Source organism: Dromiciops gliroides, chromosome 1 (assembly GCF_019393635.1).
Source record: "Dromiciops gliroides isolate mDroGli1 chromosome 1, mDroGli1.pri, whole genome shotgun sequence".
NCBI lineage: Eukaryota > Metazoa > Chordata > Mammalia > Microbiotheria > Microbiotheriidae > Dromiciops > Dromiciops gliroides.
Genome location: NC_057861.1, coordinates 381,786,944 through 381,931,122, shown reverse-complemented (window position 1 = coordinate 381,931,122; position 144,179 = coordinate 381,786,944). Strand labels below are relative to the sequence as shown.

The following is a 144,179-nucleotide window of genomic DNA, read 5'->3' as shown; positions in this document are numbered from 1 at the left end:
CCTCTCCTCCTTCCTGTCTCCTCCCAGAAAACAGGAGGCTCCTCAAGTTGATTGGCTGGTAGCCTTGATAGACAGCACCCAAGAGCAAACGTCATTTCCTGACGCCAAGGAAAAGCCACAATGCCTCTGAGGCATTTCCTCATGGTGGAGCTTTCTCACAGCAAGTCTCCAGTAGGTGGCATCATTCCAATCATTACAGTATTGTGACCCTGTTTTTACAGAAGAGGAAACTAAGGCTTAGAAAGGCTAAATGACTTGCCCGTGGACTCATTGGTAATGTGTCAGGGGCAGTACTAGAAGCCAGGTCTTCCAGACTTCAAGTTCAATGCACTCCAAATAGGGAGGAAAACAAACCAAAAAACCTGCCCTACATTATCTATTTATTTTTTTGGTGAGGCAATTGGGGTTAAGTGACTTGCCTAGGGTCACACAGCTAGTTAAGTGTCAAGTCAAGTGTCTGAGGCTGGATTTGAATTCAGGTCCTCCTGAATCCAGGGCTGGTGCACTATTCACTGCACCACCTGGCTGCCCCCCTGCCCCATATTTATTAAGCTAATACTATGTGCCAGGTACAGTGCCAAGCAATGGGGATACAACATAAAAAATAAGATTTCTGTCCTTAGCTTACACTGTAACAGAAGACAACAAATGTAGGGCAGTGTTGGCCAGGGAGGGGTATTGTGGTATAGGAAGTCATAAGGATATTGAATTGAGTCATAGGACAACTGACTGACACATCCTTTTGAGGAATGAAAGGACAGCATTGGTTCAATTACCATTCCCAGAAGAAAAGGAAGAAAGGAAGGGATGTGAGTGTTGGCAAGGCAGGAAAATGGCAAGAAGGAAATGTGGCCTTTTTGTAACACCAGGCTGCATTTCATGACAGGACATTTGCCTCTTAAATATCTGGTGATTGATTACTAAACCATGGTATGTCTCGGTGTTCAGTGCTATTAAGAGTATAATAGGTCAGAAGTGAAAACTTGATTCCCTCCCCTAAAATTTATACTCAAAGGTGCCATACTATTTGCCAGAGCTCTCTGTTAATTTGCAATAACACGTTCAAAACGAACACCTAAAAGCCCTACAATACCTTATGTTCCTGTTCAAAGAATGGTAGTATTTCATTCAGCCCATTGCTAGAGCACTAGGTTTGAAATCAGGAAGACTCATTTTCTTTAGTTCAAATTCAGTCTCAGACACTAATTAACTGTGCGACCCTGGGTAAGACCCTTAACATTATTTGCCTCAGTTTCCTCATTTGTAAAATGAGCTGGAAAAGGAAATGGCAAACTGCTCCAGTATCTGCATCAAGAAATTCCCAAAAAGGGGACATGAAGAGGAAGACACAGCTGAAACTCAACAACAAAAGTTTAAATTAACAATTCTTTCCCATTGTAACAACTTACTTGTAATATGAGCCACACAACCAACACCATTATGAGAGAGTATATTAAAATGTCACAGGATCGTCAGGCTTCTAGGGAGTTACCTTTTTCACACTGAGACACCATTAAAATAAGGTTAGAGAGCTTTTTTAAGTGGTAAAGATAAAGCTAAAACTAGAGCAGCAGGACAATAGAAAGAAGTTAGATTTGTCATGTGGGGTCAGTAAAACTGGGCTCAATTCCTGGATTTGCTGGTTATTATCTGGTGCCCTTGGGCAAATGACTTAACTTCTCTGGACATTAGTTGTTGTTCAGATGTGTCTGACTCTTCATGACCTCACTTGGGGTTTTCTTGGCAGAGATACTGGAGTGGTTTGCCATTTCCTTTTCCAGTTCATTTTACAGATGAGGAAACTGAAGCAAACAGAGTTAAGTGACTTGCCCAGGATCATACAGCTAGTATCTGAGACTGGATTTGACCTCATGGAGATAAGTCTAGGGTGGCAACACTGGCACTTTCCTGGGGTGCTGACTGTTGTTGACTTCAGGACCCTTCTCCCTGGACCCCAGCCTCCTTGATCCAAGCCCCATTATCTGTATTATTCTTAAGGTATAAGAAGATTGGAAAGGTCACAGACATGAAGATAGAATCTTTAGTTTCAGAAAACAAAAGGATAACTGAAGAAATTGCAAAACAGAAAAAATGAGCCAAATGAGTCTGGTATCACTAAGAAAACCAAAAGGATTGTTAGAAGCAGATGTTCAGAAGTACCAGGCATACATGAACAATTTGGAGTCTTCTGCCATTCTTGACCAGAAGTTCCTACAGTAGGACTAGAATTAGAAGCAATAAAGCAAGAGAAGCCTAGCTACAAAATATTATTGATATCCACAAGTATTCAATTGCCAAATCAAGAGAATAAATCATTAAAAAAATTAATTCCAGGAAACCATCAAAAAATTAACCACAAGGGGGCAGCTAGGTGGCCCAGTGGGAAAAGCACTGGCTCTGGATTCAGGAGGTCCTGAGTTCAAATCCGGCCTCAGACACTTGACACTTGCTAGCTGTGAGACCTTGGGCAAGTGACTTAACCCTCATTGCCCCACAAAAAAACCAAAACAAACAAACAAACAAACAAATTAACCACAAAACTAGACAGAACAAAAGCTGTTTATGGGATGAAGAACAAAATATGCTAGAAGCAACTGAAACACAACTGGCAGAATATTACAAACTTGATCAAAAATTAAAACATTCCAAAGAGTGCAGAGAATTCCAAAGGTTATGACTTTGAAATTAAGTTTAATCCTGAGGCTGGTACAAACTATCTTGTTAAATACAGGATTCAAGTCTATCTACCATTTAAGGAGCTCTTGAACCAAAATGAAGAATAAGCAAAGTTCTACATAAAATAATAGGTTCAGAGACCCTAAAACAAGTGAATACTAATAGAAGTGAAGAGTAATAGAATTTTTACTCTTTGCATCTGTACTTGCCAACCTGTATCTTCCTATCATTCTTGAATTTATTTTCTAAGTGCTAATCTGACAGTATGTTATTCATTCAACTCCCCCTACTCTTGATGTACTAGGATCTCCAAAAGACCAATTAAGGACAAAATATGTATTTATATTTACAATAAAAATGATTCAAATAAAACCATGCACTATGGCCTTCAGAAAATCAATGGAAAGGAAAAAATAATTGTTAAGCTTTTCTTCCTCTACCTATGATGCCATATTCAATTAGAATTTTTGCCTTATCCTCCACAAATATGCACACTGTATGCATTGTATTGAGCACTACAAAATATCAATGGGGCCTATGCCATTAAGAATCATATAATAATTCTAAGGAACTTAAAACCTTTAGAAGAAGACTTACTATCATTCTATTGATGTAGTGCTTCCAATATCCAAATACTCAATTTGGCCAAAAGGGAAATTACATTCTGGCATTTATTTATCCATCACTTCCCACCCCACATTACGTGATCTAGGATTCTGAAAGGGCAAGTTGATCTGTTTTAAAAAATGGAAAAACTGCGATGTTGTACAGGATCTGTTGAGAATCGTCACAGCTTTCTAGCATGCTATAAACACTCTTCTCTGCAGCAGCTTCATCAGGTCGTATGGTCAGTGATCTCCAATATGTGTAATCCTAGGCTTGCATGGCTTTGGTTAAAAACTGAGAGCCCATGAAACCAAATTCAAGAGTACCCACCTTATAATCCTTAATGAGGGGTAGCTTTCTAATGTCATGTGGAAGGTAAGCTCAAATGTAGCTGTGTATTTTGTGTGTATATATGTATATTCTGAGGGGTCCCTAAATAAATGTTTTTGGGCTTTTGAAAGGAAAAAACAAATGTCTTTCTGACTCCAGGACCAGCAGTATCCATTGCACCACTTAGCTACTTAGGTTACCAGTACCCATAGTTACTTGATCTTTAAAATGAGGGAGCTGGATTATATAACTTCTAAAGTCCCATCTAGCTCTTAATCCTATAAGCAGGGTCCATTGTACTTTTGGCTACAGGTTTGAGAAACAGAACTGGGTTGGGAAGGGACATGGAGGACAGAAAAAAGACAGACAAAAAGATATAGTAATATAGTTACTCTTCAAATTGGCATATTTGATATTCAACAGCCTAGATAGATGGGGACTGATGATTAGATCACTGGAAAAAATTCCAAATGAAAGATTCTAAGAAACCAAAATATTCATTTTAAGACGCTGCATAGGAGAGTTAGTAAAAAATTACTAATACATTTTTTAGATGGAATAGGAGTCTTTTTTCCTTTCAAGCTGGAGGTGAATTGGCTGAATACTCCAAGTGAATGTCTAGACTGCCATACAAAGTATGAAGCACATTAAGGACCTTTTCTTGAATCATATCAACTTGCTCAGAAGGACAGTAGTCATCCAAACTTGACCTGGAACCAAAATTTGAATAAAATTATATATAGCTGAAGAGAGATGAGATTATAACAAACTTTACTATTTAAAGCCAATGAACTTTACAATGATGAAAGCACACCTGTGCTTTCTGATTACACTGTTAAAATTTTAAAAATAAACCAGTCCTTCCTAGAATTCATTAGAGAGGAAGGTAGGTGTATTTTATTTGGACACGTGAATACTTTTGTCAATTCTAACATATATGGGGTTTATGTTACCTAGAAAGCAAAAAAAAAAAAAAATAGAATACTGATTTTAAAAGTGTGGTCCCTGGGGGGCAGCTAGGTGGCAAAGCGGATAAGGCACCAGCCCTGGATTCAGGAGGACCTGAGTTCAAATCTGGCCTCAGACACTTGCTGTGTGACCCTGGGCAAGTCACTTAACCCTCATTGCCCCACCAAAAAAAAAAAAAAAAAAAAAAGGTGTGGTCCATGGATTGGGTTCAAGACAAAAAGCTGGTGAAATCTGTGAAGTTTCCAGAGAGCAGGAAGAGAAAAAATACCAGACAGAGGAAAGCACAACTTGCTACTTAGACTTCATAGCTTAAAAAAAAAATCTATTGCTTAGCTCTAGGAATAAGTGGAAAGAAAATCCCAACCAAAGCAGCCCTTTTCTGACAATGATCTTCCTACACCTATCCCAGTACTGTCTGACCTTGGCTTGAGAATAAACTCACGCCTCCATCCTGCCGTAGACAATGAGAGAGGGTTGAGTAGCAAAGACTGAATCAGGCAATGGTTTTTATTTTTCTTTTCTTTATGCGGGGAGTAAGATGGGAATTACTAGGGTAGGTAGTTTGTTTGCAAGGCTGAAAAAGACATCTGACTGAATAGTTTAGGAATCAGGGTGCATGTTGAAATGTCTTTATGCTGTTCACCCTCCACCATTATATACAATCTGTTAGGTAATGAAACCAATATATACATATAGACAGTAAAAGTCAGTAAAGAGAGCATGTACGTAGATAACAGCATTTAATATAATCTTGTGAATTACTCTTCAGGAAAAGAAAGATATTATTTAGTGAATCTTACCGGGCAATGGTCACAAGAGTAGGTTTGGTAAGTTTTTAAGTAAATACTTCAGAGACTGTACAAGACACTCAATTTGCTTGTTCTGTGCTGATATGGTGAGGAAGTTCAGAATAATCACAGGTCAGACCAGCCTGATGGACCTAATGTTAAAAAAAAAAAGCCTTTAATATTATACCTTTTTCCTTAGCACTGTTGTATTAAAACTTTTCTTTTTATACATTTCTAACTATAGTCCCTTTCTTTCCTACCTAGAAAAAAAAGGCAACTCAAATAAACTAACCAACACATCAACTGTGTTTTAGAGCATATGCAATGTTCTATACTCTGAACTTCCTATATCTGCAAAGAGGTAGGACTATCTGCTTTCAAAGAATTTTATGTTTACTAAAGTTGTTGCACAGAGGTGATAGGAATTTTATCAACAGCAGTTTGTTTCCATTTTTTAGGATAATAGATTTAAAGCTCAACCCTCTCATTTTATAGATGAGGAAACTGAAGGAAAGATCAAGTGACTTACCCAGTGTCACACAGCTAGGAAAGTCTGAGACAGGATTTGAACCAAGGCCTACCTGACTCCCATGATACCAAAAGATCTCAAACTTCTTTAGTCCCACCAAAATATATGAATATGAAGATAAAGAACAAACTCCTAAATTTCAAGAATGTTATATTACAGTGGCAGCTAGATGGCGCAGTGGATAGAGCACTGGCCCTGGAGTCAGGAGTACCTGAGTTCAAATCCAGCCTCAGACACTTAACACTTACTAGCAGTGTGACCCTGGGCAAGTCACTTAACCCCAACTGCCTCGCTTTAAAAAAAAAAAAGAGACAGAATGTTATATTACAGATTCAATCAAACTGTATTATTCTGTGTGTAATAATTTGTGCTTTAAGGAGTAGCCCAAGTTAAGCCAATGAAATCACATTTTGAGCTGTATCTTAAACCAAGTAGACTAACTGAAGTTTATGGGGGTGGGGAGAAGAACGGGACTACAAAGGAGGTAGGGAGAAAGGGGAAGAGGAGGATAACTACCAATATGACCGCTTCTTTTTCTTGTCATTGCTTAGAATGTGAAAAAGGATTCCTACTAGTAGTCACCTCCTGAGTTACAGTGAAAAAGTTTTCATAAGGAAATGTGGTATAGGCATCTTCAACATTCTGAGAGGATACACAAAACTAATGTGTTATATTTCTGTAGCACATAAAAATTATGAACCCAAATGTTGACTATAAAATTTCTGATAAATAGAACTGGAGATTCTTTTTTATTTCTCTGGTGAGTGATTTGATAAAAAGGCAATCCATGTGCACCGTTCCCCTGCTCCCCCACTCCCCCCAGTGCTTTATAAGGCTAATTTGTATTTCTCAGTTGAAATTACTTACCATCTCATAATCTGGCATTTCTGTCCGGTTTTTCAAACTCTGAACAAGTGGAATTAAGGAACTCATTCTGTAAAAAAGCACCCCCCCAAAAAAATCCCATAAGTAAACACCAAACACATTTTAATAATATAACAATAAAAGACCAATTCTACTTAAAATTTTAAATTAGGACTGTTTTATAAGATGCTTGTAGCATGAAGAAAAAAAGCTGTTAACATCTTTCACTATGTTTAAACAAGAATCTGTTTTCTATTTAATACCTTAAGACTACAGAATGTACAGAAAGGTGAGGAGTTATACATCTCATCCCTTTAAGCTAACATTTCACTGTACCTTTAAAAGTGATTTTTATCTACAACAAATGTGATAAGGAAAAATAAACACAAGTTTCCTAAAATATATTTTGAAGTGATAATTTACGTTCAGCAAAATCCTCAGCCTTTTTTTTCTCCAATAAGAAAAATTCTCAAAAGGTAAAAAAAAAACCATAGTAAAAAATTAAATATATTTAATAATCTTTCCTAGCTTCTAAAAGCAAAACAGAGTATGGTAATAATAGTGGTAATGCCCCCACTCCTCTTCACTTTATTCCACCTAGAAACAATTAAATTTAGAGTTTCATTCACAGTACTTCAAATCCACATCCTGTTTATACCCTCAATTTCTGCATCCAAAATAACACTTTCAGAAAATCACAAGATCTTCACAGTTAGAAAAGTCCGGAGAGACCATTACAGTCCAACCTATATCTGCAAAAGACAAGTGCTCATGCAGGGAAGGGAACTTTTATTTCTAATGGCCTCTTATTTCACATCTGGATGGTTCTAAGCAATGACATGTTTTCTTACATCAAGTTTAAGTTGGCCTCTGCAATTTCTACTCCTTACTCCTACTTTTGCTTTCTGGAGTCAAATCAAACAAGTCTAATCCCTTTTCTCTGAGTTTTTTTGTTTTGTTTTGTTTTTTGCAGGGGGATGGGAGTTAAGTGACTTGCCCAGGGTCACACAGCTAGTAAGTGTCAAGAGTCTGAGGCCTCATTTGAACTCAGGTCCCCCTGAATCCAGGGCTGGTGCTCTATCCACTGCGCCACCTAGCTGCCCCCAAAAGATCTCTGAGTGTTTTGGTTTGGTTTTGTTTTCTAATCCCTTTTCTTTTTTTTTCTTTTTTTTAGGGCAATGAGGGTTAAGTGACTTGCCCAGGGTCACACAGCTAGTAAGTGTCAAGTGTCTGAGGCCGGATTTGAACTCAGGTACTCCTGAATCCAGGGCTGGTGCTTTATCCACTGCACCACCTAGCTGCCCCATCTAATCCCTTTTCAATGTGAGAGTCTTTCAAATGCTTGAAGACAGTTACTAGATCTTTTTTACTCCAGGCTAAACATCCCTAGTCTCTTCAACTGGATCCTCAAATGTTATGAACGCGAGGTCCTTCACAACCCTGGCTGCTCTCCTAAAAAGTTTCCAGTTTATCAATGTTCTGATGGTCTAAAACATGGCACCCAAAATAGAAACATGTATACCCAATGTGATGTGAACATGACAGAGCAGAGAGAGCCTATCAGAGTGCATGTTCATTTGGAAAAACTATAGGGCAAAATGCTATTCAACTGGCTGTTTCATTTAGACCAACTTAATGGAAATTGATGTCAATTCCATAGGATCATCGAATTCAGAGTTGGAAAGGCCCATAAAAATAATTTAGTCCATCATCCTAATTTTATAGCAGAGGGAAATGAAGCCAGAGAGGATAGCTGACTGGATAATAATTAGCACAGCTCAGAGTCTAACCAGATTTTCTGATTCTAAATTCAGGGTTTTTTTTTTTTCCAGCTAGACTATGTTGAAGAAAAGCCAGACCACTGTCCCATTCTCCAAACAAACCAGCAACTACAGGTTTAGTAAATATAAACATGAGTTCATCAGGCCTTTGACCCGACCCACCCCGGTTTTTTTTGGGGGGAGGGCAATGAGGGTTAAGTGACTTGCCCAAGGTCATACAGCTAATGTCAAGTGTCTGAGGCCGGATTTGAACTCAGGTCCTCCTGACTCCAAGGCCGGTGCTCTATCCACTGTGCCACCTAGCTGCCCCACCCCCGCCCCCGACTTTTAATATATAACAAAAATTATGTTTTAAAATTCAACAAGCCAAAGCAACCCTTCTGCCTATGTCTTCGATCTCATTTCCTCTTACCCATTCCTCTAGCTTCTTTGCTACCTACAAAATGCCTCACTTGTCCCTGCCTCTCCCTCAAGACACCATCCTCTCATTCTCACCATTCATAATCAAGCTTATAGAAAAAGTCAGTTACAACTGCATTCATCCTCTTCCTCACCTAAGTATCTCAGTCCCTTGTAATATGGCTCCATATCCCACCACTAGACTAACATTCTTCTAAGACTATTGACAATCTCAATTGCTACAAAGGATAGCCTTTCCTTACTCCTCAACTTTCCTGACCTTTTCTCAGCTTTTGACACTGCTGACCACCCTTCCTCTTTGATAGTTTCTTCTTCTTTGGCTTCTGTGATCCTATACATTCTTATTTTTCTTCCTATCTCTCAGAGCCCTCAAATATCCTCTTCCTCTGGCTCCACTAAGTGTGGGCATCTTCCCTTTAAAACCTTCTCACTCTCACCCTTTTGGTAACCCATCAGGTCCCACAGGTCCAATGAATCGGCTATGTGCAGATGACTCTCAAATCTCTATTGCTAGCCCTCCTGAACTAATCTCTCCTCCAGATTTCCAACACAGAAGCTAGAGAGGCAGCTGTCTCACCTATCCCTTTCCTTTGTCATTTGGGCTTCATTGGGCCCTTGGAGCTTTGAATCATCTAGGCCTCCTCTAACAGCTCCCTTGCCTAACTGGAATCACACAGGAGCATGTGTATGCATATAAAGGATACATGCTGAGATAACTAACATTAAATGATAACTACATCAGAGAGGTAAACAATCTAAATCTCAAACAAGTCAATTGTAATCAATATTTTGGGCGTCCCTTTATTTACTTCCACAAAATGCTGAAAGAATATATTTCTCAGTTCCCCGAGAACACAGAATACATACTAAAGATGCTCACGATGCTAGTGATAGAGCAATAAATAGATCAACATTTAACAGGCAGTAATATATATATATATGTATACACACACACACACACACACACACACACACACACACACACACACACACACACACACACACGGTTAGTTTGTAGTTGGTTTTTTTTGCAGGGCAATGAGGGTTAAATGACTTGCCCAGTGTCACTAGAAAGTGTCAAGTGTCTGAGGCCAGATTTGAACTCAAGTCCTTCTGAATTCAAGGTTGGTGCTTTATCCACTGTGCCACCTAGCTGCACCCCATGCAATATTTTTTATACTTCAAGTTTTCTTCTATGTCGCTTAAAGAAAAATAATCAGTATTTTTGTGATTGAAACAGCACTGATATGAACAGAGAAGAAAAATTCCCCCTAAAACTGAAGACACACTTCAGAATGTCTTTTTTTTTTTTTTTTAGTGAGGCAATTGGGGTTAAGTGACTTGCCCAGGGTCACACAGCTAGTAAGTGTTAAGTGTCTGAGACAGGATTTGAACTCAGATACTCCTGACTCCAGGGCCTGTGCTCTATCCACTGCGCCACCTAGCTGCCCCAGAATGTCTCCTTTTTAAAAACATCTATGTACTTAACAAGATGCTTGGGTGGTGAGGGCTTTGTCAGCACAGGACCCCTGGAGAGTCCCTGCTCTACTATATAGAAGGGGTAAGAACCCAGAGTAAAAGTGTGTGAAAGCCATTGTTCAAGATTCAGTTTCCTCAGCAAGAAAACATTTTTTCCCTAGCTGTAGAAAAATACTACCTTTTACAAAATTATAATAACAAGTTTTATTTTTTTAAACCAGGCTAATGACCTACAAATATAAGCAACATGAAAAAAAAATTCTCCAGAAAATGCCAGAAACAAAAAAGGACACCCTCCCCCTCCTTCAGCCCCTTGATTCTTACCCAGGATTTGAAGCCCATCTCTGTACAGTTTCATCATCATCACCATCACACAAATCTGCAAAAGCAGCTTCTAAGTCTTCAAGCTGATGAACCCGACCTTCAACACAGTCTACCAAGCCCTCCTTTAAGAATGGAGTGTAAACACTGTAACTGATTTCAGAATTCAAAGAAAAGTCCATTACAATGAAAATTTCAGTTCCACAAGAAAGGAAAGAAGGAAGGGATTCCTAAACTCCAACATGAGTATGATTTGTTTAAATGAATAACAAAAGAGTGTGAGCAGTCCCTTGGAAGTTATCACCTTAATAAGCTGCCATTCACAACATAGAGTCTTAAAGAGGTTGTGGTGTTTTTTCCAAACCCTTCCCCACCCCAAACAATAATATTGGCATACCTCTGTCAGGTCTGTATCTGGCTTTTTAAAACTGTATAATTCTTGTAAGAGCTTGTATTCTTCCTGGAAGACAACACAAGCCCCCAGGGAAAAAATGATTAATAGTTTCAAAAATATATATTAAAACGCAAAACAGTTTAACAGTGGCTGTGTCTATAAGAAAAACTCCTTTGATGACTCTTTAAAAGTTATTCTGGGGGGCAGCTAGATGGCGCAGTGGTTAGAGCACCGGCCCTGGATTCAGGAGTACCTGAGTTCAAATCTGGCCTCAGACACTTGACACTTACTAGCTGTGTGACCGTGGGCAAGTCACCTAACCCCCATTGCCTAAAAACAAAAAAAAAGTTATTCTGTAAAAGTTAGGTGAGAAGTGATCTTCAGATTTTTACTCTAAATGGTCCAATCCTTTTCAGGGATTCTTCACCAATGATTATTATTGGAACAATGAATGTAAATTAGTTATGTACAAATACTCTCTGAAGCCTACAGAGTAATAAGTCAATATTATTCAGAAGCACATGATAAAATCCCTTAATTTAAATATTTTAACTGTTCATAAAATTTTACAATATAAACATTTTTAAACAAGATGCTTATTCATCATATAGAGATTTTCCAGATATCAGGACAAACTTCTGGGAGCATATAAGGAATCTTGGAAGAAAAAGGGCCAGAGTATAGGATGTTTTTTTAGTCAGTGAGCTCCTGTACACACACACAGGGATTGAAATCTACTGCAGTTTTATGCAAGACTTTGAGGGAGAAAAAGGCTCATGTGCAATGCTGCTAAATAGCAACACTTACACAGGAGAACATGTGGCACCATAATCCCACCTGGGAATATGAGCAGTAGAATGGGCCTTAGAACACATGTCCAAGCATTTTCTACTAAGACAGCTTTCTAAGGAGTTCTGATTGCTACTTAGTAATTTCTGATAGCTGTTGGTCACGGAGGCCATTGGCTCCAGGTGAATGATTCTCCACTTGAACACAACATACGTCTCGTTCCAGCAGAGAAATGGGGAGAGCTGTAGATAGAAAATGTTCTCCTTTTTGTAGTTCCAGAGGGCATGATGCACTGTGCTCTATAGCAAGAAGGGGAAAATCAGGATGATGGATATTAGACAAACACTGAATACAGCCTACATTATAAAATCTTAGTGACCTTTAATGTTTCTGACTCATAATTGCTTCCTATGTATATCCATGGTGTAAAGGTAGTAAAATAGAGCATTGATATTTATTTATCAATATTTTTGGTTTCTGACAATCCAAATTGTAGATAAAAAAACCAAACACTATGTTTAAATTCTAAATGAGATACAAATAATATGTGATCCTTAAAAAACTCATTAAAATTTAAAGGCTTCACTCACTTTAAGGTAAATAATTTTTCAATGTAGGTGCCTATAAATATAGGTCTAGAATAGCAGTTAACAGCAAATTGGAGGCAGGAAACAGCCCATTTGATTGAACGATGCCATTGTTGTCATGATGTCACAAATGCAGTTATGTCTTAGATTCTTGCATCCTAATCTTAACTATAACTAATAGTGCTTTGTTTCTGTGATCTGACAAAGCAGCTTAACAATCACATGCTTCTAGGTTGTTAGTTTCCCCTTGGGTTGATTCAGTGATGGACAATGACACATAAACCTAAGAAGATATCTTTAGATGATGAGAAAGAGACTTTCTGAAAAAAGCCAACCTATTTCCCACCCTATGTATCCTGTATGTCTTTAGTCATCCACACTAGTATATTTACCTGAGAGAACATTTCTTTGAAAGGATTCTTGACTGAAAAAAAATCCAAGTCAACATCTAAAACAAAGGCATCTCCTTTCTTCAGAATCTGGAGAATCTCCCTAGCACTAGCTCTACTTTGGCAGTCTTGAGTCTCAGAACAGCTTGAAACTGCTGGCACCGGGCAAGTTTGGGGAGGCAACTGTGATCCTGTATCCTTTTCCATCCCTTCTGCTTTTGGGTTTGGACAAAGTCCTTCTGAAGAGGAACAGTTCATCAATGTAGTGCCTTGTGACTCTTCTGCAGCTAGTTTCAGCCTCTTAGAAGAAGGCACTGCTCCATTTTCCTCTTGACTGCTGACCAGTTGGGAAGGATTTACCAGAATTACATCCAACTCTAAAGGCTTTGGGTTCTCCAATTGGTCTTCAGAGACATAAAGACCATCACTTAAGAAGTAATGATCTGTACTTGTAACCCTGAATCATAGGAAAACAATTTCCAAAAGGAAAAAAAAGGTAAAATTTCAGTGTGCATGGTAAGAAAGAGGAGGCATCTAAAACATAATACAAAAGCTAAATTTGAAGAAATTTTATAGCTTATAAAGAAATACCTTTAAGTAAAATCTAGTTTTCAAGTCTTTTAACTGAGAATGGATTTTTAAAAATAATGTTTACCTTCATAATATTTAACATGGAAAGTTACCTTATTGAATATCATGAACATTAGTGGTAGGTATGTTACCTTTGAAATATCAGCAACTTAAGTAAAAATAATGTAAGTACTGACTAATTGGCATAACCAGATGCTTCCCTAGAACAACTCTCATTCAAGTAAAACATTACCTTTTATTTATTTTTTTCCTCATTGAAGGGACTTTAAATCACGTCCTTTAATAACCAAAATCTCCTTTTTCTACAGCATAGTTCATCGAATTAAAAAATTAAATTAAAAAAGAACAGAAATAGATACAGCTCTCTGAAATTACTTGATAAGAAACCATACATAAAAGCATCCTTTTTGGTCTAAATAGAAAATAAAATTTCCACTCTAACTGAAAACTATACTAGCATATTCTTAAGGGTTCTAAAGGAGAATTTTTAAAGAGAACTATACCATTCTCACTTAAAATTTGGAAAGGCGGGCTGGGGGTGTGCACAGGAGTTAAGATTGGGAAGGTCAGGGCTACATACCAGTCCAGACACTTATTATTTGTGCGACCTGTGGATTAGGTGAGATCTCAGGTTCTTTTCTATCTCTAACATTCTATGTTTATGTAAAATTTATGTTCTTTTAGATAACTTAACCAGATTTCACTGAGTACACTTCGCATATATTTTGCCTTCAGGATCAAAGAGAACAGAACCTGTAACATGAAGAACTTGGGCCAGGCAATCTCTGAGATGCCTTTTTAGCTAGCAGACTTGGTGATTTAAGAATAGCCAATAGTATCTTCCCCCCTCCCCCCAGCTTCTTTTGAACATCTAGCTTAACTGTTTAAAGTAATAGAAAATCATGTCAATACATCAAGGGCTTGTGATTTCATTAGTGCGATAATTCAATCTGAGGAAGCAGAGCACAAGCTGTGTACAACTTAAAGAATTAGAGAACCAGGGTCAGCTAGGTGGCACAGTGGATAGAACACCGGCTCTGGATTCAGGAGGTCCTGAGTTCAAATCCGGCCTCAGACACTTGACACTTACTAGCTGTGTGACCCTGGGCAAGTCACTTTTTATTTTTTTTTAATTCTTTAACATTTAAAAATTTTTTTTTGGTGAGGCAATTGGGGTTAAGTGACTTGCCCAGGGTCACACAGCTAGGAAGTGTTAAGTGTCTGAGGCCAGATTTGAAATCAGGTCTTCCTGACTCCAGGGCTGGTGCTCTATCCACTGCGCCACCTAGCTGCCCCTGGGCAAGTCACTTAACCCCAACTGCCTCACCAAAAAAAAAAAAAGAAAAAAAATAGAATTAGAGAACTGCTTGAGGCTCAGAAAGGTTAAGTGACTTCCCCATTACGTTCAAGCTGCTAAGTGTCAGAGGTACAATTCAAGCACAGGGTCTCACTGCCTCTAAGTCTGGTAATCTAGCCATAAAATCATATTTCATTTTTACTAAACCTGTTGACTATTAGGTCAGGCTCACATTTTACAATATTAGGTCTATAAGCTACAACTTGAAAATAAACAATTTTATTATATACATAAAAATACTGCCAGTACAACTTATAATTTGTTATAAAAAGTACTATTTTAATGGCTCAAAGTACTTTATTTAGTCATAATACAGTCATAAATGTTTTGATATTCCAAAAATATTATATACTACTAATAAAAGATATATAGCAATTCATTGTTGGTGGAGCTGTGAACTGATCCACCCATTCTGGAGAGCAATTTGGAATTATGCCCAAAGGGCGATAAAGCTGTGCATACCCTTTGACCCAGCAATTCCACTTTTAGGTCTTTTTCCCAAAGAAATCATGGAAAGGGGAAAGGGACCCACATGTACAAAAATATTTATATCTGTTCTTACGTGGTAGCAAGGAATTGGAAGTTGAGGGGGTGCCCATCGATTGGGGAATGGCTGGACAAGTTGTGGTATATGAATACAATGGAATACTATTGTGCTGTAAGAAATGATGAGCAGGAGGAGTTCAGAGAAACCTGGAGGGTCTACGTGAGCTGATGATGAGTGAGATGAGCAGAACCAGAAGAACATTGTACACAGTATCATCAACATTGAGTGTTGACCTACTGTGATGGACTATATTCTTCTCACCAATGCAATGGTACAGGGAACTCATGATAGAAGAGGATCTCCAAATCCAAGAAAAAAAAAAAAAAAGAACTGTGGAGTATAGATGCTGATGGAACCATACTACTTCTTTTGTTTTGGGTGCTGTTGTTCTATTTGAGGTTTTGCATCACTGCTCTGATTTTTTCTCTTATAACAGGATTAATGCAGAAATAGGATTAATGTTATTATGTGTATATATATATGTGTGTGCATATCTATATCTACATCTATATGTATATAGATATATAGATATAGATAGATATAACCTATATCAGATTACCTGCTGTCTAGGGGAGGGGGGAGGGAGGGAGAAAAATCTGAAATTGTAAAGCTTATATAAACAAAAGTTGAGAACTATCTTTACATGTAACGGGAAAAAAAAATACCTTATATGTAAGAATAAAAAAAGATATATAGCGGGGGCAGCTAGGTGGTGCAGTGGTTAAAGCACCGGCCCTGGATTCAGGAGTACCTGAGTTCAAATGCGGCCTCAGACACTTGACACTTACTAGCTGTGTGACCATAGGCAAGTCACTTAACCCCCATTGCCTTAAAAAAAAAAAAAGATATATAGCAAAGTTTGTTATACTGGTATACATAATATAAATGAATTGTGTATAACATATGCTATGATAGATGTGATTTATGTACTTTAGACCTTTAAATTGTTTAATTAATGATCTTGAAAGGCCACTGCAGCTCTAAATATTGATCCTAAGATATAGAAAGTTTAATGCAACAATCAATGTTAGTAACTGGATGAAAATAGCTGAAATATTTAAATATAAGTAAAAAAAGAAATAAACTGGAAAAAAATAAAATAAATGTTTGTTGCTAAAATTAAAAAAAAAGGAAGAAAAAAGAAAAAAAGAAAAACCTTTATTTAGTAAGTTGATCTGTGACACAAGGACCTAATTTTACCTAAAATAGCATATTTGGCTACTCAATTGTTGATGACAAATGGGCATGCAGTAATAGAAAAGGTAAAAATAGCAACTCATTCTTTTTTTGTGTGTTTTTTTTTCATCCTGAAAGCAAAAAAACTCACCAAAATTTACACATTAAAATAAAAATCAGCAAACAGGAAACATTTAATACTGTCAATGATTTGGGAAAAGGATGATGAAACGGGAGTCAGAAAACCCTACTTCTAACATTTCCCTCTCAATTTAAGCCTCAATCTCCTCATAGGTAAAATGGGGATAACGATATTTGTGCTACTTCTCACAGTGTGAGAGAAAACTAGTTTTTAACTGAAAAGCAGTAGATATGAGTTACCAGTGGGATGAAATGAGAAAACATTTGGAAAAGAGATAAGAATTAAAGTGAATTAATGAAGAAACTCATCAGATAAACCAAGATTAGAATTCAGAGTTCTATTTTAGAATAAAGTTATAATTTAAAAGATCTGGACATTAACTTAAATTTAAGTTCAAAACATGTAATATGTGCATGTGTGAATTTAGTAAGTGCATTTGCCTGGTAGGGAGAGAGTGGATTCAAGCACTAAGTCTGACAATTACTAGCTGTTTGGCTCAGGGCAAGCTTGGTTTTCTCATCTATGAAAGGGGATATTAGTACTTATATGAAAGGGTTTTTGGAAGAAGGGCACTCTCTAATCTTTCCAAGGCTTAAAAAGATACAAAGCATTCGACCCCTTTACATACCTACAGAAATGATAATGTGTTACCTGATAGTTGTGGTAGAGGTATCTTTGCCCACTAAAAAACAATGTTTGCCTTCCTTGATTTGCTGAGCCCATGAAGGATGGAGCCATATTACTTGAGAAAAATGACCTGCATAAACTACAGGCATAATCCAGTTCTCAATACTCAACTCCCTAGAAAAGAAATAAAAGAAGAAACATTTAAATTATAAATTACAAAAACTTTCATTTAAATCTAGGAAGTACTCTTTAGGTAATTGATGTGTTAGAACTAACTACAGAAATACTTTTATGAACATCTGTTTGGTTTACTTTAAAATTCCAAACTACAGAAAACTGCTACTGAAAGGAATGAAATTAAAGAACTACAGTATTTCCCTAAGGATCAACAGCCCTCAAAAAAAAGAAAAGAAAATATATAGTTACAGAATAATTTTGAATAAAATATCAGCAAAATGAAGTTGGACTTATGCCAGAGATATAAGGATAATTCAACATTAGGAAAACAATCAACAATTGTTTTTAAAATAGCAATGTGGCTCAGGGGATAGGTTTAATGACATTAGAAAGCCACTTAATCTCTCAGTCGCTGAGGCAACTCTAACACTATAAGCACAAAGTAGAAAGTAGGGACTTCTATGCACAGGTGGGGGGTGGGGGGAAGGGAAGTGTGATGTGGAGTTCCCTCATCAGTAATTCAAAATACCAATGAAATTACAGATCTAGACAAAAAACAAAAACATCACAAACCACTTAATTCAGTAGATTCTATGAGTAGATAGAATCTAGTGAAACAGAGCACATTCAGGGAAGAACCACATTTAAATGATTTTGTGTGTGTGTGTGTGTGTGTGTGTATGTGTTTTTAACCAAAAGTTAGCATTATTTGCAATAGGGAAACACTAGAAGCTTTCCCAATAAATAAAGGAGCAGAGGAAGAATGCCCCTTTCCCCACTGTTACATGATATAGTCCTACAAATGTTAGCCCAAGGAGTAAGACAAGAGAAGGAAACTAAAGGCATAAGCAAAGGTGAAGAGACAAAACTAATCCCTATTTGTAGATAACATAATGGTTTCCTTGGACAATCTCATGGAACAAAAAAATGGAGTAATTAATAGCTTGGATAAAGTAGAAAGAATACAAAATACATGAAAATAAGCAGTATTTCCATATATTGAAAAAAAGAAAACAGTAACGTTAATTTGTGGTTTTCTAAGTAAATATGTGGCTGTAGGAACTCTTTCTATTTGAGTTTGACCCCAATGATATGAGATAATCAGGAAATGCAGGACCAGAAAAAGAAGTTAAGTGGATGTGTGAAAAGAGAGAAGGAGAACAGATGGTTGGTTAGTCAGTGTTCTACTGTTATCAAAGAAATGTAAAAACCTACAAGAAGGCCCAAAGCGAACTGGATGAATTCTCTGTGGAAGATCTTTGAAAACTACTGACAAGAGACAGAGGATGAGAAGGAAAGGATTGATTCCAATTTACAACATGAGGGGAATACTACTATATTTTAGCTCACATATACAATGATGTATTAATGTACATTATTTATTAAGGATAATTTCATTATTTTCCCTATAAACCTGTTGTGACACATTCTGTCATATTTTGGATATGTTATAAGGAAGATTTGGGTAAGGAGGTAAGGAGTTATGACCTTTGAGGTTTTATCCAACTGAGATTCTCTAACTCAGATGACAGGCATCACAGTCGAATTTATATAAGAAAACTTCTCAAATTCTCCACAACCTAAGACCTGGAGCTCTACAACAGGATTTCTACCCAAGAGGTCAAAGATAAAGGAAAAGCTGTCTTCTCACCCCCAAGCCTCAAAACAAACTGGATTCTCATCTCTTGGGGAATGGCTGAACAAAATGTATTATATTACTATAATAGAATATAATTTGATGTTGAAAAATGATAAATGTGAGGAATTAGGAAAAACAAAGGAAGACTTGTATGGATGACGGCAGAGTGAAACAAAAGAATAATAAAAATAATAAATCGAATTATAACAGCAGCTCATATTTATTTAGGCTTTAAGGTTTTCAAAGTGTTTTATATACATTATAAAAACACTAAAAACAGTTAAGAGTGCTTTGTTTAAAATTTTTTTTTTCAAAAAAATATGAATTTATTTTCTCTCTCTACCCCTATTAATTCCTAGTAACAAATGTGCATGGTCAGAAAAACAAATATCCAAAATAACCATGTCCAAAATGTATGTATTATTTTGCATTTTAAGTCCATCCCCTTTCTGCCAGGAAAGTGGGTAGCATTCTTCAACCCTGAATCTCTGGAATCCTGGTTGGTCTTTAAATCTATCAGAAACTCTGATTAGTTGTAATGATCAATCTCAGTCCTAGAGAATGGACAACTAAATACCTCTTCATTCTCTCAGTAGAGCAGTGGGGTAAGCACGTAATATCTGACAGAGCCTTATATCTGTTGATTTTGCTTGCATGTGTTTCCTTTTTATTTATTTATTTTTTTGGTGGGGCAATGGGGGTTAAGTGACTTGCCCAGGGTCACACAGCTAGTACGTGTCAAGTGTCTGAGGCCGAATTTGAACTCAGGTCCTCCTGAATCCAGGGCCAGTGCTTTATCCACTACGCCATCCAAGCTACCCCCTGCATGTGTTTCTTTTTAACAAAGGAGGGTTCTTGGAGGATAGAGAGGAAAAATGGGGTATAAAAACAAAAGGCACAGTGTAAAACCAAAAAAGATTGTGACCACTTTTCAGCAAAACATAGTATGTTATAAATAGCACAGAAAGTTATCTCCTAGAGCTTTTACTCCACTCATAAGTTTTGTAACTCAAAGCAAAGGAAAAAAACAAAAACATATGTTGTGGTTTGATTTGATGCAGGGCAAGTTAAAACCTAAAAACAATCCTACTTAGTTACAGAACATCTATAGGAAAAACTAAGTTTCAAACACATATTGAATATACATTACCCAAAGAGAGCTTCCTTGTCAAACACAGTATCTGCTGGCATATTCACAGGAATAAGGAGGTCAGGATGTGAATCAAAATGAACAAAGGTTATGTTACTGGCAGGAAGATGTTTTGAGCCAATAGCTCGGTATATAAAAGGCAAGACCTGTAAGAGATAAATGGAAGCATAAATGCATGGAATTGGCTTTGAAAAATAAAATCATAAATGTATATTACTACAGACTAAGAAAAAAAGAGCTCAATTTTAAATGGAGAGATGTACTATTATTTCTTGTTGATGATGTCCAAATTGCTATTTCAAGTCATTGTACTTGTATTCCAGTCTTCAGCAACAACTATTTGTATGATCTAGAAGGACTGCTTAACTTATTTGGGACTCAAGTCTCTCATTTATAAAATAAAGGTGGTGAAATGGATGATCTATAGTCTTTTTTTCTCCATCTAAAATTCTATGATTCTGTGCTTAGAATGGAACATCTTACTTTCTGATTCTCCCCCCATCATCCCCTTGGAACTCCCATTAACTAACTTTTCCTCACAGTATCTCTCTAGGATACATAGGCCCTGGTGACTAAAGACAAGGTTTCCTTTTTCCTTTTTTTTTTTTCTTTCTGCAGGGCAATGAGTGTTAAGTGACTTGCCCATGGTCACACAGCTAGTGTGAAGTGTCTGAAGTTGCATTTGAACTCAGGTCCTCCTGAATCCAGGACCAGTGCTTTACCCACTGTGCCAGCTAGCTGCTCAAGGCCAAGGTTTCCTAAAAATAAAGTTACAGATCTAGGGTGGTAACTGTCATCTGCTACACAGGTAAAACCAAAACAAATTCACTGTGTGAATTAGATTTTTTTTTTTTGTTCTAAAAGTTTATTTAAATCAATTTGACATCATAGATAATATATTTAGTATTATTAATACATCATACAATATATGTCATAGAGTACTCATATTACATAAAATATATTATAGTGTGTGGTCATTTTATGATGTGCCCCTCCCTCCTTTATATTGGTGTGATAAAAAATTAGCTAGGCAAAATCTACAGATACAAGCTACCATGTCTGACAGTGTCTGACATATCTGACATGCCTGACATATTCCACACCCATGGTTCCCCACCTTTCAACCTACAGAAGGGGGATGTACTTCCTCATCTCTTTTATGGAGACAAGATTGGTCACTATAATTACGTACCCTTTGGCAACTTTGTTTTCTTTCTTTCATTCTTTAATTTTAAATTTTTTTCCTCCCAATTACATGTTAAAATTTTGAGTTCCAAATTTTCCTACCACCCTTTTTTCCCTCCCCCCTCCCAAGGTCAGCAAACAATCTGATATAGGTTATATATTACAATCATGGTAAACATATTTCCACATTAGTCATGTAAGGAAGAATCAAAATAAAAGGGAGGAAAAAAACAAGAAAGAATAAACAAGAACAATAACAAAAAAAAGCAACAAGAAAAGTGAAAATAGTATGCTTCAATCTGTGTTCAGATGCCATACTTCTTTTGCTGAATGTGGACAGCATTTCCCAATGTCTTTTGGCATTGTCTTGGATCATTGTTATAAGCTGAGAAGTTAAATCTGTCACAGTTAGTCATCACATAATGTTGTTGATACTGTGTACAATGTTCTCGTTCTTCTCTCCTTCTCTCCCCCCCTCCTCTCTCTCTCTCTGGGCAATTGGGGTTAAGTGACTTGCCCAGGGTCACACAGCTAGTAAGTGTCAAGTGCCTGAGGTGGGATTTGAACTCAGGTCCTCCTGAATCCAGGGTTGGTGCTTTATCCACTGCACCCCCTAGCTGCCCCTGAATTAGATTTTTTAAAGGAATGAATGAACCAGTTTTTAAAAGTTCAATAGCACAGTCCTAATGGCTACTACCCTCAACCAGAGATCAAGGTCCAAACACAGAACAGGGATTCTAACCTTTTTCTTTCATCTACTGGGAATGAAAAGGCTATCCACAACAGGTGCCTCCACTTCCTCTCCACTCATTCTCTTAAAAATCTCTTAGTGGCCAAATCCATTGGTTGTTTCTCAATCCTCATTCTCTCAGACCTCTCTTCAGTCTTTCATACTGCGGATCACTTTCTCCTCCTTGTTACAGTACTTAAATGTTTACTGATGGATTGTAATGACTGGCATCAAGGATACATTTCTTCCTTTTGTACTAGACTAAGGAACAGAGACTCTTCTTGACACGTGTTCATGGACTTCTGATGGTGTCTCACTCTGAGGGAATAATTCTGACTTCTATCTCTGTTACTTGGCTAATTATTGGCATTACTCAGTCAATGTAGCCCAGGACAATTTTGTAATAACCCCATCTATATTTTTTTTTGTCCTGAGTTGTTTGCATGCTACCTCCCCCATTACGCCAGAAGCATCTACGCTGTGTTTTGCCTTTCTTTGAATCGGAAGCTCTTGGCACAGCACCTGGTACGTTAATCAACGTTTGATTCATTCTTGACTCTGAAGCAGGTTCTCTATTCGTTCTTCCATGAAGACCCTAACAAGGAATTCCTATCAATCTCAAATAAAAGCAGTGTGGCTAGTCCCTAAAAACATTAATACCATACATCAACCAACCAATATTTCTTAAGCGCCTACTATGTGGCAGGCACTGTGCTAAGCGCTGAGGATAACAGAGATACACAAGCCATTTCCTGCCCACAACGAGTTTACAATCTAATGGAAGAGAATAACACACACACACACACACACACACTATATATATATATATATATATATATATATATACACACACACACACACATACATATACATATGTATATCTACATATATTATATATCTACACATATATATATGCACAAGCTACATACAGGATAAATAGTAAATAACTCAGAAAGGAAAGGCGCTGGAATTACAAGGGATCGGGGAAAGGCTTCAGGAAGGCATTGCAGGCACTGGGGGGAACGTCCGGAGAAAACTCCTGGAGCCAAGAGATGGCCCAGCCTGGGGCCGGGTCGGTGTGACCATGGGGATGAGCATGTGGCGGGAATTGGTGGAAGACGCCTGCAGGGACCGGAGAGGGTAGGGAGCCGAGCTCTTACCTCCTGGTGATCCTCCACTACCCACACAGGTAACTTGGGATAGAGTCTGAGCGGCGGCCGCTCGCCTGGGGAGCGATTCATTTTTATCCGCGCTCAGAACTTCGAGGCTTCCAGAGTTCCGAGATGGAACCTCAGGCTCGCGGACGTTCCATGCGAAGAGCTGAAAGAAGAACGTAGGGGAGAAATTTAGAGGATCAAAGCCCCCCCCCCAAGACCAACAAGGAGCAAAGAAAAAGTCAGCGGAAATACTAGCTTTCACCCGGATGTAAAAAGAGAAAGGTGTAGGGCCAATCCAGCTTGGGTCGCTACGCCCCGTGAGGGATGCACAGTGCTGATTGGATCTTCTAGACTTCGCTCTTCCTGACGCACACGCTCCTGTCCCAATTTCGGAGGCAACCTGGGGCGCCTGCGCCTGCCGCAGGGCTGCCTCGCGCGCCGCAGTCCTGCCCTTTACGCCCTGGCTTCCTGTTCCGGAGGTGCGGACTCGCCTGCCGCAGCTTCGGCCCTCCGGGCTCGTCTCTCTCTCTCTCTTTTTTTTTTTTTCCGCCTGGTGGCGGCGGTTCGCTGGCCCCGCCACCCGGCTCCCCGGGAACTCCTTTCAGGTAAGAAGCAAGGCCGGTGAATGGAACCTAGACTGCGGGTGTCTGTTCCGGAACGCGCTGCCCCGGGTCCCTGGAGAAGCCGCAGTCTCACGGAGGCGGGGCGGGGGGGATGCCGGGGCCGGCCGGGGTCTGGTCTCGCTCCCCGCCGTGGTGGGGCCTCGGGCATCAGTGCCCTGCCCTTCTCCTGGCTTAGGTCGTCCTTAAGCCCCCTCCCGCCCGGAATCCCACGAAGATCCCGCTGCGATGTGGGGACGCTAGAGAGAAAGCGACCCCGGCGGGGATGGAGGCTCTGACCCCGCGGCGCGGTGGGGGTGGGGAAGCAGCAGGGCGGATTTCAGATTTCTCTTCTTTGATTCATAGGTTGGTTGCCATGGGCAAAGAATCCATCCCCCAATGGACAGCCTGCTGCTGATGAGCCTCTCAGTGCGTAGCTTGGTTGGTCCTTGAAAAGCAGTGTCAGCTTGTCGTTGTGGCTGCATGCATTTACCTGAACGGTCCCTTCTTCAGCCCTAACCTTCTCCCCGGGGTCTTCCTAAAGACCCCGACCCGCTTTTCAGATACGTGGCTTACTTGGGGGGGGGGAGGGGGACGAGCAGGGGGGCAGGGGCACAAGCCTTTTCGGTTTTTAAGTTAAATTTTTCAGTGATGCTTTTATGCTTTTGTTTATTATGTCTTTAGGGCTTTAATTTCATAACCGTTTTATTTATAAATATAAAAATTTCCAAGAAGTGTGGTGCTGTAGTGGAGGTGTTGGGAGTCCGGAAGACCTGGATTCAAATCCCTTCTTACAGAAGTAGCTGGGCAAGTTACATGACCTCACTCAGTTTTAGTTTCCTCATCTATAAAATGGGGATAATAGTACTTAACATTTCTGGGGTTGTGGTGAAGATCAAATGGGTAACATGTAAAATGCTTTGTACTAAAGTACCATACAAAGCACTATTTAGAGCTTATTATCATTATAATTATATATTGAGCATGGTAGACTAAGCAGTAAACAAAACACCATACAAAATTACTATAAACGCATTTCTTTCTGTGCAGAACAATTTCTCATATTTAGCTAATAGTGATTTCCATATCTATATAGCCTTTGGGGGCAGCTAGGTGGCACAGTGGATAAAGCACTGGCCCTGGATTCAGGAGGACCTGAGTTCAAATCCAGCCTCAGGCATTTGACACTTACTAGCTGTGTGACCCTGAGCAAGTCACTTAACCCTCATTGCTCCACCAAAAAAATTAAAAAAATATATAGCCCATCTTATTTTCTCTCCTGAACTTCATTCCTGCATTACCAAATTGCCTAGTTGGTATTTCAAACAGAATGTCCTGACCCAAACTGAACCTATCCCATTAGAATGTAAGCTCATTGAGAGGAGAAATTGATTCCCTTTTTGTATTTGGATCCCTATTGCCTACCATAGTGCTTGGCATATAGCAGACACTTAAAAGCTTGTTGACTGATTAGCCTTCCTCCAAAATTAACACCTCTTCTAAATCTCTCTATTTCTGTTGGTACTATCATCCTTTTAGTGACTGGGATTTGAAACTATGATGTCATTTTTGACTGACTCCTCACTCTCACTTATTCTATATACCCCATCAGTTTGTCAATTCCTGTGCTTCTACCTCCACAGCTGCTTCTCCTTTCCAGTTATCCTGGTGCTTTTGTCTTTCAGGGCCTTATGAGTTCTCAACTAGATTGTTGAAATAGCCTCCTAATTTGTCTCAATCTTTTCCCATGTCCATTCATCCTCCACACACCTGCCCAACTGATTTTCTGACCATGTCACTCCTCTACTGAATAAAATTCCAGTGACACCCTGAGATCAAAAATCAAATAAAAACTGTTTTTGGATTATAAAGCCTTTCACAACATCTCAACTTAATTTTCTGCTTTATTATTATCCTGCCTTTCACATGAATTATAGTTTCAGCCAGACTTACCTTCTTACTGTTTTTCATGCACAACACTTGAAATCCTTTCTGTGCCTCAGTGTTGACTGGGCCCCAGTGCCTAGAATAGACTCCCTCATCATCTCCATCTCTTACTATAAGAATCCCTAGTTTCTTCAAGGCTCAACTCAAGGGCCACATACATGATTCCTGCTGCCTGCCAAATTTACCTTGTATCTATTTTATACATTTTTATCTGCCTATCACTGCACACATTCCCTGGTTAGAATGTACACTCCTTAAGGTCAAAGACTTTATTTTTGTCTTTTAATATTGTCTGGCACATTGACTGGTACATAGTAGGTGCTTGATAAATGCTTTATTGACTCATATAGGGAATCCTGGTTTCTTAAATACTTTCCTTGTGACAATAACGTAAGTATCATTAACTTTGTTTTACAAATGTGGAAACTGAAGCTTTAATAGATTTTTTTGCCTAAGTTACATACGGAGTCATTGGCAAAGATAAGACTCAAACCAAAGTCTTATTAATTCAGTTTAGTGTTCTTTCTCCTATAACACTATGCTTATAGATAAGCACTACTTAGAGATAAGTAGTTTATAATGCTATGTTTATAGAAAAGCAGGTACTATATAATACCATGCATGTAATAAAAATGTACAGGGATAAGCTCTGGACATAAATGAAAAAAGTGTTTACTATTGTGACCTCATGAATTCAGTTTCCTCATCTGTAAAATTAGGGTGCTGGATTAGGTCATCCAAAAAACCCACACTTTATTTAGTACCTCCTGCTTAAAAGTTTTAGCCTTTAAAAATTTTGTTTCCCAGGTGTTTCAAACTTTTGGGAGCAGTGGTAATAAATGTTAGTTTGGGGGGAGAGTGGTGGAAACCAAGGAGAGGCGATGAGGGCACAGTGCAGAATATGAATGTGATGTGCCCAAATGTAGTGATGAATGAGAAATGTTAGGAAAAGACACTGAAAGTGTAACACAGAAATGAGGGAATTTTCAGTGTAAAAGTTATCCTTAGATGAGAAGTTCTACTGCATCTGTGATCTTACTCATTCAGTAGTACCCTCCAGCTTTTTATAATTGTTCAGTTTGTATTAGAGAGTCTCTGAGTTCAGCTTCTGAACTTGTTCAGTATTATTGACTGGAGATCAGGTGTTTTGATGTAGAAGTGCCAAACATGTGTCATGCCAGTCTCCTTCAAGTACATAATTGAAGTCCAAAAGAAATGATTAAAAGGTAATTGGGAAATGTTAAACAAAATAAATAAACATAAACATAAAAAATAGTACCTTCCAACAATGCAGACTGTAACCATCTATCACTTGCTTGTCCTATATGACTTTTATCTACATCCTTTAAAAAGTTTTCCATAATTCACAACTTAACTTACAACCAAGAATAGCTTTCCAACCTATCATCCCTTTTTCTTTCCTCATGAATAGTCCATATTCTTTTCCTGTCATACAGTTTCTTGATGACATCTTTTACTCCTTTTCTTCAGAGTTCTTGTTAGTTATATGTTGTAACCTGATTATTATACCATGCACTTTTCCATTGCCTTCTGTATGATATTCATTTTTAGTTCTTCAGAGGCGTTTGTATTCCATGTCTTGCTACCTAAAAGCAGCACCAGTTTAAATTGTTAGTATTAAAAAGATGACACTTTGCTTCCATGGGAAGCTAGAAGGTTTGCAATTTTTCCCAAATCAAGCCAACCCATTCACCAACTCCTGTTCAGCTCCACCCAACTCATTGTCCATTAATAATATTGTCAATTCAAGTATTATGATATGTGCATCTAAAAGAATATTAAAATCTGACTAATAAACATTTTTCGTCCACTTGGTTTTTCCTATGTAGATAGACAAACCAAACTTCTTTGATTACAAATCTCTTCCCGGAACCTCTGTAATAACTCAAAACTTTTGATGAAATCATCCAAGTGTCTTATTTGAGAAACAACATATGGAGGACCTCATTATCCACAGAGAAAAAGTTCTTCTACTTGCATTCTGTGCTGTATCTCCTCTATTAAAGTGACTAATTCCTATTCTATGCCTTGTCTCACGCTTTTGTTTTTGTTTTTTTCTATTTTGTTGTTTTTTTGTTATAGGACAGGATTCTTTCTATTCTTAGTTCAAATAAGATTAAAGTTTATCATGCTCAGTTCCTCTAGCCGTTTTTCTTTATTTGTATACTTCTCGTTCGTTCCAGTTATGAAAAGCAGCAAGTTCTGCCTCTTTTTTCCAACCTAGTATGTACCCCATGCCCTTCCTTTTCTTTCACAAAACCCTCAGAACAGAACCAAATCTTTTTTTTAATTAATTCTCTCAATACCTTTTGAAGACATTAAAATTCTCAAGATACCCTTGTTTTTACTTTGCTTATTACATTGTTAGCATTAAATCATCATATGACTTTAAATTGCTCAAATAAATTTACCCAAGTTTCTCTTTAGTTTTGTATTTGCATATCAAAGTTCATGTTTTTATCAAATGTTTGAAAGTCCTCTTAAAAGTCCATATATCTGTGTGTGTGTGTGCGTGCAATATATACATACACATTTTTTTTTTTTTTTGGTAGGAGTTTACTTAGCTTTAAAAGGGTAAGTTTTTTTTCTTGGTTGTAAGCTAGAAGATGTAGTGGGTAGAGTGCTGGGCCTGCAATCAGAAACAGCTGGGTTCAAGTATGGCCTCAGACACGTTTTTTTAGCTGTGTGGCCCTGGGCAAGTCACTCAACCTCTATTTTCTTTGGTTTCCTCATCTATAAAATGGGGATCAAATTTGATGGTAATTATAAAGCACTTAACACTATGTTGACACATAGTAGGTGCTGTATCAAGGTTAGTTATTATTTCAAGCTTTTATCTTTTGGAATATTTTTTCCAAGCTGTTCTCTGGTTTGTGCTAGAAGCTTTCATGTCCTGTGTGATCCTACTTATGCTTTCTTGGTTGAACTCTTTCTTTTTGGTTGCTTGAAGCATTATTTCTTTAACCTGGAAGGAAGCACGAGATTTTGACTGACATATCCTGATTTTCAGATATTGTAGTGATTCTTAAATTATCTCTCCTTGACCTGTTTTTCAGGTCAATTATTTTTCATTTTTGATGCCTTACATTTCTAATATTCTTGATTTTGACCTAATATTTTTGTTGTTTCATGGAGTCATTCATATCTGTTTGATCTGTTTTAAATTTCAGGGCATCTGTTACTTGAGTTAGATATGTCACTTTTTCTTCTAAGCTATGTTTTTCCAAATCTTTTCTCTCGATCTTTTATTTTTTTAATTTCTTCTAGGTATTCATATAGTTTCTGTGTGAAGCCTTTTTTCCTTTGAATCTCTGCTTACTGTTGGTGTAGAGTTACTCTCTTCTATGTTGGATTTTGAGTATTTACTAGACTTTATTATAATTCTTTACTCATCTCTTCAACTGTAGTTTCTGAATTGGAGCCAAGTGCCAGTCTTCCTTCCTTGTCTCATTTTGGGTCATCTGGGTTCCAGTACCAACTTCCACCATGAATTTTTGAGGTTCAGAACATTGGAAAGCCATATGTTGTCTTTCCCAATATATGTTAGGATATATATCAGGACAAAATAGTATGGACCTCTGAGTACCTGGGCTTAGAGTATCCTGATTTGAACTCTGAAACATCTGTACAGATCTCCCTGAAATTTGTTGAGAGGCCCCTTCACTCTTTGCCTTTCAGACACAGAACTTTGCTGACTAAATATCTTTGATCATGCTGGGTAGCTGCTTGCTGGCTTTGATTTTTCTGGTGGCCTCCTTTACTGTTTTCCTAATCTTTTGACTTTCTACAGTTATGGCCAAAAAGATGTCACTTAATGTAGTTTCTCATTGGATTTCTTAATTATTCTTTAGTCTGGTACAGTTTGGGGGGAGTTTGGGGTTTTTTGGCTTTTGGTTTTTTTTGCAGAAGCTGATATGAGGGAGATGAACTTACTGCCTCCATAAAGGAAGTCATCTTTTTTGTTTGTTTGTTTGTTTAAACAATTAAGGCTGGGGTATTTAATTTTTTCAATTGTACACCATGATGTATTTTTTTTCCATTTTTATGTTTTGCTAATTTTAATCTTAGCTATGATAAGTTTATGCTCTTAAATATTTCCTGAAAGCTGTTTCTTGGATAACATCCACATCAATAATATCTTAGTAATTACAATAATTTACATATATGGACACAGTATTATTTGGCATTTATCATGTCTAGTGTCTATCAATTCTTTCTTCAAAGAAACAAAAGGATTCATGTTACAGTGTCATGAGGTTTCTAAGTAGTTCACAAATCTTTGGTCTCTCATTCTTCTTGAACTATGATATCATCCTTCCCAGCATCTTTACCATATTCAACCTTTTCATTGAAGTCAATAAGAATGGTAGTACATGTTGATTTGATCTGGGATGGCTTATCAGGTTCTTCATTATTTTTTTTTACGTCTAACCTCAGCAACTGAAGTTGCCATATAAGCTATTTCCATATACTTTGATTTAGGGGTTGCTGTGGCCAAACAGAAATTATTGCTAAGTGACTAGCTCACTGGTTATATGTCTCTTTGTAGTGAGCTAGGGTGATCTTCTGAAAACAGATGCTCTTATTTCAGGGGTCATACTCAAAGCTTTCTAGCATGGTAAAACCAACTAGAGCCTACAGTGTACTGGGATAGCCTTTGAGAACATAGGGGCCACCTCCATGCCATGATGTGGCGGGGAAAAAAACCCCACTAGAATAAAATTAGAATTGAACAGTTTTACCTTTTCTCTGTCACTTACCATTATCCTTTTGACCTGAAGCAGACTTGCTGTCCCTTATTTTATCCTTCCTTTTCTCTCAGTATAGCTTTTAAAAATTCCCATTTTGTTTTTAGCTTCCTTTGTTAGCATCTGCTGAGTCTGAGCTTTAATATTCTGGGCACTTTTTTTATATGACCTTGCCATACCATGCCTTGCTTCCATCTTTTGGGAATATCATAAAAATCGAAGTTTGTTGGTGACTTCTGTGCATTTACATTAGTTTCTTCAGATAAATCCCATTTCCCCCTTCTCATAGGAATTATTTTCTTTCTGTTTTTAGAATTTCTTAACTATCTCCCATTTTTCCCAGGTTAATTTCCCCTGTAGCATTTTGCTTCATGGGATACTATCTATTTTTCCTCTGAATCCTTTGAAATATGCTCTCCCCATATCTAGGGTACATTACAGACTGTAGCAGATTACCTCTCTTCTGTCAAACTCTGGAAGAAAGAATTCATATCTCCCAGAATTTCCATCATTTCCACCCCAGCAACCAGTTTCTCCTTATTAGTATGAATCAGCTCCAGAACATACTTTCCCTTTGTTGGCTCTTCCACCTTTTCAAGGGTGAAATTAAGCTTTTGGCAGATTCTGGATAAGTCCTCTGTGACTACTATATCATGTTTCTGTCATGTGTTCTACAAACTTCTCATCTATTTCTTTTTTTAAAATCTAGGTTGTCTGTATTTTATCCACTGACAGGATTACTTTTTTTGTTCCTTTCACCTTGACCCAAATAATCTTTGTTTATGCTTCCCTCTCATTGTGTGTCCTCTCACGAATATATCTTTTTCTTAATATACCTCATCCTCATTTTTCCTAACTTATTTCCTCTGACACTGCCACCCTGATGCTGCGATGACTCCCTTCCATAAATTTCTCCCCAGCTCCAGTCCATTTTCCACTTAGTTGTCAAGGTGATCTTCCTAAAACACAAGTCTTTTACCTTCCTATACTTCACATCCTCCTTCCTATCTCCCACACTCTTCTATTTAGCAACATTGTCCTACTTCCTGTTCTTTGAACAAGACACTCCATCTCTCAGTTCTGTGCATTTATACCAGCTGTCCCCATTGCCTAGAATTCTCAGCCTTCTCATCACTGCAATTCCACCTTCCACCGGAAGCCTTTCCAGCTCTTCCTTAATCTCAGTGCCTTCCCTTTGTTGATTATCTCCAGTTTATCCTGTAAAAAAACCTGTTTATACATAATGATTTTCATGTTGTTTCTCCCATTAAACTGAGCTCGTTAAGCAGGGACTGTCTTTTGCTTTTCTTTTTTTCCTTAGCCTTTAGCACACAGTTCCTGGCACACAGTGTTTATGAACTGTCTTTAACTGAAAGATGTACATGCTTATCCAAAACTCCCATCCATGCCAATGATAACTATGGAGTAGAATTTGATTTTTTTCCAGGTCAACCACTGCTTAATGAATATAATGCCAGGCAGCATTTTAAGCACTGAGAATACAAAGAGAAAAATGAACAGTTCTTGCCCTCAAGGAGCTTACATTCTATTGTGGGAAAACAAAGTAGGTACAAATTAAATATAGGGTGGGGAGAGGCACTAGTAATCCAGGGGAATCTTGAGTATAGGAGGCAGTGCTTAAACTGATCTTTGAAAGAAGCTAGGAATTCTAACAAGGAAAGACAAGAAGGGAGTATGTTGCAAGCATGGGGTGGACAGCCTGTATAAAGGAGGAGAGAGTGAGAGATGGCATGTTATATATGAGGGACAGCAAGGAAACCCTTTGGTTATATGCTACAATTCATGTAAGGGCATATTTTATAATAAGTCTAGATAGTTTTACTGTGAGTGTGAAGAGTTTAAATTTCAAACTAAGGAGTTTATATTTGATTGTAGTGACAATAGGAAGTTGATGGATTTTCTTGAACAAGGGGGTGACCTGGTTAGACTTAGGCTTTAGAAATATCTCAGCTATAGAGTGTGAGTTAGAGACAAGTGCAGCAAAGAGACTAATTAGGAAGCCATTGGAATAGTTTAGGTGACAGGTTTTGAGGGTTTCAGGGGTAGTAGCCATGTGAGTAGAAAGAAGGGGACAGATGTGAGAAATGTTATGGAGATTTAAAAAAAAAAGACTTGGCAAATGATTAGACATGTGAGGCGAGGGAGAAAATAATGCAAGTTGTGAGTGACTAGAAGAATGATGTTACCCTTCAGAGAAATACAACTTATAGAAAGAGGAGTAGGTCTTTTAGATTTACTTATGGGATGGACATCGCGTTCGAAATATCTAATAGGAAGGAAGTTGCTAGTGCAGGAGGAGAACCAAGGAGAAAGAAGATTATGTCTACACAAATGGGATTTGTCTTTATAGTGATGGTACTTGAATCTTTGGGAGCCCAGTTAAATACCCTACATATATATCTTTGCTATATGGCCCTTATTGACTATTTTCCTTATTCTAGCTTCACTAATTTTTTTTGTTAAGCTTTTAATATCATGTAATAAAATTTATGCATTTTAGCTTTTATGATCTTGTCTACTCTTTGTTTGGTTAAGAGTTTTCCCCCAGTCACAATTATGAAAGATACTTATATGCACTTTCTTTCAGTTTAAAAAAAAAATGGTATGACACTTCATTTTAAGTCGAGTATATAACTTCACTGTTTGATATATGTCCTTATTTTACACAGGAGGAAGACTAGAGCACAGGAAGGTGAAGTCATTTTTCTCAGAGCCTTGCAGCAAGTTAGAGGTAAATAAAGCATAAGAAATTTAGGGGTCTTTATTTCTCCATTGAAGGAGGCTGTTTCCACCTATTGAGACTACTGGTCACAGGAGCATGTATCTTAGCCTTTCATTTTTTTGAGGCTCTGTATCTAATAAGTCAGCATTAGTTTGTGTCTTGAATCTTAATTCTTTTCAATTTAGCAAATACTTTATTTGGTTGCTGTTGGGGTATATCAGAGAAGCTCAAAAGATTTACGCCCTTAAGGAACTCCATCTCTTTGAGGGGAAAAGATATATCCATATGAAGTGGTTAAGTAATAGAATGAGGAAGACTTGGTAAATGTTAAAATGGAAGATCAGAATAATTTTAGAGAATTTAGAGTGAGCTGGGACCATAGAGAGCATCTGGGTCAACCAGCAAATCACAGAGAAAGTAACTGGCAGAGCCAGAATTCTTACCTGGGGTCTTTTGGTTCTAAATTCAGGGTTCTTTCCACTATGAAAAAGCCAGAATACACCCATTCCCCAACCCCACCCCAGACAAAACAACTAAAAAATGGTGTAAACCTTAGGTGTTAAAAAATGTTGATGGAGGGTCAGCTAGGTAGTGCAGTGGATAAAGCACCTGCCCTGGATTCAGGAGGACCTGAGTTCAAATCCGCCCTCAGACACTTGATACTTACTAGCTGTGTGACCCTGGGCAAGTCACTTAACCCTCCTTGCCCTGCCCCCAAAAAAATGTTGATGGAGAGGCAGGTAGGTTGCACAGTGGATAAAGCACTGGCCCTGAGTTCAGATCCAGCCTCAGATACTTGGCACTTAATAGCTGTGTGACCCTGGGAAAAGTCACTTAACTCTCATTGCCCTGCAAAACAAAACAAAAATGTTGATAGAGTCCATTTTCCTAAGGTACTAGGTGGTGGTCTGATCCTGTGAGAGTTCATGACCTAAGGGGAGGGACAAGTAAACATATGTAGAAAAAAGTTATATACAGGATAAATGAGAAATAATTAGCATAGAAAAGGCTCTATGATTAAGAGGGATTACAAAAAGATTCCTGTAGATAGGTTTTAGTTGGTTCTTGAAAAAAGCCTGGGAAACCAGGAGGCAGAGGTGAAGAGGGAGAAGTTCTAGCATGGGTGAGATGCTGAAAGCCAAGAGATAGAGTATCTTGTATGTAGAATAGCAAAGGAGGTCTGTGTCACTGGATCAGAGAGTATTTGGAGAGCTATAAGATATAAGTAAACTGAAAAATTGAAAGGGAGTGAGGTGGATGGGTTACAAAAGAATTTGAATACTAGTCATGACAGTAAATAGTCTTCTATGTTACATTTAATTGATTAGGGAGGTGTAGCAACCAGCAGGCTATTGCAATGGTCTAGACATGAGGTGATTGAGAGCCTGCAAAATGGTGGTGGCAGTGTCAGAAGAGGGTGTATTTTAGGAGTACTGCAAAGGTGAAAATAGGCATTGGTAACAGATTGGGGACTTGGAGATCAGCAGAGAAGGTAGGGATAGATGGGTGGCTGTGAGAATTATTAGCATCAAGATGATAATTAAATCCATGGGAGCTAATGAGATCACCAAGGGAAGTAGTATAGATGTGTCTATACTGTCTGTACCATATTCCCCCACGTAGCCACCCACCATGGTCTTTATTCATTATTTAAGAATTCTTCCCCTAGCCATAGTTGTAAAGGGATCTGGCATTCTATTCAATTTAAAAAATAATGAAACAATCAACATATATTTATTAAGCACTGTGTGCCAGGCCCTATGTTATACATTGAAGATATAGGTATAAAGAATGAAACCTTCCTGCTTGCAAGGAACTTGTATTCTAATTGAGGAGACAGTATTATGTATGTGCTTATATACGTACAGTATAAATACACATGCACATATACATAAATACATGTGTGTGTGCAGTTAAGTACAAGGTAGTTTTGAAAGAGAAGTCAGATATTAGTAGTTGAGGGGATCAAGAAAGGCTTCATATGGCAGATAGTACCTGAGCAACAGTTTGAAGGAAGAAAAGAACTCGGTGAGAGAGGGATGATGAAAAGGAGTTCATTCTATGGGTGCAGACAACGAGTTCAAAGGCATAAAGACACATGATCATATATGAAAAACAGAAGGCCAGTCAACTGGATTGTGGAATAAAGGAGGGAGGTAATTTCCAGTGAAGTTAGAAAGGTAGGTTGGGGTAAGGTATGTAGGGCTTTAAGAAGAGAACAATTTAGGTTAGTTTTTAACCTGATAGTAGTAAGAAGCCACTGGAATTTGTTGAATGTGATTTTTATATTTGGATAGTACATACATTTATCCATTTGAACTTATTTTAGTATAAGATGTAGGTCTATACAATTTTTGCCATATTTCTTTCCAGTTTTTTTATAGTTCTTTTGAAAAAGACTTTTTATCCCTCAGTGTAATTATGTTCTTGGGTTTATCAAAAACTAGGCTGTACTGGGGGGCAGCTAGGTGGCGCGGTGGATAAAGCATGGCCCAGGATTCAGGAGGACCTGAGTTCAAATCCAGCCTCAGACACTTGACATTTGGCTGTACTTTTCAGTTTTGTATTTTTCCTGCTTTTCTTTAGTTTGTTTCATCCATCTACTTTTCTGCTTTTAACCAGTACCAATAGTTTTGATTACTTCTTTATAGTGTAATTTGAGTCGGGTAATGTGGCTTCTTCATGCATGTCTTTTCTTATTATTTCTCCTTGAGATTCTAGACCTTTTAGTCCTCCAAGTGAATTTTTTGTTCTTTTGTCTAGTGCTAGGAAGTATCCCCTAGATAATTTGATTACTATGGTACTAAAATGTGAAATTGACTTAGATTGTTTTATCATCTTTATTACATTGGTACAGTCCAGCTATGAAGAGTGACTAGTTCTCCATTTATATTGTTATCATTATTTCTGTCAAGTGTTTTATAATTGTATTTATTGTATTCTGTCTTGGTAGGTTAATTCAGAGCTATTTTATACATTTTATTAGTATGACTTAGAAATGCTGATCAATTCTGTGTATTTATTTTGTATCCTGCTATCTTGTTGTAGCTGTTAATTATCTCAGGTCCTTCACTGATTGTCTAAGGTTTTCCAAGTACACCCTCATTTTATCTGCAAATATGGATAATTTTATCTCTTCTGGTATTAATACCTTTAATTGTATACCCTTGTATTACTTGTATGGCTACCATTTCTGGAACTATGTCATATAATAATGATTGGAGTCCATTTCCATCTTTTACATAGCTATTTAAACACTCTCTCTGCCTCTGAGATGACTTTGCTAGTTGGATATTTTGCCAACCTTTCTTTAGACTGCTTTATCCTCCACTGCCTCTCTCTTCTTTATGAGATGATATCACCTCTCTGTTCAAAAATCTTAAGTGATTTCTGTATTGTCTGTAGCATAATATATACATGTTTAAACTTGGCATTTGACTCCCTTCAGATTGCAGTAGCTACCTTCCTTCGTGTCCATATTCCAGACAGATCAGCTGCCTCCTGTTCCCTGAACTAAGCATTCCCACCCCTACCTCTGTGCCTTTCTATAAACTGTCTTCAGAGCCTGGAGTCGATTCTTTTTTCGCCTTTATTTCTTAGATTTATTATCTTAAATTTACCATCAAGTGGCATTAGGGAGACTTTCCTATTTAAATGTTTGAGGTAAGACTTGGATCAAATTTCATGTCCAAAAGTGAGCTGGAGCCTCAAGTACTTTTCAGGAACACCAAGATATTTGAAGTTTAGTTCCTTGAAGCCTCAGTAACTCTATGTGCCTGGGTTTATATTGGAAAAAAAGAGTATTATTAGAGGGTGTGAGGCTAGTACCTGAATCTTCAGGAAGGCTAGAAGAAGAAAGCTAAGGGTACCTTCTAGTAGTTAAGATTACAGAGCCTAAAGAAGTTCTCACTGGATCAGAAGGAGAGCTCAGTGCTGCCTAATGTAGTCTGGTTTTATTAGTGAGACAGCATTTGGGACTGGATTTGGAGGGTATGGATAGAAAGGAAGGCAGTGGACATTTCAGTAGCTTGATTAGGGTCCCATCATTTGATAACTGTATGGTTGCATTATTGTGAAACAAGGTTTTATATGATGAGATTTATTTTATTCTTATTCATTGTTTTAAAATTTCAGTCAAAGAATGTCATTCCACTCTGGACGAGGCAACTCCCGAGGACGAGGAGGATCTGGTGGAAGAGCTTCGACTCAAACCTTCCGGCCTCAGAATTTGAGACAGCTTCATCCCCAGCAGCCTACTGGGCAATACCAGTATGAACAACCAGTTGCCCCCCCAACCACTTTCACAAGTCCTCCAACTACAAGCTACTTGCCACCCAGGCCAGATTTTGTGCCCTACCCCCCACCTGTGCCTCCAGCAGCACAGACTCCTGTTACCCAGTGTCCCCTCAGGCCACCTCTCCCCAACCATCAAGTGAGGCCAACTTTTCCAGTACCACCTTGTTTTCCTCCTGTTCCTCCTCCTGTACCTACTCCTACTAACACTTCAGTACCTGGAACACCTGCTACTCAAACTACCTTTCCCTATATGATGCCACCTCCTTCCCTGCCACCCACCCCCAGCCTCCTTCCACCACAAGTTAATTACCCTTCAGTTTATTCCCACAGCCTATTCACAGCAGTCTTTCCCCACCTCCTAATTTTAGTTACCAGAATAACTCTAGTTCTTTTCAGACCAGCAGTAACAATAACAGCAGTAGCCATTTTAGGCACCCAACTCAGTATCAGGTAGAAAAGCCTTCGAGTGAAAGGAGGTCCCCAGAAAGGAGTAAGCACTATGATGACCACCGGCATCGAGAACATAGTCATGGACATGGCGACCGACACCGGTCAGATAGTCACGGAGACCGGCGGGACAGAACCCGAAGTCCAGACAGGAGGAGACAAGAAAGTAGCCGCCATAGATCAGATTATGACAGAGGGAGGACGCCACCTCGTCACCGAAGTTATGAGCATAGCAGGTAAGCAGGCTATCTTGGATTTTTTGATAGATTTGGCAAAGACCCAAATACAAGCAAGTTTCCATTTATCCATAACCTAAACCAGAAATTGAAATGGGATTTATTTTTTCAAATCATGGATAAAGCAACTAATTCCAGGGATTGAATTATTTAGGCAATAATGTGATATAAAGGACCAGAGATAGTCACAATTCACTCAGCTCTCATTCCAACAGTAACCTGTTGTTCTTATAGTACTCTAAAGTGATCATTGATATGCCTGATAATAACCCTTAGTGCAAGATTTTAAGTTCCTTGACTTATCTAAGAAAGATTCATTTGTGTTAGTATAATTTTGAGTTAAGTATGTATTGGTTTCATTCTTGGAAATTAGTAATATCATTGTGATATAGTGTCAGTGAACCAAATTATTAAGTTAACTAGCATACTTACTGAAACAATTCTGGATAAATGGGAGTTTATTGTATGTTTTCTTCACATAGGTTTTGTTTATTTTAGAGGAAATGTGCTAAGTGATGGTAATCAATCAAAAAGCAACTTGCCGGGGTCAAATGTGTTAAAATCTTTTTACTGTGATGTTAATGGATCTTTCTTACTTATAATGGAGAAATTCTTGTTCTTAAAGCTACTATGTTCCAGACTTACTGTTTTTCTTTTTCATAAGACCAAATATCTATAAAACAAGAAAAACAAAGTTTTAGAGGGAGAACACAGTAAGTAGAAAATGATTATATTACTTGTGCCTTATAATGTTGATATGGGTCAGTATTTACTCTTGTCATGCTAATATATTTCCATTCTTCCTTTCTCTCCCTTGGAGTTTAAATTCATTTTCCTATAGCATTTTCCACACTAAAAATAAATACATTATATACCCAGTTAAGGTTACAGGTCCTCACAAAGGCACATTCTTTTCTTCTATTCATTTTCCCATAGTTTCTCCAATAAACAAATGACCTTTTAGGCTTGCTTCTACATAAGCATTTCAGTACTCCTCTGTCAATTTAATTGAGATTTAACATATTGGCATTAAAGGATGATAACCATTTTCTGCCACTAATAGAAATAACAGCAGAAGTGAAGGAAAGAAGGGAAGTTCTCTTTTTCCTTTTTTCCCCCCCACAATCTCAACAGTACTTCATTTTTTCCAGTGACATGCAAAGACAGTTTCAAACATTCATTTTTATAAGATCTTGAGCTCCAATTTTTCTCCCTCCCTATTCCCTCCCCAAGACAGCAAGCAATCTGATATAGGTTATACGTGTACAATCACATTAAACATATTTTCACATTAGTCATGTTGTGAAAGAAGAATTAGAACAAAAGGGAAAAACCTCAAGAAAGGAAAAAAAAAGCTACAAAAAAAGTAAAAATAGTATGGTTCAATCTGCATTCAGAATCCAGTTCTTTTTCTGGGACCTGGAGAGCATTTTCCATTATGAGTCCTTCTTTATTTTCCTCTTTGTAGAAAGTGTATGTATATGTAAAGATCACAATGTATGCTGGATTCATGTAGTTTGTGGGGCCCTATGAATGGGAAAGGAATGCCTAAAAAATGGAGAAGACATAGCCAAATTAGGCACTGCCTCAGTGTGATTAAGACTTGTAAGGAGACAGGATTTCATTTAGGTTAGCAGTCCGAAATATGCTGGGAGAGTGTGAAAGTGAATAAGCATCCTCCCTCCTCCCTTTTTTTTTTTTTTAATTCAGCAAGAACCAGTGAGTCCAGTCATGTCTGTTCATTCCATACTAGAGAGACCTTGGATTATGTTTTCCAGATTTTTAAGTGATTATGTGTTCTAGTCTTTGGGGAAAGCTTAACTGAGACTTTCATTCAACCTTTGGGTACTTTTTTTCCTGGTACTTTTGTAAAGCTGTTAGATGAACTCTTTTGTTTGTTTGGGTTTTTTTGTGAGGCAGTTGGGGTTAAGTGACTTTGCCCAGGGGTCACACACGCTAGTAAGTGTCAGTGTCTGAGGCCAGATTTTGAACTCGGGGTCCTCCTGAAATCCAATGGGACCAGTTCTCTATCTACTGTTCTACCTAGGTCTTACCCCTTAGATGAACTCTTAAAGCTACTGTATAAACATTAAGCCCTTTTAATTTTAGACTTATTTTTAGGCTTATGATGCTTTGTTTTTTTGGACAAAACTAAGATGTCCAGAGACCTAAGAGAATATCTGGAATAGTGAAGTACATTTTCAAGCTGAATGAAATATCCTGCTATCGATACATAATATTGCTGCTATACCTTTTTACCTTTTACTGTCATGGGAATGACTATCTGGATTTTGCCAATCTTTATAACTATCTCTCTATACATATTAGAGTAGTGCCATGATATAGGAGACACAATACTTCAAGAACACACAAGACTGCCTTACAGAAGATACCATCTATAACCAAAATCCATTTGATTCTCTTGGGTGGAACCGACCTTATGCTTCTGTTTAATCTAAAATTCTAGTGTAATTTCTAAAAGCATTTACACCGAGACTAAAACTTTGCAGATTTATAATAAGATTGTATTTAATGAATTAAATTTAGATTTCATATGACTTCTTTCTCTGTCTTTATTTAGTACAATTTGAAAGAGTAGCAAAAAATAATCTATCCTTTCCCAAAACTCTGTCCTTTCTTTTTAAAGCAAGGTCCAACAATAGCAAGACAAGATGAGCCTGACCAATTTTTTTTTTTTTTTGGGGTGAGGCAGTTGGGGTCAAGTGACTTGCCCTAGGGTCAAGCTAGTAAGTGTTTAAGTGTCTGAGGCCGGACCTGAACTCAGGTTACTCCTGAATCCAGGGCCGGTGCTCTATCCACTGCGCCAACCTAGCTGCCTCCCTGACCATTTTTGTTTTTGTTTTTGTTTTTAGTGAGGCAATTGGGGTTAAGTGACTTGCCCAGGGTCACACAGCTAGTAAGTGTTAAGTGTCTGAGGCCGGAATTTTGAACTCAAGTACTCCTGACTCCAGGGCCGGTGCTGACCAATTTTTAAACAATTATTGATGTAATTTTTTTATATCACCTTCATTTATAAACATACTTATTCCCTTCCCATAAGGCCTGAACAATTTTTAAGGTGAACTTAATTTGTTAAAGGTTAGTGTAGAAATGTGTATTCTGTCTATGAATACATCATACCCTATGAATGACAGATTTTGAAAAAACACCATAAAACAATGGTTAAGATGCTTAAACTCAACATAAAAGACTACATAATCTGATTTTCCAACTCTAACTTTACACATCATTTAGTATCAATAACGTTTCAGAATTTTGTAAGGGACCTAAAAGTACCAAACGAGAATTCTCCTCTGTAATATCCCCAACAATTAGCTAACCTCCCAAACTGATCTATTCTATTTTTAATAGCTTTAATTATTAAGAAAGTTTTCTCAGCTTCAAATCTAAATTTACCTCTTTGTAATTCTATACCTTTGTTTTTAGTTGTAACTTTGGTGCCCAGGCATTTTACATCCTCATTTCATTTCAAAGGATAGCCTTTAAATACTTGAAAATAGTCATTATATCTTTCCTAGTCTATATTTCTCAAAGCCAGATATGTCCAGTTTTCTTTAACTAATCTTTATATGCATATTCTCATGTTCTCAAGGCCTTTATCATGCCTAGTTAGTTTTCTTTGGGTGCTTTTGGTTATCACTGTCCTTCTAATGCATATTTGCATTTTCTCTCAGGTCTTTTAAAATTATTTCAAAAAGACTTCTTTTGGAATATGTATGTAGATATTATGACATTTTTCTTTTCAGCAGCAGTCTTTTATTATGGTTTAAGATAGAATTAATACTGCAAGAGATTGAATTGAAGCTATATTTTTAAAGGTCACATCAAATTCAAGAGACCTAACATCTCCGTGCTCATCTTTGGTTGGACACTACTTTTAAACTAGAAAAATCTTTTAAAAATACAACAATGGGGGCAGCTAGGTGGCGCAGTGGATAAAAGCACCGGCCTTTGATTCAGGAGACCTGAGTGCAAAATCCTGGCCTCAAGACACTTGGCCACTAGCTGTGGACCCTGGGCAGGTCACTTAACCCCCGATTGCCCCAAACCCCCCCCCAAAAAAATACAACAATGTCCTCTGTTTCAACAGGTGTGTTACTGAAAAAAACTATTGTGTGAAGGCAGATTTTGGCAAATTGAATCACTAGGAGGACATATATTTATTAAAAGATTTCCTCAGTAACCTTAGACAAACAAAAAATCCTTTTAAATACAAACATTGGGTCAGTTATCTCTTCTGTTTATATAAGTTCTGATTTTCTAAAGTTAAAACATACTATTACTTAGTCACAGAATTCTTAATTAGAAACTAAAGGCTGACATTATTTTCTCATGAAAATCTTACTTGTTTTTTAAGGTCTTTACTTTCTATTATTAAAGGTACCATGGCTTTTTCTCAGCCCTCATTCACTTTCCAGAATTATTTGGTTATTTCCCTTAGTTTGATAGGTATCTTCTGTTCAAGATCCTCTGATAATACTGAATTTCATTTTGGAAATTTTTTTCCAGATATTCATTAAGGCATAGTTGAAATATATCTATTTGTTTTAACATCACAGGATTTCACCTATCAGTTGATTTAATGCTAATTGATACCTTTTTTTAAAATTGTAGATAAAATTTTAATAAAACCTCAACCTGTATATTTCTTAATGTTACATTTCAAGTTACGTTATATTTTGATAGAATGGTATGTTTCCCATGCAGCAGTGGGAAGTATATAATTTTGTTTTGTTTGTTTTGTGAGCAATTGGGTTAAGTGCCTTGCCCAGGGTCACACAGCTAGTAATGTCAAGTGTCTGAGCTGAATTTGAACTCAGGTCCTCCTGAATCCAGGCTGGTGCTCCATCCACCGTGCCAACCCAGCTGCCCCAGAGTATATTAATTTTACCTGACAGACCTAGATTAGTAAGGATGGTGATTGGAAAATCTTGAGAAAAATTGACCATTTATTTTTAGAATTTCAGGTGGGTTTTTTTTTTGTGAGGGTTCGAAAGTAGTTTTCATCGCCAATAAACATTTTGAAGAGGTCTACTTTTTTGTTAATTGAAAATGTTGCTTTATCTTCTTAGAATTAATGACAAATAGCAAATGCTCTGGTAAGCAAAATTAGAAAATTTCTGTTAGTGAGGGTCTTTTTATTTGGAAGCACATTAATAACAACAAATGTGATGGTGGTTTTAGAACCTTTTCTATCAGAAAAACAGCTTTGTGTATTAAACCTTTTAAGAGAGCTGAGAACGGGACGAGGGACAGGGACAGCACAGGCACCGGGAAAGCCGAAGATCCCCATCTCCAGACAGACCTACAAAAAGAGTACAAGCGAACCAGCAGGTAAGACTAAAGGCATTGGTTTGATAGTAGTGTTGAACTAGGAAAAATCTAACTGTGTTCACTCTAGATTTGTAAGATTATAAAATAACACTTTAAAGTATTTGACATTAGTTCCAAATTTAAACTATTCAAGTTGTTTTTGAAGACCTAGAACAGCTATTAACTTTGGAGGATCTCTATAACCTTCAGAATATATTGGTCTTAAACCTTTTCAGTACATATTTTGGTATGAAATTATGAAAGTAAAGCATTTTTTCCTCGTTGAAAGTGCCTTATTTACCTGTATTGAAGTATTAATCAATGGTAGTTACCAAATATCTTAATATGTCTCTGTCTAGTGAAGGTTGTGGCTTACCTCTAATGCAGGTGTAGGGGTATAAAGTGATAGCAATTTAAGAGCAAAATTATCAGTGAATGACCATGAACATTTGTTTACAAAACTGAGATAGAAGGGTGTGTTTCTCTTAAAATTTACAGAGTGCTGTTAATTTTGACTGCAAGGCAGTTTTTTGGTTTTTTTTTCCTTTCTTTCTTGATGAAGCCGATCTCCAAGTAGAGAGAAGAAAGAGAACTCGATGGGAAGATGACAGAGATCGATGGGTTGACAACCAGAATTCTGGCAAAGAAAAGAGTTATACCTCAATCAAGGACAAAGAGCCAGAGGAGATCATGCCTGACAAAAATGAAGAAGAAGAAGAGGATCTGCTTAAACCTGTCTGGATTTCGTGTTACTCATCAGAAAGCTACTATTCTAATGACCCCATTGGATCAAGTGGTAGTCTGAAGCAAAGTGGGAAGTATTTTGCACATAGTCAACATTTACTGTATTAAATTTGAATTTAAGATGATAACAAAACAAGCCATTTTTCTAGAGACAGAACTTTAGAATTAGACATTTTAAGATTACATGCATCAACGCATAAAAGACTTCTGTGTTCTCCACCACCCCACAGCCTCCAAATTTTATAATTTTGAATGTGGGAACATCTTTTTTTTCTTAGTATAAGAATAAACATAAAGCATTTGCCAAATGGGAATTTGAGGAAGAATGAGTTTTTCTCTTGGAACTACATTACAGACAAGAAAATTATAATGAATAGCTTCCCATAGCAGTTCTTATCATCCTTAGCTTTCCCTTCCTTTCCCTCAGTCTTTGAAAATGGCTCTTCTTCCTTCTGAGCCACCACTATACATCCGACCTTGATTCTATCCAGTTCTGTCTTGTCCAGAAAATTGCAACATCTTTCTTCTTCAATCTCAACCTCTTTCTATGTACTAATCCTTATTGTCTTCAACAATTTTCAGTATCTCCCGATTCTTAAAATTTTTTTACCCAGCCTACTTTCTCTTCTCTTTTAAAAACTAAACTTCTAGGGGAAAAAACCCAAAACAAAACGCTTTATACTTACTGTCTCCACTTCTCCTTTCACACTCACTCCTCAATCCTTTGCAGTTTTCTTCATCATCACTCAACTGAAAGCACACCCGTTTAAAAATTTCCATTGATCTCTTTCTTGCCAAATCAGATGTTTTTTTTTTTTCCAGTTGTAATCCTTCTCACCCTGTCTTCTGCCGTTGTCAATGTTGGCCACTTACTCCCAGTATTTTGTCCTCTCTGGGTTTCATGACACTTTATTTTCCTAGTTTTCTTCTTGCTTATCTAACCACTATTCATCTCCTTTGCTGGCTCATCATCTATCATACACTACAATTGTGAGTATTCTTTTAGGTTTCTATCCCTAATCCTCTTTTCCTCTATACCTTTCTTGGTACTCTTATCAGCTTCCATGGGTTTCACCCATCTCTATACAAATGATTCCCAGATCTGTATATCTAACCCCAGTCTCGTGCCTATCGGATATATATGTATATATATATATTTTTTTGCAGGGCAATGGGGGTTAAGTGACTTGCCCAGGGTCACACAGCTAGTTAAGTGCCAAGGTTGTCTGAGGCCAGATTGAACTCAGGTAATATCCTGAATCCAGGCCGGTGTTTTATCCACTGCGCCACCTAGCCGCCGCCCCCCCCCCCCCAATCAGATATTTTAACCTGATGAACTGAGGAAATTCATCATCACTCCAGCCCTTCCCACCTACCACCCCCCCCCCAATCTAACCCTCTTTTTTTCAATCAAAGGCACCACCATCCTTCAAAGCTCTCACATTTGTCCATTCACCATTATCCTGTACTCCACTATCCCTTGCCATTCCACCTTCCATTTTTCCCCTCCCATCTTTTCTCTCTACTACTCACCTGGATTTTGGCAACAGTCTCCTGATTGGTTGTCCTTCCTTCAGAGTCTCGCTCACACACCCCTTTGTTCCTAAACACTGCTGCCAGAGTACTTATCCTTAAGTATAGATCTTGACCATGTGATTGTTTGTGTGGTTGGGTCAGGATTTGTGAATTTCGAATTCTCTGCCTTTGCTACTTACTATCCTTTGTTTTGTTTTTGTTGTTGTTGTTGTTTTTTAGTGAGGCAATTGGGGTTATGTGACTTGCCCAGGGTCACACAGCTAGTAAGTGTTAAGTGTCTGAGGCCGGACCTGAACTCAGGTCCTCCTGAATCCAGGGCCGGTGCTTTATTCCACAGTGCCACCTAGCTGCCCCTATCCTTGTGACTTCAGGCAAGTCACAAACTTTTCTAGACCTGAGGTTTCCTCATTTGTAAAATGAGATGAACTAGTCTGTGTCTTTATTTTCTTCAAGCTTTGTCTGTGAACCTGTAATGGTGACAGTGTTATTCCTCACCAAGAGTACCCTCTTTTTTCTATCTTTTTTCCCATTTTTCTTTCTACTAATTCTCTTTCCTCTTTCTTCCCTCCCTCCCATCTTCCCTTTCCATTGCCCTCAGCAAATTGATTGGTTTTTTTTACCTACCATGCTGTGGCTGGTTCCTGGATTTCTTCCTGTTGGTATATTTTTCTTTTTTTTCCCCTAGATGTTTTCTGTTTCTACATTATAGGTATCCTCTGTATCACTTCCACTCCCTGATAGTCATCCCATATTTCTTAAATGTTTCTTTAAAAGAAAAAGAAATCAACAGAATTTATTGATATGGTGAAAAAAATCTGAATAAATATATATATATGTAACATTTGTGAACCTTTTACCTCTACAAAAGGCAGGTTGGAGTGTTCTCTCATATCTCTTGTATTTATCATATATACCATTTCTTGACATTTATGTATACATTTTGTAGTTTTTTCCTAGGTAATTTATATTTCCCATCATCACTCTCTTATTCCCATAGCTAAGCTCTTGTAAAGATTTCAAATTTCACCTTTTGCAATATCTCTCAGTTAGTCCCCTTCTCTCCTTTTAAACCCCCACTTTAGTGTAGGTCCTTATCATTTCACACCTTGATGATTGAAGTAGTCTGCTGGTGGGTCTGCCTGCCTCTGGGCTCTCCCCACTTCAGTCTATTATCCATTCAGTTGCTAAAGCTATTTTCCTAAAATGTAGGTCCAATCATGTCTTTCCTTCCCCTACTCCCCACTCGCCACTCCCAACTCAATAAACTCCAGTGGCTTCCTATTGCCTCTAGGAGCAAGTAAATATGGTTTTGGCATTCAAATCCCTCTTCTCCAGTCTCCTTACTCCCCAACACCTCCTCTTTCAATCTTACAACAGTGGTATCCCAGGCTTTTGCATAAACAAGAAATTCTATCTCCTGGCTCCAGGCATTTCCTCTTAAACCATTTAAGGAATGCTAAGGGGTCCCCTAAGCTATTCTTTTGAATAGCCTTATTTTCCAGAAACAATAGACATGGAATATTCAGGAAACCCTGAATGTGTCAAGGATGAAGCCCGCCAACTGACAATAGTTGTGTTTTACCCCCAAGCTGCACCAGTCAGTCAGTCTATACTATGTGATCTGTAGCTTGTGCAGCTGGGACCCTTGTAGATAAGCAGACCCATCATATCTTCATGGATTAGCAGTTCCCAAGGAAAATGAAATGCCACTCTTGCCATCTCCTTGCTCCTCCCCTTTGGGAGGGGTTTGTCCTTCTCCTCGCTTTACTTTCTTACTTCACTTTCCCTCTCCATGCCAATCTCCTGTAGGAGGAGATTTGTTTCTCCTTCCTCTGTTGTTCTGTCATAAATATGCAAGCTTCTGTATGGATTGTGAATTCTACTCTGGACTGTCTTTTGCATCTTTTTATATTCCTACTGCTTATCTCACAAAGAAGGTGCTTTTGATTTATTAGATATCAAGCCCTTCATTATTGAGTTTCAATTGCTTTTGATTCTCCTTTTTGTAGTCTGTTCCATTGGTCTTTTCTATTTTTTAACCAATACCATGTGTTTTGATGCCCAATGCTCATAGTATAATTCGAGGTCTAAAGTGCTATTTTCCATGCAACCATTTTTTCATTGTTTCCCTTGCTATTGTAGATCCTTTTCTTTAGGTCCTTTATCTTTAATCTTCAAGTCGTTTTCTTTCAGCTTCTCAAATTCCCCCAAATGTTTCCACATTTCTTTTTCCCAGATTAAATCCTTAGTCTTCTCAAATCCAAAGTGCTTTCCGCCTTACTAATTCTGCCCAAGTTCTTCTCTTTTCGTTTGTTACTTTTAAAACCTCTTTCATGGAAGCCAGAATTCAAAGTCTGAGCAAATATCTTAATAGGAAGTACTTTTTTTCTTTTTTTTTTCTTGGTATTTCTCTGGATTTCTCTGTAATGCTCTTGGGTGTATATAAAATTTTTAAATTCTTAGGGGGAATGGGAGAATGGCAAGACTCTACTTTGATCTTTATCCCCTTTTTTCTGACTTTTTAAAAAACATATATAGCATTTTCCTCATTATCATTGGTAGATAAGTTAAAGGATTGTTATTGTTCATTATTTCTGTCACCTTAGGAATATCAGCAGTAAATCTTTAGAAGGAAGAGAGATTTTGTTTTTAATTAACAAAGTAGAAACAGATATTTTGGTATCAAACAATAGATCTCTCATTATCTAAATTAATTTGTTGATACTACAAAATTTTTGGTATGTTTTCCTTTAAGGGCGAGTCTACAGTGTTGGGACAAGTAGGCTTCGAGACTTGTATGAAAAGTTTGAAGAAGAATTAGGGAAGAGGCAAGCAAAAGCCAAAGCTGTGCGGCCCCATGGGAGCCACCCAAAACAAAACTAGATGAGGACTTAGGTAAGTCCTTGGGGAGAATTACCTGAATTGTTGAAAGTACCTTTATTTAAGCCTAAAACAGACTATTTCAATTCTCGAAAATGTTTTTTTAAGTTCGGAGAATTTTTATTATTATTAATGGTAATAATAGTAGATCATATTTCATGGTGTGTACTTCACAGAAACACTATTAGAGAGCGTACAAAATTCAGTCCAAATTAACAAACCTTTAGGTGCCTCTTATGTGTAAGGCACTGTCATAACAGCAGGATACTAAGTACAAAGTAAAATAGTCTTGTTTTTTCATACTATATTGGGAGATAAAAACTAGCACAGAAAACACTGGGTCATTTGAGAGGATAAAACACTTAACAGCTGCTCTGGTCAAGGATGGCTTCATGGAAGAGATAAACATTTTGTTCAGCCCTGAAGGAAGTTTGTAAGAAGGAGAGATAAGGAACAAGTGAACTCCACCGATTCTATAAAGCCATGGGCATGATGGAATTTGACATTCAATAGTCATTTTTTCTGGAACTTAAAGTAGAAGAAGGGAAGTTGGAGGAAAAAGAAGGGTGGGTTGGAATCAAACTGAAGGACCTTCAATTAAAAGCTTAGGAGTTTTTATTCTATCCTAAAGGCTTTGAATAGCGGAGTAATACTATAGTATCTGCTTTATGTTACTGGACCTGTTTCTTTTCTGGCTTATGTACTGGAGAGAAATGAGACTAAATGCAGAAAGAACAATTAGGAACTTACTGCAGTAATCCAGATGAGTGGTGATGAGGGCTTTAAAAAGGTTAATTGCTATATGAGTGTAGAGAAAAGACATGTGAGATGTGGGACTAGAATGGTTAAGACTAGACAGACATCTAATTGAACAATGAAGGGTGAGGAGGAAGAAAGAATAGAGGATGCCTTTGAGGTTATGAACTTGATGTGATAGCATGATAGTGACCTCATCTGAAATAGGCAAGTTTGGGGTGAGAAAGGTTTAGAAGGATAATAATAAATTTTGCTTTTGCTGGCTGTGAGGTGCTTGAGATATCTAGGTAGCAATGTCCAAAAGGCTAACTGGTGGTGTAGGACTAATTTTCAAGTGAAAGATGAAGGTTAGATTTATAGATTTGCAAATGATCCGCTTAGAGGTTGGCACAGTTGATAAAAATCACCAAATGAGAGAGAAAATAGAAAAGGACGAGAATGAATGTTCAGGACAGAGTTCGAAAGGATGCCCTCTCTCCTTCATGCGGCAAGAAGTGGGTGACCTGGCAAAGGAGGCTGAAAAGGAATGGTCAGAGAACCAGGAAAGAGTGGTATCTCTGAAGCCCAAGAAATGAAAGGATGTCTAGGAGTAAGTCAAAAGACATGAACAAGTTAAGGATGATGGGGATTCAGAAAGTCCATTCAATTTAGCATTTCATTGATCAATCATTGATAACCTGTGAAAGGACTGCTTCAGTAGATTTGGTTGGGTCAGAAACAAGATTTCAAGGGGCTGGGAAATAAGTACATAGAAGACAAATAATTTTGACATGCAGCTGAATTTAAGCTTGAAGCTTTAAGTATATAATGGCCTTCCTGGTTTGCTTCCTAGAGCCTTTGGTTTGGTTTCAGAGTGGTTATACTATATCCTATATATAAATGCCTGTTTTCTCTCTTTCCTTTTTTTTTTAAATGGCAGTCAGGAATATCCAGCATCCTGATATTATTTGTAAATAGTATTGAGAATGTTGCCATTTACCATTAGAGATCATTTTGGAGTCAAAGATAGAATTGGGTATAAATCTTGCCCCATGATAATACTACTGGTGGCTATGTAACCATGTACAACTTTAACCTTTCTGAGCCTCAGTTTCTTTTTTTTTGTAAAATTAGTATAATAATACCTGTACTATCTGCTTCACAAGATTATTGTAGATTATTAGATTAACAATAAAGTCTGTAGTATAGATGAAATATTAAATACTTTGTAAGCTTTTAATGTCTGCTTTTAATATAGCTAATGCCTGCCTTCCCAGACTACTTTGTATTTAATTCCTTTGCATATATTTGTAGTCATTCAATTGATATTTATGTTGTTTATATTTTTATATGCTCTTGTCTTCTCCATTAGAGTACAATCTTCTTGTGAGTAGGGATTATTTCATTCTTTTTACTTATATATCCCTTTGTACTTCGCAGTTCCTTTCATAGAATTGGCACTTAAATAAACACTTGCTTGTTGATTGTTATTTTATTATAATAAGTAATAATAATATTAATCTCCTGTATAACAGCTATTAAAATGGCCACCTAGCATTTGATTGAATATGTATCTAGACAGTTTAAATTGTAGAATATTCTCCTATATGAAGCAAAATATGCCTTCACAAAATTATTCCATTGTTCCTGTGCTACCTTCTGCATAGCAGCACCAGTGTGCCTCTTTCTTCTTTCATTGAATATAGCCAGGTCCCAATTTATGTGAATAATGAATCTCATGAAGTGGTTACATATTCAAATCCACACTATTCAAAGTTATAATAATGTAAAATTTGGTCATTAGTTCCACCCCAATGGAAATATGCAATACGAATTTGGATAATACAAGCACTTCATGGGACTCATTATTGATAGTAATTGGGACCCTGCTGTAGCTCTTCAGATATGTTGAAGGCAGCTATCATGTCCCCTTTAAGGCTTCTATTCTTAGTTTTAATATACTTCTGAGACTGGAATCTAGGTTTTCCTAGCCCAGATCCAGGTTTGGTGTTTGTTTTTAAATTCTATTCTACACTATATTTTTACACTAAATGAATAGACTGTGCCACTTAGCTTTGATTAACCTCTTTTCTAATGTTCATATAATTCATTTTTATTATGTTTCAGTTTTATAAATATGAATCTTGTTTATAAAATAGATTGCAGGCTCCAAAAGTATGGATTGGAGAGAAGGAGAAGATTGGGTGTTACCTATCACAGTACCTAACATAGTGCTGTGTATGGGGTAGAGATTCAGTAATGTTTATGAATGTGCTTTAAAATTTAATATTTTGATTAAACACCTAAAGTTTAGACATTTCAGTCACCTAGAAGTTTCTTACATTTAAAAAAAAATTCTTTCCTCTCTTCTGTCCCCCCTGTCCCCAATTGTTATATTAGACAGCTCCAGTGAATCTGACTGTGATTTCTGATGATGATAGCAGCTGTTCTAGCAGCTCAGACTCTGATGTTTTTGATGTAATTGCTGAAATCAAACGCAAAAAGCCCACCCTGATCGACTTCATGAAGAAACTTCTGTATAATGACCCAGGACAGGTTCGTATGTTTATTTTAAGTTCTAAAGGGCTTTGGTATGATTGGTGACCATTCTCTTCTGCACATTTCTGACGGGCATCCTTGAAAGAGAGGTGTGCTCAGCAGTGCTGGCAGAATACCACTTCCTGTGTGCAATATGTTGTTATTTAGAGCTTGTTTCATTTTGAAGTCAAATAATGCAGTTAGGATTTTCTGAGTCATCCTTAATTGAGTGTATAAGTTCTGAACTGTGGTTCATTCTCGCACATTAGATTGTCCCTAAAAACATTTTATACAAGAATATCTTAGTAGATAAATTATTTTTTTGGCTGTTTAAAATATTTTCTCTTGGCTGGCAGCTGAATTTCTGGGGTTAAACTTAGAGATCATTTCTATAGCTTTGATTCTATGAATCTGCGTTTAGCTCTAATACCATTTATTCAGTATAATTTTTTTGTTATTTCCCAAAATATGATATCTAATCTTTTTGTTTCGCCTTGGGGAGAAGGATTGTGCTTCTTAGGTTCTTTATCTCTTTTAATTCTTTTAATTTTTCAACCAAGGGGTTTAGGTAGCTTATTCTTTTCCCCCAATATTCTGGTTTTAATTATGGATGCATTATCTTCTAGAGTTTCTCTTCATTCTTTTTACCTCATATTATTTCTTCACATTTGAAAATTTTTTTTCTCCACTTATTTATTGTCTGTGTTTTTCCTCTGGGCATTTCCTTCTGATATTTTTTTCCTATTCACTGCTTTTGTTGTTCTTTTATTTGTCATAATTTTTATTTTGAAGTGATGAAGGGAAGCAAGCTGAGCAAAGAACCAATTTCTTACTCATATAACTTGCCAGAAGATTCTCCTCAACTGAGAATTTTTTAAAAGTCTTAGAAGATAGAAACAAGGTCAGGTAACCCAGGATAAATACAAAAGTATTGAAATGATTCTATGAGGAATGTTGAAGTCTAGGAGAACTGAGCCTGGTGACAAAGGCCAAAGATAAAAACATTTTAGCTAGGTTGGGAGTACAAAGTTATAATTGAAGAAGGGCAAGGACAACTACTTGAGGTGGATGGAATAAAGGTAAAAAGTACAATGATGAGACAACTGGACAACAAGCAAATTTTCTTGTTTTCTCTTTCATAGAGAATGATATATGAACCTGGAAACTGTTCATCAGGTAGTAGAAGCCGAAATAAGGTGAAGAGTTGTTGGTCAGATAGCATATAGCTACCATCTATGTTCATCAGGTAGTAGAAGCCGTAATAAGGTGAAGAGTTGTTGGTCAGATAGCATATAGCTACCATCTATGTGTTAAAGTCACTGGGCACAGAAAAACTCCCATCTTAGTGTTTGAAAAGAGCTGGCAGTTATTACTAAAATGTGATTGGGGGGCTTGAAAGATTTTGGAAATGAGAAAGACTAAAGTCTGATTTTCAAGAAGAGAAGGGCTCGTGTTTTGCAATCTGTAGGCAATAAACTTGACTTCTCTTTCTGTTCAGATTCTAGACCATGTTATTAAACAGAATGGTTTATGAAGACTTAAGGAAGCAGTAATAACTAAAAAACACTATGGTTTCAGCAAGCAAAGATCATTCCAAACTAACCTAATTTATATTTTTAGTAGAATACGTAGATTCATTTACAATAGAAATTAATGTGTAAGAGGAATTCATTTATAAGAGGATATAGTATATTTAAATTTCACTAAGTCATGCTATCCTTGTGGACAAGATGTAGAAGTGTGTGCTGAACCCCGTGGTATGATTCAGTAGGTTTGGACACTGGTTCAGTTATTATACTCAAAAGGTCAACCCACAGTCAGCTTGGTGGAAGTCCCTAGTAGAGGGAATTCCCTAGGAATCTATAGTTGACCTGTCCCTATTTAATGCTTTTGTCAGTGACAAGACTGGAAGCAGAGAAGGCATTTTTGCCAAAATAGCAAATGCCATGAGCCATAGAGGAGTGGCAAACGCTTTGGACTACAGTTTCTGGGTGCAAACATTGCTCTCAGCGTGCTACAGAGATGGGTCATATAAAATAAGAGGAAATGTTAAAGAGCAACAAGTATAAAGGTCTACACTTTTATACATGAGTTTTATAAATATAAGATTGAGAGATGTGGCCTGAATAACATTTGTAGTATTAATGGATTGTAAATACAGCAGAAGTTAACATTCTAATAAGTGATGGACTACTAGTTTACATTAAGAGATACACTGTCCAGAAATGGGACAGATATCATTCCATTATACTCTGCCTACATCACACCTTGTCTGCAGTACTGTGTTCAGCTTTGGCTACCACATTGTAGGAAGACATAGATATATCCAAAAGAAGGTGAGAAGGCTAAAATAGAAAGACTTAGAACTTTAGGAAGATAGGACAGCTATGGTGGCACAATGGATAACACTACAGCCTGGATTCGGGAAGACTCATCTTCCTGAGTTCAAATTTGGTCTTAGACACTTCCTAGCTGTGTAAACCCTGGGTAACTCACTTAACCCTTTCTGCTTCTGTTTCTTCATTTGTCAGATGAGTTGGAGAAGAAAATGGCAAACCACTCTAATATCTTTGCCTAGAAAACCCCAAATGGGTTACAAACAGCTGGACACGGCTGAAAAACAACTGAACCGAATATGAGGATAGTTTGAAGGAACTAGGGATGTTCAGCCTCTAGACGGGAAGACTTAGTGAGTTCTTTATAGCTGCCTTCACGTATTGGAAGGACCGTCATTGACGACTTAGGATCATTGTATTACAGATATTGAGATGGAAAGGAAAAGTGGCACAATTAGGAGCAGTGAGTGGAAATAGGGGAGTGGAGATTGATTGAGATTTAGATTGATTGATTTAGTTTTCGTATAAGAAAAAACTCCTAACATTTAAATTTTATCTAAAAATGGGATTCGGTGAGTTTCCTCCGTGTCATGAACATTTTATCAGTGACATGCCTGAAGGCAGAAGTTGGATGACTATTTATGGAAACTAAAGAAAAAAATTCTTAGAAGTCTGGTTTGTTTGATTTTACATTAGAACTTGAAGAAACCATATCTATACTTCCATAACATTAATTTGGAAAATAATCATCTGAGCAGTTAAGAATTGATTAGTTTTCCCCAAGTCTGTGTTTTGTCTGTCTAGGCAAATTATTAACATCTCAAGGGGACAGAGATTTTATGTTGTAGATATCACATTGTGCCTTTCATGTAGTAAGTAGATGTCTAGAAACAGTTAGTGTATCAAATGACCTTACACAGGGTTAAACTGAGTGCCAGTTAAGAATAGGGGGTAGAACATAAGTTTAAAAACCTGTAAGTACATACAAAGTTTCTCTGGTTATGAAAGGTACATTCCTAATTTTGGTTGAGAGTGATTCAGATTAAAAAAATCTTCAGGTCACCTTCGAAGTGTTCTAGTTGTTTCTCCAAAGTCAAAATTATATTAGTTGTTTGTGGAAAAGTACATTTTTCCTAAAAGTAAGTAGTTGTGGAAACATATAGACAGGTTTAGAGTAAAATTGGGTAAAGAAGCATAGTGACATTGGTATTTTCTTGATTTCCCAAATAAACACTCAGAGCTAATGTAGCTTTTGATTTTTCTGTTATTATTTATATATGGACATTTTACAGCTTTATGGGTTTTTGAACATCCACTTAATCATCTGTCCCTGACAGACTGTCCATATATTTTTTTTTGGCGGTTAAGTGACTTGCCCAGGATCACACAGCTAGTAAGTGTCAAGTGTCTGAGTCCAGATTTGAACTCGGGTCCTCCTGAATCCAGGGTCGGTACTTTGTGCACTGCACCACCTAGCTGCCCCTTGACAGACTCTCAAGGGGTTCAGTACAGATCACCTGAAAACTGAAATCATTTCTGAGATATCATCTTGTATGTTTTTTTTTTTTTCCCTTTCCAATAAAAATGGAATTTTCTTCTTTCTCTGACAGATGAATGATGGTCCTCTCTGTAAATGCAGTGCAAAAGCACGGCGCACAGGAATCCGGCACAGCATCTACCCCGGTGAAGAGGTGACTGGTTTAGAACATTAGACTTTAAAGTGACATGCCAGTGGAGTAGGCAGGCAATTAGCGACACTTTCCCTTCTTTCAAGAAATTTCTTTAGCTACTAAGATTTTCTCAGGAAACATGGGATAGAATCTCCCTCAAAATAACCTTTTCACTTTGAAAATTAATACTTAGGAAATTTAAGACAATATATTTCATATTTTATTACTTAACTATTCTTTTTTTTTTTTTTTTTTTTTGGTGAGGCAATTGGGGTTAAGTGACTTGCCCCAGGGTCACACAGCTAGTAAGTTGCCAAGTGTCTGAGGCCAGATTTGAACTCAGGTCCTCCTGAATCCAGGGTCGGTGCTCTATCCTCTGCACACCTAGCTGCCCCTACTTAACTATTCTTATAACTGCTATTGTCAAGATTGTCTTAAACAAATTTCCTTATAATTAATGTGCATTAAAAACCTTAACTATTGTTTTGAGATATTTATCTTTTTCTTTAAATTTATTGTTTTTAATTAACAAAAAAAATCTATTTACTTGTCCCCTTATTAGAAAAAAGACAAAAACCTTATAAATATGCAGATTTAAAAGCAGATTCTGACATTGTCCATGTCCAAAATTATCCGTCTCATTCTGCCCCGAGTCTATTACCTCTCAGTTCAGGAAGTGGGGGCCATGCTTCAACATTGGTCCACTGGACTTGTGGAAGATGACTATATCAGTCAGAGTTCTTAAGTCTTTGAGTTTTTAATGTTTTTATTGAATAACTTGTTCTCCCAATTCTGCTTAGTTACTCCGCATTAGTTCATACAAATCATCCCTTTGTAATTTTATAGTGCACTAATACTCCATTGTATTCATATACCATAGTTTTTTATTCAAGCCATTTCCCCATTGGTGGCTAATCCTTAGTTTCTATCTTTTTGTCACTAAAAAGTGAACTGACATAAATCAGGCATTAATTTCTAAAGAGCAAAGTAGGGCTCACTATAAGGAGGAATCATGAAGAATTTCTAGAAATTAATGATTTTGTTCATGTTGATTATAGCTATGATGGTTAAGCGTTTTCTCCATAATTTTTGCCTTATATTTCCTCTCAGTTGCACTGTGTGTGTGTATACATATACATATACATATACACACATGCCTCCCAAAATTTATTTTTCTTCCAGACTCAAATCAGACCTTTGATTCTGATCTTTTCATTGTCTACCCATATTCTCCTAGTAAAATTTAAGACTCTTCTTTGACTCCTAGGATCATAATGTCATGGGGTTAGCACTGACAGGAACTGTAGGGTCATCAAGTCCAATACTCTCATTTGCTTTTTCTCTGTTAGTCTAGTTCCTGTCATCACTACATTTGAAACTCGAGTCAGAGATTAAATCATGATTTTTTTCTTTTATTCATTGAATCATCTCCTTTTTTAAAAGGTAACAAGAACCTTAGGTTAACCCTGTCATTTTTACAAAGGAAGAAATCAATCAGATAGCATCTTTTAAGCACCATCTTTGTGCCAGGGGCTGTCCTGAAGTGCTAGTAAGAAAGGCAAAAAACGTCCCTGTTTTTCAAGGAGCTCACAGTCTGATGGGAGAGACAACAAGCAAATGATACATACTGGACAAATTATGAATAGCCTTAGAGGGAAGGTAATGATGTTAAGGAGAACTGGGGAAGGTTTCTTGCCAAAAGTGAGACCGTAGTTAAGATCTGAAGGAAGTCAGGGAAGCCAGGAACTGGAGATGAAAAGAGAGTTCCAGGAATCGCATTCAGCCAGTGTGGAGTCAAGAGAAGAAATATGATGGGACAGGAACAGCTAGTAGGTCAGTTAACTCAGAGAGTAAGGTTTAAGAAGATTAGAAAGGTAGAAAGGACCAGGTCATAAAAGGCTTTAAAAGCCAAGGAGAGGGGCAGCTAGGTGGTTCAGTGGATAGAGCACAGCCCTGGAATCAGGAGGACCTGAGTTCAAATCTGGCCTCAGACACTTAAACACTTTATGTAACCCTGGGCAAGTCACTTAACCCCAATTGCCTCACCAAAAAATAAAAAAAAATATATAAAAATAAAAGCCAAGGAGAGGGGCAGCTAGATGGCTCAGTAGGTAGAGCACCAGCCCTGGATTCAGGAGGACCTGAGTTCAAATCCAACCTCAGACACTTGACACTAGCTATGTGACCCTGGGCAAATCACTTAACCCCAACTGCCTCACCAAAAAGCCGAGGAGAAGCTTTTTTATTTGATCCTGGTGGTTATAGGGTGCCACTGGGAGTTTGGTTGAATAGAAGGGTGACATAGTCATACCTGTCCTTTACGAAGATCACTTTGGTAGCTGAGTGGGAAATGGATTGGAATGGTAGAAACTTGAGGCATAGAGACTAGTCCCAGTCTATTGCAATAGCCCACTTATGCAGTGATGAGAGCCTGTACCAGGGTGGTAGCAGTGTCAGAATAGAAGAAAATGAGTTTCAGAGAGGTTAAATAATTTGTCTAAGGTTACCAGTCACTTAGACGTGTAAGACTTTGCTTTCTTTAGTTTTCTCCAAAGAAAAACACAAATCCTCTACTCCCCCTTTCTCAGATATTGGCTAATACTTTTATTTTCTTTCTCCTCTCAAGCCCATCAAACCCTGTCGTCCTATGACCAACAATGCTGGCAGACTCTACCACTATCGAATTACAGTTTCACCTCCTACAAACTTTTTAGTAAGTACTTAAATTCTAGCCATTTAATAAGATAATATATTGTAGAATCCATGTCTCATACTTTTTTATGTTTAAAAAGAAAGGGCTCTATCTCTCACATTCTTATGATTTGATCCCTATAATCTCAGCAGGTAAGGTCATATTACTTATATTTTTGCAGCCTCTTAATGGAGTTTGACAAATTGTGCGTGTGTGTGTGTGTGTGTGTGTGTGTGTGTGTGTGTGTGTGTGTGTGTGTAATCTCTCCTTTGAAGTTCATTCCATCCACACAGACTTTGGTAACTGTTATCTACTGACCTTCAGGACACTTTCCATCCTCACTTAGTTCAATTCTTGGCTCAGTCTTTTCTCGCCAACTATAGCTCTCATACTTGGGAACTGAAACATGCATGTTGGTACTCCCTCAAACCCTCCTACTTCTCAGTTCCTCAGTTTACTCATTTCCTGTGACCTACTCTTCTATCCCACCTCAGTTAAATTTAAAGAATGTTGTATCTTTTATTTTTCAATAACACACAAGTGTTACTAGCTTCCTGTTCAAGAACTCTTAAAGTTCTGCTTTAGACCTCTAACCAGGTAATTTATATAGAGAGACTTCTCACTTTACCCAAGTGAACCATTCCACTGATCTCTATGTAAAGTGATTTTTAAATAATTTACCCATGAACATAGGGAAGGGGGAGAAGCAGAAAGAAGACCATGAACACAGGATTCAGAGGCACATTTTTCACACTCATTAATCTCCCTGTCTTCTGACTGTGGCCCTACTTCATACAAACATACCCATGTCTCAGCCATCCTCCAAAAAACTCTTGAATTATCTGTCTTTACCCCCTAAGTACAATTCCTATCTATCCTTTTTGTGGCTAAACTCCTTGAGAAAGCTGTCTATAATTGATGTATCTGTTTAGCTCTCTGCAATCTGCCTTCTGACCTCATTCAGCTGCAGCTGCCCTCCAGACTTACTAGTGATCTCTTAATTGTCAAATCTAAAGGCTTTTTTTCAGTAATCAATCGTCCTTATTGACTTACCTGTTGCCTAGATACGGTCGATCACACTCTTTTCCTTGATACTCTTCTCTCTAGGTTTTCATGACAGTGCTCCCTCTTGGTTCTCTTACTACATGGCTGAACTACCTGTCTCCTTGACTGGATCCTAAATATACATCTTGCTGTTTAACCATGGCAGTCCTTAAAGGTTCTATTCTGGGCTCGTTTATCTTCACTTATCAACACTTCCTCTCTTGGTGAACTCATCAGCATTCATGAATTCAGTTATAAACTCTGTGCAAATGATTTTCAGCTTTGTTTTTTCTGACCCTAACTTCTCCCTTGACTCCAGGCTTGCATCTCTAATTGCATCTTGGTTGTCTTGAACTTATCCCACAGCCATAGTAACCTAGAACAACTAAACCAACTCCAGTTTGTCTGAAGTTCCTCTGCTTTGTCCCTGATCCTGTTTGTACTGTACCCCCCATACTATTGTTTCTGCTGAACATTAAGTATCTGAACACTCCCACCTATTTGGGTGGGGTTTTTAAGAAACAACTATTCAAAGAAAATCCTTTCTTGTTAAAAGTCCCCAGTATTATTTTGAAGCTCCCAGAAACAAGTCCTCTTCAATTAAGAGGTGCCTTGTAACCCAATCTACCTCTGCTTTCAGAGGCTTGCCTGTGTAAGTGGGGCTTCTTTGCTAGTATAATGATTGGAATGACGCCACCTACTGGAGACTTACTATAGGAAAGCTCCACCATGAGGAGAATGCATCAGAGGGCAAGGCCATGTGGCTTTTCCTTGGTGTCAGGAAGTAACGTTTTTTTTTACACATGGTACTGTCCACCAGTTTACAGCCAATGAACTTGAGAGCCTCCATTTTCTGGGAAGGGACAGGAAGGAGGAAAGAGGGGCCTGCGTGGGAGAGGCTCTCTCTTTGGGTTCTGACTTTATGGTGGTGGTGGCGGCGGTGGCAGAGGACTTCACAGGAAAATTGAGGAAAGATAGGATTGCCATCCTGTTGGAATTCTGTTCTCAATCTTTCTCTTTCTATCTTTCAATAAACCTTTAAAAACTAAACTCGTTTATCAGTGATTTTAGGTCAGTTTCCCCCAAAACTGGTGGGAACAGATTAGAACCCACATTTAGAATCTTAAATTACACAGTTAGAAAGATTTGAGAACAGAATTCAACAGATGGCAATCCTATCTTTCTCAATTTTCCTGTGAAGTCCTCTGCCGCTGCCACCACCACCATAAAGTCAGGAACCCAAAAAGAGAGAGCCCTCTCCACGCAGGCCCTCCTTCCTCCTTCCTGTCCCCTCCCAGAAAATGGGAGGCTCCTCAAGTTGATTGGCTGGTAGCCTTGGTGGACAGTACCCATGTGCAAACGTTACTTCCTGACACCAAGGAAAAGCCACATGGCCTTGCCCTCTGAGGCATTCTCCTCATGGTGGAGCTTTCCTATAGTAAGTCTCCAGTAGGTGGTGTCATTCCAATCATTACACTAGTGAACTCAATATACCCTTATTGGTTCCTTAACTTTCTGATTAACTTTCTGGTTCTGCTGTCAGTTTGTTCCAGCACCAACAGTTTTACCTACAGTATCTTAAACTCAGCACATCCAAATCTGTACTCATATTTGCCCCCCAAATCCTTCTCTTCCAAACTTTTCTATCACTCACTATTTCCACTTTGTATGAACCTGCTTCTTTTTCACATAAGATACTCCATTTCCCAATTTCATGCATTTTCACTCATAATAACCTGTGCTTGGATTGTACTCCTTCCTCATCTCTGCCTTGTGGCTACCTTGGCTTCCTTCAAGTCCGGATAAAATACCATCTTCTACAAGAAGCTTTTCCCAGTTTGCTTTAACTAATGCTACTGCCTTTTCTCTTAAGATTTCTGTGTATGTGTAGACCATATCTTGCATATGGTCTTTTGCAGTAGAATGTCAGGTCTTTCAGGGCAATGCCACTTTTGCCTTTCTTTGTTTCCCCTAGTCCTTAGCAAAGCCTATGCTATGTAATAGCTATTTAATAAATTCTTGTTGGTTTGGTTGACTGCTTGGTAAATATTTGTGGATTCATTTTACTTCCAGTGGGCTTGAGTTTTCATTGAGAAACAATTATGGAACAATATATGGTAGCAAATTTTGCATGACCAATATGTAATCTATTTTTTTTTAATATCTTTGCTTCCTTAGACTGATAGACCAACTGTTATAGAATATGATGACCATGAATATATTTTTGAAGGATTTTCAACTGTTTGCACATGCTCCTCTGACTAATGTAAGTACATTTTTTTTCCTTCTCAGAATTCTCTAATATCATATAATATAGTAAATGAGCCTCATGTATATTGTGTGCTTTCATAGAGTGTGTGGGAGGGTGACGTCAGTTCTAAAAATACCCAAGATTGGAATACCATGAATTTATATATTTACATATAAATGTCACAGTAACATTTTTAATATGTGAAAGATTGAAAAGGAATGGTATACACCTGGATCAACATGTTAAAGCTATTTTGAGTTTTTTTTTAAAGAAAGTTATGAAAGTTTTTAGGAAAGAGTGAGGGGGCAGCTAGGTGGTGAAGTGGCAGTGAGGGTTAAGTGACTTGCCCAGGGTCACACAGCTAGTTAAGTGTCAAGTGTCTGAGGACTGCATTTGAACTCAGGTCCTCCTGAATCCAGGGCCAGTGCTTTATCCACTGCACCACCTAGCTGCCCCCAGATCTGTCCTCTTAGAAGCCTTCTCTGAGATACAAAATCAATTGCTTTTTTATTACTCTTCAGATCACATGTTTGATACTAAGTTCAAAATGAATTTCTGAATTTCACATGGAGGAACACTGTGTTGTGGAAATGTGACAACCTAAGCACTTGAATAATTTATTCTACATTTTGAATTGTCCTTCATTATATTAACCTGCTGAAATAGCTACTTATGGGCCTTAAAAAAGAAAATAGAATATCCCAATTCCACAGTTCTATCACATGTTTGGCTCAGCTCACTGCCAAATGGAATTCTTTTACTGATTTTGTATGCTTTGTAACTGTTTTACTATTTGGTACACAAAAACCCAATACATAGAGTTCCAACACAGTATGAAATTTTGTTCTAAAACAAAATTAATTAGGAATTGATGGGAAATTTTCTGCCTTTGCTTTCCCCTCCCCCACCCTTTGCCAGTCTTTAATTGCCTCTTTCTGCATTCTTTAATACTTAGAGTAATTATGAAGATATTGCTTGACAAGGGTGATTATCTTATTTTACAGTCATGTTTTTGATCCAGAGTATCCACTTTGAGAGTTGTATACATTATAATTTTGAGCTGTTCTAAACAATGAAAGTTTAATATTGGACCATTATCTACTAAAAAATTATCAAAATCACTGTGGGTTTTTTTTTAGTAGCTTCTTGTATATAAGCCCTCTGCTAAACAGCATTGTAGAGATCTGAGAATTGAAAAGGACTTTGGAGTTCATCATGGCCAACCTTTAGTACTGATATCTTTTAAACATATTTCTGCATTAGTCATGTTATAAGAGAAGAATCAGAGCAAAAAAGAAAAACAACAGCACCAAAAACGAAAGAAATAGTATGGTCCAATCAGCATCCATATTCCACAGTTCTTTTTTTTTTTTTTCTGGATTAGAGAGCCTTTTCCATCATGAGTCCTTTGGAACTTTCTTGTACCATTATATTGGTGAGAAGAATCTAATCTATCACAGTGATCACATAAAATGTTGATGATACTGTGTACAATGTTCTTCTGGTTCTGTTCATTCACATCAAGTGCTGATATCCTTTTAAAAGCTTTGATAAAGAGTCTGGACTTAGAAGACAGGATAATTACTTTGAATTCAGATTCAGTTTAGCCTTGGTTAGAAATAGATTTTGAGGGCAGCTAGGTGGCGCAGTGGATAAAGCACCGGCCCTGGATTCAGGAGGACCTGAGTTCAAATCTGGCCTCAAGACACTTGACACTTACTAGTGTGTGACCCTGGGCAAGTCACTTAACCCTCATTGTCCCACAAAAAAAAAAAGAAAGAAAGAAATAGGCTTGGATTAGACAGAGAGTTGACCTTTAATTCTACCCACTGTTTATACTCAGTATAGTAAAGACCTGTTTACATATAGCAGAGAGCTTTTGGCTTTATCATAATTTTAAACTAAGACTGTCTAGATAGTGTGGTTTAGGGTATATGCCTGAACTAGAGATTTGGGTGTAAGTGTCTTTTTACATTTTTGATTTTTTTTTTTGAAGGTGAATAAAATGAATAGAGAATACCTATCAGGATTTTTTAATTCATGTGATTGTGCTTTCCATAGAGTAATCTTTATCAAAAAATACATTAGAATCTCTATTTCCTGAACTAATGTTGGCTGGTAGCCACTTTTTGATCCCTTTATAAAAAATAATTACTTCATGGGCCAACATAAAGTAACCTAAAGTAGTCATTCCAGCTTTTTTCTTTTAAGACTCCCAAGAAAAATTCAGAGTTGAAGTAGTTAAGGAAGAAAATGTTACATGTATCAGACAAATACATGTATCCTTTGATAAAATATAATACTTAATACAGTGGTAAATATTCAGATAAAAAAGAAAATATCAAGAGGAAAAGTAAAAAAGTGAATTGAGAATGATTTCAGTTAAATAGAACATTTATGCAGTTGTCTATAGATATTCATATAAGTGAAATGAGAAGGATGAGGAAGTGGGACTTTAAAATGGCAGTGACCTTTAATTGTGATTTGTCTTTATATAGTTCATTGGAAAAAAGATGAAATTCCTTCTTTGTTAATTTTAACATTACTGTTTTTAAAATGGGAAATGGCAACTTATTCTTCTTGAACAAAATTCCCCAGTAGATGGCACTGGCAGACTATTTTGTCATTAAATCGGTTTCATATTGTAGAAAGTACAAGACATGAATTATCATGGTTTGCCTAATAACTATAATTTTAGGAAGTCTACAGCTGTAGAATTGTTTTTCCACTACTTATTTTTTTCCTTAAGGGATCATTTAGTGTCCATTCATATGCTACAGTAATATACTAGTGACATAAGTTCTTGAGATGACCACTTTTCTCAAATTCCCCACATCTAGTTGAGGTAACAGGCTTTTTTATTGGAACAGATCAAAACTCATCCCATTTTTTTCAGCTTACAGTTAACCTTGAGTGGTCCATTGAAGTTAAATTCCACTTTTTTTATCTGTATAGGCATTTAGTTAGATTCTTTGTCATTTATATACTTAAGAATACCATAGTTTATAAAAGTACTACCTTGATTCTGATTTTATGGATTTTTGAGGTATTAAAAAAATACTGGAAGCAGTGGGTGATGGTGGGTGACTAGGAAAAGATTTAGGAAATTTGTTAGGTTGTGTTTCTGATGGTACTGACTTTTGAGGTGAGAGGTTTTTGTTTTTAATGATTTATTTTAACACATTATTTTCTTAAATCTGTTAATAAATCATTACCAGTACACTGAGCAGACCCAGTTCCTGTTCATTAGCTTTACAACCTGTTCAACATGGTAGGACTTTTGCAGTATATACCTTCAAATGGTATTTGTTAGAATTATAAACACTATGCTTCATATTGTGAAAATATTTTTGATAACTAGCTTAAATTTGGGGGGCCTAATCTATGGATGACTAATCTGGGACTTTTGACTATTTGGCTATCTGACTTCGTTAATTTAATGTGGGCCGTTTATAAAGTTCCACCACACTGCTCCCAAACTGATAGACTACAGATTAAGAAGCCTCTTAACCAACTAATCAAAGCAGAGTTTATTTATGAGATACTATTTAAAATTAAGAATACAGGGAATAAAATGTACAACCTGACTGTTTTCCCTGCTGACTCTTTCCCACCTGCTGTGATTGGAACTTCTTGAATACAATAAGGGCCTTAGCCACATCTGGCCTCAGGGCACGCTACACTTTCCCTGCCTCAGCTCCTTTCTTCTAACTCCTCTTAATCTTCACTTTCTCCAACCTGTACCCTGTGCTGACCTGCTTCTGTGCTCTCCGCTGCTTTCTTGTAGCCCTGTCTCTAGTCTGCCACGCTCCAACCTTTAATAATCTCTCAGCCGCTATGTGACCTCTTCTCCGCCTCCTCTTGTCCGTCTGAACTTCTTCTCAGCCTCTCTTGTCTATCTAGTCCTTCCCCCCTCCTGTCTAACTCCCAGGTCTTTTATATACCTTTTCTTCTCTCCACTCAAACAGACCAAGCTAATACGCCAGCCAGAAGCTGCAGCTGGTGGGGGGGGGGGGGGGGGTTACACTCCCACTTCACTTGCCTCAGCACAGGCTATCCGGGATCTTTCCGATAGCTCCGCTCAAGTCGGAGGGAGCTGGGGGCTTTTTTCCCCCCAGCTGTCTGACCTGGCATCTTGTTATAGCCCACAGGGGCTTTTTCCCTCAGCTGAAGCTGAGGAGGAGGGGGAGAGGACCCTGAGGGCCTAAGGCTCTTCTAATATCAGCCTAAAGGTAGGGTCCCCAAATCAAAATAAATTTCCACAATATATGTCTATTACTTTTGGGGGGGGGGGCAATGAGGGTTAAATGACTTGCTCAGGGTCACATAGCTAGTGTCAAGTGTCTGAGGTCATATTTGAACTCTGGTCCTTCTGAATCCAGGACTGGTGCTTTATCCACTGTACTACCTGGTTGCCCCCATGTCTATTACTTTTTATATCAGGTAGAAAAAACACTTATAGAAAAGTAAGAACTAAACTTTTCTTATTGTTATTACAGATTCCCCTGTGTAAAGTAATTAGATTTAACATAGACTACACAATTCATTTCATTGAAGAGATGATGCCTGAGGTAAGGAAGATAATTATTTAACAGATCACCATGGGACATTCTTTTTATCAGAATTTCTTTTTCTTTTAAAGCATTGAAATGTTCTGTATTGGAACTTTTACTACATATATAGCTTGGTAGCAGTATGTTTTGACAGAGACAATTAAAGTAGGTAGAAGTTATCATTTAAAATGTGGGCCATTGTTAAGCCTATTCATCTCTTTTTATACACATTGTTCTTCAGGTTCTATCACCTAACAATAACTTTAAATGTGTTTCTAATTCAGTTCATATAAGCAACAGATTCTATTACTGGTCTTCTGAATAAATTAGAAAAGTGAAACTTAATCACATGGCTATGGGAAGAAGCCTTTTCAGTGCTTCATTCTCCTTTCCTTGCTGTATTGTACTTAATTTTTTTCTTAACTGTCTTCTATTGTTCCTGCTCACCAGCAACACTTAAGTTATTAAAGCTTAAAATTGCACTAAGATTTGTAACAGACAGACATCCAATTCCAAAACAAAAACAATGTGAATAAGTGAACTCTGAGAGTTCCCTTGAGTGACTGGGAGGTTAAATGACTTACCCAGGTACATCATAGTTAGAACTTGAGGTCTTCCCCACAATGAAGGCTAATGCTCTATTCATGATGCAGTGCTGTTCTATCATATCATTAATGTTGAGTAACTCATTTTTAGATGGTTTCCATTCATTTTAAAATTATTTCAGAATAACAAAGTTAGTACTTTAGTACTTGAAAGATAACTGTAACACTGGTTACAGACATTTTTAGGGCTTGGTTGATGGTTTTACATTGTTGCTGTTGCCAAAAATTGATCCTCTTTTTATGAACCTCCGAACATACAATTTGTTACCAGACCCAAACTCCAGTCCTTTCTAAGTTGATAGGCAAGCCCTATTAGAGCCTAAGCTGCTGGCAGAGCTTCTGAGAACCTGTTGTCACTGCCATCCTACAGTGAAACATCAGGATGAGTCTTTGTGTCTATAGAATATGACACTAAAATAGTTGTTGTTTTTCAGAATTTTTGTGTGTGAAAGGCCTTGAGCTCTTTTCCTGTACCTGTTCAGAGACATTTTGGAAACTCTATGATTGGAATCTTACAGTACAGTACTTCAGCAGAGGACAACTAGCATGTAGCTCTTGTGCAGATCACAGTTCTGGAGCAAATATAAAATTTATATAAAATTGTAATAATAATAGCATTTACATAGCACTTTGAGGTTTGCCTAAGCACTTTACATATGTTGAATCATTTGATCCTTACAACAACCCTATGAGGTAGAGGTTACTATTACCCTCATTTTACAGTTGAGGAAACAGGCACAGAGAAATTAATTGACTTGCTGAGAATTACAGAGCTATATAGTACATGAATACAGAATGTGGAAGTAGTTAGTTCTTGATTCCTAAGTCCTATACGCAATCCACTGAACTACCTAGCTGCCCTCTAAGGAAATCATAATATGGATGTAATGAAAAGGATAAGTTTTATGTTTAAAAGTCGAGAGTTTGCAGATTTTAAAGCCAATTTTGGTTGTTTTTTTTTTTTTTTTAAACTTGAGTAAAAATGCTTGTTGCTTTACAAGTAGCCAATAAGAATTAATTTCATTTATATGAACAAAGACTTCATTAGACACTAGAAGGTTTTTTAAAGTGCTCTTTACATAATTTTATTTTTATATATATATATATATACACACATATATATATATATATATATATGTCAGTATCCATTATGCCTCAAAGAAGGTGCTCTCTGCTGATTTTTAAGAGTGACCACTTAAATTTCATTACTGATAGTCCTGTGAGTTGATATTTTAAATCAATAAAAATTTATATTAAGCCCCCAAAAACCTTTTAGTTATTTATTTAAAAAAAATAAAATGCCATAATTAAGGGTAGAAAACCAAAAATGATTGCCAGTATATGCTTTTGTTGGCCCCTACTGTGTTTTTTCTCTATCTTTGCCTGTATAGGGAATGCTTACAAAGCAGTGTACCAAGATTTTAAAGATATTAGTCTTTTCTTATTGATAAGCACTATACTCCTCTGGAAATGTCTCTCTCTCGCATTGTGTGCTTATTTTGAGAAGGAACCTATCAGTTAACTTTCAAACTAGACTACAACAGTTAATATGTTAAAAGTTTAGTTGTATATTCCTTTAATAAATTTCTGAGACAAAATCATAGAAACAAAAATAAGCATATTATATAAGAATGTATTTTGTTTGACTCAGCAATCTTATTATGTAAAATAGAGTTTTAAAAAATGTTGCTTTAATCGTACATATCTGGTGGTGGGTAGAGGAAGGTGAAATGGGATTTTGTCATTTTCTTATCTATTGGTATCCTTCCTTGTTTTAGTCTTTGGATGTTAATGTAAGTTACTACATGATTAATTCAACTTTGGAATGTAAGAGGGGTGTGTGTATGTGTACGTACACACATGTAGACACACACACACACACTTATTCCATGTGGCTCTTTGTTACCATAAAGCTTAGGGATTGAGTAACTTTACAGTATTTTTTGACCTTTTTTCCTCTTCCAATTGTTTTAGGCCCTTCATTTGAAAATAATAGTTCATGCTGTCCAAGATTTCATTTCATGCCACGTTTTGTAAGATTTCTTCCAGGTAAATAATATAGTTGTCAAATGTGAATTAAAATTTATTACTCCAAATAGTATTTGTGATACTACCCAGCAACGTAATAATAATTGAGTCTGAACAGTCTTTAGAGAGATGATAGCCACTGTGTTCTTTACCTTGACCAGTGATCGTATCTGCAGTTTTAGAGTCTGTCCTAACCACCACATTTTGTATTTAAATTTTTAAAAGTTTCTAGGTACTTTTTGACACAACCCATTTCCTAAGAAATATTCATATATCCTACTATGTATGTTTCTCTCATACAGTTTATCAGTATGTAACTACTGAGAGGGTTATGCACTTTAACTGAAAATATGATACTAACAATGTATGAACAGGGTTTTGTTGTCTCTCGTTGACTTTATTTGCATTATGGTGATCATGTATAATTTTGCCGTTTTTCTTCAGTTTGCATCACCTCTTCAAGTCTTCCTGTTTGAATTTTTCATATTTCTAATTTCTTCTGGAGGAATAATGTTCTATTACAATCATATACCATAATTTGTTTAGCCACCAACCAATTGTGAAGCACATTTTGTTTCCTTTTTGTTATAGTTTTATGAATGTTGACATGCATTTTCCTTGCTATCGTTAGTTTTGTTGGCTTATAATCCTAATAATAGAGTCTCTGGGTCAAAGGATATGAATATCTTAGATCATTCCTTGCAGAATTCCAAGTTTTCCAAATGATGGGACAGCTTTGCAACTCCAGTAATGGTGAATTTAGCGTTCCTATTTTACTACAGCTTTTGTAATAGTGGATTTCTCATTTTTTCCCCATCTCTGCTAGCTTGAAATGGTTGTGATACTGCAAGGTAGTTTTAATTTTTGTTTCTCTGAATTTTAGCGGGTACTACATTTTAGATACTGTCTTTTTTCTTTGTTCTGATTCTTCTCTTACAACATGACTAATGTGGAAATATGTTTAAAAAGAAAAAAGACACGGGGGCAGCTAGGTGGCTCAGTGGATAGAGCACTGGCCCTGGATTCAGGAGGACCTGAGTTCAAATCCGGCTTCAGACACTTGACACTTACTAGCTGTGTGACCCTGGGCTAGTCACTTAACCCCAATTGCCTCAAAAAAAAAAAAAAGATACTATTAAATTGGAGCTCACCCAGAGGCTAGTGGCAAGAATGAAAAATGAAAATTGGACATTGTCATAGTGAGTGGGACAAAATCACCATCTACTCAAAATAAATACCTGGAGTCAGAGAGTGAAAGTAGAAAAGAAAACAAAATTTCTTTCTTTCCCAAGAAAGGGCACAAACCTGAATATGGCAAGCGCACCACACAAACTTAGAAGTAAACCTTATATATATATATATTCCTAATGCAACACCCCCGCCCGCCCACCCCGTCTGACTTCCATTGGCTGGTCGTTGAGATGTACAGTCTACAACAACATCTAACCCAATCAGAGAACAGGGGAGGGAAAGTTATATAACAACAAACAAAACAAAAACAAGACGCAGGTATCCTTAAAGTTACATTAAAGAAACAGAATAATGATGTTCCTAAAGTAACAAAACAGGATAAACCCTTAATACAATCTGAGAAAAACACACTGCTTCTCCCCATCTCTCACAATAGAAATACTATTTGGGTTCTTAACCTTTTTTTGTATCATGTACCCTTTTTTACAATCTGATGAAACCCATGGGCCCCCCAAATCCAATGCTTGTTTGCTGGCTCCCTCCACACATGCATGTATGCGTGCATATACACATACATACATGTGTATATATGCAGATACATCTGTGTATGTTTATTTGTGACGTCCTTTGAATATTAAGGTTAACTATAATTTACTTTTCCTGTAAAGGATTTTGAAAACCTTTTATTGTATTTGGAGACAAGTCAAAAACAAAACATTTTTCCCATTGGGATGCACCTTTGGTTTTATCATAAGATTCAGTGATAAAATAAGTTTTTGCTTAACAAAAATTGACATTATAAATTTGCTAGAATGTATTTGTGCTATTACATGAGATGTGTAACTTCTCTTAGCTGTCTTCTGGCATTTTCTGCACAATATTTTTCAAGGTAGAAGTTAATATGAATAGCTTTTAAACCATCTTGAAGAAATGCTTTAGTTCAGATAATCATTTGTAGAATTTTAACAAAGCAGTTTTCATCAATATCTAATAGTGATAACATTTAAGTTCAGTTGTAAACAATCCCTATTAATTTTTTACAATATTCATTAGTTTTTACTTTGAGAATGCATGTCTGGTTTTTATTTTTTAAGATAGAATGCTAAAGGATGCAAGAAAATAATTAGCATATAAATATGGTTTTAAACTAATTTTCTAGCAAAGATACTTCTGAAATGATCTTTGCTATTTTTTTAGTCATGCCCAGCAAAACACTGAAATGAAAACAGAATTTGTTCTTTTAGACAAAAATCTCTGTCCCTTTTGTGATTAAAGTCAATCTATTTTGGCTTTTGTTCATCTTTCTTACTCTTTTACCAAATAAATTCACCAAGGGTGAAGAATGATTGTTATACTGCATTTGAATCTAATTAGTAAGTTGTAACTTAAAAGAAAAATAAGGGGGTACCTAGGTGGCGCAGTGGATAAAGCACTGGCCTTGGATTCAGGAGGACCTGAGTTCAAATCCAGTCTCAGACACGTGACACTTAACTAGCTGTGTGACCCTCGGCAAGTCACTTAACCCTCATTGCCTTGCAAAAAAAGAAAAAGAAAAGAAAAATAAGTAGGCTTGAAATGGCTTTGTCATTTTGACCATATTCATTTGGAAGAAAATAAAAATTATCTTAAGGTACTTCTATACTTTTATATGGGGCAGCTAGGTGGCACAGTGGATAAAGCACTGGCCCTGGATTCAGGATGACCTGAGTTCAAATACGGCCTCAGACACTTGACACTAACTATGTGACCCTGGGCAAATCATTTAATCCCCATTGCCCAGCAAAAATATAAATATAAATATATATATATATAAACATACTTTTATCCAATTTTAGAAATTAATAAATCAGCAGGAAAAACATGTGTTGCACTGCTCTTCACAACTCTTCAGCTGTTCTTAAAAGTTTAGGTCTCTTCTGTGAAGGAAAGGCATTATATTATGGGTTCTGTCCTCAGGGGGGAAAGGAAAAAGGGGAAGGGCTGTTGGTTCCTCGCCTGAGGATTAAGAGAAAAAAAAAGGTTGGTGCTATTTTCTGGGACCCAAATTCCCTGGGGATGACTCTGGACTCTGTCTCACACATACCTAGCTGTGGCCACAGTGGTCCTGGATTATTTGTCATCATCCTGTTAGAAATAGCATTAGAGCCTTTTCCTCTATAGATTTTTTATTGAATGAATGCATGAATAAAATACTCTTGTTAAACACTGTGTACCAAGCATTGGTTATACAAATAAGAAAACAAATTGGCCTTGCATTCAAGAAGCTCATGTTCTAATAGGGAAGGAAAGACAACACACATGGGAGGTGTCAGTTGTAAGGCAGATGGCTAAGCACAGTATGGTTCTTAAGGGACTACAGTAAAATAAATGGTAATCCATCTTCTTTAATGTCATTTACATTGGGGGTGAGGGGTGGGGAAATATGTTAAACTATTTGATTTTGCCAAAGAATTTGATGAGAACTTTCTTTTCTTTTTTTTGGTGACGGAATTGGGGTTAAGTGACTTGCCCAGGGTCACACAACTAGTAAGTGTCAAGTGTCTTGAGGCCGGATTTGAACTCGGGTCCTCCTGAATCCAGGGCCAGTGCTTTATCCACTGCACCACCTAGCTGCCCCTAGAACTTTCTTTTCTGGAGCTACAGAATGCAGCTTTGGGGCCACAGCCCCTTCAGTGGCAGCTACTTGGTTTCATTGCTACAAGGGTTACTCCCTTTACAGTGACTTTAAAACTGTTAGTTTTTGTAGGGAAGGGGGAGAGAGAGGTAGTGTGCCTAGGATCTCAAACTCTTTTTACTGGTTTAAAAGTAATCTAGTAAATAGAGTATATAAAAAGAATGTTGTTAGGAAAGAACCCTGGGATATGAAATTTAAATAACAAATATATTGTAATTTTTTAATATTTTACTTGTTTTTTTCAAAAGCAATCCCGTTTGGGAGGCTAAATACCTTTTTTCAAAAATATTGCCATTATTTAAAACTTTTTCATAATATATAAACTAGTTAACCAGTATTTCTTCATGGCCATAATTCGTTTTTGAGCAAAAGGCAGTCTGTCTTCTTTAAATACATAATTTGATATACTTGTCTCTAAATGCCCTTTGCAGCATCTCTCAAAAATGCCCCCTTCTCTCTTCTCACACTACCACCACTGACACAGGCCTTCCTTACCTCATGCTTGGATCATTACAATAGTCTACTCCATTCAACCAAAATAGTGTGTTTTTTTAAATCACTGGTCCAACCATGTCACCTCCCTATTCACTAAACTCCAATGGCTCTCTTTTGTCTGCAACATCAAATACAAAATCCCATTCTTGGCATTCAAAGGTTTTTATAACCTTGCCCCCTTTATTCCTCACCATGTACTCTTCCATCCGGTATCACCTGCCTTCTTGATGTTCCTCAAACAAGACTGCATCTCTTGCCTTTGGGCATTTTCTCTAGCTTTCCCCCTTTCCTGGAACTCTTCCTTTCCTCAACTCTATCTACAGGCTTCCTCAAGCCTTTCTCAAGCCCTCTTAATTCTAGTGCCTTTCCCCCATTAGTTATTTCCTATTTATCCAGTATATAGATTGTTTATACTTTTATATACATATTGTAAAAATATTTTAGCTAGCTGGCTTAATTTGGGGGGCCTAATCTGACTAGAGGACTAATCTGGGGACTTTTGACTCACTAGCTGTCTGACTGCTATTAACTTAATATGGGCCGTTTATAAAATTCTACCACACTGCTCCGCTCCCAAAATTGATAAGTAAAAGATTAAGAAGCCTCTTCCATTTTAACAGCAGAAGGTTTATTTATGATACAATTTAAAATTAAAACTACAGGGAAATAAAATGTACAACCTGACTGTGTCCCGGCATATCTCTTTCCACTTGCTGTGCCTGGAACTTTTTTTAGCCTCCTCCTGTGTAGCAACGGACCTTCTTCTAACTGGAAACCCCTTTCTCACTTTCTCTAGCGTCCTTGTAGCAGCCTCCCTGTCTGTCTGCTCCAACAGTCTGCCCTCTGCCGCCTTTGCCGCCCCTCTAATCTTGTCAGCCCCCCCTCTGTTCTTCTAATCTTGTCGGTCCCCCCCATTAATCTTGTCTGCCCCTTACTGTCTAACTCCCAGGTATATATCTCTTCCTTCTCTCCACTCAAATATCGGGGCTTCCTGTACCCCTACACACACCAAGCTAATCCGCCAGCCAGGGCTTCAGCTAGGGGAATGGGGACGCTCAAGTGTCTCCTACCACACCCAGTGCTCCAGGGGCCCATGCCCCTGCTGTGCGCTTGGGAACTTGGCACAGGCTACACCAGAGCCTGACCTGGACAAGCCCAGGATCTCTCTGATAGATCCACTCAGGGCGGAGGCATCTTGTACAGCCCATGGGGCTTTTTGGCTCAACTGAAGCAGAGGGGGAGGCGGGGCACAAGCCCTTCACACAGAAAAGACCCTGAGGGCCTAAGGCTTTTTAATCTCAGTCCAAAGGTAGGGTCCCCAAATCAAAATAAATTTCCACAATATGTTGTTGTCTCCATTAGATTACAAGCTCCTTCAGGACTCTCTTGCCTCTTTTTATATCTCCAGAGCTTAGCATAGTGTCTGGCACATAAAAAGTACCTAATATATTTTTATTAATTGATTAAATGTCTTGAATGCTTCTGAAATGAAATCTCTCAAATGAAAATTTATTACTACTGAGATTATTCACAAGAATGCAGCGCAATTGGAGTTGTATAAAGATGTTTCAAAAATGTGTTTGAGCAGTGGTGCCATCTGTGGAGTCAAGTATATATAACCTTACACTTTACTTTGAAGGGAACCAGATTTTAAAGGTATTGTCTGTGTGTGTGTGTGTGTGTGTGTGTGTGTGTGTGTGTGTGTGTGTGTGTGTGTATATGTACACCTTGCTTTAACATGGAGGTACCTTGCAAATGTCTGTAAGTGACTTCCGGCTTGCTTAGTCTATTAAAAGATCACATACTTCTTTATGGTTATACTTTGAGAGAATTATATGTGGGCAAGGTCAGGTATAACATCTCATGGACTCATGATTTTTTGTATATTTTTTTGGTTACTATCACCAAAAAAGATTTAGTGGTTTTGTGTGAGGATTTAAATGCTACAAATACTTCTTTTTAGGGCTTACGAGTTACAAACCCCTGTCTCAGGAATGGTCTTGATCTTTTTTGTGTGTGTTCTATGTAGTTTTTTTCCTGTGATACCTTGAAATGTGAATTGTGTTTGTGAGAAACGCAGCTTTCTGCAATATTCTTTCACAGTCTGAGAGGAGATGTCTGTAAAGGTTCTTCTAAGAACTAACACTAATCTTTCCATATTTGGGCCATCAAGTATTAAATTAATGGCTCTTCTAAAGTGCCTTATGTATCGCCTTTATTGTGCTTTGTCTTTCTGTAATATAAAATTTGCCTTAGCTTGGTGATTTATGCTTCTGTACAACTCAGTACTTAATTTTCTCCTGTGTTTATTAGCTCATAGAATGATGACAGAGTGGTATGAATATAAACCCATGTGCAGCAAATTAGCACCAGGAATTAGTCCATTACACAACAGTACCTAATTGACTACATCTATAAATATCCAATAAAAGCCTTGCATTTCTTTAAGAAAGTGCTATAATTTCCAAAGAGGTTTTAACTATTGTAATAAAAAGAATGATAAATACGTATATCATAATATATAACTGGGCAGTATAACATGTGTCTCTTTAGACTGCTCCTTTAAAATTTGGAGAAGAAAATTTGTTTTTATGTTAATGTTAGTGTTTTAGTAGATAACATTGTTTATGTGCACTATTCATCAATTAAATGAATGTGTTTCCTCCTATTTGTCACCTGGATGAACAATTTAAAACGTATACTGCCTGTAAAAAGCTTTTTGACATACTTTTTTTTCTATACCATTTAATGCTTTAGTGTTATGAAAATTATTCTTGCCCTGAACTTTTTTCTTTTTCTTTCTTTTTTCTTCTTTCTGTTTTTCCTCACAAGATGGAGGAAAGGAAGTGCTCTCGATGCATCAGATTCTACTCTACTTGTTGAGATGTAACAAAGCTTTGGTGCCTGAAGAGGAGATTGCTAACATGCTTCAGTGGGAAGAACTTGAATGGCAGAAATATGCAGAGGAATGCAAAGGGATGATTGTTAACAATCCTGGCATGGTATGTTTGATTGCCTAAAAACTTCACATCTTAAAATGCTTCACCACCATATTCCCCAATTTTTAATGTTCTGTAAAAGGAAAGAGTGTAGTGTTTAGAAACTTGAAATGCATTTCTGTTTCTTAACATTTTCCTTCATTAATTATTATATGAATTAGCAAAATAACAGGATTTAGAGTTATAAAGAATTACAGCTGTACTAAAAAGCATTCTATTTCATGCTTTCTGTTGATTATCTGACACTGCAGTATTTGGAAAATGTTAAGAAATTTTGAAATCTGATTGAAATAGTATTTTACCTTCGTTATAGTAAAAGAAAATGTGAGAATTAGAAGCAATAGACCATCTCCCCCCCAAAAAAAAAAAGTTGTTCTAGGTTTTTCTTGTGATTTAAAGGTTAATTTGCATTTTATGTCAGGGGAAAAAAAATTATTCTTCTCTGTAAGAATACAAATATATCTCTTTTTTTTTTTCCTGGAAAAAGTGCTTCTTTTCAGAAAATACCATAAGCACGATTTAATATAAATTGAACTTGCTAACTTTTACTCCATAACATCTAATTTGTGAATGGGAAACAGAAAAAGAGCCTGAGAGCTAAGGGAGAACATATTTTTTGTGCATGCTCCCACTCATACATGACCTGGAAATATATCCTCAGTACCTGAAGTGAAATTAAGGCAGATGAATCAACATATCTTGTTTTTTGAATTGTTTTCATTAGTTTCTGAAAATTTAAGAAAAAGTTATGGCTAACTCCTGTCCTTTTGAAACCTTCACTTTTAAAGGATGTCTATCTGTGTGGAATACTAAAAAGGACAAAATCATTCATCATACCAAATGGTATTGACTCGTAGAGATAACATTCAGTGTCTTTGAATAAAGTTTTAAATAAAATCCTCTTAATAATTTAGGAATTTCTAGAAAAAATCTTATTCGTTTTCACTCTTTTCTATCATGATTGAAGACTTATCATCAGAATAATCAGTTTTGATTTTTCTCTCTAGAAACCTAGCTCAGTACGCATTGATCAACTGGATCGGGAACAATTCAACCCTGATGTGATTACTTTTCCAATTATTGTCCACTTTGGGATACGCCCTGCCCAGTTGAGTTATGCAGGAGACCCTCAGTAAGATATCCTTCTCAATGTTTGTCTTAATCTTTTCACTTTCCACTAAAGAGAGACTTTTGTATCTATGCATTGCCCCTTCCCTCCTCCCTGTTTAAGTAGTAGTATTTCTACATTTGCAGTTTCATTTTTTATCATTCAAAGCTCTTCACAATTTGGCCCCTTCCTACCTTTCCAGTCTTGTTACACTTTACTACCCTCCATATAATCCACAGTCCCAGCTATACTGGCCTACTTGCTATTCCTCACACATGACACTCCATTTCCTGTTTTGTGCCTTTGCACTGTCTGTCCCCCATGCCTGGAATGCTCTCCATCCTCACCTCTACCTCTTAGAATCCCTAGCTTCTTTCAAGACTCAGCTCAAATGCCACCTTCTGCAGGAGACTGTTCCCGGTCATCACAGCTGCTAGAGCCTACCACTCTAAGGTTACCTTCCATCTACTCTGTATGTATCTTGTATGTACCTATGTATTACATGTTGTCCCTCCAATTAGAATGTAAGCTCCTTGAGGGCAAGGCCTGTTTTGTTCTTTCTTGTTTGTATCCCATGTGCCTTTGCACATATAGTAAGCACCTAATACATGCTTGTTGATTGATGTGTTACATCACCAAAATAAGTCTGTTTTCTATATGTTCAGGCGTTTTAAGTTTTATTCTAACATCTTTGGAATTCCTGGCTTAATTAGTCCTGTTATTTTTTATAGAATTATATCAACATTATTATCCTAATTTAATTAGTTTATATTATTAGAGTTTTATCTTTGTTTGACATTAAGCTTTGCATAGCATTTTGATTTTTTTTTAACTCAGGACTCAACATTTTTTAAATTGTGGAGACTGTCACTTTAATGAAGATTAGTAGGACTCTTGAAGTGAAATCTCTGGTACCAGAATAACTTAATGATTATTTTTTGGACAGGGGAGACCTTAAGGACCATTAAAACTTGTTTTACTTAGAAGCAAAAAAAAAGAATGAGCTCTCTTTCTTTTTCTGCATGTCTTGCTTTTTCCTTTAAAGAAGCAGCAGGGTATGGATAAAAAGATAGACTTGGAGTAAGAAAGACCTAAGTTTAAGGACCTCTGGTGCATTCTTTGTTGTGTGTCCACGGGCAAGTCACTTACTTTCTGAGCCTCATTTTCATCTGCAAAATGAGGATAAGACCTGTGTCCTTACAGGGCTCTTGTGAGGCTCAAAGGAAAGAATTAAAATAAAGTGCTTTGTAAACTCTCCAGTAGTATAAAATGTCCAAAATTTTTTTTTTAAATTTCAAACTCATTGAGGAGAACATGAAATGAACCTACTGTGGTATCGTGGTTGGTTGCATTCCCAACCAGACAGTGGGAGAGAAGGTATACATAGTGGCATTTACCACAGAGACATCTTAACTGCATCTTTAACTTTTAATTAAAATTTAGTCAGAGAGGTATGAAATGTTTAGTTCAGAGTGGATTATTGGAAATGAAAGAGCCTGCTGCTTCTGTTGATGTCCCAGGTACTGGTAATCCTTGCTGATCTTGTCTTTGCCTAGCTCCATGCACTTTTCAAAAACTTGAACTATAATAGGCATTTCACCTGTGAAGAGGCTGAAGGTTCCTTGTTCCTAGCATTCATGGTACACTTGTCACCCAGTTGTGAAAATAGCCGTACATGTGTTTGGTAGGTAGAAATTATCAAACACAGCAAGGATGTGGTGGTCATGAGAGAGGAATAAGGTTTTGGAGAGGTTAAAATTTTTTAACTGAATAAGTCTTGAGGAGAACAGAAAAATTTTGTTGTTGTTTTAAAGTATGAAGCGCTTTGCCCAGTCTTCCCTCAGCATCAATCCCCGTACACCATAAGAAATTGTTGATAATAGAGGCTGTTGTCAAGAGCTTTAATTTAGCTAAAGGAAATAAGGACTTGGTAACAGAGAAATATCCTTTTTAACATTCCCTTCATCAGAGAAACCATAGTGAAATGGAACTGAATTTTCATGGATCCCTAAGTGGGTGACAATTGATATAATTTATAAAGACCTTGTATTCCTTTGACTCCCAATATAATTCTTGGCAGTTTCATTTAGTGAGGATCAGGTTTGATAAATCATAGATTTTTGTGCATCATTTTCAGTTGGAAAATGGACCTAGTCATATGACCTGTGTATAAGTGTAATTAGTTTAAACTAATATCTTTGAGACCTAGAAATTATCTTACTTTTAGAGTAAATAGTGTTGTTGATTATAAACTAATCATATTGATTTTGTAATGGACATAAAATAATTTATCCATTCATATGAGTGGTTTCCCCATTAAAGTTGTCAGTTTGTTAGGCTATCTTTATTCCACTAATATTGCTGTAGCTCAAAATATTTTCAAATCTTGAAACCACCTACAGAGCCAGTTTTAGTATTGCAAAAAAGAAAAATCACATTCCTTTTTAATTTTTTTGTTTCAAAACCAGTATCACTTTTTTTTTAAACCAGATTAGGTCAAGCAATTTTATGGAGCACTTTGATTTTGGAAAACAGAACAAAAGACAAATGTTTGCAATCATTTAGGATATTCAGAAGAATGTGCTTCAAGCTCTAAAAGAGATTTCAGAAAGGAAACTCCAAAAGTTTTGAGTAATGCTGCCTTTTGGGAATAAATATATAGGTTGCCAAAGTGACTAGTAATTATCAGTGACCATGCACAGGCTACTTCATATTCTTTTTTTTGGAGGGGGGTCAGGGCAATGAGGGTTAAGTGATTTGCCCAGGGTCACACAGCTAGTAAGTGTCAAGTGTCTGAGGTCAGATTTGAACCAAGGTCCTCCTGAATCCAGGGCCAGTGCTTTCTCCACTGTGCCACCTAGCTGCCCTTCCACTTGATATTCTTGAGCTGGATTTGATACCCTCCAGTTCTAACACCTCAATTTGGGTGCCTAAATTCTGACATGCTGACCAAGTGGTCTGTCTGTCTCCTTTTCTTTAGGTATCAGAAACTATGGAAAAGCTATGTGAAGCTCCGCCACCTGTTGGCAAACAGCCCCAAGGTCAAACAAGCTGATAAGCAAAAGCTGGCACAGAGAGAGGTATGTAAAGGATGTAAAATTTATGATGACGAATTAGTTAATTGTTGTAGTATTATAACATATGTAAGGAAAAAATAGCATCCATGATTAATGTCATCCTGTTTTGTCCTCCATTGTGTTTATTTCAGTTTACTTTGCTTCCTGAAGGAGTGAATCTTATTTCCCATAATTGCTGTTAAGGCCTTTATGTGATTAATATTATTGAGGCACAAATATATTTTCTAAGAAAAAAATAATTTTGCCCTTTTGGTATAGTGCCCAAACATGTTTTCTACATGAAAGTGGTTTCCTATAATGTTGTGCTTTACTCAAATTGCTCTTTTGACAGTTTTCCACAGTAGATTTATTTGTTGTCTTCCCTTACAGGTGTTGTCACCCCAATAGGTAAAACTTTTTAAAAAAACTTGTAAATAGATGATACGCATTGGCTCTGTTTCAGTTTTAAGAACAAATACATTCTGCAGTGAAATTTTATCTTTGGTACAGTTTTTTACAACTCAAAAAAAATAAGTCATTGGGATGGATAGGTTATTGCCTTGTGAGATTGCTCAGGTTCATCTCATGTTCTAACCAAAAGATCCTTCAGATTTCATTGCTTTGTTGGGAGTTATGAAGTAAACATTGGGTTTTCAGGTTGTCTCACAGAATGAATCTTGTATCATTGAATGTTGGAAAGATGTTTGTAGAGCCAGTTCTTTTAGAAACTGCAGATTTATTCCACGGCTAACTACATATTGCAAAAATAACTGGTTTTGTTGTCTGCTTCTTGAATCCAGGAAGGATGCTTATTGCTTTAGACATTTAGCTCTGAGAAAAATCTTGACATGTTCAACAATGATGCTTTAAAAAAAATTGACAAAGTATTTTATTAGTCTAAAATCATAACCCTTCACTTTTTTATTTTTCATTCGCTAAAAGGAAAATCTTTTGATTGATCAAGTTTTGGCTTAGGTTTGTCTTATGTTTCTGGATTAAGTGTAGTTTTTAATGAATCCATTTTATTTCTTAATTCCTGATATCTGGCTTAACAGTACTTTAGAAGTATTGAGTTGCTCTCATAATTAGTTATACTTTTATAGGAAGCTCTGCAGAAAATTCGACAGAAGAATACAATGAGGCGAGAAGTAACAGTGGAACTGAGCAGCCAAGGATTCTGGAAAACTGGCATCCGTTCTGATGTTTGTCAGGTAATTATACTTTTGAAATTAAAATCAGGTTCACATCTTTGCTCTTACCAAGTATCTGGGTCCTAAAAATGTCCTCATACTGAGAGCCAGTGGTTCTTTAGACCTGTTGATTTGGGATTGATGTCAATTTATACCAAAAAATGGTTTCCATTTCTTTGGTACGCATCAGTTCAACTCAGAAAAAAAAAATCTGTTAAACACATCTTTTTTGCAAGATACTTTCCTCAGCACTGGGGATTGAAAAGTGTAATGTGTCACTATGCATGTTCTCAAACAGTGTATAGAGGGATGACGAGCACAAATAGATGTCATACAAATTAGAATGAAAACATTCAAGAATCAGAGAAGTGTAAGATTAGGGAAAAGCTTAGGGAACAGGTAAAAATATTTCTCACTGCATCTTTTAAAAAATCTTTTCATTGTTGCTGCATTCAGAAATACATATGAAAGCACTTGAAAAAACACAGCAAGATGACAGCTGCACAGAATGGCTGTTAAATGGAAAATGCCTAAAATTACAGAATAACATATTTATTTCAGATAAAGAGTGACTTAGAGAAAATTGGTGATGATATGTCAAACACAAAGTCTTAATAAACCACTCTAATATCTGGGCCAAAATAAATCATGTTTGTGTATTGTTGTTTTTTTAACACCCCCGCCCCCTCCCCAGTTTATGCAGAGAAAAATTTCATCTGACTAGCACTGGTCATCAAACCTCAGGTTAGGTGCATTTTATATTCCGTCTTGGAATTACTTTCTTTGTTGGGGACCTCTGATTTTTAGAAACACAAATTGGGTTTCTTTCTTGCTATCATTTTTAATTAGGGGCTTTTACATGGTTAATTTTTGTTTCTCTTATTTCCTTATTTATTTATTTCCTTATTTATTTATTTATTATTTTCTTATTTGTTGTATGGATAGTACAATAATATCCCAATACATTCCTGTACCTCAGTTTGTTTAGTCATTTGCCAGTCAGCAGGTGCCTATGTTTCTAATATGTTACTAGTATAAAAACTCTTATGCCGAATGTATTTGTGTATGCCTTGGGCCATTCTATCTTTGACTTCACAGGGGTCTTTTAATAGGATTTGTGTGGGGTAGCTAGGTGGCGCAGTGGATAGAGTACCAGCCCTGGAGTCAGGAGTACCTGAGTTCAAATCTAGACTCAGACACTTAACACTTACTAGCCCTGTGACCATGAGCAAGTCACTTAACCCCAATTGCCCCATTAAAAAAAAAAAATAGGATTTGTGGACATTTTACTCACTGTTTTTTTAGCACAGTTTCAAATTATTTTTCAGAATAATTTGACCAGGTCACAATTCCACCAACATGTTAATGTTTTTCTCTTCCCACAGTTCTTTCAACTTTGACTATTTCTAGCTTTTATATCTTTGCAAGGTTGCTTGATGTCAGATGAAATTATAGTGTCATTTTAATTTGTATTTTTCTTAGGAATTTGAAGTACTCTTCATGTAATAGTAATTTGCAGTTATTTTGAGAACTCTTCCACTTTTATCATTTTTGTGGCTTCCCTCTTGGTCTTACATATGTGTTAATTTCCTATATGTCAAATATCAACCCAATTTTTAATGCTTCCAATGTAATTATTAAACTAAAACTATTCTCTCCAAGTTAGCATTGATAGCTTAATTGCCAAAACTGATAGGCTTTTTCTTAATCCTAATCCTTTTCACCGTCTTTAGCGTTTGACAAAGTTGTTCACTTCTTTCTGGATGTTCTCATTTTTGGATTTTCTTGACTTCTGTCTCCCTAGGTTCTTCTGATTGATTATTTCTCTGATTGCTTCTTCATAGTTTTCTTTGCTAATATTTCATGTCATGTACACTAACCATGGGTGTTTCCCCACAGCTTTGTTCTGATCCTCTCACTCGGTACTGCCTCATTTGTTGATCTCATTAGCTGCCCTGTGTTCAGTTATCATCTCTATGAAGATGTTTCCCAGTCTGTATATCTAACCCTCTTTGCTTAGCAAAAAAATCATGAATTACCAAATGCATGTTGGACATCTCAAACTAGATGTCCTTATAGTCATCTCAAACTCAACATATCCACATCAGAGCTTATCTGTTCCCCAAAACCTTATTTTACTCCAAACTTCCTTATTACTGTTGAGGGTGTCACCAGTCTCCCAGACCTCAAGTTCACATTTTTTTTTCAGGGCAATAAGGGTTAAGTGACATGCCCAGAGTCATGCAGCTTGTAAAGGTCAAGTGTCTGAGGGCAGATTTGAACTCAGGTCCTCTTGAATCCAGGGCCAGTGCTTTATGCACCACACCACCTACATGTCCAATAAGTTCACATTCTTAGTGTCATTCTTAGTTCCTCATTTTCATTTACCACATATCCAAGCCACTGCCAAATCTTTCCATTTCTACCTTCCCCAGATCTCTCATAGATGTTCCTTTTTCTTCACTCATAACCAAAAACCCTTGGTAAGAACCATATCATCTTTTGCCTGGACTACTCTACTTGTTTTCTCACTGGTCTCCCTTCCTCAGGTCTCTCTTTATTCTAGTCCATCCTTCACTCAGCTGCCAAGGGAATTTTTTTTTAAATAATAAATATTTTTATTTGAAAGTTTTGAGTTCCTTTTTTTATTGCTCCTTCCTTCCCTCCACTCTCCTCCTGAGGCGGCAAGCAATCAGATATAGGTCACATGTGTGTAATTGTGTAAAACATTACCATATTATTTTGTATAAGAAAACTTGAATAAAAGAAAAAATGAAAGTGAAAAATAGCCTGCTTCAGTCTGTGTTCAGTCAATATCAATTCTTTGTAGGCGGATAGTATGCTTCATCATTAGTCCTTTGGGATTGTCTTGGATCATTGTATTGTTGAGAAGCTGCTAGATCTTGTGCTATCCTGACTGGGGCTCCACAGTACTTTAATTCTTTCTTTTTGGAAGCTTGCAATATTTTCTCCTTGACCTGAGAGCTCTGGAATTTGGCTATAATATTCCTAGGAGTTTTCTTTTTGGGATATCTTTCTGGAGGTGATCGGTGGATTCTTTCAATTTCTATTTTAGCTTCTTCTAGAATTTCAGGGCATTTTTCCCTGAGAATATCTTGGAAGATGGTGTCTAAGCTCTTTCCTTGATCATGGTTTTCAGGTAGACCAATAATTTTCAAATTATCTCTCCTGGACCTATTTTCCAGGTTGGCAGTTTTTCCCAGAAGATATTTCACATTGCCCTCTATTTTTTTTATTCATTTGGATTTGCTTTATTGTGTCTTGGTTTCTCATAAAGTCACTGGCTTCCATTTGTTCAGTCCTAATTCTTAGGCAATTATTTTCATCAGAGAGCTTTTGTACCTCCTTTTCCATTTGACTTTTCAAGCTGTTGACTTTTTTCTCATGTCTTTCCTGCATCACCCTCATTTCTCTTTCCACTTTTTCCCTCTACCTCTCTAACTTTATCTTCAAAGTCCTTTTTGAACACCTCTATGCCCTGAGACTAATTCGTATTTTTCTTAGAAGCTTTCGATATAGGGGCCCTGATGTTGACATCTTCCTCTGAGGGTGCCCCTTGGTCTTCCTTGTTACTGAAGAAACTTTCTATGGTCTTCACTTTTCTCTGTCGGCTCATCTTGCCTTTCTTTTACTAGACTTTTAGCTCCTTAAAGTGGGGCACTGTTTCCAGGCTGTAGTATCCCAAGCTTAAGAAGTCCCAGGTGGTATGATTTAAGGAGAATCAGGTTCTTCACTCACCTGAGCTGTTCCCTGGTCTGTAGATGACCCCAGACCAACTTGCCGATCAACCAGCTTTGTGTGTTGTGGTTGTTAGCTCTGATGAACCTGTGCCCCTCCCCCACCTGGGCCACTGCTACTTGAGCCTACCTCCTGGTTCTCAGCAGGGGCGTAAAATCCAAGTTCTGCCTTAGCACCAGCATACCCCTGTAGTCTCTCCCCTACCCAGGGCTCAGCCCACTCACCAGACTGTGAGCTTAGTTCTAGATGACACTGGTGCTTCAGCTGATTCAGAGGCTCTGGAGGTCTCCTTCTCTGAGGCCTTCCTGGGAGTGGATCTGTGTCAGGGTGACTGTGGGGTTGGGCTCAACTCCTGTATCAGCACAGCAGCTCCCTCCTTCTGACCTTCCAAGCCGTTCTTGGTTAGAAGATGATTTCAGCACATTCTTCTGTGAGTTTTGCTGCTCCGGCATTTTCCTGTGGCCTTCCTGCTTGTCATTTCTTACAGCACAATAATAGGAAATTTTTCTAAAGCTAAGGTCTGAGCATATCACCCCATCCCCTGATCAGTGAGCTTTACTCTTCTTCATTACCTCCAGGAATAAATATATGAAGTCTTCTGTTGGGCTTCTCCCTACCATTCAGCTTTAAACCTTATTTCCTTCTACAAACTGGTATAGCTCTACGAACCTACTTGTATTGCCTACAGCACAGCATACCATCTCCTGTTTCTAGGCCTTTTCAATGTCAGTTCTTCCTCTCACCATTGCTTTTAGTTGTGTCTTCCTTCAATTTCTACAGGCCTTTCCAATTTTCCAGTCTTCTTTCAGATTATATTGTGTCTACTTTGTGTATGTATCTTGTATGTACCTAGTGATTTTCATATTGCTCTTTTCCCTGGCCCCCTTTAGAATGTACACTCCTTGTGGACAGAGACTGTTTTTACTTTTCTTTTTATCCCTAGTGTTTAGCATGCTGCTTTAAATATAGTAAATGCTTAATTTGATAAATACATATGGATTTTTACTATATGTATATAATTGTATTAAAATACAACTATACCGGGGGCAGCTAGGTGGCGCAATGGATAAGGCACTAGCCTTGGATTCAGGAGGACCTGAGTTCAAACCCAGCCTCAGACACTTACTAGCTGTGTGACCCTGGGCAAGTCACTTAAACCCCATTGCCCTGCAAAACAAAAAAACAAACAAACAAAAAATACAACTATATCTCTTATTTGTAAGATTTCTAGTATAAGATGAGCATTGTTTTCTTTAATACTTTCTTGAGTCAGTTTATATAATTATGTAGTTTTAGCTGCCTAATAATACCAATTAATTGCTTACCTAAAATTGAACCATCCTAACATCCCTGTTATAAATCTAATTTGATCATAGTACATTATTTTTTGGTATATTGCTCCAGTTTCTGTTGTTTTTGTGCTAAAATCTGATGTAAAATTTTTAGCAAGAATATTCATTATTGATAGTTTTTAGGGTTCTTTCATTTTTATTTTTTCTTGGTTTGGGTTTTAGGACTATCTCCTCCTCTCTACCCCAAAAATTTTTAGTGTTAAGGCTAAAATTCTAGCAAAACTGTCTAAAACATCTAATGAGTGGTCACCAATAAATTATAAGCTTTAGCAAGAGTTAGACTTTTAAGCATTTATTAAGGAGAATAAGAATTGGGTAAGGAGAGAGAGAAAGGCCTACATTCATCTATCTTTTAAAGGGAGAGCACATTTCTAGCTCCCTTCTCCACCAGCATCCTCAGGAAAGAGCGCGAGTCAGAGCGCCCGGCTCCCCCTTCTTCCTCCCACCAGCAAATGTCGCTTTCTGACACCAAAGAAAAGGCTCATGGTCTTGCCCTCAAAGACCTTCACCTCATGGGCGGAACTCTTCTACAGTAAGTCTCCAGCAGGTGGCGTCATTCCAGTCATTACATTAGAGTGTTTTCTTAAATTTTATAGTAGTTTAGGTATTAATTGCTCTTTATGGTTTTTTGGGGTTTTTTGTTTTGTTTTGTTTTTTGGTGAGGCAGTTGGGGTTAAGTGACTTGCCCAGGGTCATATAGCTAGTAAGTGTTAAGTGTCTGAGGCAGGATTTGAACTCAGGTCCTTCTGAATGCATGACCGGTGCTCTATCCACTGCACCATCTAACTGCCCCTATTTTGTTTTCTTTTAAATGTTTTTCTTTTTTCTTTTCCTCTGTAGTCATGAATTCATCTTCGTATATTTTTCTCATAATTTTTTTTCTTTTTCAATTAAGTAAAAGACATCAATTTTGTTAATCTTTTCAAAGAACCTTCCTTTTTACATTCCCATTGGATTGAATTCTGTTGTTTTGAAGACACATTCTAATAATTTTTGGTTTTGATGATGTATTTCATAATTATTGAAGTATTTTTGCTTAGAAAAAATACATTTCTGTAGAGTAAGCTCAGGCATTTCCTTTAGATATTCTGATATATGTGCAGATACCATAGTTTCTTGAAATAACATATTATTAGTTTCTGTAAGGCTTGGATTATGCCTGAATTTTAAAATCTTCTAGTTCAGTGTTGACACAAAGAAGGGACTCAATAAATATTGAATGACTGGGATAAAACTAACCTCATTTTAAATCCTAAAACGATATTTATTGTTGATGACCAGATCCAGTAAACATTTTATGATATAATTACATTTCTTCCATCTGCAGAACTCACCGTTCCTATGAGGGAACTGTTGTCTGTTTAAATTTCATTCTTTCATTCTCATGATACATACTAATGAAATAATAGAGTAAGTGTGCCATTTAATACTGTTGGGAAATAATTCTTGTGTACAAATGAAAGTCAGCAAATATAAATTTGCCATGTGTAAATCTTCCCCCATCCACCCCCCCCCCAGGGGGCCAAACGGAAGTAACTGCTTTATGGTTTAAAAAACAAGTACAACAGAAAACAGCCTGAAAATGAACCCCCACCCCCCCACAAAAAAGCTGTCCAACCATCTGGAATTTGCATAGAAGTGATGAATTCTAGAAAGAACAAACTGTTTGGTGTTCATTCAGAGACATTCTTCTTATATTAGTGACGTGGTTTCTTATTCAGAGACCAAATAATTCCAGAGGCTTAGGACACACAGGAGAGAATTATAATCATAGTTAAATAGCACTTCCATCGTTAGATACCCATTCTCTGTGCACTTTGTATCTATTTGTTGTTCAGTTGTTTTCAGTTGTGTCTGACTCTTTGTGACCACTTTGGAGATTTTCTTGGTAAGGATAGAGTGGTTTGCCATTTCATTTTTCAGATCATTTTACAGATAAGGAAACTAAGGTAAACAAAGTTAAGTGACTTACTGACTGGTGCTTGCACAATAATCCACTGTGCCACCTAGCTGTCCTTTCCATACCTATAGAAATGTATTACTACTTAATATTGTAGACCAGTTCTTTGTGTAACTTTGTCTTCATTAGCATCTTGCATATATATAGATCCTATTCATGTATCTTTAAGAGTCAATCAAAATCTTGTCACTGTTTTAAAAAAAAGTCTATGAAAAGTTTCGAAGGAGATTGAGAGGTTATCTGTTGTTCTTGATATATAACAGTTAAACCCAGAGTAACCAATAAGATTACAAAGAGAGAAAGGAACAGGACCCAAAATTGAGAGCCAGAATTTTTGAAGTAAAAGACAGTGAGAGGGTTTGCCAAACCAAATCTTCAGTGTCCCAAAAACCCAGAGTGGAGAGATGGTATCTTAATAGGAAAGGGTGATCAACAGAGTCAGATACAATGAAGAGGTAAAGAAGGATGAGGCTTTGGTAAAGATTTGGCATTTAATATATCATTTATGACTTTGTGCAGAGCAGTTTTGAGTGATGAGGTTGAAAGTTAGTTTGCAAAGTTTAAGGAAGGAGTGAGAGGAGAGGAAATATAGACAGCTTTTTCTAGGCATTTGGCTAACTAAGTGAAGAGATGTATACTATAGATTTGAAGGGATGGTAGCGTCTACTATAAAGGTTTTTTTGTTTTAGGATGTGAGGCCATGTTTGAAAGCAGTAAGGAAGGAACCTATAGATAGGGGTGGGTTGGAAATTTAGGAGAGGAATAAGAGTTTATGAAGAAAGCCAAAGTTGGATGGAGACCATGTTGAGTAGTAGGAGTTACCTTTTGTCCCAGATCATGTAATCATGTAGCCAAGTGCCCCCCCCCCCCCCCCCCCCCCCCCCCCCGCTTCCCTCACCTTATTATGGCCTCCATCCAAATGGCCATGCCATGCCATTTCTGGTTCTATAATCCCTTCCTTCCAATAGTTGGCTGCCAGCTACTTCTAGGAACTCATTTATACCTATTCCATGTTGTCCAATGGAATCATAATACTCCCAAAGATAATGTTCTCAGTATAAAACCCCACCCTCTCCTTACTCATTTCCTGAATTAAACCTACCAGAGGGTGTTTTCACTCTCAGATAAACAGCTTTTCCCCATGGAAATGTTTTTTTAATAGCATTCCCTTCCTAGGGTAACTCCTTCCTCCCCCAAACCTTCTATTCTCCTTGTTCCAGTCCTCTTCCACTGTTCATCCCATTCTTTTATAGTCTCTCCCCTCCTAATGGAATTATCTTTCTCTTGGATACTTGGAAAAATTTTTGTCATTGAAATTGTTCCCTGTGACCACTGTGTATGTTGGAGGTTGAAACATGGGTGTGTTTTGTGTTGGTGCTCATCTTAAATTGATTCTTCCCCCCCGCCCCAAGAACTTCTTCAGAAGTTCTCGGTAAGAAAGTTTTTTCCTTTTGCCAAGTTATACTAATCACATTTTAAAAGGTTTTGTGTATTTTTCCTAGCATGCAATGATGCTTCCTGTTTTGACCCATCATATCCGTTATCACCAATGCTTGATGCATCTCGACAAGTTGATTGGATATACTTTCCAAGACCGTTGTCTGCTACAGGTAAGAACCAGATCTCTTAATCCTCATCTAGAATACAAGATGTTTCTCATTCCATGAATACAGTTCTCTGTATTCCATGAATATGTTCTCTGGTAGAAGAAATCTTTAGTTTCTAAGCTTTAGGTGATCTATGAACTTTAGGGGGAATACAATTCTACTGTTATTTTTTCTCACCTCAACTGAAATTTAGCATTATTTTGGTTATTTGAAATGAAGAGTATATTGTATTCACTAGACTGGTAAAGTAGTCCATGAAAGAAAAAAGGTATACAACCCTTGCTTTGGAGTCTGACTCTTTATCTTTTCTTCTATCTTATACTTCTGTTTGGTACTTTAAAACACTTTCTCTCATAACTAGAGCCCACCCAAGGCCACAGTGTTAAATAATTGATGTTCTGCTTTTTATCCCAATCACTCTTTTGGTCATTTATTAACCTTTTTTATTAAGTGTTCATGAAAGTCATTCCTACCAAGGTATATAAACTGACTGGCAAGTCATAATGTTACCACTTAAAGGCATTTGGCATTTGAAAGGAAGCTTGCTGTAATAAAATTTTTTTTAAAAAGACCAAAACCTGGACTCGGAGCCCCATGTCTGGGTTTGTATCCTGGCTCTGACCATTTTTAGCTCTGTGACTGGACAAGTAAGTGTATGTATATGAGGGTTAGTGTCCTCATCTGTAAAATGGAAATAACATACTGCCAACTTATGATTTTTGTGAGGAAAGTACTTTGTAAACTTACAAAGTACCCTATGAATATAAATGACTAACTAAAGAATGAATCTCTAATGTTAGGATTTCAGGGGAGTTGGAGGAGAGTTTTGCAAAGGAGAGTTCTTCTTTTTACCCCTGAAATCACGCCAGATTGATAGACTGCAATGCCTAGTTGTCATATTTGTTCTGCGTACTCTGATGAGTGTTTGCAAACTTAGACTGGGAAAAGGGAATGGAAAAGTCAGGGTTTGCAGCATGACTAGTGACTGGAACAGAACCAAAAGAATAGCTCTTTCGTCTTGTTGTTGTTTGTCCTTTGTTCTGGAGAGTCCCAGGACATCTGAGTGATGTCATGACTTGCACTGAATTGGATTTAAGTGAGGTAGGGCTGTTCAAGGTCAACAGCCTCACTCTCTTCTCCAGAGCCGTCTGGGTCCAGTGGCAAGATCTATATCAGGATGACTGGAGATGGTGCTATATGTTTTAAGGCATTTGGGGGTTAAGTGACTTTCCCAGGGTCACACAACTAGTACGTGTTTGAGGTGAGATTTGAACTCAGGTCCTCCTCGGGGCCAGAGTTCTATTCTATCCACTGTACCACCTAGCTGTCCCTGAATAGCCCTTTCACTCTTTAGGAAAAAGAATTGGAAGTGGCACTTCTGTTCAGAGATTGTAAAAGTGAATTTGTTTGATCTAAATTTTAGCTAGCAATGACTCATCCCAGTCATCACCTAAACTTTGGAATGAATCCTGATCATGCTCGTAACTCTTTATCCAACTGTGGGATACGTCAACCCAAGTATGGAGACAGAAAAGTTCATCACATGCACATGAGGAAAAAAGGTTTGCTTGGATTATTTTAAAGATGTTCTTTCTTCCACTGCTAGTATTTCAACCTCTGCTCTCAACTGTTATTTCAAGGATCTTGGGAAGGGAAGAGGCATTGGATTATTATAACTTAGGCTGGAATGATCTACTTTGTAATTTTTTTTTAAGTTATTTTTAGTGTCTCTGGGTCCTCATGAATTAATAACATTCCTTTAGAATAAGTATTATAATAGGGCTTGACTTTTTTTAAATGATTCCTCTCTCAGTAAGTGAATTTCATTGGATTCTTCTTTATTTTGGGGAGATTATTTTTATGTTTTTCAAAGAAATAAGTATAAATTGTTGTATTGATTTACAATTTTAGAAACTTATCAAGTTATTCCACAACTATAAAGCATCATAAAATTAAGTTGGCACAAAATAGATGGTAGACATTACTTTTGTTTATTTCTCAAACAGTGCTTGCATGTGTGTTTGTATTTTCTCTGTTCTTTATTTTGAAAATAGGAATTAACACCTTAATAAATATCATGTCACGCCTTGGTCAAGATGACCCTACTCCTTCCAGGTAAAACAAAACAAAACAAAACAAAAACCTTGTATTTTGGTTTCCTGCTTGTATTACTTTGAAAGATGCTTTTATATATGAACTTTATGGAAGAGTACTCTGAAAAGTTAGTTTATGTTTTTTTAAAGAGTACTCTAAAACACCTACAAAAAAGCAGTATTTTATCATTATAAAGAATTTCATTATTGTTTTTTCTTTCTTGGAATTTGAAAAGACAAAAAAAAAATTAGTTTAGTGTAACTTTTCCATGTAAAATTAGATTGCCCTCCTCTGCACTTCCCCTCCCCCAGTTGTTTTCTTTCACTTTGGATCTTCAGCTGCAGTCACATTTGTAATAGCTGCTATCTTTGTAAGCATCTGTCCCCCTTCTCTAAATGTTGTGGAATACTATATGGATTCAGGTTGTGTGGTATGTGGCTGATTAGCTCAGTTGGTTAGAACACATGCTAATGAGGCCAACTAAGGTCATTCGTTCAATACCTATGGGGGCCAGTTAGAATCATTCTGTTCCACAGCCACAGACTGAACCCGAACTCCAGCAAGCCGTCTCACAAATGTGTGCCCTTGAGTGCAAGGAAGATCAGGTGAGGAGAGTATGGATGGATCAGCGCAAATCTGTCACCACCACTGGAAAATGATATCCCGTGAGGAGCTCAGTAGTACAGTGTATCATATTTGTAAATGAAGGACGATGTGTTATTTTTTTGAGGGAAAGGAGAGGAAATTGCCTTAGAGATCTCTTGTGTATGTGTGTGTGTGTATGTATGTGTGTATTCGTGTGTTTTCCAAAAGTATACAGCAGATGCTATAGAGAATGATGATTTAACAGAAGTGCTTATAGGAATCTAGTAATGATTGCATGGAAAAAGGAAAGATGGGGTGAAGCAAAGGATGACATTTACACAGCTACAATGATAAAGTGCTTCAGCTGGCAAAGTGCAGTAATAATCTATCTTACCAGCTTTAGATAATGTGATTTCTCCCTCGCCCCTCACTCCCTGTGCCTCTTTCCTCATGTGTTGCATCTTTCTGTATTTGGCTTGTCCTGGTCCCCTGTCTTCTAGAGGTATACCACAAACCAAAATCTCATTTTAAAGCTTGAGATTAAGGTGGTAAAACAACTTCCCACTGTGTTTACCAGAGTATTCTGAAATGAGAAGTTTTATCCAGTTACAGAGTCCTCACTCATGCTCACTGGGAAATTGTGAGCCATGATTTTGTTCAAACTTGTTATTATAGAAAAACTCTTGTGTGACCAATTTGTGTTTTAGTTACGGATAATTTAATAATGTTCAATGTTAGCTAAGCCGTTATCCCAGTGATGTGCATGCAATTGGCGCTCAGTTAATGCTTTTTGATGTTTCCCAAATCTAACTTGCTATTTCAGCTATACCTTTTCTAGCATTGTACAAGTCTCAGGATCTTCATGTTTCTCATATCTTCAAAGCAAACAGTTTACATCTGCATGCAGTACAAGTACTGTAATCCAAAGATTACTGCTATTTTCATCTCTTTTCATTTAAAGGTGATACCTCCAAGACAACAAGTAGTCTTTTCTAACTGTTCTTTGATTTGTGGCCGTTACTATTATTTGCAGGATTTAGCCCAAAGACTTTTCTCAGAAAGACCTTCAGTTCAATGGCTAAGTACCAGGCTGGTCTGTCTTCTGCTGTTCCTCAGCAGTCCACAGCAAGGCCACATTGGAACTACACTGCACAGTATATATTCTTCATTCAAAGGAAGTCTGATGGGTGTTAAGAGTCTTGAGGCGGTTGGTTACCTACTATGTTATTTTTCAGTAATAGTGAATTCTCTTTAAATAATTCACTCTTTCTCCTTTTTGTTACTGAATTTCCTATTGTAAAATTGCATTAAATAGCATAGAAGGTATTCAGAGGTCTTAAAGTAAATGCTAGAAAATCATAGATAGACATACCTGCTGCTAAAAGCAACCACAGCTGTGCACTGGCACCTATGAGAACTGGGGGGTCCTTGCCATGGGGTCCTAAGAATGGTAAAGCAAGTGGAGTCCCTTTGCAAAATTTTCGCTGGCATTTAACTTTATTGTAATACTCCAAAATGATACTGTTGATTAGCAGTAGGAAAAACCAGGTGAGTCAGAAGAATGATAGTAATCTAAATCGTTTGAATATATTACCTCTAGTTTCTACATTACATTTGGATCCCAAAGAATGCAAAAAAATTGTTGGAGACTTAAGATTAACAGCTGTCAGTCCAGTTACCTGCTGTAATAGCATAAATCATTTCTCTTACAGTGTATGAACTAGAATCTTGAATACCAAATAATGATCCTAGCGACCAGTTTTGAAAGCTTGTTGTGGGGAAACTAATCCCATCTGTCTCAGTTGAATTTTTATTTTTAACTTGCAAATCAAGATGAAATTTTTTCTTTTTTTTTTAAAGGTCTCTTAAGGTTTGAGACTTAAAAATATATCATAAAAGTAATCTACATCAGTAAGACCTTTGGAAAGGAGATGCACAAAAGATAGTAATACAAGTATTTGTCCTGTTTTTATACACACACACACACACACACACACACACACACACACACAATTTATATATATATAATGGGGGTTAACATAGCTAGCAAGTGTCAAGTGTCTTGAGGCCAGATTTGAACTCAGGTCCTCCTGAATCTGGGACCAGTGCTTTATCCACTGCACCACCTAGCTGCCCCCTTGTCCTGTTTTATACTGACTGAGTCGTTGCTGACTAAAATGTGCCTAATAGAGTGACATGAAGCAATTAGCTATTCATTTGTATTATTTAGCCATAATACTTTTTTTTTTTAAAGGATAATACTGATGCCCATTGAATGTATACTAAATTGTTTTTTTTACATGTTAAGAAAACACAAAAGGATTTATAAAGTTCAGTCAAATTAAATTGTTTATGTTCATGGTACAGTGACTATGATAATAAATAATGAATTCATTGCTCAGAACTTTATAGAATAGTGTTACCTTATAGAAAAGACTCCTTATACCCATTTGTTACAGATGCTGAAGGGATTCCTGCATTGTGTTGAAAGTTGAACTAGATGATCTCTAAGGTCCCCTACAACTCCAAATCTTTGATTATATTGTTTCTGTGTTTCAGTACTTAAGTATCCATGAATGAATTCTAAGATAGATTGGCCTTAATACTAAATTTCATTTTTTGGCAGGTAGTACAGTGACCCTATAAATGTTATTGTTGACATTGTCTGACTTGGTAATTCCTGTGTTAACCCTGTTTTCACAATGATTAATAGTTTGTTTACCACTCAGATAAACATGAGGAACTGAGTCATCAAAAACTTGATTTAAAAAAACATATTAGCTGTGGAGATGAGACAGAAGAGCAGAGGAATTATTAACATATTCCCTAACAAAGACTAACAGTCCCAAAAGTTAAAAACAAATAAACATAAACTTAAAAATTGTTCAATAAAATTATAAAGGTTGAAATAATCCACTACTGTGATTTATTTATAAATTTAGTTGTAACAATGATATGGTAGACTGTAGTCTAAAAAAAGGGATAAATTCTTAATCCCTGGCAGTATTCTCATTTACTAAAACTGAGAACACTGTGACTGTATTTTAATAATTTCAGTAATAATCTACATTTGTAGTTATAATTCTGCATAAAACCTCACCCTCCTAAATTTTACAAAAACATCAGAATAAAAATCTCATTAAGCCAACATAATTTTATTCAAAATACTGTGAACTTCAAAGTCACTTTTATTCTCTAGGAGATTATATAGCTTGTTGTTGAATAAAATTACAGGATTAATCAAAAAGTGATTAAAGCACTTCTTTTCTTGTTTTCTATGTCTCTCTTCCTGCTCCAATTTAGAATATTAAAATTTTATTAGTATTTCATGAAATAGCATTTTCCTTCCTTTTAAAAAACATACTCTTTTTTATTCCTCAGTCTTTGGTGTTATAGTAGTCACTCTTTTCAAACTTCAGTGCAGTCATTCAGATAATTTTATGGACTGACATTTTCTTTCTTTTAGTGCCTTTTTTAATACTTTCATTACCATTTGGGGGGGGGTATTTTTATGATAATGTAAGTGATTAATCATAGGACCATAGATCTAAAGCTGAATGGGAATCTCAGAAGCCAGTTAGTCCAACCTCCTCAGTTTATAGGTGAGAAAACTGAGATCCAAGGAGATTGTGAGTTTTTCAAAGTCCCCTAGAGAGTGTCAGAGGTAGGATTTATATTCAGATATTCTGATTCCAGAGGCAGCAGTCTTTCCATTCTACTTTAGAAGATGTTTGTTCTATTTTATATAAGACAAAAACAGATTGTAAGCAGCTTATAGGAATTCCTGATAAAATGTTTCTGAGGCATTTCCATGAGTCCTGAGGGTTTTTCCCCAGGGCGTTTTTAGATATCTTCTTGGATTTACTTAAAATGTTCAAAAAAGGTCTCATTTAAAACTATCAGTTCTAGATTTAACAAATTTTTCCTGTTAAAATTTAAAAATCGGTTGTGATAGTTTTGCTACAGATAAGAAATGTGCAGTGATAGAAAAAAAAATGAACTATTATCCCTACATTTACTGGTAACTTGGATTCCTCGTTTAATTAACAAGTAGTTAATGAGGGTTTGTTAAGTGCTTGTAGTCTTAGCCTGAGAGTACAAAAGAGTTATAAAACATAGTTTCTGCCCTAGAGGAGTTTGTAATTTAGGCAAAATGAAGATAGGTTAGGAGCTGGAAAAGATCTCAGGCTTAACTCCTTTTTCAAATGAAGTCAAACAGCATAAGGGGGGGCAGTCTCTCAAAAAGTTGGGTCAAGGCAGGGAAGTTAAAGGGGGCTTGCCTTAGCAAGGGCCAAATTTGTGGTAATAGGAGCTGATCTCTGATATTAGTAGACTTTACTAGTAATTTTCCTCTGAAAAATCACCTTTTAAATAGGCAGCTCAGAGGCCTTACCCTAAGAGATCTACCATGACTTCTACCCTTCATTCCCATTGGGTTACACTATGAGGAATCTAGACTTCAAGAAAAAAAAAATAATAATCTAGACTTCATTTCAGGTATTTTGTGAGTTAGACTTGGGAAACAGCAACTGGGTCTTTGCAGCAGTTAGAGGTTTCTTTAGGAACCGGGGCATGCAATCAGCCTCCAGATTTTTTCATTCCTTAGTGTCTAATCTATCCCTAGGACCAGAGGGTCTGAAAAATAGGAATCAGAGAGAACTAAGAAACTACGGTAATAAAGAATCTACTGGGGCAGCTAGGTGGCGCACTGTCCCTGGATTCAGGAGGACCCAAGTTCAAATTTGGCCTCAGACACTTGACACTAACTAGCTGTGTGACCCTGGGCAAGTCACTTAACCCTCATTGCCCAGGGGGGGGGGGGAATTATTTTTAAAAATAAAGAATCTACCATATCTATTCTTCTTTTACCTTTTACAATTTCAGAACATTGGCACACTTACTTACATACTAGTGTTATCAATTAATGTTAAAAAAAAAGGAAAGAACATTCTTTTTTGAGAGAGAGAGTGAAATAATCCTAATTCTAAATGGAACAATCAAAATTAGTGTAATAATTTCCAGATACTTCTTGATATAAGTACATTTATCCACAGGAAAAGAAGGTGCTCAGATTTTCTTGGACAGGAAGTTTAGATTCTGTGGGATTCTAGATTTAGAGCTAGAAAGAACATTAATGGCCATCTGGTTCAACCCCAATCTTTTAGAGATGAAGAAACAAACTCAGAGAGGTTAAGTAAGTTGCTGAGGGTCACCCAGATGTTTCCTATCTCTAAGGTCAGAGTTTAGTCCGCTATACCAGACTGCCTCTGAAGGACAGGGTATTCAAAATCATTCCTCAAACACCATCTAATTCTAAGTAGAAAAGCAGAATTATTGACATTGAAATTAATTTCTTGGCATATTACTTGTAAAGTTACCCAGTTAAAGTGAAAAGAGCACTAGATAAGTTTACTGCTGGTACTGCCCTTTTCATAACTTTTTGTGAACTTAGAGTCATCCTTTTAATCTCTTTGAATCTTAGTTTACTCACCTATAAAATAATAGCAACAATAGCTTCCTTTTACTGTGTAGGGTAATTGTTAGGATCAGATGAGATAATGTCTACGGAAGTATTTTGTAGCCATAATATATTTTTGAATTTAATCGCACTTATGAAAACCCTTCTATGTGTCAGGCACTGTGCTGAGTGCTGGTGTTATCAAGACAAAAATGAAGCACTTCCTGAACTCAGAGCCGAAGTATAGCTGCTATTGCTATTTTTCGTCAAATATATGATGTGCTAGATTTAAGGTCTTTAACATGCTTTATACATATATTGAATAGGCATCGGGTCTCTTGTTTAATGTATACACTGTATTTGTGCCTATTTGATGGAACTTAAATCAATTTTACTCTTTCAGATAATTGTGATTTATAGTTTCACACACTTTTGCTAATGTGACATTGTTGGTCATTTCTACACTTTATTTGATTTCAACTACTTATCAGGGAAACATTCTGATTATAACATATTTAAACATGAAAAGGTGGTCCACTTTATAAGTTTCCAGGAATGTATTTTAGCCAAAAGATGGCTGCCAGGATCCCTCCGAGGACGTGGTCATAGTTATTCTTAGCATATGTAATGGATCAAAGTGTACCCTTAGTCACTTACGTGGAAAGATTTACTCTCATTTGGGTCATAGGGTCTTAAATTTAGAGCTGGAAGGTACCTTACAGATCATCTAAGCCAACCTTCTCATTTTACAGATGTCTAGGGATGTTAGAAGACTTTTCCACTGTCACACAGGTTTTTAAAAATTTGAATTCAGAGCCTTAGACTACAGATAAAAATGCTCTTTTCACTGTACCACGCCATGTCTTAAGTTAAGGCCTTTAAGTCCTCACAATTAAGGGAAATAGTTCCAGATGATAAGATGAAATTAAACTTTCACTATGCCAGAATATTTGTATTATATTCCAAATGCCACCTTCTAAAAGAAAGTGTCTTAGGCCTCAGTGCTGAGAATAGTCGTTTAATGGCATCGCGTCTCTGAAAAATAGCCAAGTAGGAGTATTTTCTTATCCAAGAACTAAACCCTATATTTCTCTTCTTTAAGTATACATATTATACATAGGTATACATATACACTTATACATAGGTATGCACATATATGCTACTTTAAATGATCCTCTCTGTACAGGATTAACCACAATGAACGTTTGGAATTCCTGGGTGATGCTGTTGTTGAATTTCTAACTAGGTGAGTGTCCTTTTCTGTTGTTTCTCCATTAGTTCTGTTTCCAGGTATTTAATCCAATTCATTGCCTTCTTTGCAATTAGTTTAATGAGCAGGTTTTGACAGTTCAGTATTTTCTATCCTTAGTGAAGATAAAAAGCAGCTGGTTGCCTTAGTACCTTGCTATCACTGATGGTATAATCAAAATTACAAGATAAAAGACTGTGTCTATCCTTTTTTGTCCAAATTCTTACTCAACTTCTTCACAACTTCAAGACATTGTCTTGTCTTGGACCAGGTGCTTTTATGCTTAGATTTAACTTATAGAGAAAGAGATATTTTTAAATGCAAATTTTTTCTTTCATTTATCATCTTTATCAACTCCCACCCTTCAAATTGCAAGGGAAATACGGGTAAGTGATTATGAATGGCAAAGTGCTGTGGTCTTCTTTTTTCTTTTCTTTTCTTTTTTTTTCTTTTTTCGGGGCAATGGGGGTTAAGTGACTTGCCCAGGGTCACATAGCTGTTAAGTGTTAAGTGTCAAGTGTCTGAGGTCAGATTTGAATTCAGGTACTCCTCAATCCAGGGCTTTATTCACTGCGCCACCTAGCCGCCCCTTGTGGTCTTATTTTTTAAAAGCCTTATTCTGAAAACTTGAAAATCTCAAAATGTTTAGTATGCAAAGAAAAAATTTAGCTAAAACTGATTAACAGAATATAGTGGCATGTCATATAAACAGATAGTATTGAAGATAAATTGTTGTTGATCACTCGTTTTAGTTGTATCGAACCTTAGTGACCCCATTTTGCAATTTTCTTAGCAATGGTTTGCCATTTCTTTTTCCAGCTCATTTTACAGATGAGGAACTGAGGTAAACAGGATTAAATGAGTGACTTGCCCAGGGTCACACAGCTAGGAAGTTTCTGAGGCCAGATTTGAACTCAAGAAGATGAGTATTCTTGACTGTTGGCCTGGCATTCTAGCCACTGTGCTATGTGGCTGCCCTTTGCATTTATCATTGCTATCTTTCCAGTGTCCTATTCCATCTATCTTAAGTTGATAAAGCCTTTAAGTCCTCACAAGTAAGGAAAACTGTTCCTTTGCATTTATCATTGCTATTTATCATATAGTTTATAAGAAAAGACAAATATGCATTTCACTGTACGTAACACAGCATTTGTACCACATATGATAGGGATACTTTTCCAGAATTTATTCCTATCAGAGAATTAAATAATTAATTCATTTAAATGGAACACTTTAATATTTTTTCTTTTTAAAAAGTCTTTATATTTTAAACATATAAATGCAACTTTATTGCTCCAAGATATTTTATGAATTTTTGTGGGGGGAAGGGTTAGGGTATCCTTTTTCACTTTCTGAAGTTCGTTGATGATAAGTACCTTATGAAAAAGAAATGGCTTTTAGAGTCAAAGACCTAGGTTTAAATTCCACCTCTGACATATAATGGCTGTGTGACCCCGGACAAGTTACTTAATCTCTCAGTGCCCCAGACAATTATTTTAAGACATTAGTCCTCAAAACATTTTTTGTCCCAAGACCGCTTCAATTTTATTGAGAACCACTCCCTCTAAGAACTTTTGTTCATGCTGGTTATAACCAGTGATATTTACTATGTTAGAAATCAATAACAAAATCAATATGTCTTAATATTATTATGAAAATAGTTTTGAGTTGTGGAACCCCTTGAAAGGGCTTCAGGGATTCCAAGTTTTTCTGAGCCTACATTTTGGAAACCACAACCACCGTTCTAAGACAAGTTCCAGTACAGATGCTGACCTGCACTGGTAGAGAAATTTCCTCCCTGGGATCTGCATTACTATTGAAATCATTGGGCATCTCAAAAAAAAAAAAAAAGTTCAACTACTACTACCATTATCACTATTACTACTTGCATATAATATCCTTTAAAGAGTCATCATCCCCAAATGCTCTCCAGCCCATCCTGAGTTCTATTCACATATGCCTCTGCCACTCAAGGTATAAAGAACTTTGATTAATTTCACTAAATCCCAGCTGACAAGCAGATGATGGTGAGAGCTTGAAAAATGGCTTAGAGATTTAGGAAATAGAAAGTTATTATAGTTCATGGTTTGGTTCTTCTCCCACCCCCAAACACACACACACACACACACACACAAGTACTAGTCCATTTTCTATTCTAGCCATTCTCAAAGTCTAGTCTGGCTTCTGTCTTCACATAGGTCTTTGGAATAGCTTCATAGGCACCTTACTGCAGTGGAGTCACGTTGTGAGATCTAGCTTTTCTGTCGGGGGGCTGTCACAGATGGAGTTGTCACTCTTAAGTATGGTGATTGGGATTTTTCAGACCTATGTTTTTCCTCAGCCTTTGACACTCCAGAGAAGCCTTTAATGTGAATAGTTCTTTTTGTGTGTTTATACCATTGAGTCTGTTTGCTGTTTAATAGCCATTATGAGAAACATTCCTAAAACATTTTTCTCTAATAAGTTATATCCAAATATTATTTTTCAGGTCCTTGTAAATTAAAGCAACAACTAGATATTTATGAAATATATTTCTTTTACTTATGAAATACATATATTTTTTCCAGTGTCCATCTATACTACCTGTTTCCTAGCCTAGAAGAAGGAGGACTAGCAACATATCGCACTGCTATTGTTCAGAACCAACATCTTGCTATGTTAGCAAAGGTATATAAGATATTTGAACAATTAAGCTCCTTTTACAGTGGTGTCTATTGTACTGTTGCTGGTTTTGCATTTGAGTAAGAGAAGCTCGGTCATTAGTTCCTCAAGCAATTCTTCTGGCCTTTTTCAAGTTCTTTGGAGAAAGTAACGATTTGTAGTCCAGAACAGAGTTTCAGCTCTTATTTGGGTTGTGGGGCTTTCTCTCCTCTCTTGGGCACCTTTGTGAGTCCAGCTACCAGCTAATGAATTCTACAGTGAGTTGACTTAATAAAAGATGAGGAAAAAATTGAACAGATATACATAAGCAGAGAGTTAAGCATTTGGATCTAGAAACTTGGGGAAAACGCAGGAGAAATTGAGTATTTCATATAGCTTACTTTAGTGTGTTTGTATTACATTTTACTTTTTACTGTTTCAAGCAGGATAATGGCTTTAGAAAAAGAATAAATACTTCCATTCTTTTTTCTTTATTTTTATGCTAATTTCTTATTTTTTAAATCTGCTATTCCTAAAAAGATAAAATTTGATATAAAATATCTAATTCTTAATGGTAGGCTACTGTGAATCTTTTTTTTTCACTTTGATCTAGCCACAGCATTAATTTTCCTTATTCCTGATCATGATATTGTAGAATAGTGGCTGAATGCTTTATTTTATTCTTGGTTTTAATTTTTTTTCCTAGTAATAAAAGCAAGACTAATAAGTGTATCCCATAAAGTACTTGAAGGTTCACTCATTTCTTAATGTATATTTTCTCGTTTGATCTTCAAAAAACCCCTGAGCGTCTAGTGCTTCAGACTTCTTCACTTGCAAGCTAGGGCTACTGCCTTAAGGCCAAAGAAGAAGCAACAGCTGCATGACAAATGCTCCTAATTTTTGGATGATGTCTGTATTAAAAGTTTAATATTTAATATAAATATTTGTCAAATTGTTTTCTGTTATTTTACATATATTTCATATTTGTCATTATTAACATACAGATGTTTTCCTCATGGTTCCCTTGGTAGGTTAGATTGCAAAACAGTAGGTGACTGTTAAAATTGTTCTTCAGTTATTTATTGAGGAAATATTGGTGGAGTATGGGAAATTAGCTTAACAGAAAAATTGAAATTATTCTATAGTACAGTGAATGTTGACCAGAACCACTGAAAGCACGAAGTTGATATTTTTGATAAGGTGCTACAGGCTGGGAAATAGAATTGCAAATGAAAGTAGCCAACCTTGTTCTTTCCAGGTTAGAGGAGACTAGATTTATAACTTAGATCTTTGTTTTATTTTTGATTATATAAAACATATGGTATATTGAAGTTTTAGTTACATTAGATAATCATTTAACACCTTGAAAATGGGAATCTATTATTTGAAGTAAATAAACATCTCCTGTATAATATCATACATTTTACAAATATTATCTCATTCACATAATGCCTGATTCTCTAAAGCATTAGACCCTGATATTGATGAACTTTGGGTTTCATTTGAGTTATGTTTATAGGTCTTTGTCTACTGTTGCTATTAAAACCAAGAATATCACAGCAGCTAATCCCTTTAATCTTTGTTATTGATTCGGTTCTATTGAATTTCAGGTGTAGACCTCAAGTTTTCCAAGTACTAAATAGTTCTGTTATTGAGAATTTTGTACTCTTGCCATTTTCTCTGAAGTCTACCTTCTCCATATTTGCCATAGTTTACCTGAGTAATTGATGATCCCTTCAGAGAGAATCTGTTTGTACAGAATTGTGCATTGTGAAAAAAAAAAACAGCATTTTCCAAAAATATTGAAACTAATTTCTAAGCATATATCTCTAAATTGTGTTTCTATATGCCTGCCTCTTAAATGCATTATAAGGGGATATGGGTGAAAATTGTTAAGTGTTGTGATTCAGTATAAGCCGATACATAGTAGGGGCAAGCCAGTATTTACTCAAACATAATTTTATAATACATAAATCTTTCCTCTTAGGGTAAAAAATGAAGAAAAATTGGAGGGAAGTATGCATTCCTAAGTGAGAAAGTTCATGAGCCTCACATAACAGGTAGTCCACCTTCTCCCGTGTATTAGGAGGAGCTGGAAAACTGATTTCCCTATTTAAACTGTGAAGTGGTGATAAATTATGTAGTGCAGCCCATGACATGCTAGGATTAGATTTTATTTTCTGAAGGTGGAAAAATGGGTTTATTTCATGTGGCTGCATTTCTAGGTAATAATTTCCTTATGAGAAGGTAAACTAGGGTATTAAGAAGGCACAAATATCTCTTGTATTAGGAATTACTAAGGTAGGTCATATTATATGTAGACGGTTCAAAGGTTAGTAATTTGCCCCATCTTCAACAAATACTTTGTTTTTCTTTTTCTTTTTTTTTTCTTTTGGATCCTCTGTAAGATGTCATTGTCATAAGAAGCTCCAGATCACATCTGTTTTGTAAACTTAGATAGTTTCTGGGGAGCAGTGAAAGGTTAAGTGTCTTACCTGGAGTCAGACAGTTAAGAAATAGCAATGGCAGAACTAGAGCCCAAGTCGGCCTGATTCCAAGGCAAGCTCTAGCCATCATGCCATATTATGTTTCTTAAAAAATACTTGGTATCTACTACATAGGACACCAGGTATCTGGCATATCTCTCTGTGCTAAGTCAGCAGTTATTAAATGGTCGTTGAATTTTAACTTTTACATTTAAAAACTAGGAGAGGCTATTAAATAATAATATAACGTAACAATTTTAAACCAGCAAGGTAGGGTTTGGATTTGTGGTTTTGCTACTTTCAGCCAAGGTCTTCTGTATGATCTTGGACAAGTTGCTTAACCTGTTGGGCCACAGTTTCTTCGTCTCCCTAATGAAAGATGTCCAGAGTCCTAACTCTAGAGCGAATGTTGTTATAAAAAGAACATTTTAAAGTAATCCAGTGGGTACAACTTAACATTGACTACATCAGTCCCATATAGTTCAAAATAGAGGGCATCAGTACCACATGCTTGAAGAAAGAAGGAATAGACCTTTTGAATCTTAGACTGATTTTCTAGCCCCAAGAATGTTTTGGGGCAAGGCTTGGCAAGGGTCTTTGTGAATTCCATGTAAAATCTGCCATTTATGGTTCAGCATAATTGTTGTGGAAGTAATTGGATCAGTTCTGGGCACCATGATACAAGGGAAGAAACTCTGGCTAAGGAGTCAGAGGACTTGGCTGCAAATCCACCTCTCACATGTACTACTGTGTGACCTTGGGTAAGACATTTGAGCTCCCTGAGTCCTGTGAGGTCCCTACTGACTCAAATCCTATGACATCCTCAAGGTTTTAATTCACTTCCAGTGGTTCTGATCCATTTTCTGAGGTTCCTGTAGGACTTGATAGCCTACATGAGAAAGAGATTGAGGACTGACTCATATTCCAAAAAGACCTTACACATAAGTAGCACTGACCTGACTGTAGTCACTGTAAGTGACAGGTAATACTTTGTAATGACATTTTGTGAGTGCAAGATTGTGATAGTGGATTTGGTTTGATTCGATTTTTGTGTTTGTTTTTAATTTATATTATTTTGCTATTTGTAGAAACTTGAACTGGACCGATTCATGCTTTATGCTCATGGACCTGACCTCTGTAGAGAATCAGACCTTCGCCATGCTATGGCAAATTGTTTTGAGGCCTTAATAGGTAATATCTCTTGTTACAAATCAGGCTCTTTCTTGCAAAGTTTTTGCACATACATATATATATATATATATATATATATATTTTTGCATTCAGATGTAAAATGCTTAATTGAATTGACTTGAATCTAATTCCATTCACACAGTTGTTAAATGCATACTATTATCAAGGAACTGTTTGGCTCTGAGAATACAAAGATAAGAATGAATTGGTCTCAGTCTCCTCTTCAAGAAGCTTTCATTCTCTTCGGGAGGGGAGGGAGGAAAGATACAATAGATATGTTAATACAAAGTATAACCCAAATAATAATTTTTTAAAATCTGAGGATTTTAATAACAATAGGAGTTTGAGAGAGATCCTAAAATCCTTAGGCAGGAGGTAGAGGTGAAGGAGTGAATTTTAGACATGGAGAACAACCTGTGCGAAGGGACAAATGTAGAAGTTGGAAGTAGTTTATGGAGAATAGCTGGCAGGCCAATTTGACCTGACCAGAAAGTGTGTGGAAGGGAATAATATAAAATAAGACTGGAAAAAAAAAAAAGACTGGAAAAGTTGTGGAGGATTTTAAAAGCTCTCAGTCTAAAGATCTGTAGACAGACAGTAAGGAAGCCACTGTTCATGTAAGCAGAATAAAATTAGCCTTAGTTACAGAAAGACATGAATACAAATTAATTAGTGGTTATCTAATGCTTTCAAATTATTAATGTTTAGATAGGGAAAGCTTTGAAATACCTAAATATCAGTTTATCTTTCATAGAATTCATTAAATGAAAAATTAGAAAATTATAAGGTAAATATTAAATGTATATGACCACAATTCAAAAGTTTTGGTAGTTATGTCATCTCATTTTTACTTGCTTCATTGGAAAACAGATTACAGTTAGAGAGGCTATGTTTTCCACCACAGTGCTCCTCAGACACCTCAATGTCGTAAGGCAAGGATTGTTTCTTCCGGAAGGCATTGCTAACTTGAACAAGATTGCCAATTTTGGCTTTTACTACAGAGCTGGAAAAGCTTCAGGTATAAACCTGAGAATAAAGTGTCTGTGGGTCCAGTCTAGCTAAATTAGAAAAAAACAAAAACTCATCAGTAGAAGGGTGACCCCTAGATGATGAATTTATTTCAGCCACAACTCATTAAGACTATTCTTTAAAGCATTTTAAACCACAAAGAGTTTTTGATCCTTGTCAGTAGAGGGAGCCCCCACACTGATTAAATTTCTTTTTCCACTTTTCTACTTCAGAATCGTCATAGGTTAGGTTGGAAGGAATATCCTCAGAAGGTGAAAGGTTAAATACATGTTCAGGAGCTTCTAATGCAGCAAGCTTGGCTGCAGAATTGGCTCGTGCATTTCCCTTTGAAACAGGATCACTATTCCCTGTGTGGGCAGGGCAATGTACAACGGCTAGGGAAGAAGGCAGTTTCAGGGCATGTGCACTAAAATGGGAAGGCAGAGAAGCTGCCCAGAGGGTGTCATAATCAGAAACTACAGCAGCTCCAGTAAAACGGGTTCCCTCTCTCATAAATGAGGAACCATCTGTATGTATTCTAGAAGCGGTAGTCATCACCTTAATTCTATTTGATATTTAGTGTGCACACTTTGCATAATAATTACTGTATAGCTATGAACTCCTCCTACACTTACTTGAGACTATTATCGTCCAGTTTAAGTTGAACAGCAGTTTTGCCCCTGAGCCCAGGCTCATATTCATCAGCCTCTAACTCTTAATCTGAACAGACTTCAAGCTATAAACTTTTTTAAAACTTGCTGCTTTGCCTCAGACACCTTCTAGGAATGTCATTTTACCTTCTGTCAACCTAAGTTTCCTCATCTACAAAATGTGAATGATAATAGCATCGACCTCACAAGGTTGTTGTGAGGATTCAAATCAGATAACATACGTACGGTGCTTTGTAAATATTAAAGTGATGTGTAAAATTAGTTATTATCACTTAGTTCTTTCAAGTTAAAGTTAGTCATAACTCGATGGTTCCTAATGCATTTCCTATAGCCTTTTTTAACTTCATATTTCATTTAATTTATCTTAGATGTTTTACATTTTCTCTGAAGTATACATTAAAATGAGAAGCAAAAGGTCATATTTTTAAAGCTAATAATATTGTATTTCCTTATACAAGATTCAAGTACATCATCACTTTATGAAATTTTGTGCTTCTTCCATGTGCTTTTTAAAAGAAAGTTTTATTTTTCATTTAAGTCAATTTTGTAGTATAAAATATTGCTAAATTGGAGGAGAAATTAATTTTTAAAAATAATTACTTCTGCCTCTATCAAGTTTCTGTGGAAGTGAGTTGTTGTTTTTGTATGTGTGTGTGTGGCGTTTTCCTTTTGGCAGTGGGCTAGGGCTTACAGGGACTTGTAATTTTCTCTGAATTAATACAGCTCTTCCTTTGCACATACTGTTCCTGTCAATGTAGGAGCTGTTTACTTGGAGGGAAGCCTTGAAGAAGCTAAACAGTTATTTGGACGCTTGCTCTTTAATGACAAGGTATTTTAACTTGAATCATTTGACTTTCTTCCTAATTGGCTCTTTTCGTAAGATTTTAATTTCAGTAAAACTTTATTTTGTGAGGAATGAGGTAAATGAAATAAAATATATTTGTTTTAATACAAATTTAGTAGAGATTAAAGGAAATCACATCATTTTGACTTTGATATAAATCTTTACATTTTAAGCATTGTTTTTTGGGACACCCTGTATTAAAGGTAGTCATTTTGTAAAGTCATTTCATTGTTTTGAATGACAAGACTGAGAGAATAAAGAATTTTCTTATAAAATTGTAATTTTGAGATACTAGATTCTAAAGTGATTCTTGTTTGCAGATTATATTTGAAAGTTTTATATTTCTAGAGAAATCTTGAATCCTTGATGTGTAAGAGGTTTATTTTTTTATAATAGGACTGATGAATTAATGTGACATTTAAAGAAAGAGTTAAGAATATACTTCAAATTGAAATAAGTTATAATTTGTTATAATAGTCTTCATAGTACCATAAGAAGATGTGTAATAGGCCTGTGTTCTCAACTCTGATGAACCATTTATATTTACTGGTATTATTCATTGCCCTTATATATTTGAGGCTTAAAAAAAAATGAGTAGTATTTTTTAAAGTAGCGTGGGCTTTTTATATGTAGATCTTTTTTCTAAGATCTATGTAGTAGTTCATGCATTTCATCTTCTAGAAAATATTCTGAAGGAAACACACATCTTCCTATATATATAGACAGACATTTTTAGTTATGTGTCTATATTTTGCAGGAAGAAACTGTTTTATGACTTTATTCAATCTTGAAACTTTTTAAAAGATATTATTCATTACACTGTACTTTTATATTGGCTTCAGTGTCCCGCAGGCTTACGGCAGCTTTATAAATGGGGTTACTGAAGACCAGGTGTTTTTGTTTGTTTGTTTGTTTTTTTAAGTGCAGGTCTTTTGTGAAACTGAACAGAGCCCAGGTGTTTAGAGGTATATTGCATGCTTGCTTTTGTGACCCATTCAGACTTGATTGGTCTTTCTTCTTTTGGTGCCTGTGATACTTCACTGTCACCCCTATCTTCCTTCTCTGTGACTATTCCCTACTGCTTTATCTCTAGTGATCTTCTTCATGGTTCCTCTATTTTTTATATGCTTTATTGACAGGCCATCTACTCCCATTGCTACAACTATCACTGCTCATAAACAATGCCTAGATCTCTGTCTCCAACCCAGTCTTTCTCTCATGCTCCAGATTTGTGCTTCTTTCTGTCTGTCTTGACAGCACCTCAAACTAAACATCTGTACTTAGAACTAACTATCTTTTCTCTCCAGAAAAAAAGAGTTCTCTCTTTTGATTTTCTTTCTTTCAATGGTACAACCATCCTCATAGTCACCTATGCTTGAAACTTTAGCCATTTTTGGTGGTTCCATCATTTTCCTTACTTCCAATAGCTAACCAGTTGCTAAATCCTATTATTATTCATACCTCGACAGTGTCTCTTATATTCATCCCCTATTCTTTGTTTTCAGTCTGGTTTGGTTTTTTTTGTTTTGTTTTTGGTGAGGCAGTTGGGGTTAAGTGACTTGCCCAGGGTCACACAGCTAGTAAGTGTCAAGCGTCTGAGGCCAGATTTGAACTCAGGTCCTTCTGAATCCAGGGCTGGTGCTCTATCCACTGTGCCACCTAGCTGCCCCTTCAGTCTGGTTATCTTAAGCACTAACCTAGACTTATTTCAATAGCCTCAAAACTGATCTTCATTTCTTCCACATTCATCTTTCACATCACTGCTGGATTAGTATCTAGCATTGGTCTTGTGATCCCCTTGCTCACAAATGTTCAGTGGTTCCCATTACCTAATTCTTTTGCCTAGAATTAAGCACCTTCCACAATTTGGCCTCAAACTACCTCCTGAAACTTAGAATCTGCTACTTTTATTTATATACCTGATGTACTAGAAAAACTAGACTGTTTGCTATTCTCTATTTGCTTCTTACCTCCATTTTCTCCAGTTTTACCCAAATTCCATCTCTTCCGTGAAATGTTCTCTCTCTTTCTCTTTCCCTTTTCCTTGACACAAGTAATCTTTCTCTCTGAACTAACATTATACCTTTAGCGCCTCTCATGTGTCACTTTCACATAGTTGATAATTTGTGTACATGGCCTATGTCGTCTCCTATTACTTATTGTCAGCAATCTCCAGGAAAGCTGAGGTTATTTTTTTCATTCTTGTCTCTATCTTCCACAGCACCTATCCCAATGTCTTGCATGTATGTATTCATGCATGTATTCTTCAATTAGTGGTTTAGATAAAGTGTGTAATGCTTAAAAGGAGGAGAGAATAAATGTAGATCAAAATAATGGTCCATATAACCAACAGTAGTAACAATATTGATATCATGAACTGGACCTTGAAGGAGAGGTAGAATTTGGACAGGTGAAAAGAAGACTTTCCAGGTTGGAAGAACACCATGAGTAAAAAGTACACCAAACAGACAAGAGTCTAGTATATTTGGGGAGCAGTGACATGACTGATTTGGCAGTAGTGGAGAATTCATATTGGGGGAAAATTAGAAATAGATTATGTAATGTTCATCTAGAGAATGGGACTTGCCTGGGACATTGAAGGTTTTTGAGTGAAGGAGGGATATGACAAAAGTATAATGTTTAAGAAAGTTTAATCAGCTGAAAGTATATGGTAGATTAAAGAGAGGGTAGAGGCACAGAAGGCAGTTAGGTGGCTATTAAAGTCATCCCTCTGAGGTATTGAAGGCTGAGGTTATTTATGGTAGTGACAGTGGAATTAGAATGAAAGGGCAGGTTCAATAAACTGTCATTAAGTGATTATTTTGTGAGGAATGTTGTCCTTGAAGCAGGAGATTCAAAGATGAAAATAGGGCATAATCCCTTTCTTAAGGAGTGTAATGGTGGAATAAGACCTTCACAGATAAGTATGATACAAGATGAAATGTGTTCACAAAAAGTAGTTCTAGACAAATTACTGTAAAAAATATTTGGAGTTGGGGAAGGGTGAGGTCAAGGAAATCTTGGAAGAAGTGACTTTTGATCTGAACCTTGAATTTATTAAATGGTTATCAAATGGATTACAGGGGTGGAGGATGACCTATACAAAAGCACAGAGTAGGGAGAGGGCAAAAAAGTGCTCTTGGAATAACTAGTGCTCCAGTTTAGCTATGTTTGATTCCTAAATGGAGTAGAATCAAATAAGGTTGAGAAAGTGGGGTAGGACACTAGACTCTGAAATGGCAGCTTAATTAGTTTGTCTTTTATCCTCAAGATAGAGGCAAACCATTGAAAATATTTTTTTCAATGTTAAGATGATTGTGACAACTATAAGAAGGTATTAGACAAGATAAGGAAATCATTCAAGAGACTAGATAGAGTGAGAAGTTAAACAAAATGTCTCTTAAAAGTATACATAAGGGGGCAGCTAAGTGGCTCAGTGGATAGAGCACCAGCCCTGGATTCAGGAGGACCTGAGTTCAAACCTGGCCTCAGACACTTAATACTTACTAGCTGTGTGGCCCTGGGCAAGTCACGTGACCCTCATTGCTCTGCCAAAAAAAAAAAAGCATACATAAGATGTTCAAACTCATAAAATAGCGAAGTTGAAAGTGACCTCAGAGACAGTTTAAACCAACACATCCCAGAGTAAGATTCCCCCAACAAGAGGCATTTCTAACCTTTCCTTGAAGATCTCTTAGGAGTGGAATCACTACCTCCCAAGTCTACTCATTTTACTTCTTTAGAGCTCTTCTTGTTAGGAAGTTATTCTTTACCTCAAGCCTAAATCTCCCTCCCTCTAATTTCCACTCATTATTCCTGGTTTAGCTTTGTGGGATCAGGGAGAGCTAGTCAAGCCCCTCTTTAACATTTTTGACATCATGTCTTATCCAAAATCTTCTTTGCTGGACAAGAGATCAGTCCACACAGAGTGCTTGAACTCAGAGCCTTTTACCATTCTGTTTGGCTTCTTCCAACTTATCGATACCCTCTTAATATGGTTTCTAAAATTGTGAATGAGTTTTGCAAATATTGAGAATTGTCTATAGATAGTTATTGTAAGTTTTCTGCAAAATGTAAGTTAGAAAAAGTTTGTTTTGTTTTTTAAAGAGCTTAAGCAACTAAACTTTTATATTAGGGGTTTTTTTTAAACTTCATTGGTTTTTAAATTTTTTTGGACGAGATAATTGGAGACATTAAAGATAGTATACTAGTGAATATACTTTTAAAAGAATTAGTTTGCCAGCACTATTTTGAATTTTTAATAATCACAGTCACCATCTAAAATAGTTCAATATTTTAAATAATGACATTTTATTTAGTATTCTGAAATATATCAAATGAATCCTTTGAACATTAAAGGTGTGTCTCAATATTTTAGGACCTCCGGGAAGTTTGGCTTAATTATCCACTACACCCACTCCAAGTAAGTGATTCTTTAACCTCAGTGGTTTTGCTTTATAGTAGAATTTGAAGGGTTTTTTACATTTTTATCCTTAGATTCTCTCAAAGATTATGAAATTCACCTGTCATGACAGTGTTGGAAATTGAGTGAGGAATAGTGTAAGGGGCTAAAATTCTAACTATACTGTCTAAAATATCTAATGATTGGTTGCCATTAAATTAGAAGCTTTAGCAAGAGTTTAGACTTTTAAGCATTTAGTAAGGAGAATAAGAATTTGGTGAAAAGAGAGAGAAAAGGCCTACATTTAGCTGTCTATCTCGGGGAGCTGATGTCTCCAGCTCCGCTCTCCACAAGAGTCCTCATGAAAGAGAGCGAGCCACGCCACCTTCATCCCACAAGCCTCCTGTGAAACTGGGAACTTCCCATCCACTTGCACACACATCTCCAAGCTAATTGGCTGGTAGCCTTGATTGACAGTACCCACGAGCAAAAGTCACTTCCTGATGAGCTCTCAGGCGTCTTCTCCTCATTGGCGGAGCTTTTCTACAGTAACTCTCCAGCAGGCGGCATCATTCCAACGTTACAGTAGGATGGTGCTAACCATATTACCTATTCTGTTCTTTTTCTCCCCTTCATAAGGCAAATATATCTTTTTGTATAGAGGAATTTGGCAGCAAGGTGATATTAAAACATTTTTATGCCAGTTTTCCTGCTATATAGGATAAGAGAATAAGGAAAATATGTTTTATGGAAAAATAAGTAAATCAAATTTGAGATTATATTTTACTTAATTTGTACCTGAGAAATTCAGGTCTTTAAATTAAGGTACTGAATTAAAATTGTAAGGCAATGTTATGTCTTTTATTGGAGATCTGTAGGACCTTCTGGTGTTGCTTATAAAAGAATACCTATCCTACATCAATTTTGAGAATCCTTGTTGTTTTGGGTTTTTTTTTTCTTTTGGTATGTACATATATAATCTAGAAAATTACAAGCACTCTGCATTAATTCTGGTTTTTATTGTTAAGCTTCTTATGAAATTTTAGCTCATTCATTTTGTACAAACAGGCACACATAGACTTTGTCATAACTCAGTAATTCAGAATACTTGAAAAACATTTCAATAACATGATATGAATTAGACAAAAACTTGAATCCTGACTTTAATTTTTATATTTCCTCTTCATCAAATGCTAAAAGGTTCAATGTTAGAACCGATTTCTACTTGAATAAAAAATGTTAATGCCCTTTAGAGTGAGCCGGGTCTAGGCTTTTTTACTTGCCAAAGTATATTTGGTCACTAAAAAAGAGGTTTGTTATTTGTACAGTGTCGGGGTTGGGAAAAGTTTTAGAGATTGTTTAATCAAACTTCATTTTATAGATGAGAACGCAAAGGCCCAGCGTGGTTAAGTAACCTAGAGAGGTTAGTAAAGGAGATTCACATAATCTCTTCCTGCTGCTCTTAGATCAATGTATTGATGCAGTTATGCACTCTAACCTACTCTGAAGGGCCAATACAACATGTGGAGTTTTGAATACCCTTTGTACAATACTTTTAGTCGTGTAATGTGGTAATGAATTAGAAAATACTATTGTAGAACCTTCTGTACTAAATCTGTTTATTCTTATTGTTAAGTAAGGATTTGAGGGTGGGTAGGGAAGAAGTTTTTTTTAATTTAGATTTCAAATATTTCTGCTTGGTTTACACATACAAATTATTCTAAAAGAAGATTTTGTTTGTTTTGAAACCAATAGGGATGATTGAGTAGCAAGCAAAACACTTTAATGTTCTGAAATTTATAGAATGTATTTTTTTTTCCCTCTGAAGCTACAAGAGCCAAATACTGATCGACAGCTTATTGAAACCTCTCCAGTACTACAGAAGCTTACAGAATTTGAGGAAGCTATTGGAGTCATTTTTACTCATGTTCGACTTTTGGCACGAGCATTCACATTGAGAACAGTGGGATTTAATCATCTGACTCTGTGAGTTGAAAGTAGCATTTCAGTTGAGAGTAGCATTAGCAGGCTTATTTAGGTAATGTCGACTTTGGCCTTTGCCGTATTTGCTTTGAATAAATTGTAAGCTACATAGCCTCATCAAGCAGCCTCAAACTGTTACCATATGAATGTCCTGTCTGATGTTTTCTTGGTCACTTTGTTTTCTGATCTATTCACTTAGAGTAAAAGGATAGGATGTATCTGAAATTTCATTAAAGGCTAAATTCCTGTACAGCCATCAGAATTTGAAATATTTAAAGGGAGTAACAAGGTTTTTGAGTGCTCTTTAAAATTATTCATATAATTCTCCCTTCAAAGTATGAAGTTTTATTTATTTGTTTTAATGGATTTCTATATTAACTTTGAACTAGAGTCTAGATTTTTAAAGACTATTCTACCCTTTTTTTTTTTTTTTTTTTTTGGTGAGGCAATTAGGGTTAAGTGACTTTCCCAGGGTCACACAGCTAGTAAGTGTTATGAGGCTGGATTTGAACTCAGGTACTCTTGAATCCAGAGCCGGTTCTCTATCCACTGTGCCACCTAGCTGCCCTGTACCCTTTTTGTGTGGGGGGGTGGGGTGGGGGGGAAATTGGGGTTAAGTGACTTGCCCAGGGTCACACAGTGTTAAGTGTCTGAGCTAGATTTGAACTCGGGTCCTCCTGAATCCAGGGCCAGGGCTCTATCCACTGCGCCACCTAGCTGCCATTTAAAGACTATTCTAATGAATGTTTGAGTAAGAATTAAATAAATATGCTTAATTACTCACTGTTAGTTTTAATTTTGACACCAAATTTTATTTTTATTTGTATTCTTGCAGATTTCTCAGATAAGTAGTTACCACCTCTACTTGAGGTGTTCTTAGCCTGGTGTTTTCGAACTTGAGAGGCTTTTTTAAAACTATTAATTCACTATAACTGACTTCTTTTGTAATTCTGTGTATTATTTTATTCCTTTAAAAAATTATTCTCAAGAAAGGGTCTATAATTGACAGCTTATGACACTAAAAATGTTAAGAACTTTTACTCTAGCTACTTTGTTTTCAGGTTTATATTTTAGAATTTGTTTAAACTTTAAAATAGGTTTGTTCATTTTATACAAATTTTCTTTCCAAATGTCAACTACTAAAAAAGACCGTTTATTTTTTCTCAATTAGGAAATTCTAGAACATTATTAATTTTTTTAATTAATAACTATTGATTTATGCATCAAAATAAACCATTTATATACTTAAATGATCTTTTAGCTTACTTTATTTTCACCCCTAGTGCTTATTTTTTTTTTGTATGTTTCATTTTTCAGAGGCCATAATCAGAGAATGGAATTTTTGGGTGACTCCATAATGCAGTTGGTAGCTACAGAATACTTGTTCATTCATTTTCCTGATCATCACGAAGGTCACTTAACGGTAAGTTTATGATTAATCACTCCTAATGGTAAGGCAACTGCAGGACACAAAATAAGAATTAAGAAAGTAGCTAATGACATTCTGCATTTGATTGATAGCTTAAATATTAACTACAATAACTTCTAATAAGGTTTTGATCATTTTAATTGGTGAATCGTACACTCAACAATTAGCACTTTTTTTAAAAAAAAATTGGGGGGGGGGCAATTGGGGTTAAGTGACTTGCCTAGGGTCACACAGCTAGTAATTGTTAAGTGTCTGAGGCCGGATTTGAACTCATGTCCTCCTGAATCCAAGGCCAGTGCTCTATCCACTGTGGCACCTAGCTGCCCCTAGCACTTATTTTTTTTAATACAATAGAAAATTTCCCTGTTTTTTTTTTTTTAATTTCAGGAATCATGAAATATTTCAGTAATGTCAAATCAAGTCACTAAGCATTTATTAAGTACTTTACCATGTGCCAGGGACTATATACTAAGTGCTGGGAATACAAATGCAAGCAGAAAGGTAGTCCCTAGTCTCAGGGAGTTTACATTCTAATGGGTAAAGCTAATACATAAAAGGAAGGGCAGTGGGATTAGGGGAGAAAAGTGAGTCTGTAGGGCTGAGGGAATAAACTGAAGGAATAAGGAGACATGGCTGGCCTTGTTCTGCATGGGAGCTTTCCTTCAGATGGCAGGTCCTGGAGGGACCACCCAGTCAGACGAAGAGACCACAGGGGCAAGAGTATATGTATTTCCAGTGAAAGGAGTCTAGAGGTACAATGAACTTTAAGACTGAGGAGGCTTTTCTGGCATTGTAGAGATAATGGAGTGAAGCCTGGAGAAGACTGCTGAACCAAGATGCATTGGGTAGCCAGTTATACCATATCAGAGCTTATGTGCAATACATTTTGGGTTTTCATTTTTAATTTAGCACTCACGTTAAGATCCTTACTAAAATGGTCGAGAATCTTTTAGACAAAGAGGTGAGGGGTAGACATGATGGAGTATTTAAAGATATTTTTCAGTACTTTTTCTTCTTGATTTCTGAACAAGTCACCATTGAGAATTGTCATTCCTTTGAGACTCATTGTAAACACTGACTTGTTTTTTATGCAGTTTTGGGTCCTAGCACTCATAATTTCAAAAATAAAGTACATGGGGCTGTCAGAAAAACCAGAATAGTGAAACAACACTGCTTATTCAGCCCCTTGCAACAGAATTTACAAGCCCTTAGACAAATGACTCACTAAATTTTTTTTAATGAACTGTGTTTAGTTGGTTAAGAAACTGTCTTCCTTCTATACTAATTTTCATACTTGTAAATATCTGGGTACTTTTACAAAGTTAGATGATACCTCATTTCAAAGTCGTCTTAATGCATCCGGTAAGTAAAAATCAACTTCAGATAGCTGTCCCATTAGAGACAGTATCTGATGGTCTGTGATTGATGTGAGAAATGGATTTAGGGAACAAAATACATACCTTCAATTAAGTGACTATTAATCATGTACCTATGTAGATGCCTTACTATAGAAAGTAGAAAGAAGACTCAATTTGGAGCTAGAATATCTGGGTGTAAATCTCATATCTGCTACTTAATACCTTTATAACCTTAGGAAAGTCACCTAACCTTTTTAGGCCTCTTTTTCCTCATTTATAAAAGGAAAGGGTTGAACCAAAATTCTTTCTGCACAACTCAGTGGATTTTCCACTATACCATCTAAGCTCTCTGGGCAGTCATTTTTCAGTTGTGTCCAACTCTTTGCGATAGGGTTTTTTTGATAGACGCTAGACTGGTTTGCCACTTGCTTCTCCATCTCTCTCTCTCTCTCTCTTTTTAATAGCATGAGAAAATGAGACAAATTAGGGTTAAATGACTTGCTCAGAGTCATACAAGTAGTAAGTATCTGAAGTGAGATTGGAACTCAGGAAGATGAGTCTTTCTCAGTAGAGGCTTGGCATTCTATCTACTGCACTACAAAGCTGTCCATTATATATATTTAGCAAGCATTTATTGAATAACTTCTGATTATTAAAGATCGAGTTAGCATCCTTTGTACAAAAACTCTTATCTCCTGTGATGTATAACTTTGACTTTAATTTTCTCCTTTCAGTTAAAATGTCCCAACCTCTCAGTACTTCAGTTTCCCCAACTATAAAATCAAAGGGCTAAATTAAAGGATAGCTTAGTTCCTTTCTACTTCCAGACTTAAAAATTAAAATTTACCATTTTCTTGTTTTACACTAGATGGTTCTCTTTGGTAGATTTAATTTTCAATTTCTCTTTGGCAGTGAAAATTACAAAGAAATTCAGGGAAGAAGGCCACTATTTTTTGTTTGGTTGGTTGGATTTTTTAGAATTTTTATTTTCCCAAATTACATGTAAAAACAAATTTTGACATCAATTATTTTTAAACTTTGTATTCCAAATTCTCTTCCTCCCTCCCTCCAGCCCCCCAAGAAATCAGGCAATTTAGTATGTTATACTATGGATTGCATTTTCCATAGGTCCTTCAGAGTTTTCTTGGATCATTGCACTGCTGAAAATAACCAAGTCATTTACAGCAGATCATCTTACAATATTGCTGTTATTTTGTATATAATGTATTTCACTCTGCATCATCTCATGTAGGTCTTTCCAGGTTTTTGTGATAACATCCTGCCCCTTTGAAGAGATATTAGGGGGCAAGTCACAGGAATTCTGAGCTGCAGTGAACTAAGCCAATCAGGTGTCCATACTAAGGTCAATATAGTGATCACCTGTTTGCTGGAGGAGGGGGCACATTGGCCTGAGTCAGAGACAAGTAAAAGTTTTTGTGCTGATCAGAATGGGATGGGGCCTGTTAAGTAGCCCCTGTACTTTCCAAACTGGACAAGATAAAGAGACCCAACCCTAGAGAGAGAAAGAGAGGGAGGGGGTGGGGGTAGGGAGGAGTAGATATCACAAGTATTAAGGAATAGACAAACACACATTTGAGTCTTTCTGATTTAATCAGAAGAATTGAAACAGCCATGAAAAAATGAGAGACTTGGCAACAGTAGGCTGTTGTTTACATTGTTATATGTTTGGCATAAATTCTAGGTTAATTTTTATTCAAAGACAGATCTAGTACCTAATCTGGAGAGACCATGGTAGAGGAGATAAAATAGAGGCCATACTTAAAGTTGAGAAGACTGAGCTTACGTCTTACCACAGATATTCACTAGCTGTTTGGCTGTGAGGCAAGCCACAGTTTTTTCTGTGTCAGTTTCCTCATCTACAGAATGGGGACCACCTGGTGGTTCTACCAGTGTAGGTCAGTACCTCTTGTACACTTATAATCACACAATTTGGTCTAGGCCAGCTGAGGGGTTATATGACTTGACTGGATTCTCAAAGTCTATCAGAGAAGAGTATTAATGAGTATCAGAATGAGGTCATAGCATTGTAGATCTAGAGCTGGAAGGAATCTCAAAGGTCATTTGGTCTAACCTCATTTTATAGATAATATAGATGAAGTACTTTGTAAAATTTAAAACACTGTATAAATTTCAATTTTAATAGTATTCTTATCATTCTTATTCCCCAAAAAGAATGTATTTGGTATAATTAGAACAGCATTTGCATATCAAATATCTACTCTCAATTAGGAGTCTTAACTGCTTTCTAACTTTGATAACATCACTGTCCTATTCCTTTTGATTTAAATTGGATCTTAATCATATCAGTTTTAGGAGATGAAATATACTGTCCTTCTAGCATGCTATTTTTCTGGCTTTGCTCTCTCTTTGCTAAGTAGGAATATTTTTTTAAGTTAAATCATTTAACTATTTTCTATCTCCTCACTTGACTTTTGGAACCAATCATTGAATTATGGGAGAAGTCATTTATATGACACTAGCTCCCAGAAACTCTGCTATTTGATATATCCTTAGGTTTGCCTTAAACAAGCCCTTTCTGAAGCCCTCCCTCTCCTACTCTATTGCTTGATTAAGAACTCTCTGACTTGAAGTTGATAGCTGGAATGTTGGAATGAAAGTAATTTCTTATCAGCATAAACTTATGCATAAGATCCATGGGATCACATATCCTAAGCACTAGAAAGGGACCAGAGAGATCATCCAGCCAGTCTCATTTTACAGGTGAAGAAAAAGAGGTCTTGAGAGATGAAATTACTCTCCTTAAGGTTACATAGATGGCAATGTTCAACTTCTTCCAGCTAGAAATCGTGTTTTTTCCAGGTACTATTCAAATTCTACATCTATAAATAATATAGTATAATACATATACCCTTTGTATTGTTATTAATAAGTGATTCCAGTGATTTTCTTAGCTGGTTTCTTGAATTTTAACCCTTTCCTTAACTTTTGCAAAGTGATATCTATGAAGTTTTTCTTTGATTCATCTAATTCAAGGGTTCATAATCTAGGTTTCAAGGATCCCTGTGAATGAAAGTGTATGCAGCGGGGCAGAGGGGGGAATGGATTACATTTTTATTGTCATTAGTAACTGAAATTTAGCATCCCCTTCAGCTAGTTAAATGCATTTTAAAGAGTCCATAAACTTTATCAGACTGCCAAAATGGGTTCATGATACAAAAAAAAAGATTAAGAAATCATGATCTAATTTCTGAAAAGACCTGCTAAACTTTATAGACTTTCCTGTTTTTCTCTCTTAAGAGCTATAAAGCCTAGTCTTTATATAGCGTTTAAGATTAAGATTTGCAAGGTACTCACTGGATAACTGTTCTCTCATTTTATTCTTACAACAACTCTAGGAGGTACGTGCTATTGTTACCTCCATTTTACAGATGAGTAAACTGAAACAATCAGTAGTTGTGACTTGCCTAGGGTTATAAAATCCATCTGAGGACAGATATAAACTTGGGTCTTCCTGGCTCCAGGTCCTGAGCCATTTAGCCAACTAGCTGAATTTATATTTCCATTTTTCAGAAAGTACCTTTTTCTTCCATGATAGTGTCTTTTACCAGTTAGCCATGTAAAGTTTTTATTTGAGTATCATGTATTTTTTTGAAACTTTTTTTTTTTAATGACCACAGACAACTTAGAACATATATCAACTAATCAGTAGCTACTGAACAGGAGCTACTCTGAAAAAGTGTGAAAGACTTGGAACTCAACAATAAAGAGATGGGGCAAAATCAAAATACAGCATGAGTTCTATATAATCCACTGTGACTGACTTTTTTGGGGTTTTTTTTTTTGTTTGTTTTTTTGGTGAGGCAGTTGGGGTTAAGTGACTTGCCCAGGGTCACACAGCTAGTAAGTGTTATATGTCTGAGGCCAGATTTGAACTCAGGTCCTCCTCTGACTCCAGGGCCGGTACTCTATCCACTGTGCCGCCTAGCTGCCTCTGTGACTGACTTTGGAGATAGAATTCACAGACATAATCTGAGGATCATGATTCTTTAAACCATTATAAAATAAAAGTTTAAAATGACACTTCTGGAAATAATACAAGAAAAATGCCCATAAATATTTGAAACAAAAAGCAAGTCTGTTTGAAATAATTGCTATAGGATGTCAACCAAAAGAAATCCCAAGTTTAACAGCACACGATTCTAAATGGGACTGGAGGAAGTCATGCTACTGAGGTGACCCGCATATCAAACCAGAATTTGTGTTATCTAACCTCAACCTGGCCCTCACTGCAGCAAGGCAATCCTTTTACTCTTTCCTAATTTATTCCCTTTCACACTTAACGCAAAAGCTGTTCCAAAATTCTAGGTTAGCCAGGTGGTGCAATGGATAGAGTAATACTAGTCCTGGAGTCAGGAAGACATGAGTTCAAATTCTGTCTCAGCTACTTAGTAGCTGTGTGACCCTGGGCAAATCGCTCTTTTTGCCCTAGCTTCCTCATCTGTAAAATGGAAATAACAATAGCACCTACCTTCCAGGATTGTTGGAAGAATCAAATGAGATAATATTCGTAAAGTGCTTAGCACAGTGCCTGGTACTTAGTAAGTACTATATAAATGTTAGCTATTCTTAGCAGTACTCAAATACCTACCCTTCCACTCTCAGCTGAGGAAGTTTCCTCTTCACTGAAAAAAATTGAAACTATTTACAATGAACTCCTCTTCCCCTTCTCTTCTCAAAACCCTTTGACATTATTCTCTCCTGTCTTCCTTTTCTAGTCTCTAAAAATGAAGTAGCCCTTCTTTTTACTAAGGGCAACACTTTTGCATATGGCTTTGATTATATCCCTTCCCATTTTCTCAATCAGATTACCCTTTTGTTGTGGTGGTGGTTTGGGGGAGGGGGTGTTGGGGTTTTTTTGTTGTTTTTGGTTTTGTTTTGTTTTTTCTGGGCAATGGGGGTTAAGTGACTTGCCCAGGGTCACACAGCTAGTAAGTGCCAAGTGTTTGAAGCCAGTCCTCCTGAATCCAGGGCTGGTGCCCCATCCACTGCACCACCTAGATGCCCCCTGGATTACCCTTTTAATAATCTCCTCTGCCTTTACTCTCTTCCTTTAAACTGGTTCCTTCCCTACTGCAAACTGGTCCAAATCTCTGTTATTCTTTAGTAGACCTTACCATCCCCGCCAGTTATCACCCAATATCAACCCCCCCACACACACGCTTTCTCAGCCAATCTCCTAGAAAAAACTCTCTAGCTGTTGCTCCAACAACTAACCTCCCCCCAACATACACACATACATGCATGCACGCATGCACACGTGAATTTTTTTCTTCCCCTTCCAAAAGTGATGACCTGTTCTCAGTCCTTATACTTCCTGACTTCTCTTCATTTAACACCATTGACCTTCACTCTGAGTTATCACAACACATAAGACATTCAGGCTCATTTGCTGCACAGTCATCCATATGCTGTTCGTTCCCTGTAGAAGTACCCAAGGATGGGGGCAGCTAGGTGGCGCAGTGGATAAGGCACCAGCCCTGGATTCAGGAGGAACTGAGTTCAAATCTGGCCTCAGACACTTGACACTTACTAGCTGTGTGACCCTGGGCAAGTCACTTAATCCTCATTGCCCCACAAAAAATAAATTAATTAAATTAAAAAAAAAAAAAAGAAGTAGTACCCAAGGCCCTGTCCTGGGCGCTCTTCCCTCTCTACTCTTTTCATGATCTCATCAACTTCCATAGGTTTAATTATAATTTCATCTAGATGACTCTCATACTTATCCTGAGTCTTGAGTTCTAGAGCTGAATCATCACCTTCCTATAGACATTTCAAACTGGCTGTTCTGGAGACATCTCAAACTCAGCATGTACATAACAGAATTCATTACTTTTTCCCTGACTCCCCTAATGCATTTCCCTATTTCTGTTGAAGGTACTAACGTTCTTTTAGTTTCCCATGTTCATGATGCCCACATTATTCTCTATACCTTATTCTTCCCTACTTTAATAACCATTCAGTTTCCAAATCTTTCTGCTTTTATCTCCACAGTAGCTCTTCCATCCTACCCCTTCTCACTACTCACACAGCAAACCAAGTCCTCTTTACCCCTTTTATTGTATTGTAGTATAATTGTTCTTCCTACCTCAAGTATCTTTCCTTAGGAATTCTCCTCAGAATGTCTTCTCTACTAAATATTTTCCCAGAATGATTTAGCTGAGTTCACATCACATCAAGAATGAAAGACAGTTAAATTCAAAATTTCAATTGCCTTAAAAAACTTTAAAGTAGTATTTTAATACAAGTTTTTATGGTTATTCTTAGTAATAGTAAATACATTATTCCATTTTACACAGCAGTGTTAGTCCAGAAAAGCAGAATAAACTGAAAATTTTAAATAGGTCAAGACAGATTTGGGAATGCTCAATTAATAATTAGAAGGAATTTGGGGGTGCTCAGGACACATCTGAAAATAGTATTGTGCTATAAAACAACCATCAGAGCCCCTTGGTGCCACTGTGCTAAGTGGGGCCAAGGTGACGATAAGAGGACAGACTTAAAGGGAAAAAAGAATAAATAATTCTATCTGCTAAAGTTGTTTATCTTTTGGGCCAGCTGTTACGCAGCTCCTTGGTGAATAACAGAACACAAGCAAAAGTAGCAGAAGAGCTGGGCATGCAGGAATATGCCATTACCAATGACAAGACCAAGAGACCTGTCGCTCTCCGTACTAAGACATTGGCTGATCTTTTGGAATGTGAGTCCCCTCGGAATGAAACCTTTCACCTAAGCTTTATTTTTCAGATTGAAAAGGTTAAAACAGATGAAAACCACAAAAGCTATAATCCATATTTAGGGTGTTACAGCTAAAATAATCTTCCAAGCTCTTGTGCTTTTTTTTGGTACTTTTTCCCTAGAGTTGTTAGAATAATTTGGAATTATAAGATTGTTCATCAAGACTGTTTTAATTTCAGTTTGTTTTTTTTTTTAAAGTCTTTTCACTTTTGTATAAAGTTGGGCAAGAAAATATGGAGATTTAGAATTCTAAAGCATAATTCTTTTCAACTGAAGACTTATGAGTTGTCTTCTCATTATAGGATCCCAAAGAGCATTTATTTATTCACTAAATTCTAAAGCCACTTCATACATTGTGATCACTAGATTGTTCTTTTGGTACAAAGTCTCACAGTGACCTTTTATAGCAATTGTATCAGTGAACAAAAAGGAAAGATTTCATTTGTTTATATCATATTATATTTCCAGTTGACAATGTCATTTAAATTCTTTATACTGAATTTCCGTGTTGTTGAAGTATTGCTTGAAATAAGGAGATTGTCAGTTCCAGCATGTCTGTATCTTTGTGATGTCTGATTCCTAGTAGTTAAAACAACGTCATGGGGGGCAGCTAGATGGCGCAGTGGTTAAAGCACCGGCCCTGGATTCAGGAGTACCTGAGTTCAAATCCGGCCTCAGACACTTAACACTTACTAGCTGTGTGACCCTGGGCAAGTCACTTAACCCCCATTGCCCTGCAAAAAAAAAAAACCAAAAACCAAAAAAAAAAAAAAAAAAAAAAAAACAACGTCATGGACACCAAAAAGAAATTGGTTCATTTGCAAAGTAAAAATAAAAACAAAAAAAACAGCCAAATATTGAAATTTTAAAATTAAAATTTTACTGATTTGGAAAAGTTAAAAACCATTGTCAGTGTTTTTCTTAGTTCAGTGAAAGATGTTTTTAAAATAACTTTTCCCAAATAAAATATTTGTTCTCTAAAGGTAAGATTTTAAAACTAATGTTCTTAAAGTCTTTTTTTAACCAGTAAAATTGCTGGGCTTTAAAAATTAGTTTTATTTTAATTGGTGAGTCAAGCTTTTGTTTGCATCTAGTTTAATGATTGTCAATTTCTGCATATGGTCCTTAAACACAGATAGAAAACTTAGAGGCTGGAGCAAGCAAGTGACTTTAATATCACTGTTTGGATCCCCAGAATGTTTATTTAGTGTCATAAATCCCCCTTACTAATTTAGGAGATATGAGAGTTTGAAGGACAACTTTAAGGCGTTAAGATATTTGTGGGTCTGCAGGTGTGTTACTTAATTTTAGTCTTGTTCACAAATAGTATTCATTTTCTACTCTGAAGTAATTCCTTAGTTGTTGAGACCCAGAGTGTGCTAAATAGAACTTGTTCCTTTTTCTTCACTATTTAATACCAGGGATGGTATTTACAGGAGTAGATTTAACCACTAGCCACACTCCCAACAATGCTACTGTTTGTTGTAGTTAGAATTAAAAGGCAGACTTGCTTTCTGATTTAAGAGAAAAGAGGTGGCATTGGTGAAAAAAGAGAGTTGAGAATTTTTGAACATTATTAAATTTTATTTTAATGATCTAGACTTACTGATAAATGGTGGTAACATAGTTTTACTTAAAAGACCCTTTTAAATTATTCTCTTTTCCAGCATTTATTGCTGCACTATACATTGACAAGGATTTGGAATACGTTCACACTTTCATGAATGTGTGCTTCTTTCCAAGGCTAAAGGTTAGTTCTTTGAAAACTTTTAACTACTGATATTCTTTTAGTGTGTTATTTTTAATAGTCAGTGATGCCAAAACCATTATTGAATAGTCTTTTGGGGACTTACTGCAGGAGTTCATTTTGAATCAGGATTGGAATGATCCTAAATCCCAACTTCAGCAGTGCTGCCTGACCCTTAGAACAGAGGGAAAAGAGCCCGACATTCCTCTCTATAAGTAAGTAAGCTATCGCCTACAGACCATGGCCTTTGTACATGGTATGCTCAGACTTGATTATCCTGATTTTAAAAATATTTCATGTGACCAAGATAAAATAATTACACATCACTTTTCAGTGGAAAGAGCGCTAGATGTAAATCAGTCTGGAGACCTGGGTTCTGGCTCCATCCCAGCTTGCAGTGGTTGTCAACTCACTTAACCTTTCTGACCCACAGCTGTCTTAAGGGTAAAATGAGGGTGTGAACTAAATTATTTTAAAGTTCTCTTCATGTCCTAAAATTCTTACATATTAATGACTGAAGCAGTAACACTAATTTTCTTAAAGACAAGATAATATTACATGTAGTTTTTTGCAATTAATATTTGGATTATCTTTTCTGTTGCACTCATTTTAGTTTTGCTGGGATAAAAACTATTTTATAATTTCTTTTATATATATATGTATTACATATATATTTATGAAAAGACACTTGCCTTCTGTGTGTATTGTAGATACAACTATAAAATGATTTAACAGGTCTAACACAGAGAGGTGAATTTATACATCCAGATAATACTTATTCTCTTGAGCCCATCTGAAAGCCATGTACCGATTCAAGGATGCTACTTGGAGAGTGTCCTTGGAACTCTTCTTTTGGGATTACCTTCATAGCTTGTGGCACATTCTCTTGACTATTAAGATATTTATAGATTTGTGGGTCTATTAATTGACCTTAGTCTTAGCCCCAAACAGCATTCATCTTCTATTCTAAAAGTAGCTTTTTAGTTGCCATTGAAACCCACAGTATGCTAAATATAACTTGTTCCTTTTTCTTCAACTCTTGACATCCTCACCTTTGGGGTGAATTTTCTTTCTGAAAAGAGAAAAATGCCAGGACTTTTGAATGGGTCATTGTTCAAACTGCATAGTACTACTTTTAGTCAGAAACAAGGTGTGATTATAAAGTGATTAGTTTGTTTTTATGGCTCATATATAGGCTCTAAAGGAAAATACAGAGGAGAAGTACACAGAAAATTTTTGAACAAAGACAGAAAGCATTAAGTGTATCCGCTTTTTAAAAGCATTTTTATTATTTTACTCTAACTTATATACTTAAACAGAATGTATTTGTATAGATAATAGTACATATTAATTTTTTAATACCACAAGACCTCTAAACAGCTTAAAGAAACCCTTTTCAGATCTTCATCTGTGGGGTTTTTGTTTGTTTGGTAAGGCAATTGGGGTTAAGTGACTGAGGCCAGATTTGAACTCGGGTCCTCCTGAATCCAAGGCCAGTGCTCTATATACTTACTGCGCCACCTAGCTGCCCCCATCTGTGGGTTTTTAATTGTTTTCCAAGATACTTATAGGATATCCTTTTATTTGGATATCACAAAGGATGCTACTAACTGCCTAATTTTCCTTTACTTCATAAAGAAAAACTGAGGTACAGAGATAGATCAGCAAAATTATATACCAAATGAATTGGGAATGGAAACTGGGTGTTGATATCAGAAAGTTGTCCGTATGAAAACTGTTTGATTTATTCTGAGGATAAAGGGAAGAAACTAGGCTGTGCCTAATAAATGTAATGGTTGTATACAATATGATATGGAAAGTTTTGAATGCTTTATCATTTAAGTGATGGTTACGATTCCATAAAAGCAAGCTGGTAAAGCTGCAATTGGAGTGTGGAGATCTGGGTTCATATCCTGACACTGCAGCTATTGCCTGTATGACCCATAACTCATTTTGAAAATGAGAGAGACGGACTGGATGATGTCTCAGGCCCATTCTAGCACTGAATTGATGATCTATTTAATGGAAGACTGTTGTGATAATATATACCTTAAAGACCTTATCCATTTTTTCTTTGTTTATCCAAGGAAAGCTCACCATTTTCATTCTCCAACATGAATAAATAAAAGGACAATTATTATCTCTACTCACAGACCCCTCCCCCATGTTGAAAATAAAAGAGATGGTCTGGTTTTTCCCCCTTCAGTTTATCTTCTGTTGCATTAGGAACCTGCAGTATGTCTTTGACACATACAGTAGGCTTTATTCTATTTGTTGAATTGCTATTATATTTTTTCTTTGAAAAGTTATAATTTAGAAATTAATTTTTTTTAATTTTTCTGATATGTACAAATAGTCAAATGAACCTAAGAAAGAAATGAAATCATACAGGAGAGGTTTAAAGTATATTCCTAATGAATTCTCTTATGCTAAAATGTTGGCCTATATTTGACATTTTACAAATACATGGAGTAAAAAAAGTAATTTTTTGCTAAAAATATGACACCTAACAGGCAAAGCTTTAAAATAGCAACTAGATCCTGCCTATGTCACTTACTACTTGTACAATCTTGTCAAATAATTAATTAATTTTTCTCAGCTTCATTTTCTTCATGTGTAATGAATGTGTTGATCTATAATGACCTCTCTTCCAGCTCTAAATCTATGATTCTAGAATTTCTAGAATTTCTTTTTTCTATTTTGCTTTCCAGCTTCATTTTATTTCTTTGTGTTTGCTTATTTACTTTAATTTTATTTTTTAATGTATTTTGGTTTTGCTCATTTAATTGATGTTTTGTTTTCATATCTCTCCCCTTTCTGGTACCCAGTGAGCCACCCCTAATACCAAATAAATATATAATTTGAGAATGCAGATTTTAAAAAGACAGCAGACCAAGGTTGAGGGAAAAGGACATTCAGTTAAATTAACAGTAAAGCTACCAGGTCTGAAAATTTTTGCAGCATTAATCCTCAAACCTCTGCAAAGCAGAGGAGAGACGTACATTTTCTCATCTCATGGCCAACCTTGGCTATTATAATTACACTACCTTTAGTTTCATTTTGTTGTTTCCATTTCCATTTAAATAGTCATTGTGCATATTCTTTTCTTGGTTCTGATTACTTTATCTGGCATTAGTTCATATATATTTGTCATTCATTGTGTGATAATATTCCATTACATTCATGTGCCAAAGTTTATCCATCCATCCCCCAAATGGATGGCCATTTACTTTGTTTCCAGTTCTTTGCTACCACAAAATGTGTTGCTGTGAATGAATACATAATGTATATGTAAATTTTCTTTGTCTTTGACCTTCTTGTGGTATATGCCTAGCAGTGGGATCTCTGGGTCAAAAGGTATGGCCATTTCATCATTTTCTTAGTATAATTCCAGATTGCTTTCCAGGAAGGTTGGAACAATTCACAGTTCTACCAAAAGAATGTCTTTTATGCTCCATAGTCCTTCCAACATTGACCATTCTTTATTTATCTTTGCTGGGGTTCTGGGTGTTAGGTAAAACCTAATAGATGTCTTGATTTGCATTTCTTTTCTATTAATGATGATTTGGAATAATCTTTCTTATGGTTCTAAATAGTTTGTAACTCACCACTTATAATTTGGAGAAAGGCTTTTGATTTTGTATATTTAGGTTGTTTCCTATATATCTTCGATTTCAGGCAGTTAAGAGCTATTTCCTAAGAACTATTTTCAGAGAAAAACAAAGAATTTTTCTATTACATATTTTAAACTGTTTTTTTACTGCCCCACAAATACCAACTTTTAACCCTTACTCCTCCACCAGCACTCTTATTGCTGCCTACCCCATGTGCTGAGTAGTTGTTTGTTCTTGGAGTACTATGTGATTCCCAATTGGGAGGAGACTACTTTACTAAAAATAACATCTCTCTTTTTCTCAGGACTCTTCAGACAGTGGGGCCATCTCATGCAAGAACTTATACTGTGGCTGTTTATTTCAAAGGGGAAAGAATAGGCTGTGGGAAAGGCCCAAGGTAGGGGAAAAAAATACTTTTTTGGTTTTGGCTTTTAGATTTTTAAGACCTTTCTGTTTGAGAAACCCCAAGTTAACAATTCTAGGGGTTACATGGTATAATTCAGAAGAACTAGCCTAGAAGGCAGGTAACCTGAGTTCTAGCTTTAGTTTTCCTATTGGTTTTTGACCCCTGGCAAATAGCACTTTACCTTTCTGGGTCTGTGACCTCAGTTATAAAATGTGGGGATTCGATAAATATAGATGACCTATAATCTCCTTTCCATCTCCAAGATGCCAAATTTTGATATTTTAACTAGTAAATAGATTTGGCATGGGTGATGGCAGGGTTAACTTTCTTGCTTAACCTGTTAGACCGATGAGCCTTAACTCTGAACTAGAAAAGACAGTCTTGAGAATGAAAATATGTATTTGGTTGTGGGGGTGTGGGGGTAAGAATGGGATTAGACATATTCTCACTTTGCTACAGTAGTTCATTAAATCAGAGGAGAGGGTAAGTTACAATGGTAACATACAAGTTAATGACAAATCATTTTGGAAAATATTATACCTGCACATACAGGTTAAGCCTGAGGTTAATAAAATGTAACCCTGGACTTCAGGGCCACTAAGGTCCCTTCCAACTCTAGCTCTTTGGTCCTATATAACTAACTATAACTAAAACTCTGTGTGTGTGTGTGTGTGTGTGTGTGTGTGTGTGTGTGTGTGTGTGTGTGTGTGTGTGTAGAGCTATAGCCTATGTAACTAATGCCAAAAGCTACATATGAGAGCCATTATTGTTATTTTATAGATATACATATGTTTCTGAAAAATATTGAATATTTTGTAGATAGTACTTCAACTTTTATTTCTTTTTTAAAATAGTATTCAACAAGCAGAAATGGGAGCTGCAATGGATGCACTTGAAAAATGTAAGGTGATCCCCATACCTATTATGTTATAAGTTCACGATATACTTAATGTTTTATAGAAAGGAAAGCAGAGAATGGAACAATCGATCGTAATATTATTGTATAGTCTTCCTTTTTTTCTTCATAACTTTATATTGAAATATGTAGCATGAATATGGGCTTATAGTAGCATGCTTTTAAAAAGCATATTCTAGATTTTTTTCTTAACATGATATTATAAGAATTTGTTTTATCCTATAAACCAATTCTGGTATATATATTTTCTAATTCTTTCTTATATGCCTTAAGAATCCTTATATAGTGTAGCTATTAGAGGAATCTGTTTTGCCCTGAGATTGGATGAGAGGAAGATAAAATTTTATATAATAACTTCTGCAAAAAGGGTTTGTGAGACTACAAGATGGCATTTTTTTTCCCTGTACCACAATAAAAATAGGAGTTGATATATTGGTATGTAAGTATCTCTTACTGTAATTAAATATTTGTTGTCCAGTCATGTCTGACTCTTCATGACCTTGTGGACCATAATACACCAATGTTGTCAGTGGGGTTTTCTTGGCAAATATGATGTAGTGGTTTGTCATTTCCTTCTCCAGTGGATTAAGCCAAACAGGTTAAGTGACTTGCCCAGGGTCGTTCAACTAATAATTGTTTAAGGTCAGATTTGAACTCAGGTCTTCCTAACTCCAGGACCAATACTCTATCCACTGAACCACCTAGCTGCCTCTAATTAAATACACACATTTCAGATTTTGAAATTAAATTGATAAATTACAGGCCAAGTTCATTTAAGTGTCATAACTCAGCCCAGATAAAGTATCTCGTGTACTAGATCTGCTTTCAGAGTATGAAATTACAACCCATATTTATTAGTTGTAAGTACTTGGACCAAATGAAGCAGGAAGTAAAGTTTTAGAAACTTTTAATGCCCAACAACAGGATCCTTGAGCATGAGAATATTTCCTGTGATCTAAGAAAGACAAATGTGGCTTACAGACAATTGGATCTTTTTACTTAGAACATCTCTTACAGTTTATGGGGAAAAGATGGAAAGGTAATGGACTAGGTGATTTAGATAGAACAAGTTGAGAAGCTGGACTCAAAAGAGTTGTTCATTGTTCATTGTCAGTGTTCCAGGAGATCATCTGTGGAGTACTTACTACAGGGTTCTATGTTTGGCTCTTTGTTGTTTAACATTATTAATCAGTGACTTGGATAAAGACATAGAAGGTAGGAATATCATGTTCAGGCAGCACAAAGCTGGAGGGCATAGCCAGTACACTGAATAGCAGCATACAAAAATACCTTGACAGGCTAGAACACTGGACTGGCTGTAGTAATAGGAAATTCAGTAGAGATAAATTTATGTAATTTTTATAATTTGACACAAAAAATCAGCTTCAAAACTCTAAGGTTGGGGAGGTATAGTTAACTTTTTGTTTTGTTTTGTTTTTTGTTTTTGGTGAGGCAATTGGGGTGAAGTGACTTGCCCAGGGTCACACAGCTAGTAAGTGTCAAGTGTCTGAGGCTGGATTTGAACTCAGGTCCTCCTGAATCCAGGGCCAGTGCTCTATCCACTGCGCCACCTAGCTGCCCCCTCCCCCAGAACTATTTCTTAAAAAAAAGGGGGGGCAGCTAGGTGGCGCAGTGGATAGAGCACTGGCCCTGGATTCAGGAGGACCTGAGTTCAAATCCAGCCTCAGACACTTGACACTTACTAGCTATGTGACCCTGGGCAAGTCACTTCACCCTCATTGCCCCACCAAAAAAAAAGGGAGTTGGGGGGGGGGGGGTTGGAAGAAGAGAAATAGATCTGGGAGTTTTAGTGGACCATAAACTCAGTATGTTTTAGCAGTATGACAGGACAACCAAAAAAAGGTAATGAATACTTAGTATACATAAAGAGAGGCATAGCTTGTTCAGGAACAAGTTAGTGAAAATTCCACTGTATTGTACTGTCATCAGATTTTGTCTGGAATATTGTGTTCAGTTCTTGGCACCAGTTGAAGAAGCTGGATAAGCTGGAGAATGGATTAGGGTACCCAGGATGAGGAATGGTTTTGAGTGTATCATATGATGGTCAGTTGAAGATTAGGAAAGTTTAGCCTGTCAAGAGGACAACTTGTCCTTCAGGGAGATAGTTGTCTTAAGTGTTTTTTAAAAGGTTATCATTTGGAATAAGGATAGGACTTACGTGTTTGGCCCCAGAAACAGAACCATGAACAATGGGTAGAAGTTGCAAAAAGGCCAATTTAGCCTTACTGTCCAGGAAAACTTTCTAACAGAGCTGTCCCAAAGTGGTCTGGGATGTGGACGGTTCCCCCTTCTTGGAAGTATTCAGGCAGAGGCTGGACAGTCACTGAAGTGGAGATATGCTGCAGCATTCAGGGAAATGGACTCGATTCCCATTTCTTCTTTTCCAAAAATAAAAGATGAAATTTCCTTGACTACTATCTCTATACATGCTTTCATTTTGTTATTTGACTAATTAGCCTGAGCTTTTGTGCTCAGACTAACTAGCCAAATAGCTTTTCTGCTGTTTTCTTTTCAAAAACTCTAATTCTCCACAAATAACAGCAAGATAGTGTGAGCCATTTATTTTTTCAGAAATTTTTAGTGTAGACCATCTTACACAATACACCGTGTACAGCCCCACTTCACTGTGCCCTTTAATTTTTCCTGTAAAGCACTTGTTGCTGTAAGAGTGATTTTAAAGCATGTAAGAGAAATAATTCCCAAATTGTGCCTGTGCATTTTAACATTTCTATTTGTGTTGATGGTTCTCATACTCAAAATTTGTAGCAGATGTTAAAATCATCTTGAAATTGTGGTCGGATGATCCAGGACTTCCAATTTGTTTGAGTGCTGAATGAATGAGAGAAAATAACAAACTAGCTTTTTTCTCCTTTCCTTGTAAAAGGGAGGGGAAAAAAGCAATTTGAAGTATTCTCTGCACTAGTGGTTACACTTTATTAAATGTAAAATATTTCTCCTTGTGTCAGATAACTTTCCCCAGATGGCCCATCAGAAGCGGTTCATTGAACGGAAATACAGACAAGAGTTGAAAGAAATGAGGTGGGAAAGAGAGCATCAGGAGAAAGAGCCAGATGAGACTGACGAAGTAAGGAAATAAAGGAGGGCATGGAAGCGGTGGCATATTTAGTTGCTTAATAACTGTGACTATGGCCCATGGAGACATAACCTAGTTTCATGCAGACAATGAATGAAGTGTACCCATTAAAATAAAATGTCAAGTTGTTGTCATAAGGGTCTTTTCATCTGTTTTAGCTTTCTTAATTAGGAAATATTTTATTTCTCTTCATTTTGAAAAATACTTTGATCAGCTAGCATATATAATATTCTCACTTGTTTGTTCTTTTAAGTATAAAATCCAGTTAAGTATCGCCTTCCAGGAATATAACCCTATCTCTCTGTCTTAGGTGGTGACACCATACATACAAGTGAAACGTGAAGAATTAAGTCCATGAACCAGATATTTGGTCTACAGTATGCCAGACAGCTATACTTTCAGAAACATCTCATGCATGTGGAAGCCAGTTCTCTCTAAGCAATTTGTCTTCTGAAGAAAGGAAACTCTAATAATAGACTTAAAACTGAGAGGGGAAAAAAAGACATCTGTATGTTCCAGTGTCATTGGGATGGACATTTGAATCACAGACCATACGTTCTTCGAAAGTTTGGTAGGGAAAAAAGGTAGTAAAAACTAAGTTAATAGTTTAATGTGATGTTGAAAATAGTGTTGTGTTTTTTTTTTAAGTTAACTTTGCTGGTGTGTAGTAAAGGGAAAAATATTTTAAGCTTCCCCCCCCACCACCACCAAAAAAAGATTATTCTTTGTCTCTGTTTCCAAAATAAAGATCCCCATTTTTCTTGATTTGTCACTTTCAAAAGTGACAAAAGTGCAAAATTATAACTCATTAGAAAATACAACAGTTTTTGAAACTTGACCTTTAATTTGTCTTTATACTTTTCACATTACAAAATCTTTGGAGAAAATATATAGCAAAGTGCCTTCTGTGTTGTGGGAGGGTGGTAGAAGTGGCTTATTATTTTTCATAACATTATTTAATAGAATTCATCATAGAATGTTTGAACTGGAAAGGACGAGATCGTATTGTCCGATCTCTTTATTATACAGAGAAGTGAGTGGTGTATGATCACCCTCCAAGACCAATGTATAACAATTGATCTGTATTCAATTCTTTGTATCACACCAAAAACTGAATACAAGTATAGAAATTGGAATTATCCTATCCCTAACCTTTATGATGTTTGAGCATCAGAAAATCATAAGTTTATCTAATACTATTAGACTCTTAAAGTATGCTTCTTTTGACCTTAAATTGTGTGTATATCTGGGCTATCCTCTATTTAAATTCTAATGTCAGTGACTAGAGGTGGTCCTGAGTTTTTAACGGTTATTCCATCAGAGCGCAAACCTCATAGATTCTACCAAGTTGTAAGTATGAGTCTGAAAGCAGACTCTTGATCTGTTGCCTTGAGGACTAGCCTTCAAGTTCAGAAAGGCTCATCACCAGAAGAATGACTACCAGGTAATGGATTTTTTTTTTTTGCCTTGTAGCAACTTATGGGACCATGGGACCATCTATTAAGTTATGGGAGAGTTTTGAAATTTGTCAGTGGAGGGAGCATTCACACTGACAAAATCAGTGAAATTCTGTATTATATTAATTATATTAGCAGGTATTAGTAAAGACAGAAGTGAATGTTGGGAATATCTTGCCAAACACCTAGGGAACAGTGTATGTGGAGCTAAAGAGGCTTTCACTGAGTCCTTATGTATCATTGTATCTAGAAAATAAAACCAACCTGCTTTGTGTCAAGGAATAATTCCTAGTTCCATGTAGAACCGTGTTTTCTCTAGTCCTTGTCATTTTTCTTCCTTGTTCTATTTGTGACCTTTTTCAGCTTCTGTCAATATTATATGCTGCTGAAATCTGGAGAAGTATAAAAGTTACATATCAGAATCTTATTGTGAAAAAAAATTTAACATGAGATGTTCCTGATAAGTGTCTGATGTACAAGAAGTCAAAGGAATTGATATAAATGTGGAAAGCTTGAAAGCCATTCCCCAATAGCTGTGTGCTCAAAAGATATGAACAAGCATTTTCCAAAAGAATAAATATAAACTACCAGCAGCCATTTGAAAGAATGCTTCAAGTAACTAATAATAAGGAAATACGGAATAAAACATTTATAAAACTTCCTACTTCAACACTTGACAGAGATGAAAATAGTAATGTTAAAGGGATTGTGTGGAAAAAAGAGCTCTAAACTAGTAGTATGTGGTTGTGAATTGGTCCATTCAACCATTCTGGAAAACAATATGGAACCATAATAGAAAAGTTACTATGTTGTGCATAAGTTTTGACCCAGTAATCACTACTTTGCAAATAGCCTAAGGAAGTCAGAGGCAAAAAGGCATGATCCCAGATTTACAAATAATAGTGTAGGTGCAGTTTTTGTGGTTAGAAGAATACCCAAAACAATCTGAGTGCCCACAAATTGGGGAATGGCTGGACAAATTTTGTTATATTAATGTAATGAAATATTAGAATGCCATAAGAAATTGCAAGCATAAGAAATTCAGACAGACAAACTTGAATGGCTTTCGTGAACCAATGCAGAATGAAGTTAGCAGAAGGGAAAGGACTTTGCATAATGACTGTACATAAAGGAAAACGGCTCCAGCAGACACTGGACGTCTGATCAGTGCAATGCAGAGTGCTGCCTGTGAAACATCCTCCAGGGATGTTATATAGACTCTATGTATGAAATGAGACCTATATTGTTATATATGGCTGGTGTGTCATTTTGTTTCGCTTAACTGCTTATTGGTTACAGTGGAGGGGTAAATTGGGGTGGGGGAAGGGATTATTGATAAGTGACAGCAATGTAAAAAAAAAAAAATCAATAAAGCATCTATTTAAAAGCAAAGCCATGCCAATAGACTTCTTACATTATATAATCAGTTGAAATTGGAAATGAAATCAGAGGTTATCCCCCCTTCAACATCTGGGACAAGTGGTTATCCAGCCTACACTTGAGAGACCTAGTAAGATAGGTCTCACTCCCTCTCAAGGTAGCCCATTTCAGTAGCAGTAATTATTAGGAAGTTGTCCCTTACATCAAGCCTAACTTTGGCTCTTAATAACTTCTTTGGATTGTTCCTACTTCTTCCCTACAAGAACAAGTCTAAAGTGTCTTCCTAATAGTAATTGGCATCTACAGAATGTTTTAATGTTGAATCTTACTCGATTCTTGCAACAATCCCGTAAGGTAGGTGCTATTATTATCACCATTTTTCATGAGGAAACCGAGTCTGAGAAGTGGCGACTTGCCCAGTTTCTCACTCTTAAGTCTTCCTGATTCCAAGTCCAACATACTCTATCTCCTGCACTATGAAATCCCTGCAAATCAAATGAATCAATGAATAAGTGACCATTAAGTGCTTATTATATGTAAAGAGCTGGGGCTACTGAAAACAAAGATAGTCCCTGTTTTCAAAGAGCTGACATTTTTGATGGGGAGAAACATCATATAAAAAATTTCAACTTCGAGCTAGATGGGACCAATCTCAGACTTCAAAGGGCAGCATCAAAACAGATGGTAATACCTCATGTCCTGTCCCAAGTCTTCTCCAGCCTCAGCATCTCCAGGTCCATTATGTGAAGAAAGACATAAGCTAAATGCTATTTTTAAAAGATCATTACCAACAGGTCAGGGCTGAACATAATCTACATGTTGTCCAACCACAGCAAAATACAGTAACATGTTTTCATCCTGAACGTTTTCCCTCTTTTTTTTTTTCTTTTTTTTTTTTTTTTTTGGCGGGGCAATGAGGATTGTGACTTGCCCAGGGTCACACAGCAAGGAGGTATCAAGTGTTTTTGGCTGGATTTGAACTCAGGTCCTAAATCCAGGGCCAGTGCTTTATCTACTGCACCACCTAGCTGGCTCCTCATTTCCCCTCTTTAAATGCAAAAATCACATTAGCTTTTTTTGACTGCCATGCCTGTTACTTAGGCGGATTGGGAAAACTGTTTAAATATCACAGCTTTTTGCAAAATAGAAAAAAAAAACCCTAGAGAATTTACCCCAGTTCTATATTTGAGTGCCGTTGCTTAAAGCAGGAACAAGCCAAGAGTGTATGAGTGACTTGGTTCAATTCACTGTCACAACAAGAAAGTGATTCCAAAGTTTCATTGGTATCATCTTTACCTAAAAAAAGAACTTGGATTTCTTAACAGGTATTACGAGCTCAGTAAATTGAAGCAAGTTAGTTTGGAGCTGAAATAACTGAATGATTTTGATCTGGATTAGTTGTGAGTCTACCAGTAGAGTTTGTATAAGTCAAGTGACTTCTTTAAAATTCTTTCTCTCAGCTTCCTATATCAAACAGGGTTTGCTTGACATTTCCACCATGCATCAATATAGGTTTCCTTCCTCTTAGGCCGTAGGTACAGAATATTAAGGCTTCTGTTAAGTCATGGTTGATATACATGGTAATTTTTGACTTAACTGTTTTGTTTTTGTTGTCCTAATACAAGCAGTTATGAAGGGGAATATTATTGGAGAAGATCATGGTGTAATAAAACAAAATTCTTTGTTTTAACAAAAGAAAATACATTTTCTCAATGCTCTCACCCTGTTAAAACCCTTCTTAGTATTTTGCTTAAGTCATTATTCTGAAGTGATCTAATGTTTAATGAATCTTTGCATCATTTTCCCAGAAAATCTTCACCATATATATATATATATAGAGAGAGAGAGAGAGAGAGAGAAAGAGAGACATGTTCCTTATATAACCTAATGAAGATTCCTACAACTTCCAAAACAATAGTTTACCTTTATACAGAGTTTTACCTGTTACAGAACACTCCGTATGCTTTAGCCCATTTAAGGTCCCCTATGTGAGTTAGGTAATATAAGTATCATTGTCTCCATTTAACAGAAGAAACAAGTTCAGAGATGACTGGTCTCCGGTCACACAGTAATAGCTGAAAATGAAATCCAGATTACCAAGCCCAGTATGCTTTTCCATTAGGAAAAAAAAATTCTTCTATCTTTCAACAACCTATGAGTAAAATATGCTTTGGAGCAGAGTTATCAGACTTTAGGGCCTGCAAAACTCCTGAATGGGTGAGCCTGAACGAGATTAAAATATGGGAAATCAATTAAAATGTACATTAGATAATATGCATCGGTGTGAATTTGACACCACTGTGTTAGACAACAGAATTGGATACAGTGCTATTTACAGGATTGAACTAGGGCAGTTACTGGTTAATTTGCCATTTAGAAATGGCCTTGTTTATATGTAACATTTTTATGTGTCACAAGGGAAAAAAATCTATAATGAACATGTGACTGAAGACAAAATGCAACTTTTAGAAAAGAGTGATTTGTGTTGTTTTTCTGTCCTTTTAAAAGAAGATTTACCACTGGATCTCTGTTCTCAGAACAATGAACGCTTCTAATTTGTCAATTATGAGGTAAAATTTGAAAACATCTGATTGGCTAGTGCATTTCTGAAGTGATCATTGGAGTCTTTTTATCTTTGTGCTGCTGCTGGTCCTAAAACAGCTAGTAGTCAGTCAAGGTTTTAAGTTTGTCTTAAAGCTCCAGGCTATTTTCTAAAGAGCCTAACTGGACTGCTTTGTGTGTTCTATAACTCACAGCTTGTCATTTTCCTTTACAGTTCCACAAAGTAGCATCATATGTTTGCCAGTGTGTTCTAGAGAGCACATTACACATAGAATAGAGATTTTCTTTAAGAGGGTCCTGCAATGTAAAAACTGCATGTATTACTAAACAGTACTGACCATACCCTCACTGGAGTAGTTTTGCCTTAAAGCAATATATGAAAACATTAAATCAATTATTTTATATATATAATTAGTTATATATATTATTAAAATATATTAAATTTAATATTAAAATATTAAAAATATTAAAAATTATATTTATATATATATATAAAATTGAGAGTCATCTTTGTACTGAGGTAGACATCCTTAATAAAACTCTCATGAGTGTGAAGGGAAAATGAGCTTTTCTCTCCTTTAATCCCACACACCTGAATTAAGCCAGCCCAAAGTAGTAACATGATTTCTCATTAGTTTTTGTTTAGTTGGAAAAGGGCCTACAGGTAAAAAATAAGCAAGCTGTCAAACACCCTGGCAATCTTAGCATGGATGCAGTTTTTTGTCTTTTTTTCTGTTATTCCTGCATATGGTTTCATTTTATGCCTACGTGATTAAATAGAAACAAGGATTCTGGCTTCAAAAGGTGGGTATTCTCCCTCTTTTTGCCTTATGCAAAACCTTTATATTTCCCTCCTTAGGTGAGGGATGAAGGAAGGGGTAATGCTTATGTGGTTATGGTAGAAAGTAGCCTTCTAACAGTGGCCGTCAGAAAACTGGGATATTCAAAGCATCTAATGGATTCATGTCCATTCAGAATGATAGCATTACTATGTGACAGAAAAGTTCCTCCATACACATAGGAGTACATTCTCCTGTGCAGATTGCCAAATTACCAGTGGAGAAGGTAATATTTAGAGATCATGTGTGACCAGGGAATAGAGATGATTAGAGCAATTCACCTCCCATGTCATGAAGCTGCTGACGTCATAACATTGCAAGTGCCCCTGTCTCTGCAAAGCTGAGCTCTTCTGCCAATGTACTGTTCTCTGCTAGCTATCTCTTCTGCTGCTTAGCTGCAGGAGTATGTGTCTGCCAGCTCTTTGGCTTATAGCTTTGTTTTATAGATGTAGCCAGCAAAGTCCATGGACATTTTTAAGTCCATCATTTTGATACAATGTTTCCTTTGAATCCATTTTAATCTAAGTTATGGTCAGTCCTTTTAAGTCATATCATCATTGAGTATAGGCTGATCAGTACAAGGGGTCTCCATTTTGCAAACCTTAAGGAACCTAAGGGGGAGGGATTTTCCTTGAACCTATCATGCCCCTTGTGTTTCATGCAAATCATAAAGTCTGGTTTGAAAGAAGGCAAAAAGGGCTTATTACCTCTGACCTAATTCTGCCCAGCACCAAAATTACAGCCTTTCTACAGTTAACAAGCTGTAGTCTATATTTTAGGTGGAGAGATTAAAGTATAGCAATACAACAAGCATTGATAAAACACCTACTATTACTGTGTGAACCACTGCACTAAACATTGGGTATATGAAATAGGTAAGCCCCTATTTCTAAGGAACTGATATTCTAAGAGGGAAGATAAAACATGTATGGGGGCAGTACCCTTCTTGCTTTTCAGCGTCTCCTATTGCTGAGAAAGCTGGGCTTTGGATTCTAGTAGAAAGAGAATGGTATCAAAGTGTGGATATAGCAGGAATGAAAAGCAAGAGAGGTGCTGGATAAATACCTCTTATCCAGGTGTAGGGACAGAGGATTCAAGATGTCAGATGGAACTACTGTGTCTGCCCTGCCCTTGTGTATGTACCTTTTCCCATGAAGATAACCTGGCTATGGGAATAAATGGTTGGAGGGCTCCAAAGGACAGCTTGGGTCGTGAAGAGAACTGACTATAGGAGCATCCAGCTTCTCCCAAACTCACTGAATCCCAATTGTGATGTTATACTAAGGGAAAATGAGGTACGGAGTCAAGCGCTTGATCACTGATTATGAGCTGTTTATGTTATCTACCCCTCTTTGTCCACTTGTAAGAGCAATTGGAACCACTAAACAAGTTGACCTGTGCATTTCAAAGAATTCTTGCTTTGAAGCTGCCTTTGAGCTTTTTAGGAATTGCCTAGGTCTGGAAGAAGTTGTTAGAGGCATGGCTGCATGACAGATCTTTCTAAATGTTTTTATTACTTTCTATTTTAACATCTATCAAACATGTTCTCTCTCTTTTTTTCTCCATAAACATTTAGAAGCATTTTGTCTCCATAAAGCATTTAGAAGCATATCCCAGACACACCTGTCCACCAGTACAGATCCAAATCTTTCCAATAGTTGACAATCTTTCTGAAATCCTAGGTCCAAAAAAACTTGAATACATGTTGGTCAGGCCTGATCCATGGACCTCTCAGAACTTAACTGGTCTCCTTCTTGGATATTAGCTGAAGAGACCCTCACCAAAGCCCAGTCAGAGCTAGTGTTCTATTTGTATAGTCTTGGAGAACCCAAGGCTGCCTTTATGCTACAATGAGATATTGGAGGACTCCAATGCAGGAATACTGAGAAAGTAAAACATCCCTCACCCCAGCATAATCTTTTTTTTTTTTAAGTAAAATGACTTGATTATTCCCATTTTAGAGATGATAGAATAGAGGTTCAGAAAGGTTGAGAATTATCCAAGTTCACATGGTCAGCTGACAACAGGGTTGGGAACAGACTACATTTTGAGAGTGAACACCCAAGATCCCACCCGCCCCACTGGACCTGTCTATGTAATACTTCCATTAAAAATAAAGTAGCTTAGCCTAAATCTAATGGGCATCTGCATGGTTCCTGGAGCCAGGAAGAGCTGAGTTCAGATCCAGCCTCAGACACTTTTAGTAGCTCTGTGACTGAGCAAGTCAGGTTTTGTATGTTTGTTTTTTAACCTATCACATAAGATAATGGGTTTAGAATTGAAAGGAAATGGGGGCGGCTAGGTGGCACAGTGGATAAAGCACTGGCCTTGGATTCAGGAGTACTTGAGTTCAAATCCAGCCTCAGACACTTGACACTTACCAGCTATATGACCCTGGGCAAGTCACTTAACCCCCATTGCCCCACAAAAAAAGAAAAAAAATTCCAAAGAAATTTTGAAGTTATCTAGTCTAATCTCATTTTATGGATGAGGTAACAGGTCTAGAAAATCAAAAGAATTTACACAAGATAATAAATGGAAGGGTCAGGCTTGGAATCCAGGACATCTGATTCTGCATTCAGTGCTCTTTCTACTCTACCACAAAGCTTCAATGTGTTGAATAACAATTATTCTTTCACCATCCTCTAAATTTTAGTCTCTCTAATTGACAAAATTGATGATCCTATCTTTGTGAATTGGCCTGTCATAAAATTTCACCACTAATTTAATTTTATTTTTACATCTTATGCATACAAAGTACACCTTCCATTTGACAGCATTTACCCAGGACTTTATGGTGGGGTCAGGGCCAGCACCATCAAGATCTTTCATGGTGGAGGTGTCCAAGGCTTTGATTGAATCTCCCTAATTTGGGGAACGGGGTGGGAATGGGGCTATGGCTGATAAATCATTGCTCACTTGGGGATCAGATTTTCAGTGTGAACAAGCTAAGTCTAAGAGTTAGTCAATAATGGAGCTACAAGGATAGAACATGGGATATCTGAAGAAGTTGGCTCATATGCAAAAAGCAAAACAAAATTCAAGGGAAGAGACAGTGGTGACAAAAGATTGTCTCTGAGGTTTGGATTTGGTAGTTCAGTTCCTGTGGCTCTAAGAAACTGTAGCATGAACTATGGCCAATAAAACCATCTTGGCAGATGGACTGAACCAGGTCAAGGGTAATCAACAGGTTC

General features: G+C 36.7%; 2 protein-coding genes across 2 annotated transcripts; one reads left to right on the top strand and one right to left on the bottom strand.

Moving 5' to 3' along the window:
* Positions 1–160: 160 nt before the first annotated feature.
* On the bottom strand, positions 161–23,967 carry C1H5orf22 (chromosome 1 C5orf22 homolog). Its single transcript, XM_043975569.1, is given in 11 exon segments — positions 161–4,322; positions 5,382–5,406; positions 5,409–5,457; positions 5,459–5,521; positions 6,766–6,832; positions 10,767–10,888; positions 11,161–11,223; positions 12,926–13,379; positions 17,387–17,536; positions 20,329–20,474; positions 23,404–23,967. Coding segments are annotated over 11 exon segments (1,353 nt in total). The 5' UTR covers positions 23,485–23,967; the 3' UTR covers positions 161–4,189.
* Positions 23,968–37,599: 13,632 nt separating this feature from the next.
* Positions 37,600–137,586, top strand: DROSHA (drosha ribonuclease III). Its single transcript, XM_043975570.1, is given in 41 exon segments — positions 37,600–38,076; positions 38,078–38,104; positions 38,106–38,445; positions 43,698–43,761; positions 43,763–43,792; positions 44,334–44,355; positions 44,357–44,567; positions 48,807–48,902; positions 48,905–48,946; positions 52,067–52,092; positions 52,094–52,222; positions 56,151–56,231; positions 58,837–58,923; positions 62,125–62,184; positions 62,186–62,212; positions 66,697–66,768; positions 67,790–67,795; positions 67,798–67,871; positions 69,328–69,404; positions 76,576–76,745; positions 77,750–77,874; positions 80,831–80,930; positions 82,010–82,117; positions 90,670–90,777; positions 92,198–92,336; positions 92,829–92,889; positions 93,405–93,473; positions 100,098–100,157; positions 102,728–102,827; positions 106,375–106,477; positions 108,915–108,985; positions 113,379–113,423; positions 115,231–115,388; positions 116,703–116,808; positions 124,770–124,911; positions 126,617–126,699; positions 126,808–126,911; positions 130,615–130,707; positions 131,571–131,617; positions 134,620–134,738; positions 135,058–137,586. Coding segments are annotated over 41 exon segments (4,107 nt in total). The 3' UTR covers positions 135,106–137,586.
* Positions 137,587–144,179: the final 6,593 nt, after the last annotated feature.